The 110759-nt window shown below is 35.0% G+C and overlaps 6 protein-coding genes, 1 long non-coding RNA gene and 1 pseudogene across 10 annotated transcripts; 6 read left to right on the top strand and 2 right to left on the bottom strand.

The window, feature by feature from the left end:
* The first annotated feature begins 2176 nt into the window (after positions 1–2176).
* LOC113749578 lies at positions 2177–3460 on the top strand (annotated as a pseudogene).
* Positions 3461–6466: 3006 nt separating this feature from the next.
* On the bottom strand, positions 6467–6970 carry LOC113750254 (probable E3 ubiquitin-protein ligase XERICO). The gene has a single exon (XM_027294252.1). The coding sequence runs from the start codon at positions 6968–6970 to the stop codon at positions 6467–6469; it is 504 nt and encodes a 167-aa protein (XP_027150053.1).
* Positions 6971–12128: 5158 nt separating this feature from the next.
* LOC113750082 lies at positions 12129–17755 on the top strand. 2 transcript variants are annotated; one of them, XM_027294010.1, is made up of 7 exons: positions 12129–12253; positions 13176–14656; positions 15759–15814; positions 15903–16133; positions 16235–16526; positions 16984–17180; positions 17375–17755. In XM_027294010.1, exons 2-7 carry the CDS (start codon positions 13247–13249, stop codon positions 17526–17528), a joined length of 2340 nt encoding a protein of 779 aa, XP_027149811.1. In that variant the 5' UTR covers positions 12129–12253; positions 13176–13246; the 3' UTR covers positions 17529–17755. The 2 variants fall into 2 exon arrangements, with proteins under 2 accessions (XP_027149811.1, XP_027149810.1); XM_027294009.1 differs by having other exon boundaries at positions 13140–14656.
* Positions 17756–20231: 2476 nt separating this feature from the next.
* LOC113749064 (tRNA (carboxymethyluridine(34)-5-O)-methyltransferase) lies at positions 20232–23018 on the top strand. Of its 2 annotated transcripts, none has more exons than XM_027292710.1 (3): positions 20232–20335; positions 20623–21742; positions 22625–23018. In XM_027292710.1, the coding sequence occupies exons 2-3, from the start codon at positions 20652–20654 to the stop codon at positions 22710–22712; spliced, it is 1179 nt and encodes a 392-aa protein (XP_027148511.1). In that variant the 5' UTR covers positions 20232–20335; positions 20623–20651; the 3' UTR covers positions 22713–23018. The 2 variants fall into 2 exon arrangements, with proteins under 2 accessions (XP_027148511.1, XP_027148512.1); XM_027292711.1 differs by having other exon boundaries at positions 20604–21742.
* Positions 23019–24062: 1044 nt separating this feature from the next.
* LOC113749675 (pentatricopeptide repeat-containing protein At4g18520, chloroplastic-like) lies at positions 24063–26574 on the top strand. The gene has a single exon (XM_027293498.1). The coding sequence runs from the start codon at positions 24188–24190 to the stop codon at positions 26042–26044; it is 1857 nt and encodes a 618-aa protein (XP_027149299.1). The 5' UTR covers positions 24063–24187; the 3' UTR covers positions 26045–26574.
* Positions 26575–55123: 28549 nt separating this feature from the next.
* LOC113749615 (putative leucine-rich repeat-containing protein DDB_G0290503) lies at positions 55124–67872 on the top strand. Its single transcript, XM_027293415.1, has 10 exons — positions 55124–55285; positions 56626–56826; positions 56918–57040; positions 58277–58314; positions 58387–58507; positions 59034–64226; positions 65696–65839; positions 65945–66043; positions 66165–66307; positions 67293–67872. Exons 1-10 carry the CDS (start codon positions 55208–55210, stop codon positions 67573–67575), a joined length of 6423 nt encoding a protein of 2140 aa, XP_027149216.1. The 5' UTR covers positions 55124–55207; the 3' UTR covers positions 67576–67872.
* A 550-nt stretch (positions 67873–68422) lies between these two features.
* On the bottom strand, positions 68423–72572 carry LOC113749464 (membrane-anchored ubiquitin-fold protein 6). Its single transcript, XM_027293212.1, has 3 exons — positions 71802–72572; positions 69867–70037; positions 68423–68932 (listed from the first exon to the last, which is right to left on the bottom strand). Exons 1-3 carry the CDS (start codon positions 71929–71931, stop codon positions 68877–68879), a joined length of 357 nt encoding a protein of 118 aa, XP_027149013.1. The 5' UTR covers positions 71932–72572; the 3' UTR covers positions 68423–68876.
* A 33811-nt stretch (positions 72573–106383) lies between these two features.
* Positions 106384–107634, top strand: LOC113750870. Of its 2 annotated transcripts, XR_003464674.1 has the most exons (3): positions 106384–106554; positions 106886–106938; positions 107262–107634. It is a non-coding gene; the product is annotated as an uncharacterized LOC113750870 (long non-coding RNA). The 2 variants fall into 2 exon arrangements; XR_003464673.1 differs by lacking the exon at positions 107262–107634 and having other exon boundaries at positions 106886–107153.
* The last annotated feature ends 3125 nt before the right edge of the window (positions 107635–110759 follow it).

Genomic DNA, 110759 nt, shown 5'->3' with positions numbered 1-110759 from the left:
ACAATGATGTTAATGAGAATTTAAATATTTATTGGCACGCATAATTACAAGGGAAAAATACTTGTCATGGAATCTGGTTGAGTTCAAATGTTAGATTCTATCTGTGAGTTAAAACAAACAAATGATAAGCATCTTGCATCTGTTCAAGACGGTGCTATGCCCCGTTTGACAAGTGAGTTTTTTGGGTGTTTGTCTAAAACTTTACTGTAAAAATTGTAGGAAAATTTTTTGAATATTTTGAAGTGTATAGTTTAAAAATTTTGAGATTATTGTATCTAAAGTTGTTAAAAAACTTATAGCAGACAAACTTGACCAAAAACTTGATTGCCAAACAAGGTCATGTTTTTCGTTCTCCGTGACCTAGAACTTCAAGAACCAGCAATTAATTAAACCCAACTCATCCACCTCTCCCACATGTATAATAGGGCTATTTACCTCTAAAATTTTCTGCAGGTATTGAGTTTTAATTGAAATGTGAAGTAAATACGTGCAAATGATTTATATAGTTTTCAGGACTCTACCCCGCTTGGAGAAATGGATCCCTCTTAGTGCCGGCTACAAGCAAATAGATTAGCTAAATAAACTAGGTTGGTGGATTTTACTTCTTGTTAAATTGGACTACTAGTTATGTCAAAATGTGACATTTTAGTTAACCAGATAAGTGCAGTATAGTTTTGTGGTTTACATATTTGTACTTTTAAAAAAAATAAATAAATTTGCAACGTTTTACAGTATATGGACATAAGGAAAAGAAATGATTGAGTATTTCATCAGCATACTACACACTGGACTTAATTTCTTGATTAACAATATGGGTTTAATTTCTTAATTAGGGACATGCCTAGAAACATGCTTTTACGTCTAGAATGCATGACATCTCATTAGACATTAGGTGAGGAAGATTACGATGGACTTATTCTTGTACTCGAAATGTATAGATGTCACTCTTTTTGGATGCAAGATGTTTATATAACTTTACTCCAATTGATATGAAAGAGAAAATAAATAGAGTTGTATGCTTGAATATGATGTAGAAATTTTTCTGATTGGGAATTAAACAAATCAAGTAATTCTTTAGAAGTCAGCAGTCATGCTTTTAAAAAAAAAAATGTATTTACTTTATCTCTCGTAATATATGAATCACAATTGCATCACAAGACGTGCTCCACTCGGCCAAATAAGAGATACTATATTTTGTGAAACAATAATCTGAATATATATAACAAAGCATTAAAAAGAAAAACAAAGTGGAATTAAATAATCAAAAGAATTGACGGGCAGCAAAATAATCTTTAAAAAAAAAAAGAGGGGTAGTAAAATAATCTTGGTTAACCATCGACTTCTACGGATGAGGAGGGTTAAAAGAGATACGTTACTGCCTTTAGACCAAATGATTGTACCGCTGCACATGATTTAAATTTTATTGTAATTATAAAAATTTAAACCTGTGACCTGCACCATATGTAGTATTTCACTCGGGGCTAACTCTTCAAAGACAGTTAGTTTCGGGATGAGCATCCTTATATAGCAAGACTGTAGGCTTGTCACCTGCCGATTGACTATTTGAGACAAGTATTTAAAGACTCCAGAGTCCAAACCAAGACATATTTTGAAGACTCGAGTGTGAATTTCTCATGGTATATTATTGGTGTTGCCTATGATAATAAGGGACATACATGCATATATGAACATGTATGTTAATGTGATAAAGACCTCATAGGCATCTTTGTACTTACGTGTGATGATGACAGGTATGTGTGCAATATTTGTAGTCTGTTATAAAAAAGGGATAACTTCAGATACCTCCCCTGAGGTTTCTGACAGTCTCACTCTCCTCCCCTGTGATTTTAAAAATACCACTAACCTCCCCTGTCAGAATTTTATATCCATTTCTTACATCATCATGGTGAAAAAGACTTAAATACCCTTACAAGTTTGTTAATATTTCGTTCAGCATAATCATCATGAATGCTGTTAAAGGCACCTTCAAGATGGGGGCTTATAAAATGCTCTCTGAAGTTTCACCGCTTATCCAATACAAGGATTTTACCTCCAATCAGGCCCTTCTTGAAGCCCTTGATGATGCAGCAAATATTCACATTATAGACTTTGATATGGTGCAGCCACCACACCCACCGTCTATTCCCTTCTTCATACTAGTACACTAGTTTGTTGACTTGTGGGAGTATTTGGGTTTTGTGAAGATGTCTCTCCTTTCGGATCTCATTAACTTGGATCTTTCTGAATCCACGCAGAAAATGATTGCTGAATATGTTTGGATCGGTGGATCTGGTATGGACATCAGAAGCAAGGGCAGGACTTTAGATGGACCAGTTAATGATCCTGCTCAGGTTCCCAAGTGGAACTACGATGGTTCAAGCACTGGTCAAGCCCCTGGTGAAGATAGTGAAGCGATCTTATATCCCCAGGCAATATTCAAGGATCCATTCAGAAGGGGCAACAACATTCTTGTTATGTGTGATGCTTACACTCCTGCTGGGGAACCTATTCCAACAAACAAGAGGTACAATGCTGCAAAGATATTTAGCAGTCCTGAAGTAGTTGCAGAGGAACCTTGGTATGGAATTGAGCAAGAATATACCTTGCTGCCGAAGGAAGTTAATTGGCCTATTGGATGGCCGGTCGGAGGATATCCTGGACCACAGGGACCATACTATTGACAAGGCTTTTGGTCGTGACATTGTTAACTCACATTATAAAGCCTGTCTCTATGCCGACATTAACATAAGTGGCATCAATGGAGAAGTTATGCCAGGGCAGTAGGAGTTCCAAGTTGGTCCTGCCGTCGGCATCTCTGCTGGCGATGAGCTTTGGATGGCTCGCTACATTCTAGAGAGGATAACTGAAATTGTTGGAGTGGTCCTCTTTTTTGATCCAAAACCCATTCAGGGTGACTGGAATAGTGCTGGTACTCATAATAATTACAGTACCAGGTCGATGAGAAGTGACAGAGGATTCGATGTTATAAAGAAGGCTATTGAAAAGCTTAAATTGAGGCACAAGGATCATATTGCTGCTTATGGAGAAGGCAATGAACGACGTCTTACTGGGAAGCATGAAACAGCAGACAATAACACTTTTTCTCATGGGGTGTAGCAAATCGCGGAGCCTCTGTAAGGGTTGGCAGGGACATAGAGAAGGCTGGCAAAGGTTATTTCGAGGACAGGAGGCCTGCTTCAAACATGGATCCTTAAGTTGTGACTTCCATGATTGCAGAAACAACCATTGTGTGGAAGCCATGAGGCTTAAACCATTTTCTGCTGCATCATGGATTTATTCGCATTCTTGAACGCTGGAGTCAATTAGATGAAGTGTACGCTCTTATCATTCTTATATATCAGCTTCATTATCCTTTGTCTGTGTGTGCCAATAATCTGACACAAAGCAGTGGAATTTAATTAGTCCAATGGTCGGTTGGTCCCGGACATATGATTCTTCATAGGATTAGCTCATATGAGATTAGCTCATTAATGCAAGATAATAAGGGCATTTGTGGTATATAGTTGTTCCTCTCTCCAGTTTCCCATTTTTTTATTGTTTGTATTTTTTAATTGGGTCTACTTTGAGACTGCCTATTTAGTTTTAGGGGAAGTTAGTGGTATTTTTTAAACTATAGGGGAGGGGAGTGAGACTGATAGAAACCTCAGGGGAGGTATCTGAAATTATCCCTATAAAAAATGGTGCAAGAATTTCGTGTATGTTCATTATTGATCAAATTGGTCATGAGTCCAACAGCTAATTTAGGCCATTTCCTTGATTGATTGATTGATTGATATATATATGTACCGAAGTTTTATGATTTTCACGTCTGAGATGTTTCATATTTCAAGGAAGTGTATATATATAAATAGAGAGAGAGAGATGGTAGACGCTATATAACCCAAAGGGTTCCAAATTACTCTTAGATCCTGTTTAATAATTCAATTTAGCATTTTAATTTAATGGATTCAGATTTTAGTATATTCAAATCGTTTGATAACAAAAAATTGAACATTTGAATTAATTAAGTGGCACCGAATTTCCTAGGTAAAACTTGCTCCCAAAATTAAGTGATAAACTATTCATTTATCATTGAATGTGATATGTACTCAAATGTATTAGATTTAATACTTAACAATTCAATAACTTAATGGATTCAGAATTCAGACTTCAGTTTCATTGCTTATTTTTAAGTCTTACCGTTTTCCTATATCTTTATCCCTAAAATATATACAATTTCTACTCCCTAATTTGTGGATCCTTTTGTGTATTTCTCTTCCCTAAAAGTTATCGCGTTGGTCACCTAACTCATATTCAGTTCTTAATTTGGGTTTATATTTGGAAAATCCTGTCCGGTTGTGTGACAATTAAACTGACCACAAAGAAAAGTTTCTTGTTCCATTTGTGGTTTGACTTTTTTTTTTTTTTTTTGTCGATACGATAGCTTCTTATACTATGAGGGAGGGGAAGGACCTGAAGAAATCCAAGAATAATCCGGAGGAAACTGAACCACCATTGGACCAGACGGGTGCACTACGCACCCGCCTGAATTTTTTAAACAATGCCACATTTAATTGTGACAAATTGGTGAAAAGCAAGGTTCCACTAATACCCCACCAAGCTTTAATGCTTTGGTGGTGGCCACAGGACGGAAAGCCCCAATTACATGAGTATTCTGTTCCACTGATATAGATAGGTCTGGGAATGCCACTGGCCATTTGGTCCAGTGGTCATCACCCTCTTTGGTGGTGCTGGAGGTCAGGGGTTGACTTTGGTGGTGCTGGAGGTCAGGGGTTCAACCCCTGCCTCCCTCAAATTTGCCACAATATGTGGCTAGTTTTAGTTGACCATCTCCTCTTGCCCATTTCCCCTAGATTAGACTAGTTTAGGTTATAGGACATCGTTGTAGACAAAAAAAAAAATTAGATAGGTCTGGGAACAATTGTATGCTTTCGGTTTATCCTATTTCAGACATACTGAGCTGTGGTAGGGTGGGACTGAGTGAAAGCCTGAAAGGTTTTAGATCAATTCAGAGAGATTCTTAGAATTTCTCATGCTCTTATCTCTCATTGTTTATATATTTAATTGACTGGAGAGATCATGTCCTAAATAACATGCACCTTCTCGTATTCAACCATGAAGAAAAAAATACACCACTAAACTAAGCATGCGAAAAATCAATGCCACCTCATGGGCTCCTCCAATACAACACAACCCATGGCAACGTTGATGCAGATTAAAAATCATATTGGATCCAGAAGCTATCATATTTTTCAGATTTAGAAGCTAAAATCAGTTGAAAACTGGTGGTCTCTAACTAAAGAGCATTACACTTAGTCCAACATATAAATATATAATCAGCAAGGAGTAGTAGAACCACAATTTTTGGTTCTAGTGCTTTATGTGTATCCATTCGACTTGAATATTAAATAATTCCCTGTTCTTGGATTGAGTGCGTGGAATAAATATCTGATTCAGATGTGTATAAATTATTCATTGCTCTGGTTTCGTTGTCGGTGGAATCAAAGTAGGACGATCAACCATCCACATAGATAACAATGAGCAAGAATCATCTGATCTTCGTTGTCGGTGGAATTAAAAGTTCAACTAAAATCAAGCACGCACGCAATGAATTTGATGTCGGTCTGGTTCTAGTACCGCTTCCATATCTACTGCTAGGAAATCGATGCACCCATATTTCGCAAGTTAGAAGCCCTCTCTGGTGAATATTCATCATGTACTGGTAAGTAGTGACATTTACCCTCCTCACATTTCAAAAGAGAAAAGAAAAAGGGATAAAATGGGGACACGAGCCCGAACGGTTGTCAGAAAAATTATTCGGGTCTATTTTGTGCATTTTGCACAAAGATGTAACTTGCATTGCACACGACGTAAGTCACTTTCAATAACGTGTAATTATATAATAAATTTTTTGGATCCTACACATGATATACAAAATAATGTACAAAATACAACCTGAATCTTACTCTTTTTTTTTTTCCCAATCTTGAGCATACACTTTCTTGCAACCATTCCTGCCCCTCCTCCTAAACTGGGTGTGTAAAATGCCACTCTCGTGAGAGTGACAGTGACAGAGTCACAGAAGTCTTGGCAGTGACCCGTCTCTGGAGCCGAAACTATTCATTTTTCTCATTGTCTTAGCCATAAGGCCGATAACTCAGGAAAAGTGACTAATTTCTCTTTGATACATTGTGGATTAAAGAGGAACAGAATACACTTCATAACCCCTGTGCACAATACACTTCATATCCCCCAGTGCATAAATTCCGAAGCAGGTGCTTTTACCATTTATGCTCTAACCCTTGTCTGGGGAATCCTTTGGTACAAAATTCGAATACTGAATCAAATTCTAAACTTGATAGTAGAAAAAAATTCTAAAAGTCTTTCTCTGAACCACTGGAGCAACTCTTGCGTGTGGTTGTTTGTGTTTAATGCATCAACTTCACTAGAAAAACCCATGATGAAGCCTGCCATGCAGGTGCAGGGGAGACAAGAAAACAAGAGCTAATTCCTCCTCACTGCTGTTATTTTCTTCCACAATCTGTGATATCTGATATTCTGCAACAATCTCATTAGGTATCACCAAGTGCCTGCAAAGTGGGCATGTAGCTTGCCAGCCCTGAAGCCATTTCTCTATGCAGTTTCTGTGAAATCTATGCTTGCATTGTAGAAGCTCTCTGCCCTCTTCTCCTTCCACAAAATCTGATAAGCAGATGGAGCAAATAAGTGGCTCTGACCTCAATCTTCTCAACTCCTTTGTGTAAACAAACTTGGAGCTTTTCTTGTTGATTGCCGCCATGTACTTGTACTTGGAGCTTGTACGTCTGCACCAGCTCCAGGAAGCACGTATAATCAAGATTGTTAATCTTATGGATTGAGGAAGTATTATGGAGAAGATAATGGCTGCCACCTTGTAAAAATGTGAGCATAGTTTTTCCAAAGCCTTCATTCTTCTACACAACGAGAGGGAGATGATGAGGAAAACAGAATGGTTCGGGGCACAACTAAAGCAATGAACCAAAATAGAAACTAGTATTTCAGACTAGTTTCTTGAAGTTTCTTTGGTCGGTTAGATTGTAGTTGTTAGTAGTTGTTGTTTGACTTGTTCTCTTCTTCTATAGTGCAGGTGCGTTGGCCGTCCGCGCAGAGCTTCGTCCAAATATGGAAAGAGATTCTGGGGCATAAATTTGAGGAATGGTGATTATTATTCTGTTGGGCGTGCTAGATTAAGCAAAAATTGGGTCATGGCATCTGATTCAGTTTGATCCTTGTGCAAGCTAAAACAAGAAAAAGAAATGATGCCTTATTTGCACAAGAGTTAGTTGAAACTTGACATTGTTTCCTTAAAAAAAAAACTTGTCATTATTGCACTACCACAATTAAAATAGATTTGCTAAATCGAGTAGTTAAGTAGGTTTACATGTCTTGACTTTGGAATCTAATTTCACTTTTTCATTTTCAATTGCTTACTTTTGGGTTTCCCTTGGGCACTTGACTTCAGCTTTTCAACTACTAGCCTTGGAAAACGTTGGAGAAAGTGTTAAAAGGTTAGGTATCAATTCGAAGATTAGGACTATTTAATGATTGGATGCTAATGACTACGAATATATAGATTTTGTTAAGTTCTTGCCTTCCATCTTGGCGTATGTGTTATCACTTCTTAGCATTTGTCACATGTTCCTATCATGAATATGGTGAAAGCCCATCAGTACTTCGTACTATTTGTCATGTTATAATAATCAACTGGTGATGGCTCAGTTACAGCAGAAGTAGCAGAAGCAATCGCAGGTCACGAAGCGGACGCACTCGTAAGAATGGGAGGCAGATTACAATCCAACTTTGTAACTTTTGCTAATTGTCCTCAAGAACTCGCTTTTGTCTTTGATGAGGACTTGAAAGGGATCTGTTTTCCCCGCTCTATCTCCTTTGCTTTGTAATAGATAGGGCAAAACCCTGTTGTTTATTAATATTTAATCCCTATTTTCACCAAAAAAAAAAACGAAGCAGTCGACTTTGGCTAAGATTTCTAACTGTTCCTTGAGGCTGATGCACCGTCGGTTATTTACAATTTTATATCCTGCAAGATGAGGAAGATGTGCTGCTGCTATCTAAGAACTGTTCCTTTAATTCTTCACAAAAAAAAAAAAAAAAGGAACATTCCATCGTGGAGAAAGCTTGAGTATCTCTGATGGAAAGTCAATGTATAAATCGGATTCCTAGGGTGCACGCATAAATTAGCTTTTCATGCTAAAACGTTTAACCTTATGGATTTCCTATAGAATTCTCCATCGGATTTTGTAAAGTAACTGGTGGTGCTTGCCGATTTCCAACAATCTAATTAATAATAGTCATTTTTTTCATGGGAAAAAAAAAACTGGTGATGATTGCAAAGGCTACTAAGTAATAAAAAAAAAAAGGCTCACTCGTTCCGACATGCAATTAAGATGTAGAATATTTTGGTTCCTGGGCTGTCCAGATCAATTTGTATTAGCTAAATTTTCTGTTATTGTTGCAACCAGTACGTGTTATTACTACATAATTGGTAAATTAATTAGTAACTATCAAATGTGCTGGTTCCCTTGTCGATAGAATTTAAAATTGGACAATCAAATATATCTGTAGGGTACAAGTAAATTATGGACCTTATTTGAATTATCATTTTTTTTTAAAAAAAAATTATATTTTTTCTGAACACATTTATCAATCATCTTTTTACAGTATCTACATCAAAATTCCTACACTGCATTTTTCTACAAAAACTTTATAAAATAGCAACTCAAACGGGTTCACATTTTTTTTTAAATACTTGCAAATTACAGTAACAATCAGAACAGTTTCGGAAATACTAGCGTGGTATCCCATTTCTACTGGTGGAGGATAAACCTGGCCCTGCAAGTCCTCAAGGCTTTTTTTTTTTTTTTTTTTGGGGATAACTTCGAGCCTTCTATTCAATATTACTTGTAGGCTAATGTCTACCACCTTGATTGCTGCGCGTACATTTCTCGAAAGAAGAGAAAAAAAAGGGATAATTGCAGAAACCTCCCCTGAGATTTCTGACATTTGCACTGACCTCCCCTCTAGGTTTAGAAATTGCATTCACCTCCCTTGAACAGTAACAATTCGTTACAGAAACCTCCTTGACAGCTTTTGTAGAAGTGAGATAACAATTTTCTTCCAATTTTGCCCTTACTTGCTTGACAATTATTATTTGCTTGACAATTGTTTAACTAATTATCTAATTAGTCAATAGTTAAACTAATTAACTATTAACTAATTATCTAATTAACTATCAACTAATTAATTAATTAACTAATTAACTAAAGCTATTGTCTGTCCGAAACTAACAAACTATTTGCATGTTAAACTAATTAACTAATTAACTAACTAACTAATTAACAAACTATTTGCATGTTAAACTATATGCAGTACGCATTACCTATTTAAAGTATTGGCTCTTTATAGGTATTTTACTTTCAAACATTTAATTTATGATAAAAATATCAATGTTGGTAAGTAAAATTCAAAAAGTGTTACAGTAATATTCTTACAAAAAGGGAGGGGCATAGGACCATAAATTAAATATTTGAAAGTAAGAATATTGATATTACTGTAACACTTTTTGAATTTTACTTACAAACATTGATGTTTTTATCATAAATTAAATGTTTGAAAGTAAAATACCCATAAAGAGCCGATACTTTAAATAGATAATGCGTACTGCATATAGTTTAACATGCAAATAGCTTGTTAATTAGTTAGTTAGTTAATTAGTTAATTAGTTTAACATGCAAATAGTTTGTTAGTTTCGGACAGACAATAGCTTTAGTTAATTAGTTAATTAATTAATTAGTTGATAGTTAATTAGATAATTAGTTAATAGTTAATTAGATAAACAGAAATTAGTTAATTAGTTAATTATATAATTAGTTAGTTAATTAGTTTAACATGCAAATAGTTTATTAGTTTCGGATAGACAACAGCTTTAGTTAATTAGTTAATTAGTTAAGCAGTTAATTAGTTAATTAGTTTAACATGCAAATAGTTTGTTAGTTTCGGATAGACAACAACTTTAGTTAATTAGTTAATTAGATAAAAAAATTAGTTAATTAATTAATTAGATAATTAGGTAGTTAATTAGTTAAGCAGTTAATTAGTTAATTAGTTTAACATGCAAATAGTTTGTTAGTTTCGGACAGACAACAGTTTTAATTAATTAGATAATTAGTTTAACTATGCAGAAATATTTTGATTAGTTAATAACTATTAACAATTAGATAATTAGTTAATTAGTTAATTAGTTAAACTATGCAGAAATAGTTAATTTAGTGTAATTTTTATTAACAAATGTTTTGTTGGGTTTGATGAAAGTACTAATCACATTCATTTGGTAAAATTAAATCATGTCAGGGGTACTTTAGTAAATTGACCCACTTTTGCCTATTAAATTGCCTCCAACTTTTGATAGGGGAGGTCAGTGCTATTTCAAAATTGATAGAGGAGGTCCATGCTATTACTATAAAAGTCGGGGGAGGTTTCTGCAATTATCCCAAAAAAAAAGTGTAAAAATGGTCGCTGTAGAAATTTTGTCCGATCTTGACAATTTGTTTATCAGATTGTATATCTAGTGCTCACGGTCACGAATGAAGGGCTCGTGATGGCTGTAAAACACTGAAAACGACTCCTATAGCTAAAGACCAATGAAGATATTACAGACATACAGCCATACAGGCACACGGAAAAGACTTTTCGTGTAAATAATAATGGATTGCATTTGTTAATTATACATAGTCTCATAATGAATCGCTATTGGAATTTGGAAACTTGTTTTAAGTCAAGCACATGGAATTGGACCTGTATTTTGTGCTTATCTGTCATATTTACATCAGTCTAAAATGAATTATTTTTTAATTTTTTATATTACAAGTGATAGGTTTCGAATTCAGAACTTCTTATTTTTCTCTCTCACTCGTACCAGTTAATCCATCCATCTTCCAAATCTAAAATGAAGTCTCAATATTCATGAAGATTGCAAAGTCGTTCCGAGGAGTTAGTGATAATAATGGTTAATTATTCCCTTGTATTGACTATGATTGAAGCAAAATTTGGTATTTGGAATTGAAAATTCCACAAATTTGTTAGAAGAGATGAATTTGAAGATGGCAAATTAAAACCATAAAAGAAATCAAGAGTAAGTTGAAAATTAAGGGGAAGCTAATCGAACCCCACTCAAATCTTTCGTACCTTTATTTTTGTTTGCCCTTTTGGAAGTTATTGCATTATTATTTCTCGTCCTGCTGAGTTTGAAAGTCAAATTGACTGGTCCATAGGGAAGGTAATATAGCAAAACTCAAAATATATAGTACTGGCAACTGGCAACTGGCAACTTGCCAATCCAAATCGAAAAAGGATATGGGCTCAAACGAAAAGTGTAATAAGTTTGGGACTTCATAAGTTAATTGCATTTGGATAGCTCAATATCTTCTAAAGTTTGCACTACTGATTGAAGGGGAAAAAAAGAAAAACTTATTGAGTTTGATTATGAGCTTCATGTCTTTCTTGATTTAGTACTTAATAACACATCTCAAAAAATTTCATGAAAATGTCGTAGAAAATGTTATAAAAACATTTTGAAATTACTTAATAGAAGATACGACATGCATTTGAATTTGATTAACAAAGAAAGAATTATAAAGGGGTGAAAATGCCCTAAGAACAATAAGAAAGTGTTCATCAAATTTAAAAAACATATAATTTCATTCACAAATGACTTAGAAATGTCAAGAATAAATTCATCCTCAATTTGAGTTCGACTACTAGTCTTTTATATCTGTTACCATAACATAGTATAGTCATCATTGTGTCACTCTAATCCTTGTTTACCATTTTCCATAATATCACGTAAGGATCAAAACGAGGAAAAACTTCGAAGAAACTTAAAAGAAAATCTTACTAATAGAACAAAAAAAAAAAGATGCAGGGCTTTTTCTGAAATTCTGGACTAAAAGGAAGGGGTGGATTGCAAAAGATGCCTAGAAACCATAAAAGCCAGTTCCCGCTTCTGGCGTGGGTGTGTTCTCTTTTCTCCTCGTCTTCTGTCAAAGAAGACCCCCTAAAACACACTCCAACCAGACAGCGACAAATTGACATTTATTACCACCCTAATATTTTCTCTCAATTTCTCTCTATTCTCAATCTCCTCTGCTCACTTTTCAAGCTATCCTTTCTCAGATCTGTGAGAGTGTGAGTCCCCCACTTTCATTTCTTGTCATTCCATAATTCATGGCATGTTGCGTTTTCCTGAATTTATTTCAGTTAAATTTTTATCTCGCAATTTTTTTGGGTTTAGCATTGCGTTTGATAAGAATATATGACGAAATTTCTGTCATTTCATTTTTTTTTAGCTAATATGAATTGTTCTGCAAGTATGCTTGATATTTATCTTCCTTTTTTGGGTTGGCAAAGTCTTAAGCATTAGTTGGTGATAGTTTTTTGTCTTATTGTTATGTTTTTTGGGGGTTCAAAATTGCTTAAATTTGATATTCTTAGTTCCTTTCCGCTTCTATATTTTTATTTTGTTTTTTCTCATGATATTGTACATGTTCCTGGGGTATAGCTATGAGTTTCCGTGTTGGATTAGTCTTCTTTGCGGATTTTGTGGCCCTAATTTGAAGGTTTAATCCGTTGTTCTGGCTTGAGACCACAGCCATTATCAACAATTTGCTGTTAAAATTTTGTCAGACTTTCAAAAGATTCAAGCCTTCAGTGATTTAGAGTGTTAATCTTAGCTTTGAAAGCTTGTTTGCTGAGTATTTGTTTAATTTGAACCTTTCACATTCGTTTTGTCAGATTTTCATTTATGTCCACTTTTTTCAGAAGTTTTGAAATAGATGACCGAAATCTCATACTTTTTCTATAGACGAATCACTAGCTCAGTGCTAATAACTTTCAAGTAGGAATGTGATTTATTTGATACTGTTTGTAAGAGTTCCTTTGTTGTTATTACATTGAAATGAACTGTTTGTGGTGCGTGAAAACTGTATTCTGGTTGGTTTAGCCAATGCATTGAAGTAAAATCTTGCTAGTACTTATTTTGGTTTGCTTTTGTGATATTTTGACAGGCTGCTTTTTGTTGCTACCTTTGTCTTGCTGGCCAGTGAACCTCATGATAAGTGAATCGAAAGTATTAGCTTAGCAGGAGTTGGTGGAGTTTATATATAGCTTGGTCATGGAAAAGGAAGAATCAGTTGAGAAAAAGGCAGCTAATTCTTCAAATCCAGGAAAGGAGGGTGATAAATCTGATTCTCCTAAAGAACACAATGAAAATGGACTTCATATGGAGCAACATTTAGATAGTAACTTGGCATCTCAAGTGCTGGAGGAAAATGCACCTGACACACGAATAGATGAACATGAAAAAGAAAGTCCTACCAAGAAAGATGTCATAGAATCTCCAACTAACAAGAGTGAGAAAGGCCCATCTGACTTAGTGAAAGGTGAAGATGGAAAAGAAATCTCTTCAGAGGACGGGAATGTAGATTCTGTACGTTGTAAAAAGTCAGAGGAGGAAATAGTTGAACTGCAGAAAGAACCACTAGGATCACGGAATGGTAGTGAAGAAGCCACTGAAGCAGGTAGTCAAAAGACACACAGTAATTTGGGTGAAAAGGAGGTTGGATATTCAGAAGGAACAACCAAGAATCTTGAGGATATTCTTTATGAAGAGGAAGAAGAGCCCATCTTCGATGGAACTGAGCATCCTGGTATGGACCCAAATAGGAGTTCATCTGGTAGTTCCATGGAGAATGAGTCAGAGACACAAGGATATGCCTGGCCTGAGAAAGCAGTGGCTGTCAAGAACTTTGTGAAGGAGAAAAGTGTAGTTGCTGTCTCCAGGCTTCTGCGTCGCCTTTCTGGGAAAAGTAATGATGGACAGGATGATCCTGATGAGGAACATGAGAATAATATTAGCAACAGAGAAAAAAAGGAGGTTGCAGGTTCTTCAAGAGAAAGTGCAGCCCATGAGTCTTCTCCAAAAACTGTAGAACGATATGGATGGAATCCCCTGAGCTTAATTGGGATTTCACGTGAGGCTGATGCAGATAATAAGGATGAACAAGTGGGGAATGCAACAGTCATAACAGAACCACTGCCCATGAAAGGACGTATCATATTGTACACAAGGTTAGGATGCCAGGATTGCAAAGAGGCAAGACAATTTCTTCATAGGAAAAGACTCAGATACGTTGAGATAAACATCGATGTATACCCTGGAAGAAAGTTAGAGCTTGAAAAGATTGCAGGATCATCTTCTGTTCCTAAAATTTTCTTTAACGAAGTACTTATTGGTGGTTTGAGTGAGCTAAGGAGTTTGGATGAGTCTGGAAAGCTCGAGGAGAAGATTGAATATGTCATGTCTGAAGTACCATCATTTGAAGCTCCTCTGCCACCACTGTCTGCTGAAGATGATCTGTCTAGCAGTGGTTCTATCGATGAGCTTGCTCTCATTGCTCGAAAAATGAAAGAAAATATTATTGTTAAGGATCGATTTTATAAGATGCGCCGTTTCACTAACTGTTTTCTTGGTTTAGAAGCTGTGGATTTTTTGTCAGAAGATCAATACTTGGAAAGGGAAGAGGTAAGTTACTTTTTCATTTTACCTTTGCCAAGCATATCCACTGGTTGATCATGCTATAAACTTTGTATTGACTTCGTGGTTTTTTGCACTTAATGCTTTATGATACTATCTTCTGCTGCAAACATTAATCGATTTAATGGTTCCATCATCATTTTAGAGAAAATATTGTGTTCATTTGGATAGTGGATTATTTGCACAAATTTATTTGCTTGCATCATAAATACATTCTTCACCCACATTTTATCTCACATACATCACATCAAAAAGTGCTACAGTATTTAAAAAAAAAACTTATCACAAGTAATTTACCATCCAAACACACTCATTGTTTCTAAATTTTGGCCTTGTTCTGAAGAGTGCATGGCTTTATTAAGTTCTCAATCCTGGAAACTGTATCATGCTTTTAATGTCTGTCATATGGCTTTGACATAAATCCTTAGGCTTAAGTTTTTCTTATATAGAAAATTGTATTGTTGCAACATTTTGAATTTCATGCCTATAACTATCAATGGCTTTCTCAACGAGCCAAGTTCAAGTGTTTTGCAGATTAAGTTCTCTATGTTAAAATTCTTGTCCACATATCTGCAACACCAAGGCACTGTTTTTCCTTCTTCAAAGATATTGTGATCAGTGGGACTAACATTCTGGAGATTTTATAAATGGTTGGTCAAATAGCCTCCACAGTGCAAATACACTATAGAGGGTAGGAGACACATGTTCGGAATAAGGCTATTTCATATCTATCACTACTTAGCTCTTGCAATAATTTGAATACAAGCTTTGACTTTCTTTTGGATTTTCTTTTTACTTCTCATTATATTTAACATCAAGCTTTACTTTTCACCATGTAATTTACTCATTGTTTTGGCTTTAAGTTTTAGCTAATAAGTGTTAGGTCATAAAAGACTTGGCTGTAATTTTATTGAATTTGCACTTCTAGTTTTCATCTCTGTTTTCTAGATTGTGGGAAAAAAAAAGAAAGAAAAAGAGCTGAGGAACTTAGATAAGGATAAAAAAAGGAAGTATAATTGTGTATTTTCTTGCACTTTCCGATTTAAATCTTGTTACCCACTAATTTTCCATTTTCTGGTGCTATAAGTAGGCTGTTGAATTTGGTCGGAAGCTTGCAAGCAAACTCTTCTTTCAGCATGTTCTCGAGTGAGTTATCTAAACTGTTTTGATGTTTTCTGTATTTGAGCTTCCTCCCCATGGCATATTATAGATTTGTTATAATGTGCTTGCCCAGTGAGAACGTGTTTGAAGATGGCAGTCACTTGTACCGTTTCCTTGATGATGACCCCCTTGTATCCCAATGCCAGAATATACCAAGGGGTGTAATTGAAGCCAAGCCAAAGCCCATAATTGAAATTTCATCAAGGTTGCGATTTTTGTTTTATGCTATCTTAGAAGCTTACACTTCAGAAGATCGGAAGCATGTTGATTATAGGAGCATCCATGGGAGTGAGGAATTTGCAAGGTTTGTTGGCACCCTTGGATTTGCTGCATAATTTGAATATTTATCTTCTATTGGCCTGAAGTAAACCTTGGCCTTGACTGCTAAAAGCACACACCTGCTAGGTACTTGAGGATAATTGAGGAGCTTCAAAGAGTGGAATTACATGATATGCCAAGGGAGGAGAAGCTTTCATTTTTTATTAACCTCTATAATATGATGGCCATTCATGCGATACTGGTGTGGGGTCATCCTTCTGGGCCACTTGAGAGAAGAAAATTGTTTGGAGATTTCAAATATGTCATTGGGGGCTGTACATATTCACTCTCAGCTCTCTATAATGGCATTTTAAGATCCAATCAGAGGCCACCTTATAATCTGACTAAGCCATTTGGAATCAAAGATAAGCGTATTAAGGTAAGTTACTCTCTATTTTTGACATTCTTTTCCATTGTCAAGAACTTACTGTTGAAGATCGTGATCATTAAGGCATTAAGGAATTAGCTGTTTGGTCCCTTAACAGGAAGAGACTTTTGTTGTTTGATGGAGCTTTAAGCCAAGCAACAACCATGTCTGTTCCTGAAAATTTCATTCTAAACTAGTTCTTCTGAGCAACAACCTCTGTCCATTTTTTGGAAGTTCAAGTCTAGGCAAATTAGAACTGGTTATATATGGCAAATCGACTTTGCCTAACAAAATTTCTGTAGCTTTAAGACTGAATTTAGGAGATTTAACGTGCTAGTCATGCTTGTTAATTGTCCTTTGCATCCTCAACTTATTTTATTTCTTATGAACTCTATGCACATAACTTCATTCCAGTCATGGATTTTATAGACTTGTCAATTTGAGTAATCATTTTTTTTTCTTTTATCAGATGATTCTGCCTTACCCAGAGCCTCTTGTCCATTTTGCTTTGGTTTATGGTACTCGATCTGGGCCAGCTCTTCGCTGCTATTCACCTGGGGACATTGATAAACAGTTGATGGAAGCTGCCCATAATTTTATAAGGAGTGGAGGACTCATTGTTGACTTAGATGCCAAGACTCTGTATATAAGCAAGATATTTAGATGGTATGTAGTTGTTTTTCTGTTTCAGTACTACAATTTGTTTCTTTTTTTCTTGCTTTGACCACAACTATCCGAGTACATGCATGATGTAGTGATTAATTGGCTTGTTCAGTTGACTAGTTTATAAGTTTATCTGGTACTGCCATGCTTTGTACTCAAGAGTCTAGAATAAAGCTATCTCATATGGCAACATGCAGGTATAGTTCTGATTTTGGGAAGACTGAAGTTGAGGTGCTGAAGCATGGTGCAAACTATTTGGAGCCGGAGCAGTCTCAGACATTGTTGGAGTTGCTTTCCAGTACTCAACTGAAATTAGTTTACCAGCCGTATGACTGGGGTCTGAACCATTAGTTTATCTTAGCAGCAATGCCAATTAAATGTATACTAGTCTAGTACTCTAGTCCTTGCAACTTTGGTTGCTTTGAGTCGCCATTTGTTTTTTGACTGGCTCATGGATTTGGTTACTGATACTAGGCCATGAGGAACGCAATATATACATGACTTTCATTTGTGGAAACACCACATACAATAGTTCTGATAAGAGGATCAGGTACCAAAATTAGCTTTCCATTTTCTTATTTCTTCTGCACTTAAAAAAGTTCTAATTCCTATTTCTTCTGAGTTGATAACCAATCTCTCTGCTTCTGGTGTTTTCACACTTCTTTCATAGGGGTTTGAGCTTTGAAAGAATAGTGAGCTACGGGCTTTGAAGTGTGACTGCGGATTTGTTAGTCTCATTGTAGTCATCTTTCTTTCTTAGACCTATAGGTGGCAAACCAATCCATTTAATTAAATTTATCTATATCCGTCCATGAATAGATAAGTATGGATATCTTAAAGTTTTACATATGGGTATAAATGGGTTATCCAATAATACATATCTTTTAAATGGGTATTATTGAGTAACTCATCAAATCCAATTAACTCATTTAGAATTTGTCTTCTCCCAAGTCTTCTCTCTTCCCTCACTCATTTTTTTTTTCAGATTTTTCATTTTGTTATGATGTTAACTATTTTTATTTCATTATTATTTTTATTTATTGGTTTTATCTTATCATTTTATTTTCTCTTAATTTGTTAACCTGCTCATTTTTCAGCATTACCAATTTATGATAAGTTTTAGCCTCTTTTCCTATCTTTCCAAAATGAAAATTTAAATTTACACACGAAAAAATATTAGGGGTTCAAAATTTTTGGATTAAGTTTTTATGTTAACTTTTATAGTATTTAGTTCAAAATTTTATATTCTTATTATTCAATTATTGAATAGTATGTGATTTTGCGACATAGAATATGGATGGGAAAAAATTGGTAATTAGGTTTATTGAACATTATAAGTAAATATTTAAAACTAATGATGGGTGCAAAGGGTGGTATAAATTGATAACTTAGTTTGCAAAAATGAATTTAAATGAGTTTACAAAAAGTTAAAATAAATAGATTATAAATGGATAATTGGGTTATCCAATTCATTTTTTGACTTATCCATTTATACCCATCTAATTAAATGGGTATAAATGAGTCATTTATATCCATTACATATTTTAACTAATCCAAATCCGTCCAAGTCACCCATTTTGATACCTCTACTTAGACCTAACAAGGCCCTATACTGGACATGACAACGTTCGCTCTGGCTGTGTTAATGACCTCAAGGCTCACCAGATGGCCTTTGCTCCAACTGAAGATAATCGATACGGGCAAAATCTTGGGTAAACCTGATCTTGTAAACCATACGGCTCAAATTTTGTCACACCATCAATTCTTGAATTGGTAAGATGGTGTGATAAAATTTGAATCATTAAATCTATTCAAGTGTTTGTCAATATATACAATTCTAGGTACCTTCAGCTTGTTTTTATTTGTGTGGACTTGAAAACTCAAAACAGTATGTTTCTTTTTGGCAAAGACATTAAATACCTAAGTGATTAAAAATGGTTTGATCGTCTATCTGTTTTTCTAGAACAAGGTAATGCATACTAATCTATCTCGAGTGTTTGTTGGCCGAATTTGCATTGGTAAATAGGCAAGTTTGAACCTTAGTGTGCATTCATTTAACCATTCTCATGACGCTGGACGATGAAATATGAACGTCAAATATAGGGATGTAAGCGAGCTGAACCACTATCGAGTAGCTCGGTCAATGACTTGATTTGAACTCGGTCAAATCGAGTTCGAACCGAATCTCGAACTACTTAAATATACTTTCGAGTCGAGTTCGAGTCAAGAATTTGTGGCTTGTGGCTTGTGGCTCGACAAGCTACTCGTATATGTATGTATTATAATTATAAAATGATCGTTATGGATATAATTTATACTGAATTTACAAGTATACATTTATCGAGTCGAGTCTCGAATTTAAAAGAATTTTCTCGAGTCAAGACTCGAGTTGCAAATTTTAGGCTCGATCGAACTCGAGACGAGCTGAATATAAGTCGAGTCGAGCTCGAGTACATCCCTAGTCAAATATGATAGAAGTTGCTGATCATCATCATGAAAACTTTCTTGTCCTCTTTCCGGTCTAAAAAATGTTCCCGTCCTTTGTGCTTTACCAAAGGACGAAAAGAAAGTGAAAAAAAAAAAAAAAAAGGGTGGATGTTTCATGTTTGGGATCACGACATAGAACTTTCGGCAGCCGACATTCTCTATTTGATTAAGAATGTGAATGGAACTATAATAAAAGAAAGGTAAATGCCACCAAAACAAAAACTTGTATCAGAATAAACTTTGAATCGTGCATATCAAAAAAAAAATTTTAAATCCCATTTAAATTATTAATTTTTAAAATTTGTGTAGAAGAATATACCATATATATATATATGAAATAAAAATAATTAAAAAATATATTCACGATAATAGTAAAAAAAAAATTTTTTTTTTAGAAAATCACAATTCAAACAAACTGGATAACATCCAATAAGTCCTGAAATATGAGAAGATTAACTCAAATAAATAAAACCAAGAATATGCTAATTACGCGAGGCAAAATACCAGTAGACACTACTACACTATTTAAATTTCTAAAACCAAATTTGTAGGCCATTACGCTGGCAACCGGCAAGCAGACAGGACTTAAAACCCTAATCATTCTGATTTTGACTCCTCCACCCTTCCGGTTGAGCTCCCTCTTCTCATTCAACCCACCACTTCTCCTGTAGGTAGGTATCGTTATCATCACTCCATTGCTTTTTTTGTTTCTTTTTTTTTTTGTATTATGATCAATTGATCATATTCTCATTGATATTCACGTGTTTTTTTTTCGAATAAATTTGTACGTTTTGATTTGTGTATGCCCGCATATAGCTGTTGGACATCTTGCTTTGATTTGTTTATTTGTAGCTATTGTTCTGTATTTAACTTTTTGAATGAATTAACTTTGTCTGAAATCCATAAATTACCTTAACTTGCATAGTTTGATTGGTATAGAGTTTTGGGATTTCTGCAGATGATTGGTGAGCGTCATGGTACAAATTGATGGTATTGGGCATTGCAAGTGCTAGTAGGTTTTATTTCAAGAGGGGTTTTGGGCATTCTTCTGTCATACGAAGTAGTTTCTGTAGTTTGAGAAGTTCTAGTGATATGAAAGAAGTCTCTAGTGACAAAGGCTCTAGTGGGTCTGCTTTAGCCGGTGGAGGTTCTCCTGCTTTACCACCTGTCAAGGTTGGTGCCAGCCTAAGGTCTCCTTCTTCAGTTGTACAATCAACACCAGAAATCGAAAAGAAGTATGTTCATCGTGTTTATGATGCAATTGCTCCCCATTTTAGTTCTACTCGGTTTGCCAAGTGGCCAAAAGTTTCAGCTTTTCTGAATTCTTTGGTTCCTGGATCCCTTGTCTTGGATGCTGGATGTGGAAATGGAAAATACTTAGGGCTTAATCCCAATTGCTATTTTATTGGCTGTGATATAAGTGCACCCCTTATCAAGATTTGTGCGGATAGAGGGCACGAAGTCTTGGTTGCTGATGCTGTCAATCTTCCATATCGGACTGGTTATGGTGATGCAGCAATCTCCATTGCTGTCTTACATCACCTTAGCACTGAAAGGAGAAGGAGAAAAGCTGTAGATGAATTAATCCGTGTTGTGAAGAAGGGTGGATTTGTTTTGATAACAGTTTGGGCTAGGGAACAAGAGGATGGAGCACTATTAAACAAGTGGACTCCACTTACTCAGAAATATTTGGAGGAGTGGGTAGGGCCAGGTAGTCCTCGTGTTCGAAGCCCTTCATCCCCTTTAACTCTGGAGAGTATACCGGAAGCTGAGGAAAATGGTTCAAGAGAGCAGTTAAAAGAATTTATGGATACATCTACTGATTTGAGATCACTTCAATTAAGGCATTTGCACATGAATTCTCAGGCTGCAGATCTTTCATTGGCTTCAGAAACTAAAAAAGGTTGTGAAGACCAGCAGGAATTTTTTGTTCCATGGCACTTGCCTTATCATCGAGCTGAAGTAAGTGGAGCTTCTGCTAATGCTGTTGCGATTGGTCTCGCAAAGAAGGATGATAAGAAGGGTGCAGTGGTTTACAACAGATATTACCATGTTTTCAGTGAAGGTGAACTTGAAAAGTAAGCATTTCTGCCTTTACTCCCTGGATCGTATAAGTACTATACATGTTTCCTTGTATCCAAGAGCTTTAATGTGTTCCCTGATATCCATGAATACCAGCTGCAAGCTTGATAACTATTGACATTTGTTTTATCTTATATTTCTCTTATGTTCAATATGCAGTTGCTTCAAATGGTGCTAACATGGGATGGGTTATTTGCAGAATTTAGTGGGTTTAATGGGTGTACATTCATTATAAATTTTCTGCATTTTCTAAGTCCTTTAGATGATCGACATTTTGGGTGCATTTGTTAGGTTTTGGAAGGATAGTGTGTGTATGTCACAGAGTGCATTCCACAATCATCATTTGGTACTATAAAAATATAAACACTCTTTGTGGAGAAGTTGACTAACTTTCAGTGCTTCATCCTATTCTGTGTCATAATTTCTCTTGCTGTTGGCTCCAATAAGAAGGAAGAAATGTAAATGACGCCTTTCATACGCAATTCAATGAAGTCCAAACTTTTGGAGTTTCAACATGGTCATCTTGTTTGTGTATCTATCAAGGAACAGTGACTATATGTACATGTCGTTGCTGCCTACCTGGAACTCTTTGCCTTTGCTATATTAGTTTTTCATCAATTCTGTCTTTTGGTTACATGATTTTCTAAATGCTGTTTGTTTTTTATTATCTTTTTGCTATACAAGATGAATGGTACATCCAACCTAAACATACAATGAAGTTTTGCTTAAAACCCATTCCACCATGAAACTTAACTGTCAATTTTTTTTGCGAAAAATAAAGAAGAATCATGTTATCTGTGTAGTTTGTCGTGTTTTTACATCTAGGCAGCATTCTTAATTGATTGTGCCTCTTCTTGTGCCATTTGTTCTTGCTGCAGATTGGTGTCTGGTATAGGCAATGCAGTTGTTGTTGATAGATTTTTTGATAAATCAAATTGGTGCATTATTCTTGAGAAAATATCATGATGAAAAGTCTGCTGGAAGATCAATTTCTGCCAAGAACTTTGTGCAAAAATATGCAGTTTAGATTGGCATGTAAAAGTTTTCGTGTAAAGATGTGTGTGCCCAGTTGAAACGTCGTCCTCAGCTTTGCCAGTGTGAAGAGACTACTTACATGGTATAGTTGAGCATGTTCGTCCCATACCCTTTTTCTACATGGGGCTCTCTTGCTCCCAATCTTATTCTTTCTGTACCATCATTGTGTAATGTATATGACTATGCTACATTTCATTACCAATTTTGTGAAAGTATTTTGAACATACTGTTGCTTCACTTTCTGATGACCAGTTTTGTGTCTGTCTGGCTCGATAGGAAACTGTATTATTGCCACCCCCACCCTTTCTTTTTTTGCCATTTTTGGAGATTAGTAGTGCATTAGATAATCGGAAGAGGTTGGAGAATAGAATATCGTTGTCGAGTTTACCTTCATTAAGTCTAATCTTCTTATAAGAAAATTGGATACGTAAACAATTAAAGTATTTGAAAATCTATGTTAACTTTCCAATAGGAAGATAATATTCTTAAAATTCTCAGATGTGAGAAAATAACGACTTGCATATTTCTCTTCTTTGCTTGCAAAATTTTCTCTCTTCTGTTCTGTCCCACCTCCCAAAGATAATATAACTGACCAAGCAAAAGTCAATTTTCTTTCTTTTAGGTAAAATTGAAGTCAAATTGTTATTCTTTCACCATTTTTAGGTTACAAAATGAGTGAAGAACCCTTTTTTTTAATTCTTTTTGCATCATAAACGCATTTTTCAATCATCTTTTCATCTATAAATTATTCTTTTTTCTCAAATACATTAAATCACAAAAAGTCCTTTGGAATAATTCTAAAAAAAAAAAAATTCAAATGATATTCTTTCCAAACACATTTCTTTTAACAATATCCAAATGTCACTTTACATTAGCTAGACATGCCAAATGCTAATTTCCTACCGGGTGAAAGTCCTTAAAAATGAGCTAGATGCAAATTTAAGCGACTCAGACAAGAGTTTGTGTTTTGACTGTTTTGTTGGTTCATATCTAATCACAACCTTTTGCATAGAATGTTAAGAGCCTCTGCTCACAAATTGTAAAGGTGCTTATCTAATGATAATATTAATATCTATTGCTTCTGAAAAAAAATCTACTCACGACCAAAAAAATCAAAATATAGTCATTAATTATATAAATCTAAAGCAAAAACTCAAAATGTAGTCATGAATTATATAAATATAAAGTTGGTCTGAAAATAGTGTAGAGGCTTCTTTGCCTAAGTAGTAGCAGTAGGACTGATAAAGTTGTTTTTGTCACACAACCGAAATACGTATACGTAAGCGCGCGAGTTGTAAGCCAAAATCAAGTACTAACCATTTCCGGCTCGCTTCCATTTCTGAGCAAATAGCGAAAAGTTTGCAGCAGAATTTCCAGCGGGAAACTAACCATTTTCTTTGCGGGCCATGTTCTCACCAGTATTTCCCTCAGCACAAATTTCTGTTTTTGAGCTTCAATCTCGTACCCTTTTTGGAGCTCATCCAGACACGAAGCAATTCCAAAGAACACAGAGCCACAAAACCATCCCTCGTTTTACCGGCGAAAACTCATCTTGTTTATCCGATTACCGCACTTCCTGCACACTCCAGACAGACCCCGGAAGCCCAGATGACTACAACGGCGCCACTTGTTTTAACCATTCGCTAGTTGTTCCTGAGTTCCGTTTAGCTGCCAAATGGCTTCAATCTTCTCGCAACACCAAAGAAATTAAGAAAATCCACGCATGTATTTTGAAGTGTGTGAACGATTTAGAAGTTTTTTGTTACAATAATTTGATTTCCCAGTATATAAAACATGGTAGGTTGGTTCAAGCTAGGAATGTGTTTGATAAAATGTCGCAGAGAAACGTTGTTTCTTGGACAGCTATGCTTAATGGGTATATAATTTTTGGGCTATTCAGTGATGCTGCGAGGCACTTTATGGAGTTTGCTGAAAATGGGATCCCGTGGAATTCCAAAACTTTTGTCTGTGTGCTGAACTTATGTTGTAAAAGGTTGGACTTTGAACTTGGCAAGCAAGTACATGCTCGTATGCTAAAGGGTTGTTTTAGTGGGTTGATATTGGATAGTGCCGTAGTGTATTTTTACGTGCAGGGTGGTGATCTGGAAAATGCTTTTCGTGTGTTTAACTGGATGAATAAGAGGGATGTTGTCTGTTGGACAACTATTATTACTGCCTGTTCACAGCATGGGAGAGGAGAGGAGGCTTTTCAGATGTTTTCAAGGATGTTAGCTGATGGATTCGAGCCAAATGAATATACAGTATGCAGTGTCTTGGATGCTTGTGGGGAGGAAATGGGGTTGAAATTGGGGAAGCAATTGCATGGGGCCATTGTTAAGAGGCAGTATAGAATGGATATTTTTTTGGGGACTTCACTTGTGGATATGTATGCAAAGTGCGGAGAAATGGAGGATTCAAGGATGGTGTTTGATGGGATGAGGAAGAGGAACACGGTGACATGGACATCTCTTATTGCAGGATATGCTCGTAATGGGCTTGGTGAAGAAGCCATAAGACAGTTCAGGGTGATGCAGAGACGGAGGATAGCTGCAAATAACTTGACCATGGTAAGCATTCTTAGGGCATGTGGCTTACTTGGGGCCTTACAAATGGGAAAGGAGGTCCATGCACAAGTCTTCAGGAATCATGTCCAAGGCAATATTTTTATAGGGAGTGCCCTCGTGTGGCTGTACTGTAGATGTGTCAATTATTCAGCTGCATCTAAGGTCCTCCAGGACATGCCCTTAAGAGATGTAGTTTCATGGACTTCCATGATTTCCGGCTGTGCTCGTCTTGGCCATGAGCAGGAAGCTCTTGAGTACTTGAAAGAGATGTTGGGAGAGGGTGTGGATCCCAATTGTTTTACTTATTCATCAGCTCTGAAAGCATGCGCTCAGTTGGAGGATATTAGACAAGGGAAACTGATTCACTCTAGTATAAATAAGACTCCTGCTTCTTCTAATGTATTTGTAGGCAGTGCTTTGATCCATATGTATGCAAAGTGTGGACATCTTGCTGAGGCAATCCGTGTCTTTGATAGCATGCCAGAGCGAAATTTGGTTTCTTGGAAGGCGATGATAATTGCTTATGCCAGAAATGGGCTCTGCAGAGACGCTTTTAAGCTCATGTACCGGATGCAAGCTGAAGGCATTCAGTTGGATGACTACATTTTTGCTACAGTGCTTACGGCCTGTGGAGATGTTGAATGGGATGTGGAATCTGTTTTGAAGCATGGTTTTGATTCCTCTAGATCCTTCGTTTAAGCAGGAGTTACTTCTCATTAGAGATTTGTGAGACTTTTTTGGTCAACCGCGTATATTGAACGATTAACAATGTGGTTCCTGTCTGTGATGGAACAGAAGTTTGATAAAGCCGATGGCCTGATAATAGAACTTGGGAACCCTGCCTGGATTTGACGCTTGTGGATTATTGGAATCCCTGGTATTACAAGACAACCTTCTCTCTATGGAAAGGATAAACTATGTGAAGGAGATGACATAATCCCCTCTTGTCAAGCAGGCAATAGATTTAATGGAGTTGCTTCTGGAGGAATCTGGTAATGTGGCAAGGACAAAAGGAACTTCAGATGCTACTCTAACTTGTAAGAATGAGCTGTTGTACAGTAATTTTCCTGTATTATTTATGACGTGTCGACCACGAGAGATTACAGAACTATTATAGACTGGGAAATATACCAAGTTATAATTCTTTGAATTTGTCAAAGTATTCAAGGCAAAATCTCTTCTAGTTACCCATTAGACATAACCGTCTCCTTTCAGTTTTAAGTTTCTCAAGTATGAGGAGGGTCCTGTCACCATTTAAAATACCTGTCATTGTTAAGACTCCTTGATTCTGTTCGTTTTGTAATTTAATGTGGTCAACGTATAAGAACCAATTATTCAGATTAAGAAAGTCCCAAATTTAATGCACGAGGATCTGTCATCAGAGTATTTCAGAAATGCTAGATATACACAAGCTGATTCATGCAAGAATAAGCAGGTTTCCTTTATGGGATCCAGTCAAAATTGGAAAAAATAACCATCTCAAATAGATTCTTGGCAAGCATTGCCCATTTTTGTTGAAATATCTTACTTGAACTTATCAAGCAAATATTTTGCATCTTCCTATTTGGGGTATGCGGTTTAGCCTAGCATTTTAAATTTCTTTGCCTCTCTATGATCTGGATGCAGAATCTTTGTTAATGCAAGAAACTTAGAATAAAACCTACTCAGCTTCAAACAACTCTGGTGCAAGATCTCTCCTTGAAATAAGCTGTGGATCAGCGGTATCAGTATATACAGTCAACAGATGCTTCTTGCTCATGTTGAAAGAGCAACTTTTATTGCTGCATGGTGCTTCAGCTGATGCACTTGCATATGCTCTTCCACAGAAATATGAAAATAAGGACCTAATCTTCTGGTATTAGGCTTGCTAATGGAATTAGTAAGCATTTTGTCATGATCTTGGTGCCAAAATCACTTGCTGTTGGAAATTGGTAAGCATTTTGGTACTCTCACCAAGGACAAAGCTATTTTCTTTGCACATTCAGAAATGTTGGAGATTTCTTCAACTTTGAATTAGCTAAAAGGAAAAGCATATTTGCCAAACTCCAACTAACGCTTGTCGAAGACAGTAGTACTTACTCAAATTGAATTCTAACTAGGAGCTAACTTCCTTGATGACACAAAAAGTAGAATAACAGAGCAAAACGATGACTTTTCCCCCCCTCTGGTTTCTTGATTTATCTTCATCTTCGTTTGAGGGCCTTCATATAATCATGTGCAGGGAACTCGAAAGTGTTCTAAACTTAAGTCGTATCTGGACTTTGCAAGATAGGCTGATGTAGGTTGCCAAACAAAGAGGGGTGAGTCAATTATTCTTGTAGTAAGATTTTTTTTTAAAATTTTTTTCCTTTTCTTCTTGTTTTGACTTTTGAGCAATATCCTGTAATAAGATTGTTACTAAAATTTCTGAAATAAAAAAAATATATATATATATAGAAAGTTAAATGTTTAGAGATTGCATACATATGTCATGATGGATATGTGAGTAGACGAGTCTTTTTTATTTCTTTTTCTTATATCTTTATCAAAAAAAGAAGTTTTGATCAAGTTACATAGATCTTTACACGTTTTAGTATTATATGGATAGAAGATTATATGAAATTTTATTTTTAGAGTAATACTATTAAGGGGAGTTACTATAGCAGCCCTCAAGTATATTAAAGGGAGTTACTATAGCATCCCCAATGGCTGCCACGTGGCTTCCCTTCTTTTTGACAAGTGGCATACACCTTTTAAGGTAGGTGATTTAAAATCTTTTTTTTTCTTTTTCATTATTTTTTCTACACAAATCCTTATTTTCTCTAACCGCTCCCAAGCTTTACACTTTTCTCCTTTTTTTTCTTTTTCTAAATGAGGCGAATTTGCTAACATAATTTTCTTTCTAAACGTTTGCCAATGTATTCTCATTTATACTTTTCACTGGGACATTATATGTTAAATGATGCTTTTAGACTCTGAGTTGCAAGTTGAATGAGCCATTTTTTTCTAGCGATATTGACACAGTTTGTCATGCTATTATTATATTTTCAAATAAGGACATGTGAAGGTATATGTATTTATTAGAATTAATTTTACAAAAAAAAATTTCATGCTTTCTTTTTTTAGTTAAATTTTAACGTAGGACTGTCTTATTTTTGGGGCTAATGTTTTGAATTAGCAAATGCTAAACAGAAACACTATCATGTTGAATCTATATTTGTCATATATTTAATTCTTGTATTGCTGCTATTTTTCTAAATAAAAATGTAATAATATATATTTTAAACAATATTTCAGGTGGGCCCAAACTGTGCTTTGCAGAGAGTGGTTTCCCTAGTAATTTAATATATATATATAATAATAATTAGAAGACAAACGGACGATTAGAAAACGTATTTATATTGCTATCAAATGATGGGTTTGTTTAGATTGTGAATTATTAGAGATATTTTTATTGTAACACTTTTTGTGATGTGATGTATGTGAGATAAAAAGATAATTGGGAAGATAAAATGGTGTGTTAGAAATTATAATGATGATGTAAGCAAATATATTTTGATAAATAAACCGCAATCCAAACAAACCCCTAAGATGATTTATGAGCAGACCAATAACTTCTTCCACCCTTTTTCCTTTTCTTACAGAAGTAACTTCTTCCACACAACACGCGTTAATATTTATTTGTTGAATCAAAGTCGAATGCTCTTTTGACCTTTGAAGCACAGACAATGGAACAATAGATTATTATCCAGCACTTGGCACACTTCCAGATTCCAATGGTAAATGTGGAGTAAAATCAATGTCACGTCATTCGTGACTACATGAACACATAAAACAAAATTGCCCCGCTGTATTTATTGCTTTGTCATCAAGAAAGCCTAGTCAAATTTTCTGCGCTCACAACTCAAATCAAACATCATATTCTATACCACCTTTGGTCCACCACATCAACTTTTCTTGCGTGTTGTCCAAGCCCGTAAAATTCTATATGTACCCCAGTTATGCCAACCCCAACATTTACTCGTACTTGCTGAAGAAAACGCATTTTTTGAAAAATTTTCTCTGTTACTGTAACAAGAAGGCCTAGCTTTTGTACTATAAAAACCATCTCGTTACAGAGGAGCCATGGCAACAGCTAGTGCAGCCATTGCTGAAGTTTACATGACGAAAAGGACATATGAAGAGAAGATGAAGAAGATGGAGAAGATGGAAGCAGCTGCTGGTAAAAAAGAAGCTGATCAAGCGAGCACCACCACTGCCCGCAAAAGCAAGGATTCTTCTTCTGGTGGTTTCTTCTCCGGCCGGATGTTTAAGAAAGTTCACTCAAGTGCTGATGTTCCCTCTTCAGAAACTACTGCCCAATAAGTGTTTTCTTGGGACGTCGAGATCATAGAACTTATAGGTATGGTCAGTCAGCAACTGTGCTTTGGGGACTAAAAATGTCCTGCTTTCTGCTGACAGATTGATGTATGGTGAATCTGATTTGGAATTACTACCAATACTACTAGCACTATGATGCTTGTCCAAAGCTCGGTGGTAGCATTTTGACTTCTTTCCTCCTCCTTGGATGCCCCTCCATCACGTTATAATTTCTTCGTACCAAAAAGGGCAAAATTTGTAATCTGTTCAGACTTCAGGCTTACAAATTGGGCCAGGGATGTTAATAATATGATGTAATTTTGTACATGATTATGTTTTTGCATTGATTTGGTGTTGCATTTTGTTGCTCTGGGGGTTATTGAATTCATTGAAATTCCAACATATGTACTGCTATACAATAATTTGTGGGGTGGTTGTGGCGGCATAGCTTTCGAACCTAATTCCAACTCAGAGATTCACCTGCATAGCAAATAGGCATATGTAGGATTAGAAGTGGTGTATTTATTTCAATAGACTAGATGGATCAAAAAAAAGATTTCTTGTTCTTCTTCTTCTTAATTCCTTCTTTCTTTTATATGTGAAATGGCACAAATCTTAAAATCTGTGTCAGAAATATGACACCAAATTGGTCCCACTCCATACTCCATTGTAGGAGTTATAGAAAAGCAGCAGCCTCGAGTAGACTGCTACGTACCTAACATTTTCGAGCCTAATTTCCAACTACTGAACAAATTTACGATGATGCATCTTCATCTTACGACCTAATAACTACCAAAAGGGTCCCAACTTTATTTGGTATTTAAGCATTTGCAATCTCTTGGCCGCCACGGGGTGGTGGGGGGCTGGGGAAGTGGTTTTCGTAATGGAATCCGAAGGCATAAAGTAGAGTTGGGAAAGGGAAAGACAGCAATGTTTGATTAAAGGGGGGGTGTAACAGTTCTCAAGGACCAGGATGATAGGAATCAATCCAGTGGTGTCCTGTCCCTCCAACGACTGGGCCAATGGCTCAGTGGCCATCAGGAAGGGAGCTAAGCCCCTTCTTGGACTGTAGATAAGGGTTCAAATCTTGCAGCGAAAAAAATCTAAGGATTGTGTCAGAACACTCTTTTGATTCAGTTGGGTCTATATATCCATTAGCCCCTTATTATAGCCTCCTTAGACTCCCTCTCCCCCTTAGATTAGGATAAAATAGGTTATACAAATGTATCGTTGCTGACAAAAAAAAAAGCATCCTGTCCCTCCGTGTCTCGTTGTTGATATGAGATTTGTGTTGATTTAATTGGTAAGAACGAATCATTCTTTCATAAAAAATCTATCAATATAAGGACGGCATTAGTGGACGATTTGCAAAAACATTTATAAGTATGATTTTAAAAATATGTCTGACCTGGTGATTTTGAAAATATGCCTGACCCGTGACACTAATCGAAATACAACTCATCCAAACTTTTTATTTATCATAAAATTTGTAATTGTAATAGAAGAATTTGATGAGGTTGGGGATTACTAATCGGCGCTGTACTCCAGGCGCAGGGGATTAGTCGGGCCGCCTTTGGGTCTTGACCCGGACACCCCTGTGTTGACAAAAAAAAAAAAAAAAAAAAATAGAAGAATTTGATGAGGTTGGCGCTTCTAGGCTTTGTAGGTCTTACGTCTGGAGCGATAGCACTAGTGACTTGACAAAAATTCCTATCCCCAACGCGTCGCCCATAATAACTCTTGCGTTGTAAGTCACGTAGTGTGCAGTGATATATATTCCTGATCTTTGAATGAAAAAGTCAAACAAAAATAAACGAATACCTGAAAAGTTCTAATACTACTACTACGAGATGGACAACAGCAGGTTTACCCTTCACGCTCCGAGACTGGCCGCAGGTAAACGAATTTGGGTCTATTGCCTCAAAGCATACAGTTAGGTGTTTCAATTTGTCATTCCGTGAAAATTAAAGATCGAATTTTTTGCCGGAATGTTTAGGACCAACGACGCAGATTGTTTTGAGGAAATTCTGACACAAATTACATGAAATGAACCTCACACCACCCTTGACCCTACGACAAAGTCACCTTCCAAAAGTCTTTTGTCCAATCCAATAGATATGTGTTGCTTTGGTTGCAAGTAGAAATTGTTAAATTCCATTTCGACGACTCCTTCAAACGTCAAAAGTCAAACATTAAACAAATCATCATTTTCCGCTGGATCCCCTGACATCAACTTATTCCGTTTCACAAAGACCAGGAGAACAACAATATGAATCTTCTCCAGCCCATTCGTGCTACTGCCGTGTGCTGTCCCTTCATCAGAAGAGTACTGCGCTGTTCAATTCTTGGATCAGAAGAATTAGTCATTATGTATTGATCTTTCTGAGCTAACGGATTCATTTTAATGGTTCGTCTAATTTGCCTGTCAAGAAAGGTCCAAATTCGTTGTACAGGAAGGTATGATGATGATGAAATTCTTCTAACTCCATTCTTTTTCGTCCATCGTTTACTCTGTATAGAACTGTTGTTTGATAATTTGTTTGCTTGATCGAATAGTTTCTTAAACAAATTCTGAAATTCCAAGTTGCGCTACTTCTCATTAAAATAATGTTGGATAATAAAAAAAAAACAAGTTGAATAATATCACAGTCAAAAGCAATGCTCGTTCAGCACCCCGTTGGATATTGTCAAGAAAAAAAAAAAAAAAAACTCTTCGATATTGTCAAAGAAATCTAGGATCAGACTGGTTTACCAGTTCTACAGCTCACTAGTCTCTATCTGTTGAAGTGAGGTCGATAATGCTATTGTAGAATGCAAAGGGCAAGTATCCAGATTGAAAAGTAGGAAGCAGAGTTACTTGCCTAATTATAATTCCAACGATTTTAGTCATTTATGTACGCTTCTAAATCAAAATTGGTATGGATAGAAATTAGAAAGGCTCAAAATCCTTTCATTAATCCCTGTGGTTTTATAATATCATTACATCCTTTTCTTTTACTTAGGATTGAACATTCACCCTCACCCTAAAGGGCAATATCTATGGTGTAGGATTTGGATAGATTATGCGTTCATCATATCTGTTTGCTCAGTCCAAGAACGTAAGAAAAATATTAGACATTCTACATGCACTAATTGATATCGTGACGTGGTGCACTAATAGCAATTAATGGTAAGTTAAACCTTGGCTCTGTTTGGATTGTAAATTATTTGAGATATTTTTACGGTAACACCTTTTATGATGTGATGTATGTGAGATAAAAAGGTAATTGAAAAAATAAAAAGGTGTGTTAAAAATTGTAATAATGATGTAAGCAAATAAATTTTGACAAATAATCTTCAATCCAAACAAATTGCTGGTCTAGTGAGTGAACAATAAATGTCTTATCCTAAAGTCAGTTTGATTCAGCGCATCGAATGGCGTGAACTTGGAGTTAATGAACCTCACGCCATTGTTGACCAGATGATGAGGTTATAAACCATAAACCTAGTAAGTTCCCACTTCAAGGAAACCTACACTCCAGTGGAAACTTCCTTGCTTAGGGAAAGGCAGCAAAGTGGTGACATCAAAATTCTTTTCTTCATCTAGTAAATCAAGGTCAAAGTCACTTTCCATCTTGTACCAACTAGGAACCCGAAACATCCGACTTTGTTCCTTCGTACGCAGACTTCCCCGAGAAAGGATCTTCTCGAGTCATCCATTGCGTACTCCCCAATCCCTCAAGAATCTATATATATACCCCATTAAGGCCTCTCCCAAGTCTCCATTGTCAAAAACCACTTCAATTCCAAAACCCACGTCGTTAAGCCTACAACCTTTTTCTCTCTTCTTGTTTTTCCTAATAAAACCGTTTGTTCAATTGATTGAGGATTAGCCATGTCGAGTTTCAGTGCCCCCCTTGCCGAAGCCTATGTCATGAAGAAGAAGTACGAAGAAAAACTGAAGAGGATGGAGAAGGTTGAAGCCGGTCGTGAGGATCAGAAAGGCCATGAAAAAAGTAGTGCTGCTGCTCAAAAAACCAAGAATTCTTCCCGTGGTTTCGTCTCCAGGATGTTCAAGAAAGTCCACCCGAGTTCTGCAGTCCTCCCTTCGTCAGAATCCGCTGTGCAATCTTGAAATCAGTGGAGCTACTGTTGTATATCACGGGATTTTGGTTCTGCTTCTTTGGCTGCCAAGTCCCTGTACATTTTTAACTTGCATCCCATTCTTTGATCCCCTTTTCTTTTCTTTCTTTTTTTTTTTTTTGTCCGATTGATGGTCTATGATTATCTTGATTTGTATAGAGTGCATAACAATTATATGGAATAAATAAATTTCTACTTAATTCTTGTACCTGTTCATATATTTCTTTTAGGAAATTGAAGTTCCAATCTTCCCGTGCTTGCAAAGGGTCGCCGAAAGGCTGAAGTTCATGTATTGATTTTCCATAATTAATGAAATAAAGGATATCACAGAATTGAGCAGATATTTTGATCAACTCATCAAACAGGTCACGCATGATGACATCTTGATTGAGATTGAGAGCAATACTTTATGAGGCTTAAGATGTCCTTAAGATGTCCTCATCGTCCATCAATAAACCCCTTGCTTTTCAGTTCGTGAAAATAGCCAAGAATCTTTTTGAATGGTTATTTTTAGGAGCTTTTGTAAATAAATATACTTTAACATATGATTAAAAAAAATGATTAAAAAATATGTTCACGAAAAATATAAAAATTTTTTTGTAAAAAAATAACAATCAAAACAAGCTAGTTCCACACGTTTTACAAGTTGATTTCCTGCTTTTAAAGTCGATGATATTTGAGTTAATAATCTTGGATGATGCATCTGAGAAGGATTACATTCGAATTTGTCATGAAGCAGAGATTTAAACTGAGGATTTAAGCTGAGGGCGTGTTTTCCATGGAATTGTCGTGAAATGTAATGAAGAGGCGCAATAGAAAGCGTGGTTCTGATTCCATGTCTCCTAATGCGCCTCTTACCTGGATTAATGTGGATTAAGGAACCGTTTGCTGCGGAGCCTTGGTGGAGGATTTGTCCTTGTTTCAAACCGGGCCACAATTTTGACCGCTAAGTGCGCAAGTCCCTAATCCTCCACGGCATAAATGTTTTTTTTTTTCTTCTCATTATTGTTTGGATTGTGATTTTCCCATGAAAAATTTTTTTATGTTTTTTCGTAAATATATTTTTCAAACACCTTTTTACTTCACATACATCAAATCGCTACAATATATTTTTCTACAAAAACTCCTAAAAATAGCAATCCAAACAAGGCTGGAAATTGCATTTCCAGGAAAAGAGAGAGAAAAACAGTCCCCCCACCCACACTGTTTTTTCGTAAATATATTTTTCAAACACCTTTTTACTTCACATACATCAAATCGTTACAATATATTTTTCTACAAAAACTCTTAAAAATAGCAATCCAAACAAGGCTGGAAATTGCATTTCCAGGAAAAGAGAGAGAAAAACAGTCCCCCCCCCTCCCCCACCGGGCCACCCACACAAACACAAAAAAAAAAAAAAAAAAAGGAAGAAGAAAAAAAAGGTAGGCCCTCGAAGGATGCTCCCGTGAAAAGATTTCCGTGAAAAGTTTCATGGAAGTTGTAGACTCCTGTCAACTGTCAAAGATTTTGCAAACGTTATTTCCTGGAAGGACTGATCTTTCAGCTGTAAAGACTAAAAACAGATCAAAGTGTTTATTCTTGGATTCTTTTATGCAATAAGAGTGGTCAAAGTAGAGTCTGGGCTCTTGTAAATTTTTATGTTACAATTGTGTACAATTCCATTTTTTATGTTAAAGACACTCCTATGACCAACAAGCTTTGGAACACTTGTGTAGCCAGATTTGAAACTAAAGTCGAAACCTAGCCAAAAAAAAAGAAAGAAAGTACAGTATTACTTCTTTTTGGTTGCTAATGTTGCTTATTGTGAATCCTTTATAAGTTTTGTAATCTAAAACTAGCAAATTGAAATCACAAGCCTTTAAATTTGTGCTGAATTTGAAGTTTTATTCGTATATCCTGTCGTTGTGTTCCATCACCTCACACACCCAAGTCAAAAGAATACTACCAGTGCAACATTTCCACAAGAAAGCATCACAATTTTTGTCCTTCACTCTTTCTTGTCCACCACTCATCTATTGGTGAGTTGGCTGAAGACAAACAGACAAACCATACAGAAACTTCTGACTGGGGTCAAAAATTTGCGTGACCCCCAAGCTTACGGGAATCTGTATAAATTCCACACCAAGACTGCTCCGAACCTTCACAACACAGTCCAACCAGAACTAAAGAAAGCAGTTGTTTACTACTTGTAATTAGTGAATAAGGGTATACCTTAGAATAACGAGCCAATGTCGATGGGTAGTGGTCTTGATCTATCTGAAGTTTATGTAATGAGAAAGCTGCACAAGGAGAAAATGAAGGGAAGGGAGAATGAAGCTGAGGAAGCAGAAGCCCATTGCAGTTGTTGGAGTCGGAAGAAAGTTCCACATCATAGCAGCACTGGTTGCTTCTCCATGTTGCCGTTCAAGAAGGTCCGTCCAAGTGCAAAAAATCCCTCTTCACATTCTTCGCAGCAATCATCAGGGACTAAAAAGAGCTGATGATCAAATGATTTCTGCTATAAGAGATTACATTATTATTACTAGTTTTTTTCTTCTTTTATCCTTTACACCGCCAACTATTAAGCACAGGATTCAAACTCTGAACTTAATAGTAGGAAATAGCTGAAGAGCCTCGGCCGACTCCTGTGGTTATTATTACTAGTTACTAAAGTTAAAAACATGTCATGTACTATATCGATTATTACCTAGCTGATTGACTGAACATTGAAAGAAAATACAAAACTGTAGTTTGTCATCAGCAGGAATATAATTGGAATTTGTATGTATGCAATATATATAATTGGTCTGAATTTTCATTTGGTTTGAATCAGGTTCTAAAGGGCTTTTTTGCTGACTGAGATGGCTTAAATCAAATTTGAAAAATGTTTGGTAATTACGAATTGTAACTGCTCATAGTAACTGGCATTACAGCACATTAACAAGTCCATCTTTATCCGCAGATGATAGCATAGTATATTGTCTGGTTTCTGTGAAGCAAGAATCAAAAGTGTTCCGAGGTATCCTGTTCTCGTACTATTCAAGTAAGCAATATATTATTTTATCCAAAAATAAAAAAAGGGTAAGCAATATATTACTATTTTCATCAGAAAGATCGAACAAGATTGTTTGCAATCTTTTCCTTAGATTTTTAGATCGCTCTAGTTAAGAGTTTACATGAAAATGACTTGTTTAATGTATGGACCTCATTCATTAATGTTCAAGAATTATCCATTTCTTTTGGGCTTTTGAAGATTTTTGCATATGTGGAGGACATTATTATCTCCAAATTAGGTATGAGAACACATGCTGTATGAATTAATCCGAGAGGCCGAATCTTCAAGCCTTGAGGTATAAAAAGGGCGATAACTTCACCTGTTGATTACTAAATCACGGAAAATGGCAGAATTTATCAGCCCACCAGAATCTAGATTCTTGCTACGGAAATCTATAGAACTAGATTCCGTTTCTTGTGGTACTCAGAAAAACTGATGATACATCATATATGAGTGCTTCCATTTCCTATTAACGAATTTCTTGGTATCTAGAATTGAAGTTCTTTTCATGTTAAAATTAAATATCTAACTCAAATTTAGAGAACTGACAATAGAAAACAGGATCAGTACTAGATTAGCTTTTTCTTTCTTTTTTTTTAAGGGTGAGGGATAAAGAAAAAGTGTGGGAGAAAGTCAAAGTGGGGCGCATACAGAAAGGACAAATGAAATATTGTTAACAGGTGTAGCAGCGCAGCAGGAGATCAAAGGGACATTAAAATTATTAATTTGAGGGCGTCAAAATTCAAGAAAATGTAAATTGACAAAAGTTGTCTGCTCGAGAAGATTATTTCTATTCTATAAAATGAAGACATTTTGAATAAAAGGGAAGTGGTGTAAATACTAATTAAGTTGCAAAGTTTTTAAAACACATATATCTGAGAAGACATTAATTCACAAGAGTTGGTGTACACTGCTTTGATTTAGGTCCTGTAGATTTAGTGCTAATATTTGCTACTAATAGTCACTATTCAGATATCAATTATGAGGAAGAAAAAGTCATTTACACCCGTCTAGCAGCAATTTGTTGGGTAAATTACATATAATCCCCTACGGTTTTACATAAATGCTAGATGATCATCTTGAGATTTCAAAATAACCACATAATCCTTCTGTAATTTTATATAAAGTAGAAAATGGACGGAATGCATAATCCCTCACAGTAATTAACCACATACGTTCTAAAAGTACGTGTGATGAAATCATAATTTTCACTTAACTCCCCTATGATTAGCATAAATATCTACTTTATTTCTCGTAACTTTTACATTTATTCACGCAATATCCTTATAATTTTGTATAATATGACTAAGTTATCATTTGATTTAGCATTTAAATAAGGATACTATTGATATTTCAACGAACGACGTTACATAGACTATTTTCTATTTAATTTTCAGTTTACATAAAATCATAGAGGGGTAAAGTAAATATTTTAAAACGCTAAGGTGGTTATGTGATAATAGATGAAATCATAAAGAGTTATTAGTAATTTATCCTAATTTAATTGGTGTTTTTTTTTAAACTAATTGGTGTTTGTTTCAAGACGTGATGATGCTGATAAATTGAAATGCCTCTACTTTTCCATTTGTCTTTGAGACATTCGAGAACTTGTTCCCACACAACGTTAGAGAAAGCCACCAATGACGAATTGCCAACGATATTTATTCAAAACAAATGTTTAAAGTACAACTAAAGTTGTACTCCAACGCTATACGCAGATATGTGTACGAGGAAGAGCGTAAATGGAAAACAACTGTTGCTTGGACTGAAAAAATAGCGCATGTTCAGCTTATTTAAGCCATCGACTACAGATAATGGTTTGCCGATGAGACCTTTGTCCCATCAAGGTCAAGGACTCAAGTCCCTTACGGTCCATTTGAATTGGTGTTTTTTGGAGTTTTTATATAAAAAAAAATATATAAATTTAATGTATGTGAGATAAAAATAATTAAAAAATATATTCACAAAAAACATAAAAAACTTTCTACGAAAAATTACAATCCAAACAAGAGATGTCTTCGTTTAAGTATAATTGGCAAGCACATTTAATGTTTTGTAAGGAAATTTTTTCTAAAGAAAAGTTTTAACATTATTTATAAATATATTTTTTAATCACCTTTTTATTTCACATATATCAAATCATTAAAAAATATATATTTTTTTATAAAATTTTCAAAAAATAGCAAGTCAAATGGGACATTTACAATAGTGGGATTTATATAAATTGATTACAACCAAATCCTTCCCAGGGATAATCTTTTCATTCACTTTTTGTAATTAAATCGGCAACATACCTAAATCCATGTCATACTAATAAGTAGAGGTGGCAATATGGATAAATGGTTCATAATTGGTTTTGACTTAATGGATGGTGGATGAAATTTATCCAATCCATTTAGATCCATTTGTTAAATGGATCTATGTTAAATGGATCTAAATGGATGGATCTAAATGGATTAAATAAAAACCAATTATTCATTTATAATCCATTTAAATATTTTGGTTACTTTTTTTTGTATTACCATTTCTTGTAATATAAAGATACTTTTTTATGTACTTTTTGAAGATACTTCTTAATGCATTTAATACAGAAAAACCATCAGAAATTAGACTCAATTCAAGAAAAGCTCCACATAATTCAGCTTCATTGACCATGATTATAATAGAAGCATCCTTTCCTACTTGCACCACTTCTCAACGGTTATTTAATTCTTTGGACAAGCCAACTCAAGCTAGCTGTGATGTGCGGCTTTAGTCGACAAATTCGAGAATTCAGTTAGCTAATAAGTTTCGTTACTTTTATTTGGTTTTTAAATAAATGGATATATGTGGTTTTTGTGGATAATTCATATAAATCCATTTAATTTAATTGTTTGACTTTGGTCAACCATTTAAAACCAATACTATAAATGGATAATCCAAATCCATTTAATTATGGATTATATGGTTGGATAAATGGATCTCAATCCAAATTGCCACCTCTACTAATAAGGTACAATCCTTTGACGTAATTGATCTGAAGGAGTTAAGTCTAAGTGCTTCTGACTTAAGCATGCTCAACTTTGTTAAAAAAAAAAAAAAATCTCACCTCCTCTTGACACTAATTAATCGCTTAGTAGTATCTGAAGACTAATCTTTGATGGTATTATCAAAACCTTTGTTTCATGATGTCTACTCAATCTTAGCAGTACTTTTGAGAATTCCAACTAAGAGCACACTCGAATGTTTTCTAAGTTCCACTCATACCAAATGAACAACAAAGTAGTTAAATGGCTTATTATTACTTTACTCCCTTAACATTCGGTATTACCATCAATTTCTTTTTTAATGTTATCTTTTAGTGACTTTACCTCCAAAATTAACGATCAAACTTAACGGAGTTTGTTAATTAAAGTGAAAAAACATGTTTAATGCTTAAAATTATTATCACTTTATCCCCATAAACTATAGCTTTATTATCAATTTACCCCACAGAGTTATCTTTTAGACAATTTATTCCACCATTAAACCAACTTAGTAAGTTAAAAAAGTTTAGAAGAAAGTACCCTCCTCATTGGATAATAAAAATAATAAAAATTTTAGAGTGGCTCTTCTTTTTTTTTTAATTATCAAGAAAAAAAATCAAAGTGTTAATCTCTTTATTCTTGACAATCTTATTAATATTAAAAAAATAGAAAAATGGGGAGGGGAGGAGAGAGAGACATAGAGAGAGAGAGAGAGAGAGAGAAAGATTTCAATTATCTTTTTTAAAAAAACACAAATAAGAAAGAATTAAATACTTTTATTATTTTAAAATTATTTCACTTTTTTATTTACCACCAAATTTCAATCCTAATCTCGACAACTTTAAAGTAATACGATAATGTTGGACTCTTCTTTATTTTCTTTATCTGCAGAATTTAATTTTCTATCTCTTTCTTTCCTATTTCCTTTTCTTTTCATAGTATTAATAAGTGTGAAAAAGAAATTTGAGAAAACCCTTTTATTTTTATGTTTTTGGATCTCTTAAAGTGAAAAAAAGGAAGAATAATTATTTTTAATTATATATAAAAGGGAAAATATATTTCAAAATTTTTTGACCATACTAGCTAGATTAACGATGGGATAAAATGTCTAGAAAATAATGTTAGGAATTAAAGTGATTGTATCACTATAATTTTAAGGGATAAAATGATAATAACAATGTGATAATGCTATAGAATAAAGGGGTATTTTTATCCAAAATTTCTTAACATGTTGAATTAAATTACTTATGGGGGTGAAATGACTAAAAGATAACGTTAGAGGATAAATTGATAGTAGTGATATAATTTAAGAGGGTAAAGTGATAATAACCTTAGTTAAATTGTAATAATATAATCTAGGGTAAATTACATTTTAACCTCTTGTGGTTTAGTATTTTTATACATAATCCTCCTATAGTTTCAAAAACTATATATTACCCCCTCATAATTTGGATTAAAGTGTCAAACTAACGGAAATGACTATTCGTAACGGAACTTTTAAAAATATCGAAATTACCGTTATTTAAAAATTAAAATGGTTGAAATGACCAAAATATATAAACATAATATACATGACGACGCACTAACCCCGTATGATTTTATGTTTTACCATATAACCCCTTATAGTTTAATGCTTTGTCATATAACCCCTTATGATTTTTAAAATATACACATAACCTCCCCTGTGGTTAATAAGTAATTTTTAACTTTATATAGGGGCATTTTTTATATTTTAGGTGACTCCGTTATGAATTGCAAATTTTGTTACTTTAACGCTTTAATCCAAACTATAAGAGGGTTATGTATTACTTTTGAAACCATAGGGAGTTAATACAAAAATACTAAACTATGGGGGGTAAAGTATAATTTGCCCTATACTCTAACAACTCAAACTCCAAATTCAGCTGGGGCCTTGCTCGAGCCCCTTTTTCCTTTTTCTTTTAAATTTAACTTTTCCGCTTTGAAGAAAGTGTGGCAAAAAGCAGGGAAACATCAATAAAGCACTAGTATTAGAGCATCCTTTCATTTCATCATCATCTGTGCTAATGGGCACCACGTGGAATCAACATTCAACCTCCTCGAAAGTGAGGACAAATGCTTTAATACGCAGACCGCACTTCTGGCCGGAGCCAACAATGGCGTGCTCGAATTACAAATTTAACGAATCGAACCTTGAATCGGCTTTTCTGTTTTGTTTTTAATTACATTGGTTGATCACCCTCTTAGTGCAACACTAGACTCTTAATGATTAAATCAGTTGTCTGGAGTTACTTTTACAGTTGCGTTCATTATCTCACCATTGGAATGGAATTATGGAAGTATGGTGCTTTTTGCGGTGATTTGGGAGTGAGGTGCTTTTGGTAAAAAAAAACACTTTTGAGTGATGAAAATGTTTTTGAAGCATTTAGTGAATATCATTCGATGATTTTAGGAGTAAACTTTTGGTGTTAAAAGCGTTTTTAGCAAAAATTCAAAAATTTGGTGTTTTTAAAATAGTTTTCACATTTGAAAAAAAATTAAATATTAAAATTTGTCATTTAATCCTACATTATGAACTCAATAAAGAGATAAATAAATACATTTAATAAAATTTAAATTTCATATTAACCCATGCAATAAATATTTATTGAAATATGTATCTAAATAACAGATTTGAAGGTACTTAAACATTTAATAAGCATTTTTATGAAAAAAATGTATTAAGTGAAGTACTTTTCAATAAGTCATTGCAACTTTAAACGGGCTTAATTCATTATCTTTTTTCATCACTATAGTTATTAATGACAACTGAAATTTAAGAAATTTGATTGAATTGATGTGATATTAGAACATTAAGAACCCTCCACTAAAGATTACAAGCATTTAGAAGACAAAATTTTAAGTTGATCAATTTGATATGAACATAAATTCCATTAGAAGAATGATCAGTCGATGAGGGTATTAATAAAGGAATATTAATCTGCTGAAAATTTAGTGACAGAGGCTTTAATTTGACAGCTATGAGATCCATTGTTCGACTCTCAAGCCCTCGCATGCTCCCTAGTTCAACTCTCAAATTCAAAACTCTGTGCTTTTCCTTTTTATAAATTTTAGAGTTTCACCTTGAATTTAAAAAATGACAGAATATTCTCTTACCTAATTAAAGATTACTAGAGTTATTTATGGTACGAAGACATCTGAGTGCCAAATGACCAATATTTAGCTGCAACGCACCTCAGATTTTGTCACATGATACTTTTTCGTTGGGTTTTGTCACAGGGTGCTCGTACCATATTTGATTATTCATGGGATATGGTTTCCACTTGAAAGTTGAAAGCCAAAGTGCCCGTCAGTGTCGGTCGCCTAAGGCCCCGTTCGTAACAAAAAAGTACGGTTTCTTGACTATAAATAGAGCCATAAAGCAGTTGCAACCCTCACAACTCCCCACAACAGATATCAAATTCTGTTTCTCTAATTGATTCTTGCTTCGTCAACAAAAGTTGTTCAGAAATCATCACCATGTCCATAGCTACTGGTGGCATGGCAGAGGTATATGCTATGAAACGGCTGCATAAAGAGAAGATCAAAAGAATGCAGGTTGTACGTATTCAGGAAGTAGCTGAGCATAATCATCCTGCAGAAAAGACCATTTCTGGTGGTTGCTTCTCCTTGAGGATGTTCAAGAAGATCCATCCAACGAGTCTGCCCTTATCACGATCTCCTAACTAGCTTAGCAAATAAGTTCTCGTGGCCGTATACATTGCCATGTGAAAGAAAGTTCTGGTTCCGAGTCCATCAACTTGTAGCCATTATTTTCCTGCTTGCAATTCAAATAGGTTTTTGGTAAGAGTTTTGAGAGTGTCTTAGGTTAGTATCTGTATGATCTGTGTGATGTTTGATAGTGTTTCATTATATGCTTGTCCCAAAAGATGTATAGTTACGATGTTGAAGTTTACCGACCTGATTTGTTTAATAATCAATTAATATATCTGGTTAAGTTGCAATTAAATTAAGTTCACTTGGGGTGATCGATCAATTAAATTGGCTTGATAAATCTGCCTCCATGTAGAAAGCAAACTAAGAAGTACACCTTCCATCCCAGCTTTACTTCTATTGCATGTCTTTATATTTCCGCAACTCAAAAAAATGCATCTAGCAAAAGAGCAGGAAAAGCACATTTTAGTATCATATCAACCATTATCAAATTTACCCAACTAAATTTGTAATTTTTTTCGATTTTTTTATTATTTTTTGGTTTCTTTGAGTACAGCCCTTGAAATGTTTTATTTTTGCACATCTACGTTCTGTTGATTAAGAAAAGTAAAAGAATAGACTCATTTGAATGAGAAGAAAAATGACAGGATAGCAAAATAAGTCATCCTTTAATTTGCTTGTAAACTTTTTTTGTTGTCTATCTTAATTTTCGTAAAACTAAAAAACCCAAGAAAGACTTGAACGCTGTTTCTTGCATAGGACAGCGTTTATGAAAAAGAAAAGTAATCAATTTAGCAAAAATGGAAGGAAAGTGAAAGAAAAACAAGTCGGGAAAAAAACTAACGAAACAAAAAATCAGTCAAGAGAAAGGGAAACTCTTTTAAAAACCTCACAAGCAACAACAGAAGAACCAAAAACCAATAAAACAGTAATATATTGCAGAAATAGAACAGCGATGACACTATTCCAATTCTTTAGGCTAGAACCTTAGCTATTGTAACTCCATTTGATCTTGTTGGTCGTCTTCAACTGCTTGTTCATGCCGGTTTTTTTTTTTTTTTTTTTAACATTATCAATTTCAGCAGAAATGTCTAGCTTGTAACTTTGAGTGTTACATATGGCATTCTGCTCCATCTCGAGTGACGTTTTCCCCTAAAGGTCTATCCCATGTCATTTTGCATCCATTTTAACATTTTTTTCACTTCATCTTTTTGCCAATCTTCAAGACCTCTAAGGCCATTTAGGGTTGAGGTGCGTTTTTTTTTCAAAAAAAAAAAAGTTTTTTTAACTGCTAAAAGTACTCCTAATGTGTTTGGTGACTAATTTCTCGTAATTTAAAGAGTCCAGCTTTTGGTAATTTAAAATCACTTTTTTTTTTTTGAAAAATACTTGTATCAGAATTGTTTCTTTATAAGTTATTGCAATTTCAAACAGGCCTAAAGTGTATAAGTTTCCCTTCTTTCAAAAAGAAAAAAGAATTTGCCACAACTTACGTTATGGTCTCGAACATACATCGAGTCACTCTTTTTTTTTTTTTTCCTCCTTTCATTTTTATTTGGTTTAAGGAAACTGAGGAAGAAAAAGCAACAATGATTGATTTAAAAATTCCCCTACCAATTGAGTTTCACTTTTTTATGCTTCCTTTACACTGAAAAAAAACCTTTATATAGTTTAAAAAAAATTTTGGGACCACGCAAATCAAACAGTGTCGAACAACAAATGAGGCCCAATAGTTTCTTTTGCAGTCTCCCCATTGTTTTGCTCCCTCTCTCCCAACAAAAACAACCCAAGCCCTACAACCTTTTTTTTCTAAACGGATGGAAGAGAGATGGTTTTCTTCCTTTTTCATTTTTTATTTTCATTCTTAAGTACGTTATGCTATGCATTGAAGGATAAGGATAAGCCCACCCATAAAAAAAAAAAAAAGAGAAAAGCGAAATATCCAGTTCTTTATCATTTCCAGTCATAATTAAGTACTTCGCTAATCAAGTGGTCAGTTTTTAAACCTTTCTTTATCAACTCCACTCACAAAAATTCTTATTTAGGCATATGCTCATTGCCCGCATTACGAAAAGTACCATTTTTAATATGGCAGAAATCACCATATCGAAAATAGATATTAAGTACTAGGGATAATATCAGAACCTCTCATGAGGTATCTCTTAATATTACTTAACATTCTTAAAATTTTAAAGATATCAGCCAAATTGTTATTTGTGTAACAAAATTTTTAAAAATCCTAAAAATACCGTTTGCTCATTTTGCTTAATAAATATACTCCTAAGCCAAATTATTTACTCCAAAAAAAAAACCATCTAAGAAACAATTGTTAGTACTACCACAACATCATAAAATTATAGTCCATAAAAATATAAATTTGAAAAATTTAAAAAAATATTTGCAACGATGCACACTAGCATCAATTCTCTATTTCCTACTATTTGTCTGAAAGCACATTGACATTCCATGACCACGATGATAGTTAACAAAAGAAACGAAAACGTGAAAATCAGATAAAAATCTTTATAGCCTGTTAGACATCTACACCCCAGAAATGTGTTGAGGGGGAAAAAAAATTCCAAGTCCTCTCCAATTTGGGGACCCTACTTAAGAGATTTATGTTTCCCACGGCTTCTGCCATTGTTTTTTCAATTCTCTTGTGGGCATTTAATGTGTCTCCCACTTGGTCCAAATAGTTCCCAGATTTCGGAAAAACCAATGCCTCATTCATTTTATTGCATCACAGCCAAGAAACCTATAACACTCTGATCAGTATATATTTCACAATCAAACCTCCAGCCTCCCCATTCTTCTATTCTAGCACAATTCTTAGCCTTCTTCTTTGCCCTCTAATCCAGCTATCATGTCAACCCCTAGCATTGGTTTTGCAGAGATCGTGGTAATGAAGAAGCTTCAGAAAATGAAGATGACAAAAAAAATGGAAGAGCTGGCAGCTGCTTCTGGATCAGGAAAAGTGGTCCATGCTGATCATCATCATGGCAATCATCAAACTGGGAAGCCCACTTCTGGCAGTTGCTTTTTTGCCATGTTCAAGAAAATCCACCCCTCTGGTGATCATGCAGTCTCTGTTTCGGAGATTCCTAGGACTTGAAATAACGTACTAGCCACTTTTTTTTTTTTTTGATTCCCAGAGGAAATGCTACTAGTTGTATACTTTGTATGACGATTATTAATGATCAATAGCATGCAGTTAATGCTAGCATGCCTTCTCTATCCGTAGTGTCCTTTTTCTTTTTGCAAATTTCTTTTCGCATTTGTGAATATTGGCCCTTATTAAGTCTTCTCGATCTGCATCTTAAAATTTAGAAAAAGAACAAAACAAAAAAGATGTAATTACCGTTCGTTGTTTACTGCTGGCTAAGCCCTTTATTGTTTTCTTTTTCTCGTATTCAAATTCCAAGGTAGCAAAGCCTAATGTGTTTGAAACCCAAAAGGGTGAAAAAGGGCCTTTTTGATATTCCAAATGCTGTATTCCAAGAAGTTATTGCGAGTGACTAGGAAATTTTCGTTTTTATTTCCATTCAGTGCTCCATTTTCTAGAAATAAAGAATTGTTCTAAAGAAGACTCTGATGCAGAAAATGAAGTGATGCAATGCAACGACTGCATAAACTTCACACACACACACACACACACTCTCTCTCTCTCTCTCTCTCTCTCTCTCTCCAAAAACAAAAGATATAATTTTAGAAACCTCTCCTGAAATTTATAACAATTTCACTAAATTTCCTTGAAGTTTTAAAAATTATATTTACTTCCCTCGTCCATTTAAAATGACAATAAAAAAACTAGTTTTAACATTTTAATAAAATTTCTTGTTGGGCATGCTTATACAAAAGAGAGATTTTATAATTATTTAATCTTTTCATTTTCTCTTCTTATTTCTCCTTTTTATATTTGGCAGTAAAACCATAGAACTATTAACATTGACCTTAACCTCTATGATTATCAAATGTTGGACTAGTGATATATATATATTTTTTCCTTAACAAACTTTGAATGTGACCAATTTTTTTTAATCAAAAGTAACAATAACTCAAAAAGAGAGAACTACCAAATTTAAAAATCCACAAATTCTACAAGAATTATGATGACGCTCTCTTCAGCAACATAAAAAGAATATATATATCTATAAAAAAGTATCATAATATCGTATTATAGTGATAGAATTATTGTTGTTGCTTATCAAACAATAAATGAGCATTAGAAACTTGACACTCTTCTCTTACATTTGTATTGAACACTTGACATTTTTCCTTTACATTTGTGTTGAATTATTTTTCAATAGTTTGGAATGATCAGTAATTTAAACTTTATAAACTAAGGACATTTTAGGTTTTTCATTTATAATTTTGACCAAGTTTAAGGCTTTGTTACAAAAATATCAACTTAAGGGAAGTAAGTATAATTTTTAAAATTTCAAGACAGTTTAGTGAAATTGTCACGAACCTCAGGGAAGTTTCTGAAATTATCCCAAAACAAAGCCTAGTCGACTTTGTGATGTAATGATGACGTCCGTATCTTGGCCTGACAAAGCTTTAACCGTAACACCGACAACGATGCGATGACTGGGAGTAGGCACCTACTCTTGTCGTGCTGATGTCTTGGGCTCTTGATGACACGGATCGCACCCAACCTCCACAGCACTGTACATAGTAGTCCTGACACATTTTTATCGTGGTGGATGGGTTGTCCAAGTACGCTATATTCATCCGAAAACAAACAATCCGTGACATTAAGAAACTACTCGGCAATTGCAAGTTTCGGTTAATGACTCAATTGGGATATCATTTGACATTGGATTTATGTAACCAATCGTAAGACATTATTGGGATGAAATTTGTTTTGATTATTACAGGTTTGTTTGAATTGTAAGTTATTCGAGATATTTTTACTGTAACATTTTGTATGATGTGATGTATGTGAGATAAAAAGGTAATTGAGAATATAAAAAGGTGTATTGAAAATTGTAATGATGATGTAAGCAAATATATTTGGAAAAATAATCAGCTATCCAAACAAACCCACGTTAGTTTTCTCTATTCGTTTTGTTGTTTATCGACAATGATCGTGTTAGTGCATCCACTGTTGGTATAATTTCTAGAATCATAAAATTAATAAACTAATTTATGAAGCGAGGATTATACTAACTCGTTGATATTACAAATAAACTTATTACTAGAAGATGAGAGGGGAGGGTTGGATTGAGTGATAGATTCTAGATTCAAGACCTTCAACTTATCAAAAAAAAAAAAGGGAGAATGGTCAGCAGTGAAAAGATGAAATTCACATATATCCACACATAGTGAAATTTGAGTTTAAAATCTCCAACTCGTGGGGATTTAACTTGGATCGCTAAATCAAAACCTAACTAATTAGTGTATGGTGTAAATTGCAATTGAAACGGACGATTGCAAAAGCCTTGAATCCCTTCGTCTGAACATGCTTCTCCAATAAGAGAGAAATAAACTTAATAAGCTCATAGAGAATTGGCATGGTATATGCATGGGTTCACAGAACAAGTTGACGCGGGCCTGTAATTGTATGAGCAAACAGAATAGAGATGATTTTCAGTATCGGGCCTGTGGATTTTGTGTACCTGGCAATTGAAATTTTTTAAAAACCTTCATCCAGCCTGCTTACTGTCTGAATCACTGGGCTGGACCTGCTGTTGCTGACTCTGCACTCAGATTTATGTGTTTCCAAGTCTTCGAAAAATTACTGGAAATAATCAAGGAGATCGAGATGGATTTTTTGCATTGACAGAGAACTACTTTCATGGTTATGTAAAGCAGATCATGTTTTATCTACATAAAAGTTCTGTAATTATTAGTGAATTGACCAATAAATGGTGCTCCTATTTAACCTGAAACAAGAAGATTGAGAAATGACTGAGATACTTTCACGAAATCATGTAGTAGCAGACAATCTCATCATATGGAATTCCACCACATAGCCCCACTCACAACTGTAATCTCCCTAGAATTAATCCACTCTTTTCTTTTTGTATGTTAACTTGCCAAAAGAATAATGCTACTGGAGAAATAGGGCAGATACAAATCCAAATGAACTATTCTAAGTAATGCCAGAATCAATTTCGAGAGTGAAAATCACTCGAACAACTACCACAACCATACCCTAGAAAACTTGAAAAAAAAAAAACTTAAAAATTCAAAAACTCTGTCTCATAGATATTGATGAACATAATTAGTCATCTCACTTTTGGAATAGAATAAAATGAGCCATGTACAACTGGATGAAAAGTTCATTAATTGCACAATCTCCCTCAATTTCTTCCATTTTTGAGCTCCTTTTCCTTCTGATGATCCCCCCATGCAATTAAATTACCTAATCTTGGAGACACTTTAACTGATGATAATAATTTGTTTTGATTGAAGACGGTAGTATTGCACGTGGTGGGAAACCTTATCATGTGACAAAAGCACTGCCTGGCTGTGGAAATTATAATGGAGCTTTGACCAAGTAACTGCTCCAGCTTACAGAAAGACAGCCATGTGCATGCATGGAGTCCACACGATATAAGTATAACCAGGGAAGGGAAATTGCTTGTCTTACAAGTAGATCTTGAGCAACTTCAAGACTTGAAAAACTTCTTGCATTGTTGATGTATTCCCCGTACCTATATATATACTATCCAAGTAATCACTGATATGTGAAGTGAGAAAATGAATGATTCATTGCCAGTCGTGTATATTCTTGAATAGATTTCAGTGTTTTAGAACTCGAATAAATTAATGTTGAATCCTTGTGCTCTCAACTCAATTTGAGAATGCGTTAAGAAATGTTTAAAGAAACCATTTTCTGTAGAGCAGTAATTATGTACGTCTACTATACTTTTTGGAGTTTGGATTTTGAGAAAACTGAACTGAGCTCGTAAATAGAATCATATGAACCCTTTAAACTACAATGTCAATCTGTTTTCGAATGGATTAGGAGTAGGTATCTCGAATTCTTTAATTTAGCTTAAGAAGTGTCCACCGCCTGGAAAAGTAATCAGCATGATTTACTTGGAAGGCATGACAAAGGGACAATAAATCTTGCAAGAAATATAAGACTGACCGCACATTAATCAATCTGCTTCAACTACTACAAAGCTGCAGGAATAGTCTTAAAGCCATATATATATAGAGAGAGAGAGAGACAGAAGGCGGAGAAAATGGAACTTAAAACTCCGGCAACGGTAAAACACCGGAGAGAAAGGAGAGGGAAACTTAAACTGATGAAGTGTATAATATTTGGTTCTCTACTTCTTGCATAAATTCATCCATCAGAGTAATGCAGTACAATCCGGGTAAGCATTTTGACTAGTCACTAGTTATTATGTATTCTTGACTAAAGTTTTGAATGCTGAGTTCAGTCTATAATCTAAGGTGTTAGTTTTCATCCCACATGTCTGTAATTAATTGATTATCTTATGTATGCATCATCAATCCCACCAAAAAAAAAAAAGGAGAAGAGAAAAGTTTTGAATTCGAAAATTGAATTTTCAATGCAAATGCTCCTGGAAATGCATTACCAACTTCACTGATGCATTTAGATTAGAATAACACTGTTTTTTTTTTTTTTCCAGTTAATTTTTCCTTTCTTTCGTCTGTAAACTTCACTTCTTTTGTTGGTTAGAGAGGAAGGAACGAGGGGACCCCTAATAATAATGGAACCCCATCATTGCAGAATTATAATTTTGGTGGATTTCTGATACAGCTGCAAATTTTAAAGAACTAGGTACTACATTAATTAATTAGCATGCTATTCTTTAGTTTATTTTGCTAAACTGGCCAGCTGAGCATCTATATATATTAATGATGGCAACTTGTCTCACAAAGACTGAGATCTTTTTTTGTTCGGGTTTGGTAAGTCTTTTTTATTTGTAATTATAATCTTTGATTAAAATTAGGTATATTTGGTTATGTTAATTGTGTGATGGAATGTAGGTTTTCAGTAATTTGGACTCAAAGAGACAAAAAAAAAATTTTTTTTTTTCAAAGTCAACTTGATGTACACATATGGTTTGTGTTGATGTTGTAAACACCAAGTAATTAAAATTCACTTCTCTAATTGTCCGTGTTAAAAGCAAAAAATTGTAGTACCTAATTACCACCTAACCTTTTTGTACTTTTGGGGAAAAACTGAAAATTCAATCTCAGAGATGTTAGATGACGAACAAAACTTGTGAAGACGGAAAATATTAGGAAATACAAAAGGAAGACTATCTATAAATAAATGCAAAATACAACATTTCATTTTTACACAATACGAAATGCACTAGTTCTAAATTTGAAACTGAAAAATAATCTTAAAAAAAAAAAAGAGTTGGGACACGAAAAAACTTGTTACCATTTGATCTTTTTCCTGTCTTCATCTGCAAAAAGATACAAATCAATAACAATGATAAGAAGATCTGTTAAATGTATAATCTACAAGAATAATTAAAATGAGTTAAATGATAAGTTCTTTTTTAAAAATATCTTTGGATTGCTAGATGTGCTTTTTCATTCAACTTTCGTTAGAAAATTTTTTTAGACATATTTAAATATTTAATTAAGCCCGTTTTTCACAAGTATCAAAACATAATTAAGAGTGTTGAAGAAAAGGGTTAAATTTTTAAGAGTAATTTATAAGGTGACAATAATACTAGACAACAAGTGTCCTGGATCAATAAGTCAAAAACAAGGCGGAATTCTTTTTGAGAATCTTCCAAACATGTCCCCATCAAACCCCATCGACAACGCAGCACATTCCTGTTCCCTACAGTTCCAAACAGTCAACACCAAAAGGCTGTTTCAGTAAATACACAGCAAATCTCCAACTTGGAAAGAACAAACAATTAAAAGGTAGAATGGAAACAAATAGCCAGGAATTTGAACAGGAGATTACGTGAAATATTATTTGAAATAATTACTGTATCACTTTTGATGATGCGACGTACGTATGTGAGATAAAAAAGTGATTGACAAGATACAAAGATATGTTACAAATAAATAATTTTTGACCAAATAATGAGTATCCAAACATTAGAGTCAAAGTACATGTGGGTTTGTTTGTATCGCAAGAGTTTCAAATAAAAATCTCAAATTTTGTTTTGCTTGCATTATACACATAATTTTCAACTATCTTTTTATCTCACATACATCACATCAGAAAAAGTATTACAGTAATTATTTTAAATAAATATTTCAAATAACCTCCTATCCAACTTGGTATCCGTAGTGGCAATTTTCAATAATTTTTTCAGGCCACATAAACCACAAACAAATTTAGCAAATGCAGGGTATTAATTCATTCCCATGCCACATTTTGACTAAAAATGACAAATTTAAGTTTTATAGGCTATCAAAAGATTTTGATGTGTGGTGTTGATATTGTCATTTAATCAAGATACGTGGAGACACTAATATTTCTATTGTGATAATATCAATTTTGAAATAATAAATCTTGAATCTCACACAATGAATGTTTAGATTTCTTAAATGAGTATTGTTTGCAATCATTCCCTGAATTTATATCTCTATAGTTTTTAAAATATTTTAAATGATTTAAAATTACTACAATTTAAAAGTGCTTATTTCACCCCTTCAATAAATTTAATTTGAGTACATGATACCTAAAAATGCCCCAAAAAATCACTCAAAATTTAAGGATAATTTATGTGCTGGGAGGTGAGGAATGCTTAGCTTACCAGTGTCCAAATTATCCCAAAAAACCAAAACAAAAGATAATCATTAATTGCTTTCATAGTTGAAAGAAAACTAAACTGAGAGGTACTCCGCCACCCCAATTTTGGGAGCTATAATAATATTAATTAATTAGTGAAAATTACAAGCTTTGGCGGGATATCTCTTTCTTTAATTGATGTCTCAACCCCTTCCCCCCAATTCTCTCTCTCTCACTCACACATACACACACTCACACACCAAAGACTCTGACACACCCACAAACACACACTACTGTCACATACGCACAAAACTGGCATTCCATAAGCTACTGAACAAAGCCCATTATTTGCATTTGAATGCTGGTAAATCCTAAGCGTAATCCTTCCTGTTTTTCTAAGCAATCCTCAACTCTTCTTTCTCCAGTCTTCTCTGCAAAGACTCCATTTTTATTTTACTTGTCTTCACTTTTAAGCTCCCCTTCTCCACTTGCAGCCAGACCCAGATCCAAATTTAGGTACCCCATCAAGCTACTGCTCATTTTTTGCAAAAAAAAAATGTTGCTGAATAAATGATGGGTTTTTGTTTTTTTGCTTGAAAATTTTGATGGGTTCTGTATACCTTCGGACAGCGAGGTAGAAGAATCTGAGTTGCTGTCTGGAAGTAGGTGACGTGTGTTTTTTTTTTAATTGCATTAATAGACAAAATTTACTAATTTGAAGTTTTGGCGTTTTGTGAAAGCAAATTGACAAAAGAGTGACCCGAGAAAAGGGGGAAAGAAACGGAGAAAAGAAAGAAAAAACAGCACTACTACTGAGAAGGAGATTACTATTTTCACCTTTTTATTTTCAAAAAAATCTTTTTTTTTTAATGTGGACTCTTGTTTGGAAGCTGAAAGGCAGCATTTTTTTTTTTGTTGCTGAATCTGCTCTATTATTTGACAGCTTCTTATGAATTTTAATTCTGATTCTTGCTTTTGGGGCATTGGAAAAGGTCTTCATGCTTTTTATTTTCTGTCTCCCCCTTAAACTTCTTTCACTGGAGGAATTTTTGAAAATTTTTGGGCGGATAAAATTTGGTTTTTCAGTTGCATTGTTTTGAACTCAGTGTTCTTTTGGTAAAATTGAAGGTCGTGATTGGATCAGAGCGGCTTGGGTAGTTTTTTGACTGTCTGCCGCGATTCTGATCGGAGGAACTTTCTGGTTCGGAGCTAAGTTGTTTTTTCTTGAATTTGTTTATAGGTGAAATGCTATTGGAAGTTTATGAGATCTTTGCATGTTATCTTACTTGAAGTAGCTTTATGTGGATATTTGATTTACTGTTTAGCTGAATGAGAATTTGCTGCTGTTATTAACTACTCCAGTTTGACTTGTTTGTTGATACTTTAAGATCATCAGTCAGATGAACCATCCATAATAAACTTTTTAATTTCTTGGTAATCAGTCCATTAGGAGAGAATGTGATTGCCATTAACTTTCATTTCTTGTAGTTTTCTTGTAGGTTGAGGAGGTCCTGGGTTCCAATCCCCCTTCACCTTGCCCACTACTTAAATCCCACCCCTCCCCTGCTAAAAAAATTTAAAAAAGATAGTGGTGAAGTAAAACTTTTGATTCTGTAGTTCATTTCTTAAACTTTTGAATTTATTGACTTCATTTTCTTGTGATTTTAGTGAATTGCGATGGTTATGGTGTCATCTTGTGTTGACCATAAGGATCATATCATGTCTCAATGTGGTATCACTGAACTTCTACTGTTTCAGTTTGTTTGATTTGAGGTTGAACTATGTGTACCTGTTGTTTATCTTTTGTGTGATGCAGGGGTTCCATTACAAAAATATCAACCTCCTCTGCTCACCAGTTGTATATAATTAGTATCACATCTTGTGTAGGCGTTTGCATTCTGGAATCAAAACACTACAAAACGCAAAGTCTGGATCATGGCAATGTGCAAGTGATGGCAGATTAGTGGGGCAAAATAATGTCGAGGGTCACTAAGTGGAAGCTTGAGAAGAACAAAGTGAAAGTGGTTTTTCGGCTTCAATTTCATGCAACTCATGTATGGTGCTCTCTTTCAAAAATTAAAGTTGAAGTACATCTTTGCTGCTTATTATCTGCTGCTGTTTTAGAAATTCAATTCAGTGCTTTTAAATTGGCTGTGATTTTTCCAAATATTTTTTCTTTTTATTCAACACATTGCATGTTTAGGACTTTAGATGACAGATTGTGCAGTGAACTCATCTTTGTGTATTAGACTGATTTTGTAGACACAATTAATTTCTGTAATCCACATCACATTATTGACAAAGTTGGTGTGTGCTCATTCCCACTAGCATATCAAATTTCTCTTTTTCATGTGTAGTTGAAGGACTAGGACATTCAAAAGAAGTATCCCACAAACAACTATAATAAGAACATTGGATTTTAAGCATGTCTTGATTGGTAATTTCTTCTATAGGGTTTAGGCAAAAAGACAAAGAATGCAACAAGAAGTTCTGCATTAAATAAATCTAGGATATGGGCAAAACTGGCAATTTGCATTAAATAACTTGTGCTTCACAACATGGGGTACTTTTAGGATTGCAGTTTTACTTTAAAAAGGTGTAATAGCGCAGCTTGATTAGAGTAACAAATGCCTGAATTACCATTTTTTGTCCTGTGCATATGATGTGGTTTGTGAAACTGTTATTTGGGATGTATGTAAACTTAAACATGCACATACAAAAAGCATAATTTTGTTGTATTGACATTTCAATAGTGCAATGGAAGTATGACTTCAACTCTTCTCTTATTGCACAGCTTTGCAAGTGATGCAACTTGCCCCATCTGGTGTATTTTACTGCTTAGAATCTTAGATACAATATGCTAAAACTTGGCTTTTAAAAAAAAAAGATTTTATTTTGACTACTATTCTACTTTAAAGTGTGTTGCTTAATATTAATTAGCCACTGAGTTTATATTTCAAGTCATAATTCAATACAAGTGTGGTTTGCATTATGAAAGTAGCAGCAGACTAAGAAACATTTGTTGCAATATGCTACATTAATTTTCTTGCCAAGATTTTCCTAGTATCATTGCCTCAATGAAACTATTATCTTCAGTTCTTGGGATAGCCTGAAAATCCTTGAAACTTCTCAAAATTTCTTTTACCTTGGTTCGAGTTGTACTGGACTAGTTTGAGGGACATTTCAGTTTGCTTGCTTGCCTGATGCATCATCTTTACCCATAAAATAATGCTGATTATGATGACTACAAAAAGTAAATGCTTTTGCAGTTCCTTTTTTGAACATGAACTCCTCTAAAGCCCTTTGACAGAGGTCTTGAGTTACCGAACCAATCTACATAAATATAACAACTTAAAAAATATGATACCTGAATTTTTTTATTTATCATATTCAGATTCCACAGAGCGGATGGGATAAGTTATTTATATCGTTCATCCCAGCAGACTCAGGAAAGGCAACAGCAAAGACTACAAAAGCAAATGTCAGAAATGGAACATGCAAGTGGGCTGATCCTATATACGAAACTACAAGGCTTCTACAAGATGCAAAAAGCAAACAATATGATGAGAAGCTTTACAAGCTTGTTGTGGCCATGGTAGTCTCTTTAAATTCTATGCTTGATATAATGTTGTTGTAATGTTGTTGATGTTTTAATGTACTATCTATGTCAATCTTTCCGGGTGCAGGGTTCTTCACGTGCTAGCATCCTTGGTGAGGCTATTATCAATCTTGCTGATTATGCTGATGCATTGAAGCCTTCAGTTGTTGCATTGCCTCTTCACGGATGCAATCATGGAACAACATTACATGTAAGGAATGTGACATGTCCTATTCAAACACAGGCATGGGAAATATTCAAAAGACCAATGAAAACCAAATCTTGAAGATGTGATATAAAACCATTTTGATTTTTTGTATATAAAAATAAGTGTGATGCTTTAAATACATTAAGATATAGGTTATTCGAATTTTCAAGAAATACAGCTATTTTTCCAGTGACAAGAAACTCAGGATGCCCATCATATATGGAGGAAGTTGCGATGATCATGAATGAAGTAACGAGCAATTAAACAAAAGATGGCATAAAGTAATAAGAACAGGCGATAGAGAACTCGAAAAATCTGTTCGGATATATGTGTTCCTTGATTGTCAAACATTTGATTGTTAGGATTAAATTGGTATTATCCCAGATTGTATCCTTATTTTATTAACAAAAGAAATGTAACAATTCTTTAAAAACCTTATGTCTGTCTAGAGCTATCAGTACAACATTGTTTATTGTACATTTATTATACAAATTTGCAATTATTCACCGTGTCCACATCCCAATTTGGAGAAATATCGTGTTCATTTCTTTGTTTTATATCCGTGTCTACGCTTAGCTTTTCATTGAATGTTAATGTCAGATGGTCAAACAGGCAAGTCTGATGTTGGATGGATTGCTACATTTGCTATTTTAGCTAACTGATTCTCTTCCCCTTCTCTTCTAACCTGTATCTATGGTAGTTATGAAATTACTATTTCTCATATTTGAGGAACTCAGTATTCTAGTTCAAAGAAAGGCAGCAATTGAATGCACTCTGTGCTGATCTGCATGTTAGGCTCCTAATTATTTTAGGGACAAAGTTCCGTGCTTCTCCATGCAAAATTTTGTTTATGAATCCATTTAACGCAGATCAACATATGTCACCAAGTGATTTTTGGAAAATCATGATGCTCAGCAGAAAATTTTTGGTTGAAGATTAAAATGCGTGATAGGATTCAGGATCCTTCTATGGAAATTAGAAAGATGCCGAAGTCTCACTTGCTGGTGATAGCAAGTAATGCTTAATTACTTCATCACTAAAGATTAGATATTAATTTCATTTGCAAAAATGTTGAAAAAGATAAACGTCAAACCAGAATGCATCTGGTTGTGGCCATTTAAATTGTATTCCGGCAGTTGGTAATGTTTTACCAATCTGTACTTTTGTTTTCTACAGAATGATCAGCAAATTTTTAATTTAATTTCCAGATACTTACTTTTACTACATGTTGAATGCCAGGTTACTGTACAGCTGCTTACTTCTAAAACTGGATTCAGGTAAAGCTAATTTGTCTTGTAATATATTTGTGTAACTTTTGGAAAGTAAACAGAAAAATTACTTGTCCACAGAGAGTTTGAGCAGCAGAGGGAACTAAGTGAGAGGGGCTTGCAAACGGGTGATAAGCACGATGAGAGTAGTCCTGGAAAAGGAGCACATTTGCAAGTGACTGCTAATGAACAGATGGATAAGGTAATTGAGTTTTATAATTCCCCATGACTGGTGTCCCAAAAATTACTGATGTTTCTTTTCTCAATTTCATTGTTGACAAATTGTTATGTATTTGTTTGGTTTACACTATAACTAAATGCAAACCATGATGAGAGTGCCTGAGAGTTGCGCTGACCACTTTGTCATATCCTTCACATTATGGGCTATCCTTCACATTATGGGCTTCAAGTATCATAATTGACATGGCATAGTTTACCTTTTTTTACCAGCCATTTAGCTGGTGCACATCTGAGCTATTTTATTCTTATACTATGGACACCTAGATGCTTACTTCTTCATGCTCATCATCATAGAACTCGTGGTTTGATTTGAAGTTCATTCACTGCTTTTGTATTAATTGATATCTAAGATTATGGTATAAATTGTTAAATTCCAAATCAGCCTCTTAAATTCTTAAAAATTGAAGTTTTTATGCTACTTGCATGGAAAAACTCTTCAAATTATCTGCTAGTTTACCCTCCTTGTTCATTTCATTGCATTGATGTAGGATGGTGCAAGGTTTAGACCCAGATCAGATGCTAGAGAGCTTTCTTCAGTGGAAGAAGAAATGGGAAATGAAGAGTATGGAGACTCAACTGTTGGTTTTGATGGCTCATCTAATACGTCAGAAAGCGTATATGCTGAGAGGCATGACCCTGGCAGTGCACATGAAATTGATAGTCTTAAGAGTACAATTTCAGGTGATATGAATGGTGTTACACATTGTCAAAGCCCACATACACATAAACTGGATACTTCTGATAGTCGCATCACGATAGCTCCTGGAAGCAGTGATTCGGTTCAGGGATGGGGTTCAGACTTCTCGGTAGATAATGACTTGGCAACTGCTTATGAGGAGAATAACAGACTCAGAGGCAGTTTGGAATTTGCTGAATCATCTTTTTTTGAGTTTAAGCTGGAAGTAAGAGCTTTGCAAAGCCAAGCTGATGAAATTGGTATTGAAACACAAAAGTTCTCCCACATACTTGCCACTGAGATATCGTCCTGTGAAGAATTGGCAAGAGAGGTCTCTCTTCTGAAGTTGGAGTGTTGCAACTATAAAAATGACGTTGAAAGGCTTAGAAGTTTTAAATTGAGCCCACAAATTGTAACTGGTGGACATGGCCATATTGAGCACTATCACCTGCTTCAGGACATACAATTGCGCTGGACCAAGGGGATCTTAGTTGTGGAGGACATGATAAGAGAACTTCAAAGCAAGATATATCTTGGTTTCCATGAAAGAGACTCAAGATTCCTTCATTCAGAGTTGGAGGCGCTGCTTGATACCTTGCAAGATCTCAAACATGGAACAGGGGAAGCAATATCATTGCTTAATGCAGTATTAGGAAAGAGGAATGATACGAAGGAGATCATAGAAACATCTTTATGCAGGAGTGAACAATTTGCATCTGGAGTTGGGTTTGAAGTAGAAGCTTCTGAACCTGAAATAATGCTCCGCAATTTCAACATTCCCCCACTTGTGTCTCAAGAAACTGAATCCATTGGTGCTATTGATGCTATGAGAAAACATATTGTGGACCTTGTTAGAGAGTTAGATGGGGCAAAAGTTGAAAAGGAAGGTCTTGCAAGAAAGATGGGAGAAATGGAGTGCTACTATGAAGCTCTTATCCAAGAGCTTGAGGAAAATCAGAAGCAAATGATAGGAGAGTTGCAAACTCTCAGGAGTGAGCATTCTACTTGCTTATATGATATTTCAACAACTAAAGCTGACTTGGAATTGATGCGCCAAGATATGAATGAGCAGATATTACGGTTTGCAGAGGAGAGACGTGAGTGGGATGCTCTTAATAAGGAGCTTGAGAGAAGAGCTACTACCTCAGATGCAGCACTTAGAAGAGCCCGCTTGAACTACTCTATTGCAGTAGATAAACTACAGAAGGATCTTGAGCTGCTTTCTTCTCAGGTACTCTCCATGTTTGAGACTAACGAGAATATCATGAAGCAAGCTTTTTCAGAAACTTCTCAACCTTCTTTCCCAGGATACCTGGATGTAGTGCAAAATTTTGAAGAATCTGATGCTTTAAAAGTCTGGCGCAGTCAGAATCAAAATATGGGTGTGAGGAAACAACTGGGTGGAGATGTCCTTCTAGAGGATTTAAAAAGATCACTCTGCTTTCAGGAAGAGCTCTATCAAAAGGTCGAAGAAGAACTCATGGAAATGCATTCTGAAAATTTGCACTTGGATATATTCTCAAGAACTCTACGGGAAACAGTGTCCGAGGCAAATTCTGGCATGAAAATACTGAAAACAGGTATAAATGAATTAATGGAGAAGTTAAGGGTCTCAAATGAGTCCAAGAATCTGTTGATTGTAAGGTTGCAAGCTGCAGTGGATGATGTTCACAGCCTGAATGAGTACAAGACTAGTTGCGCTGCCAGATTTAATGATTTGGCTGTGCAGAATCAGATTATAGAAGCCAAGTTAGGAAGCATGATTGAGGAGAACTCACTGCTTTTAAAGAAGGTTGCAGATCGGGAAGCAATTGAGATGGAATGCAAAAGTATTCAGCACCAATATGAGGCTTGTTTGGCTGAGAAAACAGAGCTGTCTATTCTATTGAAGCAGGAAGCTTTAGTATCTAATAAGCTTCAGAATGAAAAGTCTCTTCTCAATGAAGAGTTGGGAACTCTCAAAATTGAATTTTCTGAATTGAAATCTCTCAAGGAAAATCTCCAGGAAACTGTCAGTTTTTTTCAAGGGAAAGTGGCTACTTTGTTGGCTTTTTATAACAAACATTTTACTGGGCTTTCTCTATTAAGTGATACTCATTCTCTTGATTCAAACACAAAGAGTTGCAGAGATATCATCTTGCAATTGGAAGAGATACAGCACAATGCTTGTAGCAAGATTCATCAACTAATGGAAGAGAATAGCAATCTAGAAAATGAGAGAGCAAGTGCTATTGTGTCTTTGAGAGCTATCAGATCAGAGTTTCTGGCCATGAAGCAGAAGTTCAAGGATAATATACAACATGCGGCGTTTAAGTTGGATGCATCTAGTGCTGCTGTTGAAAACCTTCAATCTAAACTTGAAACTGTTTCTAATAAGCTCCTTCGCAGCTCTCAAATCGAAGAAAAATATGTAGAGCAACACAAAGAGCTTTTGGCTGATCTTGCCACTTTGGAAGTTGATATTCAAAATCTAATATCCAAAGATGGGTGTCTGGTTAAAGAGATACTAAACTTGGATACTTTAGCTGGAGAGTTTGAAAGGAGCGAGTCGACTGTTGCTGAGCTAGTACAAGAGAATCAGAACTTGTTTGTCTCATTACAGGATAAAACTGTGGAATCTGCCAAGCTTGCATCTGAAGTTAACTATCTTAAAGAAAACTTGCAAAGTCTGCAAAACGAGTTGGATACAGAGAGAGGGTTGAAAGACAAGTTAAAGATTACAGTTGGAGATCTTGCTGCTCAACTGAATAAGGAACAAGACAAGTTGCAAGAGTTTTCCCAGCAAGAAGCTGAACTGGCAAACTTACGGCAGCTTGTTGCCAATGTAGAGTTGCACAAATCCAGACTTTGCCATCTTTTGTCCGAGGGAGATGAAAAGCTTAAAGCTCAGTCTTCTCATCTGATTGGTCTTGAAAGGCAGTTGTTGGATATGCATGAGTATGTAATTGCTGCAGATGTTAATGCTGTGTTTCTTATCAGCCTGTACAAGACCAGAATTGCTGAGCTAATACAAGAGAAGCAGAACTTGATTTTTTCATTACAGGATAAAACTGTGGAATCTTCCAAGCTGGCATCTGAGTTTAACTGTCTTCAAGAAAACTTGCAAAGTCTGCAGAACGAGTTGGATATGGAAAGAGGGTTGAAAGACAAGTTAGGGATTGCAGTTGGTGATCTTGCTGCACAACTGAACAAGGAACAAGACAAGTTGCAAGAGTTTTCCCAGCAAAAAGCTGAACTGGTGAACTTGCGGCGGCTTGTTGCAGACTTAGAGTTGGACAAATCCAGACTTTACCATCTTTTGTCCAAGGGAGATGAAAAACTTAAAGCTCAGACTTCTTGTTTGATTGGTCTTGAAAGTCAGTTGTCAGATATGCATGAGTATTTAATTGGTGCAGATGTTAAGGCTGTGTTTCTAATCAGCATGTACAAGATCAGAATTCAGGAGCTTGAGCAGCAACTCAGATCTTCAGATCTGTGTTTTAGGGAGCTTCAGAAAAAGCATTTTGATCTGGATGCAATGTTGAATTGCTCTCTTGCAAATGAATCTCGTTGCTCCAAAGAAAATTCAAATCTAGTGAAAGCTATTGAATCAGTAAGATCTGATTTTGAAGCCTCTGCAGTGCAGAATAGAGTTCTGTCAGATGCAAACAGAGATATCATGGTTCAACTTGAAGAATACAAGACAAAGCTGGCAAGTCTAGAGGTTAAAATGTCTGAGGATAAAGATCAGCATCTGAATGAGGTGGAACAATTGAAAGTGAAACTGGAAATTGCTGAAGAAGAAATGGTTAGTATGACATTAGCCAAGGAAGAACTGGAAATCAGAATTATATTCTTGAAACACAAACTAGATGAGCAGCTCTCTTGTGCTACCTTGCTGGAACAATGTAAAGATGAGAATCGTGAGCTTGCAAATGAGCTGTCTCAACAGATTCTGAAGACCGAGGAATTCAGGAACTTATCCATCCATCTGAAGGAGATTAATGATAATGCTGATGCTGATGGTTTGGAGGTTAGAATGTCTGAGCATGAAGATCTGCATGTGTTTGATGTAGACCAATTAAAGAGCAAGCTGCCAGATGCAGAAGAAGAAACAGTTTCTTTGGCGTTGGCCAAGGAACAGTTGGAAATCATGATGATAGTCCTCAAGCACAAACTAGATGAACAGCTTGCTTGCATAAGTTTGCTGGAAGAGTATGAAGATAAGCTGATGACCTTACGTTCCACAAATACTGACCTTTCTAACAAGCTTTCTCACCAAATTTTGAAAACTGAAGAATTCAAAAACTTATCCATCCGTTTGAAGGAGCTCAAAAATAAGGCTGAAGCTGAATTGCTTCTTTCTCATGAAAAACGAGAACCTCAAGGACCACCTGTTGCTATACAAGAATCGCTGCGCATTGCCTTCATCAAGGAGCAGTATGAGACCAAGAACCAAGAGCTAAAGCAGCAGCTTGCTATCTCCAAAAGGCATGGAGAAGAGATGCTTCTGAAATTACAAGATGCTGTGGATGAGATTGAAAGCAGGAAAAGGTCAGAAGCTTTGCACTCCAAAAGAAATGAAGAACTGGCACTCAAACTTTTGGCACTTGACGCTGAATTGCAGTCCGTACTTTCTGAAAACCGTGAAAAACTCAAGGCCTGTGACCGAATGAAGGCAGAGTTGGAATGTGCACTACTAAGTCTTGAATGTTGCAAAGAAGAAAAGGAAAAACTTCTGATGTCTATGCATGAATGTGAGAAGGAGAAGTCAAGTGTTGCTGCTGAACTTTCGTTGACAAAAGGAAAACCGGAGAATGTCGCATTTTCTGTAGTTACTTGTAAGGAAGAAACTGAAGGAGTAGATAAAGTGCAGCTTTTGCTTGATGAGTCAACTGGAAATTGTTTTCCTAATGCTGTTGACCCTGATAATTTGATTGATGGGGAACAGGTAGAAGATGCAAACACAATTGTAGTTTGTGAAACTGAAGATTCGAATTTGGCTCTAAATGCACAAATCCTCAAGGTAATTTCTGACTGATCGATTTAGTTACAGTGCTTGTAATATTAGAATTGCTTTCATGTAGAAGGGCATAATACTTGCCCAATTAATACTGCATGAACACCTTGATATCATTGTCCTGCATAATTTTTTGTTGGCAAATGTCATACAAAATCGCTGGCTGAAATATCCTCAAACTATTTTTGCACCGACTTCCTTTGTAGAAAAAGATAGACATTTGTCTGCCAATGGTCTCGTTGTCGTTTCATCCAGCTTTGTTACATGCTGCCTAAAGAAAAGTAAGCTTGAAAAAGCTGTTTATGACTATGAAGTTATGTCTTTGTTTTGGAATGCTAGAAAAACCAGAATGTGTTTTCTAAAGTTTGAAGGACTGCTTATGTCAGCCTTTTTGTGCTTAAGATATGCTGAAAGCAGAAATCTAATGCAGATGAGTTCCAAAATAACTTTTATGTATAAAACATGGCAGCAACTGATTTTCAGCAGCTGAGCACATGTTTTTCATGATACATGCTATGTGAATGAAGACTAATGATGTCACAAAAATCTTTAGAAGTCCAGACAAGGATTACGCAGCTCATTTTCCCCTTTCTGTGGTTTTGCTAAATTACTTTCCATTTCTTCCTTTGGACATATTGAATGGTGTTTTTGTATATTGTTGAGATTCAGTTCTGAGATTTCAGATTCATCCTGAACCATTTGTGGGTTGTTGGTGTGATCATCATATTCTTCATGCTCACAGCTCCACCGCCCCCTCCTTTGTGCCTCTGTTTTGCTTCCCACTGCTATATTCTGATATGTCATGACCTAATTATTGTTCATTGATTAAACCTTGGTACTATTATGAGAATATTTTCCAAGTTCATGATCTTTTGCTGCAAATTTTAACTCTTCTTGGCATTATTTATGGACTTATTAAATGCCTTTCAGAATTACATAATTTTGAACTGGGCGTTTTTAGACTGATGACAACTACTTGTAATCCTGATCAAAAACCGATTCTGCTGCTAGCATATCTCTTATGAGTACTCCAATGAATTGCACGTTTGGTATGATCGCTGATTATGTATGGTCATGGTTATTCAGTTGGTTATAAGTGAAATTAGTCAATCTCAGGCTCACACTGATAGTTACTAACTTGATACCTTTTCTTGTAGATGCCATTTATGTGCAGCGTACAGCAAAGAATTTAGATAGTGATATTTGTACATTGAAACTTTTCTCTGTCATTTAGAATTGTGCATGGTCTTTTATTCCGGTGATGGATCTTTAGGTCACAAAATTTTAAGTATGCCTCCGTTATTGTTGTTGTAGAGTGAATCCATTTTTAACTTATTGTAGTACAATTATTTTGCCCCACTTAATCATTGTAGTTCTAGAACCAGAACATATACTGATCCAAAGTAGCTATTTTCATCCTCAAGTTCATGCATTATATTTTCTGGTCTTTGAGCAAGTTTGTATGGGTCATCCAGGATGATGCTGTATATAAAGTCATGCATGAAACTCCTAGACATGCACTTCTTGAAAGAGAGTTGCAGCAAAGCCATGTAAAGCAAAACAGCTATTATCTTTGTACCGATAGCTTGCAGTCCAGCATTAACCACCTACATGAACAGGCAAGACTTTTAATTTCAATTCATGAATCTCGTACTCATTCTGGAAGAGTACAAGTCAGGATTTTTATCATAGTAACTGGCATGACTTCTTTTTGTTGCTTGCAGCTCGAAAGGATGAAAAATGAGAATTCCCTCTTTACCAATGATCTCCATATTGACTCAGATTGCCAAAATTTACGGAGTGAGCTTATGTGTTTGGACAAGGTTATTATCTTCTCTACTTATTCTTGAATATTGTTCTGAAGGTGAATTGACTGCTTTCACAAAACAGTTAAATATTCTTTTGATTAGTAATTTGTTGCTCTGTTATCTTTCTTTTGCAAAGGCCAATGAAGAACTCAGAAGCATATTCCCCTTGTACAATGAAATTTCAAATACTGGTAATGCATTGGAAAGGGTGCTTGCATTGGAGATGGAGCTTGCCGAAGCATTGAGGGCAAAGCATCAATCCAAGAGTCATTTCCAAAGGTAGGTTTCTGAAAGACTTGCTTGCTCTAACTAGCACGTTTGTTCTTCTTAATTATGGAAAAAGGAACAAGAAAATAGTTTTCCTCTGAAAATGCATTCATATGGCAATGTGCGTTGTGGTGGCTGCTTTTAGGCTCTCTTTTTAGCTATGTGATTAAGCTAAGCTGCAGAGTGCATATCAGCTAAGGTTGGTATATAAATGCACATTCTAGTTATTATCTAAACTGTCTATAACTTGAACTGCAAGCCTTTTCTGTCTCTTGGGGCCCATATTTGTCATAATGCAGTAGTTACTTTTTTTTATTTTTTTTGCAGTAGTTACTAGTATGCATCTTTTCTCAAATCCAAGCTTGTCATTCTCATTCAGATGTAAAGCAACACCGTTTTGTGAGGCAAAGTTCTATTTTATAATTCGAATGTAGTCACTACCTACTAAAAACATAGGTCAGTTTTAACTTCTTTGTCTAGCTAGCATAGGGGTAATGTTTCAACCACTTGTACCCAGGCGTGTGGTGGTCACTGAAAATTAATCAACATTAGAGGATAGGTGAATATTTCCTCTGGGCACTTCCCTAACATGTGCCTTAGACTAAACCAATCCTCAATACGTTTTTCAGGGAGAATACACACAAATGCATAGACATTTTGCTTCTGTAGTCGATGAATTATCAGAATCATAAAGGAGCATGCACGTCATGACATTGCAAATCAATGTGCATATAAATATATTGCTACCGAGAAGATTTACATATGTATACATCAGTCAAGGCATTGGCTAAGCACTCTCCCTCTGTGTGAGTGTCTGCGTCTTGGTAGCATATTTTCATGTAAACTTAACTACCTAACAAAGCCTAGGGGCTCACATACCATGAGTTACATTTAAAGGTCCTCATGCCTTTTCGTAGTAACCTACCTTTATTGTTGTTGTGATGTAGAAAGGTCCATTATATTGTTCTAATTGCTTTGCTTTGCCTATATATTATAGTTCCTTCCTAAAGCAACACAGTGATGAAGAAGCTGTTCTAAAGAGCTTCAGAGACATCAATGAGTTGATTCAAGAAATGTTGGAAGTAAAAGGAAGATATGCAGCTGTGGAGTCTGAATTGAAAGAAATGCATGAACGTTACTCCCAACTGAGCCTTCAGTTTGCTGAGGTTGAGGGTGATAGGCAGAAACTCAAGATGACACTCAAGAACATGCGCGCATCCAGAAGACTGATGCACCCAAATCGATCTTCATCAGCCCTTAACGCTGATCTTTCTTCCTAAGAACAGGTGTATATCATTGCTTCAAGTGCCTTGAAGATGTATGTTTGTGAAAACCAGGAAGCTTTCCTTGAGAGTTTCCCTGGAGAATAAGTTCAGACAGTAGGTGGCAACCAGAAGCTAAATAGCAATGTTGTTTTGTGTACATAAACACTTGTAATCAAATTTTGTCCGGCTTAAATTACAGGTGTAGATTTCTGTAATGCTAGGTATTTCTCTTCGCTCCACCTTTTTCTGTACTTTGTAACTTACAAACAAATCGTAATTTCTTATGTATAGTAAATTACTACATTTCTCTTTCACAGTACCCTTAATGAAATTAAAGTCTTCGCATACTAAAATTCTCTTCTCCAATTGTATGCCTCTGTACCTCCTCCTCTTTCCTTTCTTTTTCTTCCCCCTCCAATTTTATTCTCCTTTGCTCTTTCTCGTCAAAAAGGTACAAAGAGGAAAAGCTAAAAACTATTTGTTCTCTCTCGTCTTTATGAATCTTGAACAATTTTCACAGACTAATAATGAGAGCAGCAAATCCCAATTCCCAACCCACTAAAGTAGAAGCTTGATCAGCATGAGCAAATCTACTGAACGCTACATTTTGAAGGAGGGGAAAAACAAATCACAGCTGCGGGTTTTTGGGGTGAATAAATGGAACGTCTTGCACCCAGCATCATCTCCTATTTATCATCCCTTCTATTTTACCATCCTGCCGTCCAATCCAACCATCTCCATCTCCGTCAATCACAGCTAAGGCTGATAAACCAGTATTTTGTATTTTTCTGTTGATTTATGCTCCATTTTCCCAAACAAAAGAGTTCAAGGAAAACAAATTGTAGAACGAGCGAGGTTAAAGTGCTGAAATGCTTCAAGATCTGTTTAACAATTTTAAAAAATCTTTTGAAACAAAAAAATTCCAAACCAAATCAAAGCAAGCAAACTAAGTAAGTCATTCAATAATTTTTTTCCCTCCTATAATCTGTTTCCTTCTCAATTTTTTCTTACTTTTTTTTTTGGGCTCCAAAACACTATTATATATCCTGATTCACGAGTATCCACTCCAATAGAGTGATAACTTTCTTGTCTAATGTGCTGCTTGTGTAAATGCAAGGAACGCCAACATTGGCAGTAACAAGGTCGACATGAGAATCCATAACCATAATTGCAGTCCTCCATACAACTCTTAAGCTGGTCTTGGAATCTTGCAGGAACACCCCAAAAATCTCAACTATGACTTAGCACCCGGTAGAAGTGGAAACTTGTGGAGCTACTAAAATGTAACTGAAAAGATCCTTATCCGGTCCGATGGATTACAGAATTGTGCATCCACACCCGCCTTTCTTTGGGTTATCATCCTGCAGTTTATCTGCGGAGGTATATCTCATGTCAGTCATTTGGCTAAGATCCATTAAGCATCGTTTTTTTTTTTTGCTCTCTAGGTAAAGGATGCTCAAAGAAATTCCTTGCAATGCAAATGAATGCGAATGCATTATTGCTACTTCCATGTTAACTGAAAACAATAAATATACGAAAATTCTTGCTTAAGAAATGGAATCAAGCAAGATCAGCAGATTCCCCACTTCCTCAAGGAAAGAGAAATTGTTTGTCCATCGTGCCAGTAGCTCTGAGCTAAATTTTATTTTCCAGAAAGGCACCCTAAGAGTTAAGTTTTGTGATTACATTGTTCAAAGTCGTTCAGAAATGCAGCAATTTTTTTGCATTTAATGGTTCTACTTTGGAGCAAATGTTGGAGCAAATGAAGGTCCACATGGAAAAGTAATCTTGCAACAGGTATAAGAATGGCCAACAAACTGCAACTACTTTTAAGTATTACAATGTGATATATCCCAATAAAACAAAGAAAGTTTAAGAATGCAGCTATAAACTTCAAACTGAGAGAACATAAAGCTTAGACGAGATGAGAAAAGAGACAAAAGGAGAAAATGGATCTCAAAAAAAAAAATAAAGGCCAGCATGTTAGTTGAGAAGAAGGGGAAGGGCAAAACATGATGGTCTAGTGCATTCTGGGCTAAATGATCGGACCAGACAGGCGCAGGTAACTTGACTGCCTTACCCGTCATTGAAACAAAAGCCGAAGACGTATCGGTTCTCAACTTTTGCATCCATTTCCATCAAGGTAATAGTCTACGGTTTCAGTTTAGCATATTGTATGGTTTACGCTCTGCTAAATTATATGGCTTTCAATAGTCTCCAACAAGAAAATAGAGAAAGGAAGAAAAATCTATATGCCTATAAACTTGATAGAGGCCAGCAGATATCAACATAATCGATTGAATTACCAGTGTTTTTCTCAGCTAAAGGAGGACGGACAACAACATGCATGGTGATGACACTGCCAGGGACTTCAGCAACTGGAAGTCTAGATTCTGCAAGTGTTTTGTTGTTTTCCAGTATCCTTCCAGCATTAATAAGCTTCAAATCATTAGTGGTCTTTGGTCCATTTTCTTTGTCTGCAATACGAAACATCTATGAGGATGAAAATTGCAGCTGAAAATTTAGTAGTTATCAAATCTTAAGACTTAAGCCTAAAATATCATCATATAACTCAAATGAATATTACTTAGACTTCCTGCTGCAGAAACAGAAGCCTTACACTAAAGGCACAAAATCATTACATGAATTATGATATTTCTCTCCTTCTGCACGAAATCTCACTAAATTCAACTAAAAATTGTTAAATTCAGTCCAACCTTCAATATAATCTAACAAAACAATCAATTTAACAGTCATTGGATGGATAATCATTCACATAACAGTACAAAGCAAAGAACAAAAATGTCAACACCCTGAAACAATTTTTGCAAGAAGCGTAGAGCCAAATTTAAATGCCCTTCTCTTACTTCTAACGTAAATACCGTATGGACAACAGGAGTGTCCTTCCACACACCCTTGGTGGAGAATGAACTTTATCTTCAGCTTTTTACACATGAAAGAGAACAAGGGTAAAATGAAAACCAAAAGGTATTAATTGATGGACATAATCCTACATATACCTTTCAACCAAGACTTTTTCTTAAACTTTAACTGGAAGCTGCCATATGAGCTTTGATTCTTGATGAATCTTGAATAAGAGAGAAGCAGGAAACAAAAGAATGTACAATAACACCTCATATAATATAAAGCAGATTACATATACAGCAGGGATAACATCTTCAAAAGCAATAATTATATGGCTGAAGTGAAGACAAGGTTATGAATGTTGACTAAAATGCCAGATTTCACATCTAGCTGACATGTTCCATCATCCATAACAGTGTGAAATAGACAAATTTCTGTGAAACCATATGATCACTTTTAGCACATATCACGATAACATGATAAGCTATCCCACAAAAAAAAGTTTGTAAAGTTTCCTTATGAATCTAGCACACCAATATCTTACTATGGAAGACCTTGTTCTTGAGATTTTAGTTGAAATAAGAGAGAGAATTTTAAGCGGCAGGTTAGCAGGACCACTGAAGATGAAGTCTACAACTTCAAATATCTGCTTTCAGGTTTTTTTAAGTGAAGGAATTTCAGGTGCTTAAATATCACTTCTTGTCTAACATGGATTTGGGAAGTACAGTACTGAAGATGATAGAGTAATTTCAGTGGCTGAAGGAAGGTGAGATAGCCTGAGTTTCCTTTTATTTGTTGCTCTGTTCAACTTAAGACGCTTGGCTAAACCTGCCACCCCTCCACTGTCACTCATTTTTGTTGTATGTCTATATTTCTGCCTGTGCCTGAGGGCCAAGTGATTTGCAGCTAGGAGGATAAATCAGTAAAGTTTTAAGTCAGACAAGAAAGCCGAAATGCAGATAATGTATGAAAAGATTTGGAGAAATTAGCTTAACTAGGTTATGAAACGAACTTGGATGTCATACCATGGATAGTTACAGGCAGAACTCTCAATAGGAACAAGATTAAACAAGCCAAAGAACAAAAAATAGGGAGAATCGCATAATGAAATCCTTCATCAGAGAAACGTCTTACAAACATGTCAAAATGGAAAACCATGAAAGCGACGTACACAAAACAACACCAGATTTTGAAGATAGCAAAATCAACTACGATATATATCTACAAAAGGATATATATACAAAAGGATAAACAAAATTTCATAGCTTAGATAGAACCCAATACAAAACATCAAAGTATAAATAACCAAAAGAATTGGAACATGAAATACAGCAAAATTAGCACTTAATTTTGTGTAGATTTCAGTAAATTATAACCTTTGGGCCATAAAGCAATTATCTTTTCCTTTAGAGATGACACAGTTGTAGAAGGACTGAACTTGCTTGGTCCAATGTCACTACCATCAGCAAGCCTGAATTTGATCTCAACCAAATCTTCCACAGCCATGGAACAACCTCAACACATTAAACCAACCTCAAGTTCCTCGAGCCCACAAACTCAAATCACCTCCAACTCCACAAAAGGATGAAAAAGCAACAATCTTTCTTGCTTTTACCAAAAAACCAAATCAAGACTGAAGCGTTCACCCCTTAACAAAACTCAGATTTCAGATTTCATAAAAGGCCAAAATGGACCAGCTCGTTTATTATTGTTTTCAATCAGAAATAGCACTCCCAAAGAGGCCTGAGGAATTTGACCAAATTTTGCCAGAACCCAAGTCAAGATTCACAGCACTCTAGCCAAAAATCACTAACAAAGAATCAATTCATGAAAATCCAACAAATCTATAAGAACAGAAGAAAAGGGATTCAAAACTTGCTGATGCTTAAATCAGAGACCAATAAGATTGAACCTAAAAACTAAATCTGACAAGAAAACAGAGAAGGTGTCCGGAGTCTGGAAGAGGGGTAGAAAAAAATTATGTACGCGTTAAGAGAAAGAATGAGAAACTTCTCAGTTCTTCCTGTGTTGAACTGGCTTTGATATGGAAAGAAAAATATATAGAAAGAAATCAGAGCTAAAGAAATCCAAATGGAAAGTTTCCAAGGGGAAGGAGCAGTAAGGTAAAGAAAGGTTTTTATTTATGTTTAAAGTAAAGAATGAATCTAACTGAAAAAAAAATGCTTTGAACAAGTAAGCAACCATAATGTCTTGGAAAAAGTGATGTTTTTTTTTTTAATTTCATTTAATTTTATTTTTTACTTTGCTTGGTACCAATTTGTTGTCTTTTCCTTTGTTAACTGTTACCCTTCTTCACTCTTCATCTTTCTTTTTGAATTTGTTTTCTTACCAACAGGAAAGTGTAAAGGTTGGAATTTCTTATCCTCTTCTTCTTTTTCAAGCAAATTGATCACTTTTTTTTTTTTTAGTTTAAATTCTTTCTTCAATGGTCAATAGTGTTGACAACGGATCCAAGATATCAATCTCAAGATGCAATTATATATAAGTTCCCCTCAGGGATTCTGCTATTCACATAAGCAGGCACGGGTCACTCGCTAGATGTTTATAAAATGTTGGAAACTTGGAAGCATGAAGCATTCGGTGGCCATTTTTTTAGTGCTAATAATTTATTCTGTCCGTCCTTGGATTATCAAGAATAGCCCAGAAGTTTTTATATGGTCTGGATTTCGTCTTACGATTTGCCATATACCAACTACTACTTCTTTTATTTTATTTTTTTTCTTTTGTCCCTTTTAGTGGTGCAAGTTTCTGGTAGTATTATCTAGAGTCGAAATTTTTGATGTGGGGTAGACGTTACAATTCTATGCTATTCAATTTTTCTTACTATTCAATTAAAATGGGATGCTATGCTATCAAAAGGTGCAATTTGGAATTGCTTAAAAAAAAACTAATATTCAACCTCCTCCTCATAGACCCCTCGGATGCAGCTCACCTGGTCGTGTTGTCTGTCTTTACAGCATCGACCACGGTTCGACTCTCCCCGAATTAACGCGAGCACCTTAAGGGATAGACTCTGCTCAGCCATAAGGGATTAGTTTGGATGATTACAAGATCAAAAAAAAAAAAAAAAAAACCTCCTCCTCATAGATTGTTGTACAGTTACTGCGGTACTAACCTTTTATATGTTTGAATCACATAATAATTCTTTGAACATTTCTTCCGTTAATTTTATACTATTTTGGCTCCTTTAGAAAACTATTATACTTTTGCAATCACCATGGTCTCACTCGTTGTGCCTGTTACGATAAACCATTATACTAATTAATAATATTTGTACCATTCCTTCCCAGTTACAATAAAGATAAGAAAGGAAATCAAAGTTGCCTCATTATTTACCTACCGTATTTAACTGTTGATTCAATGGGTGGATGAGACCTTAATCTAATAATAATCATAGTCGAAATCCCAAAAATCAGAAATTATAAATTATGAGTTTAAGTTTCACAATGGTTTCTTCTAACAATAAAAATTTGCTAGTTAGCTCGTATGTTGTCAAGTTATGATTGCTCTGGCGTGTTAATTGTTTGTAATCTTATTTTAAAGGAAAAAAAAAAACTCCCAAAAGCGAGGTAATGATCATAGTGACACAAATAGATTGTGCTTGACCACCTCCTTCCAATCCAAAAGAAAAAGAAACCAGAAGTAACAAGATTAATTTGGAGCTGACCTAAATGCACTAGTTGAATGGAAGACCTTGTCAGCCATGGAAATCACGTTTCCACAAACATTTATCTTACTGTTCATTTATGGTGCCCAAATCGAATAATATGATATATGAATAGAATATTTTGCGAAGATATACTGCGCATCTGGTTGGTGAATGCTACCAACTCTTACATGTTATTTCAAGTTTTCAACTATTATTAGCTTTGATTCGTGATGCTTCTATTTAATGGAAATGGGTAACACAGTAAAAAAAAAAATCTATATTTGATAAAGAAAAAAGGGCATACAAAGGAGACATTTTACAATCTGTTCATTGAGCCATAATTGTATTTGAGCAAAATAGAATTTGATCTCACACCTGTAGTGCTAAAACTTGTACATCTTTACATATGCGTACATGCAGATGATTTGATATTTGCATGATTAGAACGTAATGTTTAGCTAAAAGTATTCGATAATGTCACACGCAATAACATAGGAACCAACAAAACCTTGGTTTCTTGAACTCAATAATTTAGACTTGGTATTCTTAGACAAGTTGATTTTCTCTTACTAATCCGATCATGGTATGTAAGATGAATCTGGCAAATTTCCTAATTTTGGTCTTTAATTCAGCTGTCAATGCCAGCCAGCCATATTGGCTGCTTTGACCACTAGTGCTAGCTCATAAAGTGCAAATTGAACTTTCCTTTTCAATGGATTGTTCACCGGCCATGGACTAGAATGCTCCTGCAGTTGCATCCTTGATTCATGATTCTCCCTAAGATTCATATTTTGATTCTTTTGGGATAAGTCAGCTCTTGCCATTGATTATACAAATTCCACTAGTTGCACATTGGAGTCTATTCCACACCTCATCCTCATCCATTTTAATAGTATGATCCCTATAATCCACTAGTATTTTGTACTCATTTGGTACTTTAATAAAACTCAACTTGTTTGAGGGCTAATTAGCAGCTGTCTGATTGTGACACTAGACCACTTCAATCATTGATAATAAAATTTTTTTCCAAAAACTCAAATTAGATTTGTGAAGTTGAGGTGCAATCACAGAGGATAGCTTACATATTGCTCTGTGGTGATTCTCTATAAACTTCATTTTTTCTTCACAAATAACCAAAAACAGTTTCAAGTATAAGTGTACGTAATACTCCCTTCGTCCTATTTTGATAGTCCTGTTTTCTTTTTCATCCGTCCCAAATTATAGTCCACTTTCCAATTGAAATACGTAGTTATCTTTTAATTTCTCTAAAATACTCTTATTCAATATAGGTTGTTATTAGTATATACTATCTTATTTAATATAGATTATTATTGAATATAACCTACCCCATTTAATATAAAATGAGGATTGATTCTTTCTTGACCATCAATTCAAATTCTCAAAAAACATCAATTCAAGTTTCCATGAATAATTAATATAAAGTTGTACTCTATTTAATGTAAAGGTATTTTAGAAAAATAGCAATCTAAATTTATTTTTCCAACAAAGTTAATTACTTTTTCTTAAACTGTGTGAAAAAAGAGTTAGAATTGTCAAAATGAGACAGAGGGAGTAGCATTTATCTCTCATTATTTCGATTATAAGTGAACTAATAGACTAATTAATCACCTAAACCTTTTGGGTTTTCCATTCAGGCTGTATCTTGAACTACTAGTGAAAACTGCACGCTTTGATTATTAATAAAAGTTAGTGTGTAAGGGAGGGGTTGCTTGATCAAATTCCACGGTAATTTTAATTGTTGCTTACGTCCCCCAATATTTATTTAGCCATGAACGCTGTGGAAAGCCAACCACCAATTCAAACTTCTAAATCTAAATCAGCCAACCCTTCGGTGGACCTACAAATTAACCAAGTCTCTCACTTGCCGGCTGACAATTAATTTGAAAATACTGAATAGTCACAGGTCATGCATTAGCAAACTTCTATGGCCTAGAAGCCTAATCTTGGACTTCAGAAAAGGAAAGAAAAGAGAAGAAGAGAAAAATAATTTTAATGAGAAAAGTTAAGAAAAAAGATATCTTCTGAAATAATTTGGAGAGATTTTGAAAAAGAGAGAAAAGAATAAGAAGAATCACAGATCGAGCGTGCCGGTAATTAGCCCTTTTACGTAAATTACATTTAATTGATGTTCAAAGGAGAAAGTTCGTCATTTTGACAAGTCTCATGTCGATGGTGTGTTTGGATTATAAATTATTTGAGATATTTTTACTGTAATACTTTTTTTGATATGATGTATGTGAGATAAAAAGGTGATTGAAAAATATGTTAATGATGCAATCAAATTAGTATGTGTAAATAAGGTGTAAATAAAGTGAAATAATCTTCGATCCAAACACATACGTACGGTCGCCATTTCATTTAAAGCAAGGGTAACATATGCAAACAGTTTCTTCCGAGGAACTAAACCCTTGAATTGATAGAATTTTAAAGTTGATCAGATTCTTGTAAAGATTGGAACTTAAGAAGTGTGATTTAAATGTCTTCAACGGGAATATAGATACATTCATATGTGTATATAATTCATATGTAGCTCAACAGTAAGTGATTAAACGCAGCTGATCGACCAGACTTCTTGAAATGGACCGAATGCCCACTGCAATGACTTGACGCAAACGACAAAGAGAAGAAAAGCGAAAGAAGGGATTGTCATTTCTACAAACAAAGAAGCGAATCTAATTACTGAATTACAAGTGTAAGCATATACTGCAAAGTTCGATGTAAAGCATAAAAGGAAAGATGAGCATTTTGAAAAGTGCCAATCTTCTCATGAGTTGATGGCTTTCTGTTAATTAGATTGACTAACATGAAGCCATCCTGAAGTCCAGTACTCTTTTAACAGGAAACTGGGGGGACCCAAAATAGATTTGTCTCCCCCACCCTATAATATGTGTCTTGTTTGAAGTAGTAAAGTTATCACATCAACTACCTATGACGCCTTCATATTAGGACTACTTTACCCACAATAATGTCATTTCAAATCAACCAGCTTCTAGAGCTTGTCATTCGTGCAGGACTAATGGTTTATAGAATCCCATCCCTCTCAATAATTCAGAGAAGTTCATATAAAGAATCATGCAGGTTTAAGCTGCAGGTATTAGCATAAAGATTGACTTGTATCAGCTTGTAGGTTCTGAGTATTAAATTGGCTCTGGTGTCTTTGATTTGCATCACCTAATTTATTTTTCAGTATGCAACCATCCAAGCTTGTTACCGTGTGTATGCTTGTAAACTATGCCAAGTCTTTGCATCATTGCACTTTATTGACGCTGGAAGCCTGGAATTTATCCTACCCCTTGCGCCCTACGATTTGCATCTTCATGTCATGTTATTCGATTCCAAAGTCCTTTTGGACTTGCATTAGTTTAAGAAAAGATTAATTGCAGTTGATACAAAACTTAACAGACTCCTCCTGAATTAATCAAACGAGATTCGCAGCATCTTATCTTGGAAGCGAAGACTGATTTTGTATTAAGAAAGTGCAGAATCAATCAACAATTTGGGTCACATCAGATTGTCTAAACACTGCGAGCTGTCCTATGCAGCCTACCATGCACTAAGAAAGGTTCATCAAACTAATTATAAATTAAGCCTTCAACCAATCATTAGGGGCCAAGACTGACAAGATTATGGGTTTTGTGGAAGCATATTAAGAAGACTAACTATCAGGTGGCTCAACTTTCCAGTAGTAGACTTTAACTGATGGAATTTAGGGACCTATATGTTCTCCATGTGTTCAAGGACAAATGGAGGTTTGCCAACTCAATTGGAATATGATAACTACAAATGCTGAAGTTTTCAGAAATTGTCCCTGAAGGAGATGTTTCAAGTTTCTCCTACAAATGCTAGCTGAAGGTGTCCCAAGTTTGTACTGCACAACCTACCAATACAACCAATTTTCTCCTTGATACCAAGGGAGCCGGATTAAACCTAATTTACCTGCTTTAAGAAGATCCTACCACTTCAACCAACTTGGCCAAACTACAATTGCATATATAGCAGTCATTATCAACAAGTTTGCAGGATAAATGGTAAATCAAAGTAAGAATTGCAAAGTGAACCTATAGGATTAATCAGTTCCTGATTTTCAAATTCATCTGTATCTGATTAATCAGGAAATCATTGAACTATATAACCCATCAATGACTAAGATTCCTGTCAAATTAAATCCTCTCCACGCCTATAACCAAAATAGATTAACTGCAAAACAGCCTAGAGACCGAAATGCAATTTCTCTATGAATTTAGGAACGATAACACATGCAGTCAAGTAATGTATAAGCACGTGAATTTTCAATAAGCCCAACTTCCCATAAATTTGATTTGGATAAACCTATCTCTCTGCCCAAGTACGGAAGAGACAAATTTAGAACGCTCAGTAATCAAAACTACCACAAAATTATGTCGTCCGAGTAGGCTTTAGCCATCAATTTAGATTATTGCTAGCTTTGCTAGTAATATTTTAAAATGCCTAAAAATTGATAAATTAAGAAAGATACAATCATTGTTTTAATTTTCTAAAAAACTAGACTCTCATTAAACAAACCCACAAACAAATTTAAAAAAAAGAATAAGAAGAAGAAGAAGTTTGACACTACTTCACATCATCGATCAATGACATGAAAATCACATTTATTTAAATTGGGAACTAGTTTTATGTCATGAAGTTGGAGCTTTTGTAATTATTGTTTAGGGGTCATCATCTTTTTGCACATTGCTACAAAAAGACATGGAATTATATGTTATTTACTTTGTTCTTGCCTAATAAAAGCTTATCCCATCATGTATTTTAGTCTAAATTACTTGCTCATCGGCTAATCAATCCTAATAGTACAACATTGCATTATATATCTTCTCTGACCCAAAAATTAAAAATAAAATAAAAATTTTAAAATGGATTGTGACCATACATGCTTATTTTGCGACTATACAAGATTCTGTTAATTTGCGACCAGACATGCTTACATCTTGTTTGTTTTGATTCAACAAATTCAAGCAAAGTTTCCTAAATGGATTGTGTTCATAGTTAGCCACAATATTTGACATGAATCATTGCTTTTAAAGCGCAAGATGTTAGGACTCAAGGACTTCAAATTTATCCTAATACTATACCTCCTCCCAAATTGTCAAAGAAATGAAAGAATAATCAACATCTCAAGAATTGAGTTTTACACCCGTTCTAATCGACTGGTTAACGACCAAAAAAAAAAGAGAGTAAAAAGTAACTTCATAGGTGTCATGAGTTATTCTTTTTTCCCTGATGTGGATATGGGTCCCTGGAGTTTTTTTGTGAAGAGGATGATGGAACAGCCGATGAGGTGATCAGAATCATCGACGTTCGTACCCCTCAACTGCCAAAAATTATGCAGAGAGTTTTCGAACTTCGTACAGCACGATACGGAGAAAAGTGCAGCAGGCCAATCATGGGCTCTGACTATTTACAGTGGCAGCCAGGAGCAGCTGTACAGCATCTTAGCATTATAGGGAGGATGATGCTCAACCCTTGATCAAATCAATCGGGCAACGTAAACTTCGTCATCCACAAATCTATGTAGAAACCTCGGAAATTGTTACGGACGGATAGAAGAGCTATATTGTTCTGTCCTGCATTCTGCCACCTTCATCATCAAGCCATGATAAAATATCTTCTCCTCAATCTGTTGATGCCTTGAACATACATGAGAGTTTTTTTTTCTAGTTTAGTAAGAAATCTTTTCCTTGTAATACTGACATAAGTACTAATTCCACTGTACACCCTCGTACTTCTTTTCACCACAAATTTTGATTTTGGACATTTCATCTTAACCTCTCGCTTATTCAACTTAAATTCAATTTTGTTACTAATTAAACTAGCAGAATAGAGGACTATATATATGGCCCTATCCATCATACAAAACAAAGCGTGCTATGGATATGGCCCTCTAGTTCATGAATTTTACTAATGCCATTATCGATCGGAGGGAAAATGGAACAAATCCAAAAGATTAAGGTGTAAAATGTTCAAAATTAAAATTTGTGATATAAATTAAACTGAAAATATAATGTAAGTTCAAAGTATAAATTAGTTTTAATCCAAAAAATAGTAGACAAAGTTAATTGGCAAACTAGTTACCCGTCGATGTTACTTGATCAGCTAAAACTTTGTTAATGGTGAATTTTTGGACTTAATTAATCAAGTTGGGCTGTTTTTGTTTGAAAGCTATTTACTATCTTTGGTCGTGCCAAGGTCTTATTATGTCGGCTCAAGTACGAAGCTTCTAATCCATTTCTTCTTGAACAATATGTTTACGTATACACCTGAACATTTATCAGGTTCCCAAAAGCCTCCTAAGATGTGAAATTCAGAACAGTTTCGTAGTTCTGAAATAACTTATTGAGGAACATGTTTTTTGTCAACGTTTCACGACTCATTGACCCAAAAAATAGGACCTTATTTTATTAATTTCAGAAGAAGATAAATTTGCTCTATCCACATTAACAAAAAAATGCACATCAAGAAAGGTTGTTAGACCGCATGAAAAACGTGTCCCAACATCTATGCACTATATAATTAAGCACGTGCATATCATAAACACTTATTAATGAAGTACAAAAAATATACAGTAGCAAATTTTACATGCAATCAATACATGTACTTGTTGCACATATCTGAAACACCAAATTTAATTTACGCATTCTAAAAGCGATTGGATGTACTTTAAATGCGTTAGTAAAACAAAAATTGTGGAGGAGATTGTAACATGTAATAGATTTTTTTTTTTTTTTGTCAATACAGAGGTGTTCGGGTTAATTCTTACGGGGCCCGACTAATCCCCTGCGGCCCGGGCCCGACGTCCCAACCCGACCCTAGCACGATAAGTGCGCGGAGGAATCCAACAAAGCAGAGACTCAAACTCGGGTTGTAACATGTAATAGATAAGTGCCACAAATTTGTGAACAATATTGCAACGGTGGAGATTGTATATAACATATGATAGATACGTGTCACAAAATTGCAAACAATGCAGCATTATCCACACGTAATGTGCACATGTTGAAAAAACACAAAATACAAGGAACATTTATGTGCATGTTAATATGTTATGGAACGTGTCACAAAATTGCAAACAATGCAATGTGCACATGTTAAAAAACATAGAATATAAGGAACATTTACGTGCATGTTATGGATTATAAGAAGAGAAAACTCACTCGAAGAGGAAGCAATCAAAACATCAAAATAGAGGAAGAAATCTTCCTTGAGTAGGAAGCCCTTGTATACCATTCGTATGGTCTTTTTTTTTTTTTTTTTTTTGAAGAAGAAAAACCATTCGAATACTTTTATATCCCCAAAAACAAAATTTCAGAAGTTCAAGAAATTATATCAAACAAGATCAAGCCGATCAAGATACATTTACAATTAAGATATACCACAGACAACTTGTTCCTTGAAGACCTTCAAAGAAAAGGGTTCGATTTGATAGATTCAGAGATCTTAAATTTTATCCCTGTTAGATTATGGGGACTTTATGTGGAATAACCTAATATGGTATTTCTATTCTCTCAAAAATATCTAACCAGGTGAGCTAAATGAATTCTGCAGGTCATTTAGGGGCCAATCTCAGTCAGCAAATCATCTAATCTGCATTGATTCGCCCCAGGTATCTAAAACTACAGTTCTACCAATAGATTTCAATTTTTCGTTGTTAACTTTGCAATGCACCTCAGGATATCTAATATATCTCTATATGCAGATAATAACTCATCAATCTGTTGCGAGAATGGGAACAAAGAAACCTCAGCAGATTACTCCAGTTATTCACAAGAGTACTTCAAGTTCCTGAAAATTTCTTCCTTTAACTTGGCAATTTTAACCAACAATTTCGTCAACCCCTCAAAAATATTTCTCCCTCCCTCTTTCCCTATTTTCTCTATTAATATTTACAAACTATAGAAGTCCCCAGTTTCTTAAAAATTTTGCTTTGCCCAAATATCGTCGCTTGATTGCTCTTATCTTTTTCAATTGAATGCAAATGGGCACCACACTTATACGACGTTATAGTTTTTAGATGCATAAAAATCTGATTCTTGCAATTTTTAAATTGGATTAAAGATTCTATGTTTTGCTTTGAAATTTGTATATATACTTACTTTCTTTAGAATCTCCAGTGAAATACTTTATCGACTGTCTAGTAAGAAAGCACAAAAAATCAAGATTAAGGAAAACTCGTATAAGTAAAAGGCTGCAAAAGATAGGACTTTAAATCAAGATACTTGCTTGGAAACAACATCTGTTGCATGTGCAGATAAAATCTTTCTTTGGTAACCTCGAAATTTATGAAATTCCTGCAAAATACAAGCAAATTAGTAAAGATACAATGAGTAAAATAATTGGTAGAAGCGAACGAGAAGGAAAATACGAGAATTATGAGAACCTATTTCTTGTTTAACCAGCATAAGATTTGGATGAAATGAAGAAGACATTATCCCTTACGGTATCAATTTGGTTTTTTAGTGCTTTATTTATTTAATGATTTTGGTTTATTATTCATACATTCATTCTTTTATGAGTAATACGTTCTAAAACTTTTGTTTCTTTTTATCGTTCCTGTATTATGTTTAAGGTGAATAATTACAAATTAGCCATTTTCTAAACCAAGATCTAATTTTTCATTTTTCATTTAGTACAAAAAGAACGCTATTTTTCCAATCCATATCTTTACAATAATAAAATCTGTAGTTAATTTGGTGTATTTTCAAAATTAACCTTATTTCTATTATCTATTAACCCTTATCTGTACAATATATAAAGGGAAAGCATCACGGTATGGTATAAACACACAATATTATTTTTTAAAATTCCTAATATACCCTTAATTATAAAGGCAAATTTGTCTCAATTGCATAAAGTTATTTAAATCAGAACGTAGTTATCTATTCAGTGATCAACTAACTAAACTTCTTCATGCTAACTTCCAACTTCCATATATTTTTCTCTACTTCCATCATCTTTGTTTCGTGTATGATTATCTACATTATAATGGAATTTGACCCATAAAATCCGTTAAAAAAACTTTTTAAAGAGATAATTGTGATAAATATATTTTTTGTTAATTGCACACACATTAGAGTATGCCTTAAGCACTAGTATATATGAATGTCTCTAAATAAAATGTTTAAAAAGATTACTTTTGCAATGATCACTTTTATTGCTAGTGTCATCAACTAGATAATTTGTGTGAGTAGTCCCTTATGGGACACTAAAAAGGAATAAAACAATGTTCCTTGATTCAGGCGATTCCGATTGTGGCCCAATTTAACCAATCCAGCCCAGCTTAGACGGCCGCTAGGAAGGGATTAAGTCCATAGATTAGGAGTTCTAAACCTTGGGCTTGTATTTGTAATTAAGGGTTTTTTGAAATTTCACTAGTAGGTGTATCGTCTAATCCAAGGGCACTTCAGTCTCTTTTGAATCCCCCTATTGACCTCTTTAGATCCGCTTCTCTCCTTAGTATAAAGTATTAATAAGAGTAAAAACTACCTTGTTGAAAGGATAAAAATTGCAGCCCAATTTAATTTACCTCTCTTGGATACCTTCTGGAAAAAAAATAATCGTATACAATTTTTGGATCCACAAGTCCTTTCGGCCTAGCAATGAAAAAATAGTGTGCAGAATACACACACACACACAGCAATCTCCAAAATTTTAGAACTATAATTTTCTTTTTTTAAAAAAAACTTGTAATTGTTTTCTCTTTCTAGTATGGAATATTTGTAGTTTGAAGAAATTCAAAATGATAATGAAGATTACTTATGAATATTATCATTACTCCTATTTAACAATTTGTAAGAGTTGGAAAATAACTAAGGTTTCAAGGCTATCAACTAAAATAAAATAGCATAATTTGTAAATTATACAATAGTGAACTACTCTAGGAATTTTTGGAATATGCTTTGATTAAACAAATTAGCATAAAATTTGTTTAATTGTTTCTCATTGATAAGGTAATTGATCGGGCGTATCTAACATGAGTGTTCTTTAATTTTCTACTTTTACCTATACAGGAAAATGTTAGGACCGGGCCAGGAAATAGACAAACTAAAGTTAGCACAAAGTAGGCGGTATAACCGACCATATAATAGATAGGCGGTAGATACCAGCCATATAATAATTAGGTGGTAAAACCGACCATATAATAGATAGGATAACAAAGCAAATAAGAGACACAGAAGATTTACGTGGTTCGGTCAAATTGACCTACGTCCACGGGCGAGGGAGGAGCAATATTTCTACTATGAAGAAGAAATACAAAAGACCGTAGGAAAGTGGTTCCTAGGCCAATAGGCACTTACAAAAGAGTTTAGAAAATATTCCTAAACTCAAAATAAGAGAGCCTAAAATATTTAACTGAATGGGCTAAATGACTCAAGAAGCTAATAGCCCATATAACTCTCTTTGAGTGGTGCACTTAAACTTCTCAAAGGCCTTCTCTATTTATAGGAAACAATGGAGGCTATTCCCTCAGCTTCTGGCGATGTGGGATTACAAAATTCTGCCACAGTCAAGAATCAAGAATTGCGGCTGCAGCAAGAAGTCAAGAGTTGCTGCTGTGGCTTGACTTTAACAAATCTCCACCTTGGCATAATTTTGAGTACCACTATCGACAATAGTAAAATTTCTCCACCTTCTCCACATAAGCCCCAATGGGCATAAATCACCAACAATGAATACCAATCAAATCCAAGCACTGCTTGAATTTGTAAACTGGAAGAGGTTTCGTAAACATATCGGCTGGATTGTCCTTAGTATTGATTTTCTGAATAAGGACTTTTCCCTCAGCAATGATATCCCGAATGAAGTGATACTTCACATCAATGTGTTTCGTCCTCTCATGATACATCTGATCTTTAGTCAAGTGTATGGCACTTTGACTATCACAGTGAATATCAGTAACACCTTGATATAGACTTAGCTCGCTAAATAAACTCTTCAACCACAAGGCTTCTTTGATTGCCTCGGTCACAGCCATATATTCTGCTTCAGTAGTAGACAAAGCTACGACAGGTTGTAGAGTAGCTTTCCAACTAACAGCACAACCGCCAATGCAAAATACATAGCCTGAAAGTGATCTTCTCCTGTCAAGATCCCCAGCGTAGTCTGAGTCTACAAAACCAACCAAAGTGTTATTATTTCTTCCAAACTCCAAACATGCATTTGAAGTACCTCGCAAGTATCTGAGAATCCACTTCACAGCTTGCCAATGTGCTTTACCAGGGCAAGACATATATCTGCTAACAACACTGACTGCTTGTGCAATATCTGGACGAGTACAAACCATTGCATACATAATACTGCCGACTGCACTGGAATAAGGAACCCGTGCCATATAATCTTCCTCTTCATCTGATTTTGGTGATTGAGCAGCAGATAGCCGAAAATGGCTAGCAAGAGGAGTAGATACTGGTTTAGCATCTTTCATGCCAAAACGCTCCAAAACTTTCTCAAGGTAATTTTTCTGGGTCAAAAATAACTTCCCTACTCCTCGATCTCTTTTGATATCCATGCCAAGAATTTTCTTAGCTGCTCCCAAATCTTTCATTTCAAATTCACTATTTAACTGCAGTTTCAAAGTGTGAATTTCTGACAAATTCTTGGCAGCAATGAGCATGTCATCAACATAAAGCAGCAAATAAATGAAAGAACCATCATTTAACTTCCGGAAGTAAACACAACTATCATACATGCTCCTCAAATAACCATGACCCAACATAAAGGAATCAAACCTTTTATACCATTGTCTTGGAGACTGCTTCAATCCATATAAGGATTTCTTCAATAAGCAAACATGGTCTTCCTTACCTTCAATCTCAAAACCCTGGGGTTGTTTCATATAAATTTGTTCTTCAAGTTCGCCATGTAAGAAAGCTGTCTTAACGTCGAGCTGTTCTAACTCCAAATTATACATGGCAACTAAAGCAAGCAAAACACGAATAGAGCTATGTTTAACAACAGGTGAAAACACATCATTAAAATCAACACCTTGTACCTGACTATAGCCCTTTGCAACCAATCGTGCTTTATATCTTGCATCTTCAACCCCTGGAATACCTTCCTTTTTCTTGAAGACCCATTTGCATCCAACAATTTTCTTAGCTGACGGCGGCTTTACAAGAACCCAAGTTTTATTACGATGAAGAGATTCAATTTCTTCATTCATCGCAATCAACCACTTTGCAGAGTCATCACAAGAAACTGCTTCTGAATAGGTGGAAGGCTCACCAACTGCATCAGTTTCTTCTGCAACAGACAAAGCATATGCAACTAAATTTGCATATCTTTGTGGTGGTCGAATGTCTCTCCTTGCTCTATCTCTGGCTATGGAATACTCTTCTTCTTCAGAACTATCTTCAACAGTAGATTCAGGTGTATCTACTGGCATTTGTTGAATAGAAGATTTGGTCTGAGAAGAACCAGAACTGCCAATATCAAGCTCCACCTGCTTCTGTGTACTATCAGTAGTACAAGGACTAGAAGACTCCTTCTTGGAACATAACATAGATAATTCATCAAAAGTAACATCTCTACTGATTACAAATTTTGGGGATTTGGGATCAGGACACCATAATCTGTATCCTTTCACCCCAGAAGCATACCCAAGAAAAATGCACTTTTTAGCCCTAGGCTCCAATTTTCCATCATTCACGTGCATGTATGCTGGACACCCAAAAACTTTTAAATTGGAGTAATCAGCAGGAGTACCTGACCAAACTTCCTCAGGAGTTTTGAAATCAAGAGATGCAGAAGGAGAACGGTTGACAATATAACAGGCCATATTGATCGCCTCTGCCCAAAAGTCGTTTGTCAACCCTGCATTGGAGATCATACATCTTGCTCTCTCCAAAAGAGTTCTGTTCATACGTTCGGCCACACCATTTTGTTGAGGCGTCATCCTGACGGTGTGATGCCGAACAATTCCTTCATTCTTGCAGAATTCATTAAATTCACCTCCACAAAATTCCATGCCATTATCTGTCCTGAGCCGCTTAATGTGTTTTCCTGTTTGCTTCTCAATCAAAACTTTCCATTGCTTGAAAGTTAGGAAAACATCATTTTTATGCTTAAGAAAATATACCCAAACTTTCCTTGAATAATCATCAATGAAAGTCAACATGTACCTGGCACCACCTTTAGAAAGAGCACGAGAAGGCCCCCAGAGGTCTGAATGAATGTAGTCCAAAGTTCCTTTTGTCCTGTGAACTGCCGGCAACTGGAAGCTAACTCTCTTCTGCTTTCCAAAAATGCAATGTTCACAGAGTCCCATCTTTCCAATACTTTGACTACCAAGAAGACCTCGTTTGCATAAAATAGATAAGCCCTTCTCGCTCATGTGCCCCAATCTCATGTGCCATAATTTGGTAAAATCAGAATCAGACAAAGTTGATGTAGAAACAGCAGCAGCACCTGTAACAGTAGATCCCTGCAAAATATATAAAGTACCAGATCTGTGTGCCTTCATAACAACAAGAGCTCCTCGAGTAATTTTGAGAACTCCGTCTCCACCTGAATACCTGCACCCAATAGACTCAAGAGTGCCCAAAGAGATGAGATTTTTCTTCAAATCTGGAACATGTCTAACATTTGTGAGCGTCCTCACAATACCATCGTACATTTTAATCCGGATTGTGCCTTTGCCAACAACTTTACAAACAGCGTTGTTGCCCATTAAGACAACTCCACCTTCAGCTGATTCATATGTTGAAAACCAATCCCTGTTGGGACACATATGATACGAACAACCCGAATCTAAAATCCACTCATTGTTAGATCTAAAATTATTTTCTGTTGCACAGAAAATGGTTCCATCATTCTCATCAGCTGCTATACTAGCTTCAGCGGATTCAGTATTTTTCTCAACAAATTTCCCCTTTTGCTTTTCTTTATTTTTCAATTTAAAGCAATCAGAGATAACATGGCCCTTCTTTTTACAATAATTGCACACCACATTTTTATGTCTGGACTTGGATCTACTTCTATTTTCTGTGTTTCTCTTTTCAGATCTACCCCGAACAAACAAGCCATCGGCTTGACTCCCACTAGTTTCCCCAGTAATATCCCTATCTATCTGCTCTTTAGATTTTAATGCAGATTTAATTTTCGATACGAAATTGTTTCCTTTCCATAGATCATAGTATCACGGAAATGCTTAAAAGATTGGGGAAGGGAACACAACAGTAATAGGGCTTGATCTTCATCATCAATTTTCGAATCTATATTCCCCAAATCCATAATAATGGAATCAAATTTATCAAGATGGGAGAGTATAGATGTACCTTCAGACATCCGAAGCATGTACAAACTCTGCTTCAAATATAGCCGATTCTCGACTGTCTTCTTCATATACAAGGCTTTCAATTTATCCCACATAGCCTTGGCCGAAGTCTCCGTTGCTACCTCACGCAATACCTCATCGGAGAGGTTTAAGATTATGCTGGATTTGGCCTTCTTATCCATATCGGCGAAATCCGCATCCTTGACTTCTTCTGGTTTGTTCTCGATTCCGTGAATCGCTAGATCAACTCCGTCTTGAACAAGAATGGCCTCCATCTTGAGCTGCCACATTCCGAAGTTGACATTCCTGTCGAATTTCTCGACAACCGTCTTTGTTATCGTCATTGTTGCCACAAAATCTGTAACGTGAAGTTTGTCTCAAAAACTGGCCAAACAAATATGCAAGTCTCGTGAGCGGGCCCCACAGGGTAAGCGGGCCCCACGAGATAAGCGGGCCCCACGGGGATGAACGGACCCCACAAGGTGAGCGGGCCCCACGGATAAACGGACCCCACAGGATGAGTGGGCCCCACAGGATGGACGGACCCCACCAGATGAACGGGCCCCACCAGATGAACCTGTCTTGCAAAATATAACAACCAGCTCTGATACCAGTTTGTTAGGACCGGGCCAGGAAATAGACAAACTCAAGTTAGCACAAAGTAGGCGGTATAACCGACCATATAATAGATAGGCGGTAGATACCAGCCATATAATAATTAGGCGGTAAAACCGACCATATAAAGACGGATAACAAAGCAAATAAAAGACACAGAAGATTTACGTGGTTCGGTCAAATTGACCTACGTCCACGGGCGAGGGAGGAGCAATATTTCTACTATGAAGAAGATATACAAAAGACCGTAGGAAAGTGGTTCCTAGGCCAATAGGCACTTACAAAAGAGTTTAGAAAAATATTCCTAAACTCAAAACAAGAGAGCCTAAAATATTTGACTGAATGGGCTAAATGACTCAAGAAGCTAATAACCCATATTACTCTCTTGAGTGGTGCAAGTTAAATCCTTCAATGGACCCTTCTATTTATAGGAAACAATGGAGGCTATTCCCTCAGTTTCTGGTGATGTGGGATTACAAAATTCTGCCACAGTCAAGAATCAAGAATTGCGGCTGCAGCAAGAAGTCAAGAGTTGCTGCTGTGGCTTGACTTTAACAGAAAAGTTGGTTTAAATTCAAAACAAATATAAATATCAGGGAAAGTTAGTAATTTCTTTTCCCATATTTGCCACATTTTTTGTCAAAAAATTGCAACAAAGTAAATGAATATTATGTTTAAAAGGCTCGAAAGAAATGAATGAGAATGGGATAGAATGTCTTGTGCTTCGTTGTAACTTCTCAAGTAACTTCTCAAGGTACAATTTCCACTATTTTCCTTGAATTAATCATATTCCTGTGTTGTCTTTTTTTACATCATACATATTGTAATGTAGAAATAATTATGTGCTCACATATCTTGTATCTTTCTTTACACACTTTTGGTTAACAGTCCATGCATTTAATATATCAGTTATAATCCTTGTACTTGAATAAATGTAATAAATAGCAAGTAATCATGAATATAGACTGAGCTTTTTGAATAATGGCCAACTCAGTCAATGAATAATACCAACTTTCCAAGTAATAATCTTGTAAAAATGTTTGCAAATTTGATGGCTTTAATTAGCCAAAAAAGATTGTGAACTAATTAAACGATTCTTCAATGCTGGCACAGTACCTACGCCAACAAGAATACTTGTTGGATATTCTAAATGGTCAGGGAAGTCGACCATGTCACTCCATTCTCAGCTTTCTCCCTCGAGAAACCTCAGGTAAAGAACCACTGCAACAATCTTCCTCCATTAATCTTCGTTTCCCCTAATTCCTATCTTCTCGCCCCCATTTTGTCTCCACATTGCTACCTTCTTTCTCCTGTGCCACCTCACCCTCCTCCTCTGCTGCATTGGTGTAGCTCGCGGAGGAGTTGCCCATGGTCACGAGGTCCATGTACCGGAAGCCATCTTCTCTAACGGTCTCCTGAATATGAAACTGATCCGTGATAATCTCTCGCAGGATAAGCCTTCCATCCCTGTACTCCCTTCGAAGACTCCAAGGTATATGCCCTCCATAAGCTTCATGGTCTCTCAATATAGTTAGTGGTGGTGGAATATCCCATCTCTTTTCCCGCTCGCGATCCCTCATTCGTTGTTTTCTGCTCGTATAGGTTCTGGTCTCCTCCCATGGCATTGGATCATCTGCACTGCACATGTGGACTCCACTCTCAGTGCCTAAAAGATCACCGTCTGTGGAGAGTGACCACGATGGGGCGGATGAAGAAGAGAGCCATGGGAGGGATGACCTCGAATCGGGACATGAGGAGCGAGAAGGATTGCATGATTTTACCATGCATGAGTGGAAAATCCTTCCCTGCTTTACGACCCAATGTTGCGAAGAGCACACCACGCATGCAAGCCCAATGTGCTCGTCACAACGGTTTGGTGCTCTGAGCCTCTGCAATCGAGCTGTTGAAAGTGCTCTTGATGCCCAGAAGAAAAGCCCGTAGAAGAATCGGGCCATTCTATCCCTGGCTATCTCGGCGAACTTCACCATATTTTGAATTTTACCTATAGAAAAAAATTATTCAAGTTAATTCATTAATGGTTAGAAGTTCATAATTTTCCACGATGATGTCCTATGTAATTAATTAATTTTGTCAAAAAGTGACAAAATACTTGTTGTAATCAATTCATCATGGTAATTAGGATTTTCCTTGATTAATTTTCCCTTTATTTTTCAAAAACTAGTTTTTCAATTTCGTGCTTGGAATTTACTGGACAAAATACAAAAATTCATCAAATGACAGAGTAAGCCAATGTGTATTGTGAGAAAGTGACATCTTCTATAGTACACATGGTGACACAATAGTCAAATTGTGACGCCAATTTTCAACACCGTCAACAGAGTCTCCGGAGGCCACCGTGGATTCAGTGAGACTGGTGTTGCATGTAAAAACTAAGAGAAGCATGGTCAGTACACTTTAATCATCTGATTCGTAATAGATATTCGCCTATGGTTTGGCCACATATGCTTGGTGTATCCAGTTCAAAAAGGAAAAGGAAAAGATAATGCTGACAAAAAAAAAAAAATTCTAGTTGCATGACATTTTGGTCCAACGCGTAAGCAAGTGCCATTCAAGAGAAATTGATGTATCAGCAAATGATTTAAACAGATAGGCTACAGATCAGCTTCAGCTTCTTACTCATGTCATATATATACCCCATATCGCTAGATTTAGATGAAATTAATTTCCAGCTAGGATATTGTTGTAGAGCCTTTAATTAAATTAATTTGCATTTCAATGCAAGCATAGGATTTTAAAAATAGTGATGCAGCAAATATAGGTTTGAAAACGATCTTTCTTGAATTTCGAAAATCAAATAAAATCAAGAGATAGCCGAATAAAAGAAAAGGGGGCGGGTTAATAAGAGATCCAGTACTTTACACAGCTGCATCATGTGGTGCTTTGGGAAGATCTTTTAAAAGCATACGAGTTGCTTAAAAACAGCTGATGGTGTGCTCTTTTAGATTAATTCACCTGTATGTGTGGTGAAATTTTTCTAAAAAATTGATGCATGCAGAAATTGATTTAATCAAAAAGTGGAAATGTGAGCATGTGTGTGTGTGTGTGTTTGACAATCAGTAAAAGAGGTAAACTGAACAGCTAAAGGAGATTTTACAACTAAAAATGATAAAATAGTTGGATTGTCTCTGGGTTGCAGCGTATACTCACAAGTTGACAGTATATCAGGAATGGAAGATGGCTATTTGCTGCACATTGATCAGAAAGGGAAAAAAAAAAAAAAATCATGTCAGTACATGAGGAAATATAAACAGCTAAAGGAAATGTACTAACAAAAACAATAAAAAATGTAGGATAACCTTTGATTGAAATGTATACTCAGAAATTGATAGCGTTACTCAAATGGTAAGATGGACAATGGTGGTGACCTTTCCACCTTAATTGCTCTAAAAAATTTAATGGAAAGTTAATCTGTCGACTCTAAATGAGAAATGAAGAAGGATTTAGGTGAAAATTTTTTTAAGTAGATACTCAAATCTGAAAACTCAGTTAGAGAAAGTTTAGAGGCTGCACCATCTTATATCAGTTGAGGAGAGGTGTAGGGTAGGTAGGGAGAGGTGAAGGTGATCCTCTGGGTTTTTTTTTTTTTTCTCCTTTTATTGTTACGAATGAGGCCAAGAAAAATCGCTTGGCCTAATTTCTCTTTTGTCATCTTCAAATAAAAACAATTTCAATTCAATGCAAAGAGATTTTTGATGATTTAAACTCTAGTACGTGTTGACAATTTTCTTCAAAACGATTGAGAGGATGCATAATATACATGTATGTTTGTGTGTGTACATATATATATATATATATATATATATATATATGTAGGTAGATAGGGAGAGGTGAGGGTGATCCTACGGGTTTTTTCCCCACTTTTATTATTACAAATTAATCCTAGAAAAACCACTTGGTTTAATTTCTTTTTTACAGTCTTCTGAAAAACATATATATGTTTCTGTATGTGTGTGTACAAACATATGTGAGTGTGTGTGTGCAACAGCTAATTTACCTTTTGCATGGTAACAGATTGTCATTCTCTATCTCCAATCAATCATAAAGAACTTTTTTTTTTTTATGACATTTGCATAAACAAAGCCAAGGGGAAAGAAAAAAGAAAACGACTGTCGACCTCCTGGTATTTCAAGTTCTCGCCATGGATACAGGTGTGGAAGAGCGTGAAATAGATAATCGTATGTATGTGTTGTTGGGAATTTTGAAGAGCAATTGACACTGAACAAAATTGCCCATGGATACAGGTGTGGAAGTTTGATAATATTCAGACCTTTTACTAGAAGTACTAATTTTTTGCTTTCATGCAACAAGCATCAAGAAATCAGCACCACGTAATTTGTTTACTGGTACTGGTAGCCTTATTTATTCACAGGCCCGTAGCAACGTTGTGTCTTGGAGGCCTACGTACATTAGCGAAAGCCAGGATGATCATCATTCCGGGGAGTACCAGCTCTATTTCTTGTTTCGAATTTCTTACTTTTAATTAGTACGTCCTAAAAACTTCAGCTAACGACCTTGAATAACGTCCTTGGTTGCATAGCAGTTATTATCAACAAGTTTGCAGTATAAATGGTAAATCAAAGTACAGGTTGAGAAAACCATTAGAATTGCAAAGTGAACCTATAAGATTGTGCAGCGAAGGATTAGTAAGAAAAGAGACAAAAAACTTCAATGTACGTGAAAGAAGAGATCGCACTGAAGATTAGGCATCTAGCAACATAAAACACCCTTAACTTCTTTTACCACTAATATACCCTTCATAAAATTATTACATGCCTAAAACATCCTCAACTTCTTTTACCACTAACAAGTTATTGAGTTATTCTGAATTACTTCCATTAATTAAATTCATAAGGAATTATTCTAAACTATTTCCATCAATTAAATTCAGTAAAAGAAGGGCTTTCATTTTATACATGTGCAAAGTACGTGCATTTTTTCTAGTCTTCGGGAAAAAAAAAAAAAGATAGGAGACAAAGAATCTTATCAAAGAGCTTCATTGGCTCTTTATTATATGACGGTCAGAAGGAAAAAAAATGCTCCATAAGTTAGGCATTCCCAATTTAAACCAATTTAGAATTCCTTTTCTCAGATACCTTATGAGAGAAAACGTAGGACAAAATCATATATACTTCAATTTTTTGGACCCATATTTCTTTCAAAAAATTTTTTTTGGACCCATATGGGTTTTCGCATCTGATCCTCAACCCCCTTAAAGACCTCCCTTACCAGGTCTCACCCTAAAAATTTGATACATGTAACAATTCATGTGATTTCATTAACCTAATCCTATCCCAAAACCTATTTGGCTATTCCCTTCTCTTGAATATTACGAAACTCAGTTAGTGCATCAATGATCCAACCAATCAAACAAAAATCTATAAACCCTAAATCCATAATCAGAATTATTCTCAACCTTCTCAACATTCGATACTTTTCATCACTCTTTACACCTTTTGTTTTATTTGAATATATGTGATTGACTTAGAATTCTAGAAAATCACTCTTAAATAACTGTGATTTACTTGACTTGGAATTCTAAAAAATCACTACTCCTATTATGAAAAATAAATTGTTTGCATATGTCAAATTTGATACAAATGTCAAATTTTTAGGGTAAGGTCCGGTAAGGGAACTCCTTAAGGGGACTGAGGATCGGATGCTATGTGTTTGGCCCAGTAATGACAAAAAAAAAAAAAAAAACTGTCCAAAACAATATTGCAATCTCCAAAATAGTTGGTAATCTAATTTTCTTTTTTTGGAAACTTTTAATTATTTTAACTTTGTGGCACACTTTGAGGTCATCAGGAGGAATTTTAATTATTTTTTCCTATGTAGAAATTTTATGATTATCTGTCCTCCTATTTAAGAGTTTGTAAGAAAATGAAATAACTAATTCTTCAATGCTATCAACTAAAAGAAAATAGCACAATTTGTAGGTTGTACAAGCATGAATTTCTACTTTAGGAATAATTAGGACTTTTGTCTTGAAGGATTTTGGAATATGCTTTGAGGAAGAAAACACAGATAGAAATCAATACAAAATTTGTTTCTCAGTGATAAAGTAATTGATAGGGTATATTAGTTTACTTATCTAATATGAGTACTTTTTAACTTTCAACTTTCATCTCAACAGAAAGGTTGGTGTAAATTCAAAAACAAACATAAACGTCAGGGATGGTTGGTAAACTTTTTCCAAATATTGACTCTGTATATAAAATCCATACTTGATACTTGCCACATTTTATGGATTAAAAATTGAACTAACGAGATAAAATAATATTATGTCTTAAAGGGCTCGGAAGAAATGGCTGAGAATGGAATAGGGTGCTTATGGGAAGATTCCTGAGGTACAATCCCCACCACCTTCCTTACATTAAGAAGAGCTTTCGACGAAAGTCTCATATTCTTCAATTGTGTCTTTCTTTTACTTCACCATATTATGACCTAGAGATAATTATAATGTGCTGAGATATCCTTTTTTTTTTCCCAAAAAAAAAATAGTGAACCAATTAAATAGTTCTTCAACGTTGCAGGATATCTAAGCCAACAAGAAGACTTGTTGGATATTCCAAATGGGCAAGTGCCATCCCATTCTTAGCCTTTTTCCTCGAGGAACCTCAGGTAAAGAAGCACCGCAACCATCTTCCTCCATGAATGCTCGCCTTCCCTAATTCTTATCATCTTTCCCCTATTTTGTCTCTGCATTAGTACCTTCGTCCCCTAGTGTTAACTGACCCTCCTCCTTGGTTGTGTTGGAGTAGCTCGCGGAGAGTTGTCCATGGTAACGAGGTCCATGAACAGTAAACCATCTTCTCTAATGGTCTTCTGGATGAGGAATCATTCCGCGGTCAATTCTTTCCATGGCAATGGATCGTCCGCGCTGCATATGTGGACACCACTCTCGGTGTCTAAAAGATCGCTGCTTCTAGAGAGTGAACACAACAGCACGGATGAAGAAGAGAGCCATAAGAAGGATGATCTTAGAGCGTGGCGTAAGGGGCGGGAAAAAATTGCATGATTTAACCATGGATGAATGGAAAATTCTTCCACTCTTGCGTCCCTATGCTGCGACGAGCACAACGCGCAGGCAAGCCCAATGTGCTCATCCATCGTGGTGGTTTGGTGCTTCGGGGCTCTGTGAGCAGATTGATGAAGGTGCCCTCGATGCCCGCAGGAAGAGCCGGTAGAAAAATGAGGCCATTCTTTCCCTGACTATCTCGGCAAACTTCAACATTTTTTTAATTTTACCTGCGAAAAAAAAATATTTAACGTAAGCTATAAATGTTAAGAAGTTTGTGTATTACCACAATGATGTCCTATATAATTAATTTTGTCATTTTGTGGACAATTCATTGTGGTAATGAGGGTTTTCTTGATTTTTTCCATAGCATTTGCTAAGATACAAAAATTTGTAATTAGAATTTACTATAGGAAGCACACAAATTCATTAAATGGTGAAGTAAACCAATTTATATTGTCGGTGAATGAGGTGTTCTAATGTACACTTGGCGACAGAATAATAATCAGCTTGTGACGTTAGATTTTAACTCGAAAGTAATTTGCAGTTAAAAAAGGAATAATGCTGACAAAAGAGAAAAAAAAACACATATCTATTGTACGAGTTTACGGTCCAACACCTATGGAAGTGCAGTTAAAAAAAATTGATATATCAATAAATGATTTTAACAGATCGTATTGAGCTTCTTAATCGTATTATATATACCTCATGACTGAATTTAGATGAAACTAATTTCTGGCTAGGATATTATTATAGCCTTCAATTTGCATTTCGATAATCAAATAAAATCGAAGATGGGCAATTGCTGCGCACAGATCAGTTATAAAAAATCAAGTCAGTACAAGAGGAAATCTAAGCAGCTAAAGGATATGTGCTAATAAAAGCGATAAAATATTTGGATTGAAATGTACACTCACAAATTGAGAGTATTTCTCAAATGGAAGACGGACAATTGTGGTGATCTTTTCACCTTAGTATAGTAGCTCTTAAAATTTCGCTGGAAAGTTAATCTATTGACTATAGATGAGAGATGAAGGACTTTGGATTAAAAAAAAAATTAAGCAAATACTCAAACTTCAAAACTCAGTTAGAGAAAGCTTACAGGCATCACTAGTTTGTATTGGTTGAGGAGAGGAGTTGGGTACGTAGGATAGGTATGTTGGTTGTTGCACATAAATCTGAAGGGTGGATGAAGAGTGATACATATATACATGCATAATGATTTGAAGACAATTATCAACATGTATTAACATTTAAATCATCAACGACCTTTTTGCATTGAGTTGAATTTTTTTTTTTTTTTTTGAAGATTGCAAAAGAGAAATTAAGCCAAGCTGTTTCTCTTGGACTCTTTTGTGACCAAATAAAAAAAAAAAAAAAATCAATGCATCACTCTTACCTCTCCCTACCTATCACTACAACAAAAAAGGGAATTAGCTACAAAATTTTTTACGAGGAGCAGACAACTCGACGCTGTTAATGTGTGGATGACGAGGAACAGAGCATATCCTCACCAAATGTTGGAGACAGCTTGACTTTTGCTAGCACTATGACTTTCCTCGCTTAATATCCTCGCCAAAAAGGAAGGCGGGAAGCTTCCCTCCAAATTCTAGTCATAGTGGCGCCAAGACTTTTTGGTATTAGTGAGAATTCATGTAGTTCCACGCTGATGTACAGCACTTAGTGAAGGCAGGTTCTCGCCGATCTCTATTTGACCAATAGCAAGAAGTGGTTCTATTCTTGCCAAAATAAAAATACAACCAAACGTTGTAGTTTTAAGAGTTAAGAGGCCTTAAAAAAAGGAAAAGAAAAAGAAGAAATAGAAGAGTAAAGTGCAGATGCGGGAAGATAAATGCCACCAAGTTCGTTGATTTCATTCTCTTTCCCTTTTAATTTCTCTGAATTCTCTCTCTCAACAATTTGTAATCAGGTGCGCTTTTTCTTCCTCTTCGTCGTCTTCTTCTTCTTTGCCATAAGAATCTGATTGAGTTTTCTTTGCTACCTATCATCCTCCATGTTCATCTTTATAACATTTGAGTTATTCACTTCTTTTAATACATTTGGCATGTTTATCAGGATTCTTATTTTTTGCTTCTTTATGGTAGAAGCATGTCCATTACCTTTGTAACCATTTTTTGCTTGTATGATTTTATATCCCTAATCCTTCTTAACTTGTATAGGAGTTGTGTCCTTAACGTGGTATGCTTTTGTTGAATAAGTGGTTAAATTATGGTCTGTTGTATCATAGAAGATAACAATACTTTCGTACCATTAGCTATTGTGCTTTTGGACAATTTATAGTTTTGGCCTTATCGTAAGTAAAGGCCATTATTCTTCAACTACTGAAAGCATAGAAATAAAAAATTCCATTCCTCATTGAAGTCATTTTGAGTAATAGTAGTTTTGTTTTACTAGTAACATCCAATGATATCTTCAAGATTTAGAATAGTGCACTACTAAAATGAGTATTGAATAGCACTAATTGGATCATGAAAATGAGACGATATGTAGATTTTTTAGCTAATTACATTCACCCAGTAATTCATTGCCAACCAGTATTTGGATTGAAATTGCATTTGTTCTGGTGCATACCTTATTGATTATAGGATCTTTTGTCAATCTGTGTATGTTTGTGGTCCTTAAAGTTGGCTGAACTTAGATGCAGAAGGCATTACGATTTGACTATCAGCACTTTACACAACAACATTAATCTCAAGGCTTAGTACTAATATTGTTGATTAGTATAATATTCAATGATTGGTTGGATCAAGATGTAGGAAGCATAAAGAGTTCAAATACTATCACCTTACAAATCAGACCCAGTGCCTTTTTTTGGCGAGAGATTTATGTTGGCTTTGTTCCCAAAACTTAAAAATATATAACTGGTTTCATTTTTTTTTTTCTAAAAAGTAATAAAGGAACCCATTCTAATGCTCTCAAAGCTCACTACAATTATTGTTAATCAACATATTATTCAATGACTGGGGAATATTGGATGCAGGAAGCATAAAGAGTTTGAATACTAACACTTTATTAATCTTCTTGAGCAATCCTTCATGGTAAGTGCATTACAATGCTCAAATTTGATTTCTATTGATTCAAATTAAAATTAAATGTGCTTCATTTGAAGAAAGCTGCCAGTATTCGGGTCTGACTTGTGATATTGTGAATGCATATGTTTTTGTTGGGTTATGGACATATTTTGCTTTATTTAACTAGTTCTTTATAATTATCATGTCTTTGAATTTCAGTGTTATTTTTCCAACACGATTCTTCTGGGAAGGCTTGCCATCTAAACTTGCACCTTGGTGTAGCATGTAGTTCATATATCACAGGAGGAAAATGGATAAGAGTTGGATGTTCCTGGCTTATAGATGGTGTGATGAATATAGGAATGGACTAAAGAAATTTTTGAAAATGGCAAAACAGCACAAAGGTGATAAACCAAAGATTAGATGTCCATGCAGAAAATGTAGAAATGTGAAGTACTACTCTGTTCATGTTGTTGAGAATCATCTGTTATATAAGGGGATGGATAGTACTTATACATATTGGAAATTTCATGGGGAAACTCTGCCTAATGAAAATTCCAATGTTCATTCATGTCGTGATAATGAGCATGAAATTAATGCTAACAATGCAGAAGTAAATGATGCCGAAATGCAAGAAATTTTAGAAGACATCTATTGGGAGACCTTTAATGAAGAAGAATCAAACGGTGGGAGCAATGAGGAGGTATCTTTTACAAAAGAAGATGAATTGGAAAATTTTGATAGAATATTTAAAGATGCTAAGAGAGCCTTATATCCTAGTTGCAAAAAGTCTTCAATATTTCTTTTTGTTGTAAAATTGCTACATTTAAAGGTACTCAATCGATGGAGTAATAAATCTTTTACCATGCTTCTTCAACTATTAAAGGATTCCTACCCTGATGATAACTTGCTTTCATCCTCTTACTATGATTCAAGAAAATTATTGGGGGACATTGGGTTAGGATGTGACCCGATTCATGCATGCAAGTATGACTGTGTTCTCTTTCGGAAGGTATATGAAGGATTGAATCATTGTCCAAAATGCTTGCAGTCTAGATGGAAAATAAATGATGGCAAAGGTAAAAAAGTTCCTCAGAAGATTGTTTGCTACTTTCCTTTGTAGCCAAGACTGCAGAGACTATTTCTATCAAGAAAAATAGCATCTTATATGAGATGATGCAAGGAAAAATGAGTTGAAGAAATAAGGGTCTTAAGTCATCCAGTAGATGGTGAATCATGGAAAGAGTTTGACAAGAAATTTCCATGGTTTGCTGAAGATGGTCAAAATGTTCGTCTTGCATTGTCAAGTAATGGTTTCAACCCTTGTGTAACTCCTATAGTATATGGCTAGTGGTGCTCATAAACTATAATATGCCACCATGGATATCAAAAAGGGAGCCTTATTTCTTCTTGTCACTACACATGCTAGGTCGTCGGTCACCAAGAATGGATATTGATGTGTTTTTGCAAGCTTTAATTGATGAACTATTGGAATTGTTCAAAGGTGTTCGGACATATGATTCTATGATTGAACAAAGCTTCCTTTCTGCATGCAGCACTTATGTGGACTATAAGCGACTTTCCTGCTTATGGACACTTATCTGGTTGGGTGACCAAGGGAAAAATGGCATGCCCCTGCTGCAATGATGAAATAGATTACCAGTCATTGAGAAACAAGATTGGTTACTTAGGCCACCGTCAATGAAAGTTTAACTTTCTGCTCCTTATATCTTGATGGCATTGAGACAAAATTCAATGAACCAAATAGGTATTATGATGGAGAAAATCCAGCTCATGACAGGTTATCCATATTTTCCCATAAAATTTTCCAATTGGATTGCCTACGTGTGGCACTTTGACAAGGGATCAATATAATATGGTCCACTGGTATGTTCTTGACAACTGTGATGAATTGCAACCATTTATGCTGTAAGTAAATCTTTTTTCACCAATAATTTAGTTGAACAGTTTGAGAAATTAGTTTTTAATTATGCACGTGAACATGAGGAAGAGCTAGAAAGAAGAAATGATGCACCAGTACGAGTACAGAATTGGACAGCCATGGACAAGTCAGCCAAGGAAGATCTTTATGAACGTGTAGTGGTATGATACATTTAATTCATTTCATATCATTTACAATTTTCTAAACTTATTTTTGTAAATTTTGCAGGACACATTTTATTTGGATTGGACAAAGCCGCATGTTCAAGATGCTGTTAAGAATCAATTTGGACGACTATATGGAAATTTTAGGAGCAAATGTCACCAACATTACAAAAAGTATGGGGAGATGCAAATGCAAGGCCCAATCCTCCTGTCCACTTTCTTGAGAGAAGGAATAATTGGGTTTGGATCTGTGACAATATCTTTGACAATAAGGATTGGGAGATAAGTAAATATCTATGCACTACTTTTTGTTAAAATGGTTCATGCATTGAGAAGTAAGCTCTTGACAAGATTATACCTTGTACATTAGACTCGTTCAAGAACTAATGCACTAAATCGTGCAAATCTGGAGTGTGTGCACAAGTTGGGATCTAAGTCTTTTCCTCAAAAACGTCATGAAATAATAAACTCGTGTCCTATATTACCAATTTGCTGTGACTTTGGGGTCAGAAGTTCTTAAATCCAGTCAAAATGAAAATTTTCAAACATATTCATGTGTTCATATGTTGCTTATTTTGTTAGACCAATCTAGAGAGAAATGAGAAACCTGGTCTTATTGATTTGTTTGATATCGCATACAGAAATAGAAATGGATGGTCCTCCTGTCTTGCTAAAGAAAAAATATTTTAAGTTGAGAGCTTATACTATGGCAAAAATTTTATATCTTGCAGCAAGAAATGATTAATTTGAAAAATCAACCTATCTCTGAAAATGAGCCACCAATGTCTGAGGTTAAGATAGTTGAAAAAGTTTGCCGAAAAAATTCCAGTTTTATCTATGGGAAACCTCGTGGAGTCAAACCTCCATCTCGAAGGTAGTATATTAGGGGAACCAATGGCAGCAACAATAGACAAATGGAGAGCATCATTGCTGAGCAAAAGTCACAACTGGAGGCTGCACATTCTAAAATTGAGGAACAACAAGCTCAACTTCAGTGCCTATAAGAGTTAATAGATTGGTTGATGGCAGAAGCGAAAAGCAGGACTATAGCTAATGCCAATAGCTAATTTTATAAATTAAGAAGGTAAGATATTCTAAATTTTGAATGCTGGTTAGTAGCTAAAATATCTAGTTGTATCATCATTCTTTCAAACAATTTTAGTTTATGATGTCACCAATTTATACTTCTATGCGATGATATCAATACGAATCTCAAATAATATGAATGCATAGAGGCTATCCTCTATTATTTCTGGTAATACACTATGACAAAATGATGAATGGATGTGATGCAAGCTATATGTGATTTTGGAAAGCAATATATGGGTAGCCAAATACATTAGAAGTTTTATTACTGAGAAATGTAGTTGAGGCACAATGGTTTTAGTAAAAATTTCATTATGTTTGGAGAATCTCTTACATTAAATATTTGTTTTGCAGGTTCATTTTGGAGATTTTGGATGGAAATAGACTGCGCAATCTGGAAGGGGCCATTTGAGCTTGAATTGTTTTTGTAGTTTGGCTTGTTTTGGATGTGGTAGAGCTAAGCTTATTTTTGTTTAAAAGGTGTAATGGTATGTGTTTTCCTTACTCCATGTGGCAATTTGTCTTCTTGATAGAAGTTTTGTAATTCAATTCTAAAAATGCTTGCAGTTAATTTTCTGCTTTGAATTGAATTTAACTTGTTAATATGTGATTTTTCTAGTGCAGGTTAACATTGAGAATTTGGAAATGGGTTGCAGTCTAGAAGGCATTGTGAAAGTGTTTAAAATGTTCAGGTGGCTTGGTTGGGATGCAGTAGGTGACAAGACCTTTTGGAAGCTAAAGTTTGTTTTAGAGGGTTGTTATAAACACTAGTTATTTTGGAAAAGCACGGCTGGTGTTCATATAGTTTTGGAAGTAATGACTTCAACTTTTGGTCATGGGTGCTGAATCATGATTAAATATCACACATCCCTTTTTCCATCCTAGTTTATGCTTGTTGTTTTTTTTAGTTTCAATTTTTGCATTTTATCTTTTTTATTAATCCATGTAATGAAAGTGGGAAAGTCTAAGAATATATAATAGAATTGCCCATGATTTTTGAAACTTGGAGATTCATATAGACCAAATACTTTAAACCAAGCACATTTGTAGGTTTTGAATTTTATATCGACCAGCAAAACAATGCAAGTATGGGAAGAGTGTTACACTTGGCTCATTAACTTTCACAACTCTATCGAAGAACTTCAAGTTTCATGAAATGGTTGTTATGTACTCCATTTGTTCGTAGTTGTTGTAATATTTTCACTTTATTGATGTTCCAAAATTTGAGTCACTATTTCATACATGTTTTTCAATCTTGTTATTTGAAAAAGCATTTTTTTTAATTTCAATACACATCTATCAAAAATATATTTTGAATTCAAAGGATATATATATATGAAAATTCATCAATGTCACCTCATCTAAACATAATGATTACCATGTCTTCATATAAACTTGGATTCCCAAAAAATGACTCTAATATTAAGTCGGAGGGAGAACTTTTGAATCTTGTCACTTAAACAAGGAGAAATAATATCACAAATAATATTAAATAATTAAATAATCTATATATGCATTGGTATTTGACAAAATTGGAATATAGTTCAAAGTCACACTTATTATGTTGGTATTAGAACAATTGGAGTGGTTTACAATTATTAATACTCAATGAAACTTCTAAAGTACTTTATTTCAATCAATTTTGTAATTGAGGAGAGATTAAGCCTATTACACAAGACTTTTTTCTTAATAAATGAATTGTATACTTTTGTAATACTTCAAGAATAAATGGATAGGCACTGTGAAGCACTTGTTACACGAAATTCTTTTTATAAACTGCAATTAAAATTTCATCATAGAAAAATGAGTTTAGCAAAATAACACATATAGTTCAAAGTCACAATTGTTGTACTGGTATCGGAATAATAAAAATGGAGCATTTTACAATTAGTAATACTCAATGAAACTTCTAAAGTACATTATTTCAATCAATTTTGTAATTGAGGAGAGATTAAGCCTATTACACAAGACTTTTTTCTTAACAAAAAAATTACATACTTTTGTAACAAATTCAAGAATAAATGGATAGGCACTGTGAAGCGCTTATTACACGAAATTCTTTTTATAAACTACAATCAAAAGTTCGTCACACAAATATGAGTTCAGCAAAATAACACATATAGTTCAAAGTCACAATACAAATAGATTTAAAAGTTGAGGAACTGGAATTACAAGTAATTTACTATGATTTTCATAGATTATACGACATCCATACGAATTTTTTTCTTTAGCCTCATATATAAAACTTTAGAATAGTTAAAATCACATCATGTAATTATTAGCACTTATATATAAGTGTTTTATACAGTTACTTGAAAAAAAATATTCATATATGAAATACATAAAACTTTTGAATTATACACATGGACATGTATTAGCACAGATATAATATAAATATTTACTGACTAGCACACTTGAAAGCATCCCTTTCATTCTATTTTATGCATAGCTAAGTTCTTTGAAGCTTAGCAAAGATATAAGAGTGAAGAATAATTTCAAGAAATGGCAATTACATATCACACAACAAACTTCTATCTAAAAATTAAATGCAAATTTATCAAACTTAGTTAATTCGTTGAAGCTGTTTATTGATAATATTTTCATTAGTTTCATTTTTCTCATACATGGTTTCTTTCAAATTATATACTTTTAATACGCAATATTCATTCTATATACTATATAATATACTCCAATTCTTAAAAACATTTAACTAAAACCATAGTTGTTAGGATCGTGATCTACGATCCTACGATCCGAATTATGGCTAACGATCCAAATCGTAAGTAGGATAAAAAATTAGCATTAAATTAACAAGATCAATAAGATCATGATCTAGATCATACGATCCTACGATTCTAATACGATACTACTATTTTTTAAAATATTAAGTAGCAATTTTAGTATTTTGACCATATCTTTGTGTAGAAAACTCGAAATTGAGTGTTGTTTGTTGCGTTGTAAACTATATTCAGAGGGCTTTAAATCCATGTAAATAACTCACCCCAATTTCAAACCTAGAAAATTTGATGAATCTTTAAATTTGACTCATATATTTTACTAAAGTGGATAGATGATCTTTGCTATAGGTTATCACATGGAGCTAGTGTTTTGTGTTTTTATTATAATAAATTAATATGGTTTAGAGTTTTTAGAAATGAATTAATATTTTTGCTGATTCTAAGTGGATAAGTGGTGGATTATAAATTTGAACCCAAAATACACTTTTTTAGCACAAAATTCTACTCTGAAAATTTTCTTTAATTATTTGCTTATTGTACGTATACCAATTTTTCTATCAATTAAAATATATTTGAAACATTTTATTATATATGTAATATTTACTTATCATATTATATAAAATAATGATGTAATAATCAATCACTAAATCATAGTTAAATAAATGTATTGTGTTTAACTATTTTATTAATAAAATGATTTATACACATATAAAGTCAACTTTTCCATGTATGTTGTTCCATAATTGAATTTGGATTAACAACAAGAAAAACAAGTTGTCTAGTCTAATCAAAATACATTTTGAATATATTATAAGTAGTCCCAAATTTCTATATATTTTTCAAACTGTCCCAAATACTTTATATATGACAATTATAACCTTAATTAACAAACTAATTATATTGATTGCACATGAATTACATTATTTGTTACTATATCTATGAATTGTGAACTTAAAAATTATAAATATGATTGCACATGTTTCGTTAGTTTCATTTTCTCATACATGATTTCTTTCAAATTATATACTTCTAATACTCAATATTCATTCTATATATTATATAATATACTCCAATTCTTAGAAACTTTTAACTACAACACTTAAATCAGAATTTAGGACACACGTTTTATTCCCTCCAAGAATTTTATTTTTCCCGCAACGTCCTTCTGTCAAAATTCAAAGGCTCATTAGAGGCTGAGGGATAATACTATTATATATACATAGAAGGCTAGTCCTCTCTTATCTCTCTCAATTGAGAAGCACGCATTTGTTCTTCTCTCAAGGGCCAAGATTGGTGGTTTTTACTCCAGAAATAGAAGAACAGATGCAGGAATTGCTAAACGGGAAAGAGACCTCTGAGGAATTACTGAAAAAGAAGACCCACCTCCTGTCCATCTCCTAAGAATTGCTAAACGTGAAGGAGCTTAGGTTTTATTGCTATCAGAAAATCTCAGAACAACTTCAATGCTTCATCCATTTGCTTCAAATGTTGTTAGATCTATATTTTGGTGCCATTTTGTAAGTCTTCATACCCTTCTTGTGTGTTTTTATTACCATTATTTGTGTTAGATTTCTAAGATTGCATTATTTTCCTCACAATTTTAGGAAAATTGAGTTCCAACCATGCTTCTGGACTCTGTGAAGATAACTTATGTGGGTTATGTATTTAAAATCAAAGATTGCATTTTTCGATTGGTTGACGTTTAAGCTAACAACCTCTGACTTTTGCATCTTGTTTCCTGGTCGGTTGAGGTTAACTTCTCTGCTTTTCCTAGTTGGTTTTAGCCCTTATTTTTATATGCAATCAGTAAAATTTCTCCATCTAATCTAATCTTCCCTTTTTGTGCAGCTTAATCAAGTTAGATTTAAAGAGCAGTAGTGCTGATATGGAGCCAAATCAAGGTAGTTCTATTGAATGCTGTCTGATCTAAATTTACCTACAAGTGTATAGAACAGGTCAGCCTTTGTGTACATACTTAGTGTTGGAGGCAAGAGGACTTAGGGGTGATTTCAGGATTCATAGAATCATAATACCGGCTTGCAATTTACTGAAGTTGAAGTTGCAGTTCCATTGTACTAGGAATTTCTGCATTTGAACTAAGCTTGGTCTATTTCAACATGCGCCATTTGGGTTTAGGTGCTTTTTGTGTACTGCAGTTCCCATTTTAGGTATTAATATTTTGTTTCTTTTGGATATATTCTCACTAATTTCAAGTATTGCGCAGTTTTTGATCTTCTCAATATGTAAAGTTGCGTAAGGAGGACTTTTGTATATACAAGGACTTGGAATCTGCATTTCCAAATAGTTTTTCCAATACGCTTTGTTGAACATCTTAGGCAGATTGGAATCAGAAAATTTATAGGGGAGGAAGATCAAGTAAAGCTCGTAGAGTACATTTTGCAGCATGTGATCCTTTGAAAAAGATGACTCTGTATAGAGTTATAGAACCTTTGAAGTCTTCATCAGAAGGTTGCAACAGCATTTTGTCATTCAAAAAATGTTCGATGGATTGCCAGATAGAGTTCCAAGATAATTGGACTGAATTCAGGAATCGGAAATACTGAGGTGACAAATATGTGTCCATATGACTAGTTTAACTCTCTCTCTGTTATATTTTTTTTCCGCTTCTCCTTTTTGTCTGGGGCATGATGGTGTTCTCTTGATGAAATCTTCTTTTGTAATGACTTATTGAAGTTGTGATTTCTTGGATGGTTAATGAGTTAAAAAAAAAATTTGGATTGCCAATTGATTTCAAGCACTTCCTATTGTATGGCTCAAGATGTTGAAAGAGCTGGATGTTGATGTATTACTTTGCTAGCAGTTATTTTTAGCTAACCAAAGCTTTTGTATGTTTTTTATTGAATGTTTATCGAAGTAGCAAAAGGGGGTTGTTGGCACCAAGTGATATTCCGCTGTCAAATACTAGGACTTATGAGTTTAAGTTTAATAAGCAGCTACGTTGGTCATGATTCATTAAAAAAAAAAATTTTTGCCAAACAATTTGATACTTATAAGAACCTGGAAAATGTACAACAGACACACGAGAAGCCAAATTGAATCTATTTACAGCTAAATTTTCTAATAAAACCCAGTAATTTGCTCAGAGAATTAAGATTAGCATGCTAAAATGGGATTAAAAATTGTTCACAACAACATTGGAGAGGAACGTTTTCCCACCGAACAGTTAGGTAAGAATCAATTTTCGCTTATTAGAGAGGAAACTTTCCTAGCCAAAAATATTTTACTGGTACACGGGGGATTGCAGATTTGTCAAAAGACTCCTTGCTAATTCTATACTATTGGTGAGGATGTGCTATTTTCCTAGCAAAACACCTTGACTATTTGCAAGGAACTACTGGTTTTTGTGGGGAGTTTTTGACTTTAATGGAGAGGAAAGTTTTTCTCGCCATAGTATTCGAGCTATTAGCGAGGAGGTCAACCCTGGCTATTGATCTGTTCCATTAGAGAGAAAGGCAGCAGCATCCTCGCTATTAACTTTTAGCGACGAGCATCTAGCAAGAAACTTGGCGAGGAAGCATTTTTCTCGCTGAAATTAATTGGCGAGGAAGTCAGAACTTTTGGTGTGGACTTTTGTTCCTCGCCAAATCCCTTTTTTGTTGTAGTGTATCTTACTCATCTTTATGCATATTGCAACAAAAAAGCCATGGAATTATATGTTATTTACTCTGTTTTTGCCTATGGGGAAAACGAAATAAAAGCTTCTCCCATCATGTGTTTAAGTCCAATTTACTTGCTCATCGCCTATTTAGTCCTAACAGCACAACATTGCATTATATATCTTCTCTGACCCCCAAAAAAATAAAACAAATATTTTAAAATGTGCTATTATACCTACTTGCATTATTAGAGGTTGAACGATGAACTAAACTATTCGAAACTGAATCAAACTAGGCTTTGTGAGAGTTCATTCGAACTTACTTTGCCAAATAATCAAATAAAATTCGAACAATGTTGTATGTTCGATAAATTTTCAAACTCGACTCGATCTTGGTTCGATTAATATAAAATTATATTTTACCTATAAAAATTTCAAGTTACTCGAACTCGATAAAAACTCATATGAACTCGGTTTAACAAATAAATGAGCTAGGCTTGAAATTTTAAGTTCGTTAAAATAATTAAACCAAACTTAAATATTAACGTGTTTAGTTTGATTAGACTCACTTACACCCCTAGTAATTACTTATTTTGCGACCAAACATGCTTACATTTTTTTTTCAGCAAATACAGAAAAAATTTCCTAAATGGATTGTGTTCATAATTCGCCACAATATTTGATTTGAACTCTTGCTTTTAAAGCATAAGATTGTACTTCTAACCTTGTTTATCCTACTACTATATCTCCTCCCACATGGAAAATCAAAGAACTGAAAGAATAATGAACGTTTCAACTAGTAGAATTGAGTTTTACACCTGTTTTAATCGACTGGTTAAAGACAAAAAAAAAAAGTAAAAAGTAATTTCATAGGTGTCATGAGTTATTCGTTTTGCCCTTTTTTCCCGGATGTGGATATGGGTCGGGGACCCCTGGAGATTTTTTTGTGAAGAGGACGATGGAACAGCCGATGAGGTGATCAGAATCATCGACGTTCGTACCCCTCAACTGCCAAAAATTATGCAGAGAGTTTTCGAACTTCGTACAACAGGATACGGAGAAAAGTGCAGCAGGCCAATCATGGGCTCTGACTATTTCCAGTGGCAGCCAGGAGCAGCTGTACAGCATCTTAGCATTAGAGTATGATGATCAACCCTCAATCAAATCAATCGGGCAACGTAAACTTCGTCATTCACAAATCTATGTAGAAACCTCGGAAATTGTTACGGACGGATAGAAGAGTTATTCTTCTCTCCTGCATTCTGCCACCTTCATCAAGCCATGATAAAATATCTCCTCCATCTGTTGACTGTTGATGCCATAAAATTTGAGAGATTAGACTAGTAAGAAATCTTTCCGAAGAATTTATTGTAAAAATATATACAAGTACTAATTCTACTGTACGCCCCTGAATTATTTTACACCATAAATTTTAGTTCTGAACACTTCACTTCTTAACCTCTCTTTTATTCTACTTATATTCAATTGACAACATTTGTCACTAAAACTAATAAAAAGGACTATATACACAATATATACTCTCGAGTGCATTTGATAAAAACTGAAATTTGAAATTTAAATTGATTAAGTTGTTGAATTGTTAAATAGTAAATCTAATATATTTGAGTGTGTATCATATTAAATGATAAGTGAATAATTAATCATTTATTTTTAGGAACAAGTTTTGCCTGAGAAATTCAATATCACTGAATTAATTCAAATGTTTAATTTTTAGTTATTTAACATATTTGAACATGTTAAAATCTCACAATCCCCATCAATCATACAAAACAAAGCGCGTTGTGGATATGGCCCTCTAGTTCAAGCGAATGTCATTATTGATTGGAAGGAAAATGGAACAAATCCAAGAGGTTATGATGTAAAATGTTCAAAATTAAAGTTTAGGGTACAAATTAAATTGAAAATATAATGTAAATTCACGGTGTAAATTAGTTATAAACCAAAAAATAATATGCAAAGTTGAATGGCGAACTAGTTACTCGTCGATATTACTTGAGCAGCTAAAACTTTGTTAATGATCAATTTTTGGTCTTAATTAATCATGTCGTGCCAAGGTCTTATGTCGACTCAAGTACGAAGCTTATA

The sequence above is a fragment of the Coffea eugenioides genome, chromosome 10 (assembly GCF_003713205.1).
Source record: "Coffea eugenioides isolate CCC68of chromosome 10, Ceug_1.0, whole genome shotgun sequence".
Lineage (NCBI taxonomy): Eukaryota > Viridiplantae > Streptophyta > Magnoliopsida > Gentianales > Rubiaceae > Coffea > Coffea eugenioides.
The sequence above is the reverse complement of the archived record's forward strand: the minus strand, read 5'-3'. Positions and strand labels throughout refer to the sequence as shown.

Excerpts from the sequence above, each read along its gene's own strand:
- LOC113749615 (XM_027293415.1), top strand. The coding sequence starts at position 55,208 with ATGTCGAGGGTCACTAAGTGGAAGCTTGAGAAGAACAAAGTGAAAGTG. Across the intron at positions 58,315-58,386 it reads ACTTCTAAAACTGGATTCAG|AGAGTTTGAGCAGCAGAGGG; the intron begins GTAAAGCTAATT and ends ACTTGTCCACAG. Across the intron at positions 65,840-65,944 it reads TTAACCACCTACATGAACAG|CTCGAAAGGATGAAAAATGA; the intron begins GCAAGACTTTTA and ends TGTTGCTTGCAG.
- LOC113750082 (XM_027294010.1), top strand. The coding sequence starts at position 13,247 with ATGGAAAAGGAAGAATCAGTTGAGAAAAAGGCAGCTAATTCTTCAAAT. Across the intron at positions 14,657-15,758 it reads AATACTTGGAAAGGGAAGAG|GCTGTTGAATTTGGTCGGAA; the intron begins GTAAGTTACTTT and ends TGCTATAAGTAG. Across the intron at positions 15,815-15,902 it reads TTCTTTCAGCATGTTCTCGA|TGAGAACGTGTTTGAAGATG; the intron begins GTGAGTTATCTA and ends GTGCTTGCCCAG.
- LOC113749464 (XM_027293212.1), bottom strand. The coding sequence starts at position 71,931 with ATGGCTGTGGAAGATTTGGTTGAGATCAAATTCAGGCTTGCTGATGGT. Across the intron at positions 70,038-71,801 it reads AATTGCTTTATGGCCCAAAG|ACAAAGAAAATGGACCAAAG; the intron begins GTTATAATTTAC and ends TTCGTATTGCAG. Across the intron at positions 68,933-69,866 it reads TTTAGCTGAGAAAAACACTG|ATAAACTGCAGGATGATAAC; the intron begins GTAATTCAATCG and ends ATACCTCCGCAG.
- LOC113749064 (XM_027292710.1), top strand. The coding sequence starts at position 20,652 with ATGGTATTGGGCATTGCAAGTGCTAGTAGGTTTTATTTCAAGAGGGGT. Across the intron at positions 21,743-22,624 it reads AGTGAAGGTGAACTTGAAAA|ATTGGTGTCTGGTATAGGCA; the intron begins GTAAGCATTTCT and ends TTCTTGCTGCAG.
- LOC113750254 (XM_027294252.1), bottom strand. The coding sequence starts at position 6,970 with ATGAAGGCTTTGGAAAAACTATGCTCACATTTTTACAAGGTGGCAGCC.
- LOC113749675 (XM_027293498.1), top strand. The coding sequence starts at position 24,188 with ATGTTCTCACCAGTATTTCCCTCAGCACAAATTTCTGTTTTTGAGCTT.